At 35.9% G+C, this 108512-nt stretch overlaps 6 protein-coding genes across 11 annotated transcripts; 4 read left to right on the top strand and 2 right to left on the bottom strand.

Moving 5' to 3' along the window:
- Positions 1-18886: 18886 nt before the first annotated feature.
- On the top strand, positions 18887-37097 carry LOC137391781 (centrosomal protein of 76 kDa-like). 3 transcript variants are annotated; one of them, XM_068078314.1, is made up of 13 exons: positions 18887-18899; positions 26509-26609; positions 26778-26871; positions 26969-27046; positions 27976-28209; positions 29407-29583; positions 31194-31417; positions 32394-32585; positions 33181-33347; positions 33440-33560; positions 34146-34440; positions 35848-35977; positions 36649-37097. In XM_068078314.1, exons 2-13 carry the CDS (start codon positions 26544-26546, stop codon positions 36785-36787), a joined length of 1917 nt encoding a protein of 638 aa, XP_067934415.1. In that variant the 5' UTR covers positions 18887-18899; positions 26509-26543; the 3' UTR covers positions 36788-37097. The 3 variants fall into 3 exon arrangements, with proteins under 3 accessions (XP_067934415.1, XP_067934412.1, XP_067934413.1); XM_068078311.1 differs by having other exon boundaries at positions 27955-28209; XM_068078312.1 differs by lacking the exon at positions 18887-18899 and adding an exon at positions 22131-22218 and having other exon boundaries at positions 27955-28209.
- Positions 36842-49465, bottom strand: LOC137391782 (dnaJ homolog subfamily C member 7-like). 2 transcript variants are annotated; one of them, XM_068078316.1, is made up of 12 exons: positions 49370-49465; positions 47710-47923; positions 47482-47595; positions 43269-43343; positions 42997-43115; positions 42053-42206; positions 41761-41925; positions 41482-41573; positions 41298-41371; positions 38870-39016; positions 37888-38043; positions 36842-37554 (listed from the first exon to the last, which is right to left on the bottom strand). In XM_068078316.1, exons 1-12 carry the CDS (start codon positions 49435-49437, stop codon positions 37409-37411), a joined length of 1524 nt encoding a protein of 507 aa, XP_067934417.1. In that variant the 5' UTR covers positions 49438-49465; the 3' UTR covers positions 36842-37408. The 2 variants fall into 2 exon arrangements, with proteins under 2 accessions (XP_067934417.1, XP_067934416.1); XM_068078315.1 differs by lacking the exon at positions 49370-49465 and adding an exon at positions 48004-48080.
- A 309-nt stretch (positions 49466-49774) lies between these two features.
- Positions 49775-56385, top strand: LOC137390767 (uncharacterized; the record flags this gene model as incomplete). The annotated part of the gene is made up of 6 exons (XM_068077087.1): positions 49775-49906; positions 51125-51274; positions 52232-52315; positions 53132-53328; positions 55457-55574; positions 56287-56385. Coding segments are annotated over exons 1-6 (780 nt in total), but the record flags the coding sequence as incomplete, so codon positions are not given.
- A 15-nt stretch (positions 56386-56400) lies between these two features.
- On the top strand, positions 56401-70477 carry LOC137390766 (early endosome antigen 1-like). Its single transcript, XM_068077086.1, has 17 exons — positions 56401-56430; positions 56895-57041; positions 57795-57953; positions 58446-58508; positions 60735-60902; positions 61472-61693; positions 62065-62175; positions 62553-62831; positions 62978-63136; positions 63667-63858; positions 65130-65276; positions 65604-65687; positions 66341-66604; positions 67076-67243; positions 67906-68094; positions 70017-70079; positions 70229-70477. Exons 1-17 carry the CDS (start codon positions 56401-56403, stop codon positions 70475-70477), a joined length of 2694 nt encoding a protein of 897 aa, XP_067933187.1.
- Positions 70375-86133, top strand: LOC137390250 (interaptin-like). The gene is made up of 20 exons (XM_068076580.1): positions 70375-70471; positions 73479-73604; positions 74266-74370; positions 74484-74714; positions 74856-74939; positions 75215-75382; positions 76289-76363; positions 76520-76615; positions 76845-76928; positions 77983-78179; positions 78960-79098; positions 82023-82190; positions 82327-82746; positions 83324-83503; positions 83946-84190; positions 84392-84560; positions 84892-84962; positions 85064-85166; positions 85316-85456; positions 85554-86133. The coding sequence occupies exons 2-20, from the start codon at positions 73509-73511 to the stop codon at positions 85755-85757; spliced, it is 2976 nt and encodes a 991-aa protein (XP_067932681.1). The 5' UTR covers positions 70375-70471; positions 73479-73508; the 3' UTR covers positions 85758-86133.
- Positions 86134-86246: 113 nt separating this feature from the next.
- LOC137389722 (glycylpeptide N-tetradecanoyltransferase 2-like) lies at positions 86247-107225 on the bottom strand. 3 transcript variants are annotated; one of them, XM_068075801.1, is made up of 12 exons: positions 107104-107225; positions 103973-104189; positions 101794-101956; positions 98055-98185; positions 97447-97538; positions 95043-95159; positions 94646-94816; positions 90562-90742; positions 90361-90459; positions 87085-87249; positions 86854-86991; positions 86247-86743 (listed from the first exon to the last, which is right to left on the bottom strand). In XM_068075801.1, exons 1-12 carry the CDS (start codon positions 107208-107210, stop codon positions 86723-86725), a joined length of 1602 nt encoding a protein of 533 aa, XP_067931902.1. In that variant the 5' UTR covers positions 107211-107225; the 3' UTR covers positions 86247-86722. The 3 variants fall into 3 exon arrangements, with proteins under 3 accessions (XP_067931902.1, XP_067931903.1, XP_067931904.1); XM_068075802.1 differs by having other exon boundaries at positions 103973-104186; XM_068075803.1 differs by lacking the exon at positions 90361-90459.
- Between the last annotated feature and the right edge of the window lie 1287 nt (positions 107226-108512).

Below are 108512 nucleotides of genomic sequence, written 5' to 3'. Positions count from 1 at the left end.
CAGTAAGGTGGTAGAGTGGCGTAGCTGGCAGTGTGCCTGGCTGGTTAGCTGAATAATCAAGTTTGATTCCTGTGCGATGCTTTTTTCCTAAAGCTTGAAGTGTGGCTTTAGATAGTCGGACAGACAAACTGACCAATGAACACAGACATTATTATAGTAAAGTTTATAAATATACATGAGTAGATGATCATATCATATTGCATATCATTATAATCTTCAGGTTTTGAGCATTTTTTATAAGTATAAACATGATGGTATTTTTTTAGTTATATAGAGCATCACTAAAAATAAAGCTGCTGATACTCACTTAGAAATAACCTCCATAATTTCAGTTTTAATAAACAACTACAAACCCGTTTTTGGCCAACAAATCATGAGGGAAGTAAGAGAATACAGAGTCGTGAGCATTAGTGTTGGACTTTTCTCATTCTACCAGATTATCAATCACGATTGTCAAGCAAGGTTAGCCATGCATAGCAAGACTTGACAGGCAGCAGTACTGAGTCACCCATAGGTGCTGCATGACATCTAGGAAAGGCTTTAGCTAACTCCATGACTCATCTCAAGGGAATGTCCTTTTCTCATTAATTTGTAAATATTGGCTATATCAATGATTGTCTATATCAATGGTTGTCTATATCAATGGCTGTCTATATCAATGGTTGTCTATATCAATGGTTGTCTATATCAATGGTTGTCTACATCAATGGTTGTCTATATCAATGGTTGTTTTTAGCAATGGTTGTCTATATCAATGGTTGTCTACATCAATGGTTGTCTATATCAACGGTTGTCTATATCAATGGTTGTCTACATCAATGGTTGTCTATATCAATGGTTGTCTATATCAATGGTTGTCTATATCAATGGTTGTCTATATCAATGGTTGTCTATATCAATGGTTGTTTTTATCAATGGTTGTCTATATCAACGGTTGTCTACATCAATGGTTGTCTATATCACTGGTTGTCTATATCAATGGTTGTCTATATAAACCATGCTAGCTGGTTTCAACTTGTTCTCGTTTATATGTGTGCCTAATGTGGCCAGCAACAGTAGGAACACGACTCCAAAAGTAACCACAAAGATAAAATAAAGTATTTCATCATGACCAGATGCATATTCTTGCAGTGTGGTAGCTGTCAGAGTAAGCAGCAGATGACAGCTCAACAGCCGACTGCTAAACTCCTGACAGCAATGTGTTCTATTTATTTGTGTGAAAATCTTGACTAATTTAGGTGTACATATTAGAAATTTAGTCAACATATAGGCTTTATATAGAGAGATATGTTGAAGTTTTTGCTTTGCATAATAAATTTTCTTGCTTATGCATGGCATAGCTAACAACCTGCAAAGTAATAGCATGATAGAAAAATTCATGACTGTTCACAAAGTGTTCCAAGTGAATGGTGTTCAGAATGTTGGTTTGGAAAAGCATTTACCTAGATTTGGGGAACCATGAATGATATAATGAAACTTACGGTACAAAGAGTTGTCTAATCATTTTATAATGTTGCTTTAAACTTTTTTAGATAGTAACGGGCAATTGTCCGGAATTTATTTGTTAACTATTCACGGAAGCTTATATATGAATGTCTTTATTTTTCCTATAATTTCCTGTCAGTTACAATGAGAATTTTCGATGCCATTAGCACATTTTCTACGGAAACCTTTTGTAACATAGTAATCATGATAATAATAGTAATAATGATAATAGTAATAATAATAACAATAATAATAGTGATAATAATAATGTGGAAGTAGTGATGATAATAGTGGAGTTGAGGAGGGTGTTGGATCCTTTGGCCTTTTGTTAAGACCCGGACTCAACATGGACTACAACCAGTCACCTACCACCACACGACTGTGAAGAAAAACTTTTACAGTAATAATAATAGTAATAATAATATAAATATTATAAATAATGATAATAATAGTATCTGAAGCTAAGGATACTTAGGGCTGCTTATCAGGTTCAGTCAGCAGTTCATCAAATTAATGACTATTGACCTTTGACAGCTCTTTTGAAACACCTAAACGTCTGCTGACACGTGTAAGGCAAAATAATGTCTGAACTTCTCATCGCCAGAATACGCACTCAGTTTATAAAGACTTACCAAAATCATGAAAATTTTCTTGAAGATAAGATGGCTGATTTTAAAACTTGCATTTATAACTGGTTCATTCACATTTAGATTAAGCTTTTGAACAATGGTATTTGGTTTTAAGTAAAAATAGTTTAGGAAGCAAGCCAGAGATGTTTTATGGAAATAATGAAAAGAATTTTGAAAAAGCAAGAAAAACTCACTGGATACGCAAGTGTTCAAAGCATAGACACAGACATACATCATGCAAACAACAGCTATAGCAGCTGGTTAGTAGGAATATATCTAGAGATGACAGGACAGTGCTGAATACAAAAGACTCTCTTACCGTAGCAGTATATCAACATTATCAGCATTTTTGAGTCATACAATAGAAATGAAATAGTTGTATTAGATATTACTTTTATTTTGAGGCTTGGATAACGTAAAGTAATAATCTACAGTACTAAAACTTACATAGTCACAAAACCATTAAGAAACATTTAAAATATTTTTCGGAGTCATCCTATCTTGTAGGCACAAGTAGTTCAAAGTTAGACAAGATCTAAAGACAGTTTTAAATCAATAATGCAACTGAATATGTTTAGACTATTTATAGCTGCTACAAAATTGCAATTGATGCTAAACGTTGTGAACATAGTAACTCACAAAGAAGTCGATTTAAAAACATAAAAGATCTTTTTCTAGCTGTGATTGAAAGAGTAACTCCAGCTAGATACACATTTACGCTGATGGGTATAACATATAATATATTCATTAGTTTAAACTCATCCCAACATGCAGAACTAAGGTTTTATTTAATTTTATCTTGTGAAAGTCTTTTCTAAAATAGCATCGGACTTGTCACAAACAGTGAATTTTATCCGGAATGCCTGACTACACTCTGTATTCTATAAATTAGCTCGTTACTTATAAAACCTTAACATTAATTCATAAAATTACTGCAATCAAAAACCTAGAAACTCTTTTGAAGCGTGGCTTCAATCGGGCGTACTTGAAACACATACACTTCCTGTTTACAATTATTTCGGAGACACTAAATTATTTTCAAGTATATCTGAACCGCATGTATGTATATTCAAAAAGTTATATGTTCCGGCAATGTGCGCTGTATAAATAGTCACTCGGCAACGTACATCAAACGCTAGCTGTTGGCAGGATGCCAAAACTGCATTCAGTAAAAAACCAATAAAGATTATAAATAGAAAAGTTGACTTATCTAAAAATTAATTAAACACGACAATGCTGGTTGAAGCTCTGCTTATATTTACTGATATTTTTTTCATTTCCTGTTGAACGATTGACAAGATTAGCTTTGCAAATGCTGTATAATGTTATATCTTTGTCTAGCCTAAGTTCCACGTAGTGTAGTTAAATGAGTAACGGCAATAGCAACCCTTCCCATAATCTAATGTTTAAGAACAAAATAAGTGTCATTATGTATTAAACTGTACTCACAAACGGATACTCCCTACAGCTACCCGGAATCAAATGTAATCAACATTTGAGAAGGAAAATAGATGCATTTCCTTTTACTAAAAAATATACCATACGCAGGATCAATGCAGAGTGTGACGCTGCAATATCAGAACTAAACAAAAGTTAAGATTTGGTTCTCATTAAAACCTCTTTATTCTATAGAATGTCTTAATTTATTTCCTACGGCTTAGTTTGTGAGAATATTTCACAAGAACCAAGTTAGTTATTTTGACTAAAAGGAGTTTAGTTCAAGCGGGAAAGTCAAGGGCTCCAAAATAATTTAGTATAATTATTTCGGCGCACTCAATGAGCTTGATTAACACAATTGTATTTACGGTGTAGCTATTCACTGCTCGTCTATACTGTTAGCTCACTGACTTCTAATAACTTATAAAATCACTCTTTCAAAAATATTATGTTTCTTATTAAAGTTTTTAAAAATAACTATTTTCAAAATATGAAGATGTAATTTTCTTGTCTTTTCCGTATGAAGATCTGTTATGGTGATGAAGCTTTGTAGAATACCCGATCAAAGTCAGCGCCCTGTTGTTACGACAGCGTTAGGTTTACATGTGAAAATACCCAACGAGCTACCAGATTTGCGCGTGTAAGAATGGTCTAAGTGGCTGCAGAGACCCTTTCGCATTATAGCTACTAGTTAATTAACATATATGACTCGGTTTAAGAACATTATGCTAAACCGAATACACTGAGCGTGCTAGATGCTCCTGACACGTCTGTCCATGTTATGATACTCAATTAATAAGATCAGTTCAATTGATGAGCGCAAGTGATTAACAGCTATCAGCACCTGCTCATGCAGTGCAACGAATAACAGTCAGGTCAATCAGTCAGTCTGAGTGCTGCCCGTAAACGCATACACTCCTTTTAGAAATCTTAGATGAAAAAATTATTTTACAATTGAAATAGTTTCTTATACATTCACTGAGAGAATGACGAACACATTTAAAGACGGACTTACACAAAATTTTAGTAAGTTCAATCAGAAAATATTTGTGTTTTTCTATCATTTGAGATTGTTTTTGATGTTTGATGTGGTCTGACTGCCAGGTTGTTTCAAGATTGAAATTGACAAAACTTTTTTGCGGTTAAACCACTCAGCTCAAATAAAATCGCAATGATGACGTCTATAGTTGCTAAGACACTGACAGAATACACACGTAACACTGCAACTCAAACGCAATAAATGATATCAACAATAGCAATGGCAGCAACTAGTGACATCATGTCGCGCGTATTTTTTCCTGAGTGTTTCAACCATGACCAAGTTTTGTTGATTTTAATCTTAAAACATCTCATCAGTCAGATCATCTCAAACATCAAAAACAATCGCAAATGATAGAAAAATGCCAATATTTTCTGATAATATCTACTAAAATTTCTTATAGGCTCATCTTTACAATAGTTGTCAAAGTGTAAACTGTTGCCAAGGTATTACGTTATGAGAGGATGTAAGACATAACCTGCATTGTGAAGGCTGATGTTTCTGGCTTTGCAGAGTGCTTCTAGCAACAGCAATCCATAGATGACAGCAGCGTTGAGACGTTTCCTAGGCAGCATCACCAGCTCAAAAATGCTACGTATAAACAATACAGCCATGGTCACTGTTATGACTATCTTTTGATTTAGTCTAAACTTTATTTCACTGGCCGACAGAAGCAATTAAGGCCGTGTGAAAAAATAAATAAAGTAATAACATGGAAGTTTAATAGTATTTAAAAACTAAATTCTTATGATATAAGGATGCTCTAGATAAAAGCCGAGCAAATGCTTCAATATTCTGTTTTACTTTCTGTGTTGTTTTTATTGTAAAGTTGTCTAGTTTATTGATAAACTTGTATGTTTTTACCTGTATTCAGTATATAAAAGCTCTCAATTACAAGTGAGAGCTAGAATACCGAGATCCTTTAATATTTTATTAGCAGCTGATTTGACTTATTAAGAATGGTGGTCAGACCAGTGATATATTTCTCTAGAGACAACATTATTCATTCCTTTATTCTTTAACAGCAGATGGGAATAGTCAGAGTGACAGAGGTAGTATTGTAACGCAACTAGATAAAGAATACCGCTTTCTTTTAATTTATTCTATAGCCTTCAGACCAGGCGCCTAAAAACGAAGAATTTTCTTGTCAAAGCTGAGGAGCTACCTGCGTACTAGGCAGTACAGTAATTTATATATGACAAGAAGTTAAAACTGATGCAGTCACAGACATTGATGGACAGTTGATAGTACCGGTAAACTCGGAGAATCTTGGAATATGATAGACCTAGAAACTGGCAGTTTATGACATCAATGATTCCACATGTTCAACTTCTGCAGCGAGTATTTGGAAATAATAAAAAAAACACGTGTACAAGGAATGCTGATCATTATATTGTTTATAGAAAGGTAAACAATCTTGGCTCTAGTTATGCTATTTAATGCGTAATTTGATAAATATTGCTCTGTATCTATATTAGCAAGTAGACCAGAGCAATATGTATGTGATAAGACTTACCTTTTATATGCGTTTTCTTACAAATAATTATATGTGATATTTTTATAAACATTTTTTCCCAAATTTGTAATTAAAATAAGCGCAGATAGTATACAATAAACCAGTTTAATTGTGATGACCTCACATATACAGAACTCAACTTAAGAAAGGAGCTAGAATGAAACAAGATATAGAGTGACTAAAATTTAATTGTTCTATAACATACATAACATGCAGTTTACAATAAAAATTAAATGTACCTCTTTAAAATCTGAGCGAAGCACACTCATCAAGTGCTAAAACCTATACTCCGTAACCATAAAGCCATATATTGTATAATATACTATATATGCAAATATAACTGAGATATAACAGAGCTAAAATCTGTATAAACTCCCGGCAACCTAGAGAACCGATATACAGATGTTTAGAGGCATGTACAGTGAGTATAGAGATGCCCTGTCATTAGAGAGAAGCTGCAACCTCTCTTAAAATCAGTTTACATATAAAAAAATATTCTACACACAATATTCCACAGTCCGATAGTTTCAGCAGTTTGGTTGCTTGCTACAACGTGGAACATTCCCATTAATATATTATATCCATATAATGATACTCGGGTGACAAATATATGTAAATATGACTGAAGTGAAGTAAACGCATGAATATATTATTTCCCTCAGCGATGGAATAAAAATAACACGCTAAGGCTTAGTGAATATATATTGGTCAGATCATTGCAAAAGGAGTAATCAGATGGGACCTGCATGCACTCTTCTTCCCCCCCCCCCCCTCCGCCCCCATCAACTCCCATATTCAATTAGTTTTTACAAAGGAAAATATTGTTCGTGTAAAGCAAGCACAGTGGTTTGTGCAAAGTGTATCACACTACACTTGAATATCTTATGTTCACAGTTAAACGTCTGAAACTATCGCTACGGTCACATTAACACCCACCACATCAACTCACCTCACCGTTGTGCCACGATAAACCGTAGACCACCCTTTACGAGCTCGCTCGCAATGAAAACTGTATGCCTCTTTCAGACTTCACTCAAAACAACAAAACAATCTTCGACTCTGATTATATCACCAACCAAAGCAATATGAAGGGCTCTTCTCCACACGATATCTTTCTCACAAATGTTTCCACATACAAAACAGAAATTAGCTACGAGTGTTTGCGTGCATGCGTGTGACTCTTGAACATAGCCGGTAAGAAAGTACTGCTCGGTGGAGAGCATCGAGTAAGGCTTCAATTAAATGCGCTCATTTTAATAATTTACCTTGGTTGGAGATCACTCGCTGGCGCTTGCCATAATTGATCTCTGTTGTAGTTGTCCGAATGTGTGTCCTGTCTGCACGATGATTATATACAAATCAGCAGCTAAAGCTGGCGGATGGTTGTCATGGTACGACTGCTTTTGATGCTATAGACTAGCTGACTGATGCCTTGTGATTACACACTCTCCCTTACTAATTATACATGCTCTGTCCATTGAGCTTGATTAGCACAATTGTATTTACAATGTAGACTATTCACTGCTCAGCTATGATGTCAGCTCACTGACTAATAACTTATAAAATCACTCTTTATTCTTTATCAGAATTTGGAAAAATCTTATGCTTATTATTAAAGTTTTTAAAGATAATTATTTTCAAAATATGAAAATGAAATTCTTTTGTCTTTTTTCGTCATCTGCAATTTGGTCCTTTTTGCTGTTTCTTATTGAAAGTTTTAATACAAAATTGTTAACATTTAAAAAACAGTTTTAAAAGATTTGAAAGGATTATTTTTAAAATAGGAGGATGTCATGCTTTTTTTTTCATCGTCTTTAATTTGCTCTTTTTTTGCTGTTTCTTATTAAAGTTTTAAAATATAATTATTTTTAAAATAAACAATAGGAGGATGAAATTTTTTTTGTCTCTTTCATTACCTTTAATTTTGCTCCAATTTGTTTTAATGTATATGAGCTGCTAACAGCGTACTTATGTTTGTTGTCAGCCGCTATATATTATATATACTCTTCAAATAAGGTATCTTTTGAGCTATTCTCAACTCAGTCAAAATAACATGTTTGTGATTGTCAGAGAGCCTTCAACATACGTATTATATAAATATGCAGTCTGATAGGAACCCATGTACATGTATACTTGTACTAGTCAACTTAAAACAGTAATCAATGCGAGGCTCAAATTTGTTCAGACCCTTAGACTGATGTACAGATAAAGGGTGTGCATAGATGGTAACTGTGGGGCATTTAATAGTTTCATCTACCATATTCTTTTTTTATTTCATAAAATATAATTGTTTACTTTGGTAAAAAAACATATGCATATACATAATGTATATAATGTACATAATGTATATGTATACATGTACAATGTACAAATGTATATATACATATATATATATTAAATATATGCTACCTGTCATGTAAATGGTAGACTTTGGAGCCACACTGATAGTTTTTTTATTAATAGCTGGCACAATATTTACAGAAGACCATGGAAGCAAGGCTATGTTATGTTTCATAGTACCATTATTTATTGGGATCTGAAGTTTAGTATATTTAAAAATTATCAAGTGATTATAACGGACCATTCACTATAAGCTCAAATTTTCAAGTGACTTCCTCCAGAGCGAATATAAGCCTTTTAAATCCTTGTGGCCTGGCAGCTGGTATGCATTACTTACGAGGTCCACTTTATACTCTCTAGATATCAGTTCGCTGACTCTGACCTCGTGCTGAGTTTTAATGATGGAGAACTATGTGTTGCTGTGATGCAAGAACTAGTGTTCTGTTTATTAGTATGTCAGAAGACGACCGATGGTTGTTTGGTATAGAGAGATGAAGAGAAGATAGAGTCATGATTATGTTAGACGTTGAGTTTCACTGATCATTTAAGATAAGAGAAGATAGAGTCATGATTATGTTAGACGTTGAGTTTCACTGATCATTTAAGATTATCCTTTGAGTCTTGCTGATAGTTTCTAATTAATACTGCATATGTGGCGGCCATTGAGGTGATCGTAAGTATGGAGAAAATATTTTGTTATAAAAAGAAAAAGGTGACTGTCGCTGAAACATCTCTTATTCTGTTCCCAATAACAACAGTAGCCTAAAACATGTTTGCACTGCACATCACTGCATATAATTATGCTTTATCACACTGTGGTATCTGCCATTTTACCACCAGACAAACGCTGGTTCAGCGAAGCGACGTTGACAACCATCAACACGATAAAGAGTGCAGTTTATCAGCATGAAGAGAGGTCTTTCTAGCTAATGTCTTGCCAGAGCTGGATAAAGAATTATGTATTTTAGACGTTGATGAGAAAGGCCAGGCAGATGGCAAATGCATGACATTGGCAAGACATGACATATGACATGACGCGCAGGAATTGAAATATGAAAAATGTAGAATTAAAATAATTTATAAGTTATTGGTAACACTCATCAAAGGATAGTACTGCTTCGTCAGCAAATCTCTTTAACATGGTCATATGAAAGAGACAGTTCTAGAGGAAAATGAGTAATTGAATTGAGCAAATTAAGCAAATGGTAACATGTCAAAACTTTTGATAGAATGTTCTAGAATCTAGAGCATACATGCAGCTATTCATTTATGTCAGATGTACATTCTTCATCTATGTTTCTGGTTTTAAAAAATGTTTATGTTCTTTTCATCATTTGACAAGAAAAATTACTATGATTAATTATTTACATATTTAAAGCATTTCTAGTGAAACGTTCAAACGAAGTTTAAATTTGACTTTTGGGCAAATCATATATATGTATAGTTTATCGTTTCTCTAGCGGTAACCCAGAATGTGCTAACTTGATAGAACAAATATATTACGATTTTTGTACATACAGATGTTTTTGGCCCGAATGTTAAATTAATCTTTATAATCAGTACACTCTGGTCATTGTAATCAGTATACTCTGATCATTGTAGTCAGTACACTCTGATCATTGTAGTCAGTACACTCTGATCATTGTAGTCGGTACACTCTGATCATTGTAGTCGGTACACTCTGATCATTGTAGTCGGTACACTCTGATCATTGTAGCCAGTACACTCCGATCATTATAGTTATTACATTCATTCTAATCAACGTCATTTACCAATCTGCAAAATGCTTTTTCAGCCTGCTTTTACATAGCTAGACATATGACAGATTTTTAAGCAATACAAGCAAATATTTTTATGATCAGACTAAAAAGTTTATAACAAAAGGAACTTTAGCAAGTTTTGAGAGCGTTATAAACTTTGTTCAATTAAAAGTCACAATCAACTTGACAGCTTCTCTCTCTGTATTCATCTAAGCTAAAGATTTTATCTTTAATTTTAAAATATAAAGATGTCTTTAAATATTTAAATACATTTTAAATATAGAATTTAAAATAAAAATTTCTTTTATGATAGCAAAGATTATTATACCTCTATATATATATATATATATATATATATATATATATATATATATATATATATATATATATATATATATATATATATAGATTTATATTGTTTGAGTTGAGACAATACAAAGCATTAGTCTTCACTGTTTTCCAGAAGTGGCTGATTATGAGCAACAATGTTTATGATAATGCTACGTGAACAAAATAGTAAGTCTCATGGGGCCAGCCTAGGCCTACAACTATAACTTAGCTGATTCATTAACTGGCTATTTAGTAATAGGTTGTCTACTGCTGAGTGTCAGCACAACCTCAGCTGCGCTTAGTGATGAATAACTTCACAAAATGAGTTGTACTCAAGTTAATAAATAGGTATTGTCTCCCTTGTCTGAGTTTGAACACGATTATATTACATTGAATACCATATACATGTACATACCTTAGATATATTGATACTATTAATACTATGGATAAGTTAAGAGAGATATGTTGAGATATTTAGTCTTCACAGAGGTGCAGTGACTTTTTAACTATTTGTTATTGAAAAACAACAGCAAGTTTTCACTGAAGTTAAAATCTTATACGTAGGCTATTTACTTTGAATGCTTTTGTAACACAGCAGTCATGTTTGTTGTTTATGGCTTTAAAACCACATTTAAGATTGCACTTTAGCAAAATAAACTCTTTTCTGGCAGTTTTTACCTGCAAATCTCAGTAGATACCAAGGTTTCTTTACATCAAACTAGAGAGCACGTGTTCGCATGTACAATAATTACCCCTGTGCATATTTCTTTATCATAAATTTTTATATCAAATCAATTTTTAGATTTCAGATTATGATCAAGTTCAGCTTTTATATATCATGTGAAAAGGATATGTTTGTGTCGCCAGTATGAGTATTCATTCTAGTCTTCCTTCTCAGGTCAGATAAGATATGATCAAGTGGTCAACTGCAATTAATCTATGACTGTCAACCATAGATATATATACCTATATATATCTATGCTGTCAACTATCTGTGACTGTCAACTATCTGTGACTGTCAACTATCTGTGACTGTTGACTATCTGTAACTGTCAACTATCTGTGACTGTCAGCTATCTCTGACTGTCAACCATTTGTTGCTGTCAACTATCTGTGACTGTCAACTATCTGTGACTGCCAACTATCTGTGGCTGTCAACTATTTGTGACTGTTGACTATCTGTAACTGTCAACTAACTGTGACTGTCAACTATCTGTGACTGTCAACTATCTGTGACTGTCAACTATCTGTGGCTGTCAACTATCTGTGACTGTCAACTATCTGTGACTGTCAACTATCTGTGACTGTCAACTATCTGTGGCTGTCAACTATCTGTGGCTGTCAACTATTTGTGACTGTTGACTATCTGTAACTGTCAACTAACTGTGACTGTCAACTATCTGTGACTGTCAACTATCTGTGACTGTCAACTATCTGTGGCTGTCAACTATCTGTGACTGTCAACTATCTGTGACAATCAACTATCTGTGACTGTCAACTATCTGTTGCTGTTTTGATTGCTCACTATTAAAGTTAACTGAAGAAATAAAGATCAGTCCTGACTTTGCTCTGTCTTAAGGCATTGTTACAAGTGTTTAAGTGGTATGAAATATTGGAACCCATCCAGCAATTACCATGCAATAAACCTCCCCTGTGTTCCAACAGCAAGAGGAGAAGCTCTGTTCATCAGAGTTATAGTTGCCTTATTCAAGACACTGAACTTAAAGAGGTGCTGCATTTACTGGCGCTAAGGTAGCAATTAAAAGTTCTTTTTTAATGAAAACCGTACTTTAACATTACTATACAAAAATTGTACTTAATTTGCAAGGCGAAGAAGACTTTTCAGAGCACTTTAATAACTACAGGTACCTATGTAGTTTTAAATTGTGTTAGTTTGTAGTCACAATTTTCAGTATTATCAAAGTTTCTGAAAACATTAAAAGATTTATTGATTTACTAAAACGGGCCATAAACATTCAATTTATATTTGTGCCTAAAAAGGGTTTTAAATTATTTATGCGTTTGAAATTGATATGTTTTCACTATCACGAGAGTTCAATTTTGTTCCTGCCCAGACATGTGTAGCTAGTGCTCTATAAATAGCTTAAAATGAGTTATTCCCCTATCTTCTGTCTTACCAGCTGGTCAGCTGACCTTGTTCGGTGTTGAGTTGGCTAGTGTTAACTGTGGTTCAGTTGCTAATAAAGCTGTCTAATGAAAATGTTACATTTGCTTATTGCTTCTTACTACAAGATGAAACAAAAAAAACAAGCAGTATTCCATTTCTATGCTATACCTTAACTAATTTCACTGTGCCAATTAGACAATCTCCTCTACTGCTGTAATTAATTTTGGTAGCTAAGACACCAGAAAACTTTGATTTACAGTTTTACCGCTTAGACTTTTACAACTTTGGTGTAAGCAGATATAAAATACTCTTGTTCAAATGTGTTTATGTAAACGAATATTAAAACGTTCATGATGTTAAACTGTCCACTCAAATGAAATACTCATTCATTAACACATTATAACAAATTAGCTAAAATTAGAAATGGTACTATATGTTAAGAATAGGCTATGTATAAAAATAAAAAATACCGATTAAAGCCATTTGGAAAAGATTATTGGAGCCACCGCCGCAAAACTCATATTTTAGCTGTCTATTGTGGTAGTCACAACATGCAGTATTTATGCGGAATGGTAGCATTATGTAGAGATGGTAAAATGTTTGGCCAAAATGATCAATCTCGTTTTACGGTTACTTTAGAGTACATAACTATATTATATTCTTTTTGGTAAACCTTTTCACGCAATGTCAGTTCGATGAATCTTTTATATCATATTACCGGTATATATTATAGTGTTTTCTAAGTGTTTACTCTCATATAGGTGCTAGGCCAAAGCACTTTTTGGAAAAATGTTGTGGCAAGGTCATGGACATAAATGAAATTTGTCTACTAGGGGCATTTTTTTATGGAGAGTTCAAATATAGTGAGATACTGCGTGAACAATCTTCACAAAGGGTAGTTTTTTGTATTTGAAGATTTGGGGAAGCAACTCCAATGAAGAATGTTATATTCCTCTATATTATAGGGAGTTATATTCCCCTATATATATAATAATCTGTTTTGAGTAATCTATCAAATCAAGTTATTCCTAGACATAACTGCTCCTTGACATCTTTTAGAATCTGCTAATATTTCTTCTGTTAGTATCTTCACCAATTCCAATAGCTGATGATTCTTCTAGTAATACTGTACATGTATTTAGTGTGCTAAAACATTGCTGGCATTCTTTTGTAATAATGTTATCGGGAAGAAGATCAAATAAAAACATTTTTGTGTTTTTTATTGACAAAATTGCTGACAGTGTTTTTATATAATGCTCCACATCGCTGTGAGCACTGTTGAGAATGATGTGCCATGATGTCCTTCTGTTTTTATTTATAATAAAAACTCTACTGCTAGATAGCCAGCAGAGTAATGGCTACTCACTCTTATTGCACTCTAGAAATAGGACACATCTACACTTTTACTCTGCATGCTACCACCAAAATTGAGTTTGATGCCCGCTTATTAAGCTGATAGAGATCTGCTTTGACAAATACGGTTTGGCATAGTGCCATTACTTATATTGTTACTAGTTTATAACAGTTCACTCGTTCACACTAGTTCATAACATGCAGAGCACTATATAACTTCAGCAGCATAGATGGCCGAAAACTTGAAACCAAAACTTCAATAGGAGTTATTCCGTCATTAGAACTACATGAGTAGACAAATCTTATACTAACTATGTTGCTGTTAGCGGTTAAGCTCTGTATTAGCAACCTAAATATAACTTTTGAAGTGCCTCTGCCTTATGACTTATCATTTAAGAAAACTCCATGTGTTAAAGTAACTTTTTTTCTAGAGCAAATTAAGGAATAAAGAGAGCTAACTGCGTTGGAAGTCTCCTTAACCGTGCGATCCTACATACATATTACGAATTATAGAAAGCTATCATATTTTTGTTGTCACTGCCGTAAAAATGTATATTATTTTGCAATGTTCAAGTTTAGCATTTGCATAAGTTTAAATAATGAAATTTTTTTATTCAAGTTGTTGTATGGAGATACTGCGAAAACAAAATACCAACAGGGAATGTAGCCAAACCACAAGATAAGCATATAATACCTACGAGCAGCAAAACTCCCAAAGACATTAAAAAGATTCAATAATTAGAAAATGTCTAAAGCAAATTAGAAACTTCAAATTTGAGAGAAATCAATCATAGAAATTGCGTCAACACCAGATGGAGAATATGCCAAAGGGAAGTCGAAGCAATTAAACCTACCAACCACCATCATCAAAAAGCCACCAGAGAAAAATTAGGAGCGAGTCAAATGAGTCACATACAGATTTGTCACTCCTGTCAAACATGACCTAGATACCAGGAGTATGTCACGAGCTCCCCCCTACACGCCGACATCATGTGCACCAGCTGAAGACTTACGCAAACAATATATCTTCATACGCCTGACAGAAAGCATTGAGCCTTAACATTCAACCTACACCCACAAGTTAACCATCCCACATGCCAGACATCTATAAAAGAGAACAGCTCCAATGACTCAGCATCTCTATCCCCATCTCTATCTCTGGCTCTAGCTTGAGCTCTGGCTCTCGCTCTCTCTCTTCGAGACTTTACACTGAGTTTCGACACTGTCAAAACTCACAGCTGTACAGGACTGATCAACAAGAATAGACAACCGTTCGAGTAAATATGTAATTTTTATTAGCTCTTCTAATTGTTTGTCATTAATATTATTGTTTTAGAATTTTGTTAGCTGTGTATTTCATTGTTTGATTTATATAATAAAGAAGTAACTTTGACTGGTAGATATTAGCATTGCTTACAATAGCTTAACACCTTCACTGTGCCTGAACCAGTAATAACTAAATTAGTTCCCACCAGCTAAGCAAAAGTGCACAAACTAAACATTGTCAAAATAGAATAACATGACTAAGGAATTCAACACTGATGTTGTGTGTGAATTCAGATTAGTTATGCATAACATAATTTCTCCACAACCACACATAACAAGGTTATTATAGTTGTGGGTATATAATTTGCATAACTGAAGCTTATGGTGCTAGGTATGATTATAAAAAGTCAGCTACCTTACATGAACAAACTAATTTGTTAAATACAAATGTTTTTATTAATTTGAACTTGAGTTGGTGTTTTATAATCTGATCGAACACTTGCTAGTAGTTGAGAAAATTGCTTAACTCTGACAGGTTGAGTAAGTTGCTTTCGGCCTATGTGCATTCTCGAGTTATTTTTTATCAAAATATATGTACGTCCTTGTTTTTGCATGTTCAACTTTTTTACGTTGTACGTTTTGTATTTGTTCGCATATTATCACCATTTTCTTTTTTTATAACATTTTGTTAAGGACTGTAGGTATAGTGATGAGAGTGCTAATTAAGAAGTTGTCTTCTCGCCTAAATGTCCTAACAAGCGCTGAAGCGACCGACTAGTGAGCCAACAGTGTGAAACCGATAATCTAGAGTGTTTTATCCATAGAGTTATCTCCCCCTAGAGTGATAACTGTGCATTCAACAACACGAGCGTTTCCGGTGCCATCAAGGAGCGTTTAGGCCACGCCCCTTTTTTGTGCTAGTCACTCGTAGTGATTGACAGAACAATAACATCAGCCGTGAGAATGATCATTAATTTGCACAGTAATTATTGCTCATATTAAAGAGATGATGATTATAGTTTATTACTCTAATATATGCTTATTATTTAAAGCAATTCAATACTTACATGACTTGCAAAGACACTGAATAGACAGTGTTAAGTAGGTGAGTTAATGCAATCAGTTACTCCAATGATATACAGCCCCCACACATGAGGGGCTGTATATCATTGGTTATTCATAGATAAGATAGATAGTCATACTGGGGTTGTATTACATTGGTGTGATGGGAAGCTAATCGACTGCCATCAACTGAAAGTGTTGACATTGTATGGTGATAGAGTGATTCATTGTCACCTCAGTTCACAAACAGCCCTTGCATGTAATATTAGATTTCAATACATATCAATCAAATACATAGACTAGCTTGAAGCAAAGATGTCCACTAGTTAGTGGACATCTTTGCTTGATGTAAGCAAGCAAAAAGTTTGAAAGTTAGAGTGGCAAATGTTGTTATATGTTGGATAAAAATAAATTATACTTAATTATACTAAATTATAATTATTTAAAAATAAAATAGACTTTTTATTACTTTATTTATTAAATAAAGTAGTAAAAAAGTAGTTGAGAATTACTTTATTTATTAAATAAAATAATAAAAATTAGCTATGATTACAATAATTTTTTATTGTAATCATAGCTAAACAGATTATATTTAGCATTACTTGCTAATTATTTTACATTTAAACACATTTACAGTTTTATTTTTTTCCTAATTTATTTCAACAAAACACTTCTTTCATGATATGAAATTTAAAAGTTGTAGTTGTTTGAAAAAGCTTGAAAACATTTACAGTTGTTTTTATTTTCTCTCTTCTCTTCATTTATTTCAATTACACAAAACACTTTTCATATTATGTAGTTTGAAAGTTAAAGTGGTAAATGTTGTTATATGTTAAATAAAAATAAATTATACTTAATTCTACTAACTATAATTATATAAAAATAAAATAGACTTTTTATTACCTTATTTATTAAATAATTTTCCATTGTAATCATAGCTAAACAGATTATATTTAGCCATTACTTGCTAATTATTTTACATTTAAACACATTTACAGTTTTATTTTTTTCCTAATTTATTTCAACAAAACACTTCTTTCAGGATATGCAATTTAAAAGTTGTAGTTGTTTGAAAAAGCTTGCAAACCTTTAGAGTTGTTTTCTTTTTCATCTTAATTCATTTAAACTGCTTAAAAATATTTTCTCATGATATGAAGTTTAAAAGTTAGAATAGTAAATGTTATATAAAAATAAGTTTTCTGTCCAAATACTTTTTTATTACTCGGGCAACACCGGGTAGTACAGCTCATAGTTGATGGCAGTTGATTAGCTTCCCATCACACCAATGTAATACAACCCCAGTATAACTATGTATGTTATCTATGAGTAACTGCTTGCATTACCTTCACTTTCACTCACTATCTATTCAGTGCCTTGGCAAGTCATGTAGGTATCAGGGATTATGTGCATGTCACAATTTCCATTTCCATAATTCATTTCCATATTAATTCAATTTCCATAATTCATTTCCATATTATTTCCATTTCCATATTATTTCCATTTCCATAATTCATTTCCATATTAATTCCATTTCCATAATTCATTTCCATATTATTTCCATTTCCATATTATTTCCATTTCCATAATTCATTTCCATATTAATTCCATTTCCATAATTAATTTCCATATTATTTCCATTTCCATATTATTTCCATTTCCATAATTCATTTCCATATTAATTCCATTTCCATAATTCATTTCCATATTATTTCCATTTCCATATTATTTCCATTTCCATAATTCATTTCCATATTAATTCCATTTCCATAATTCATTTCCATATTATTTCCATTTCCATATTATTTCCATTTCCATAATTCATTTCCATATTAATTCCATTTCCCTACTTCATTCCCATAGTATTTCCAAATCCATATTATTTCCATTTCCATATTATTTCCATTTCCATAAAAGTTCATAATTCATTTCCATATTAATTCCATTTCCATAATTAATTTCCATATTATTTCCATTTCCATAGGATTACCATAATTCATTTCCATATTATTTCCATTTTCATACTATTTCCATTCTTGTAAAATAAAATTTCCATATCCATTTCCCTAAAATTATGGAAATATTTATGTTTATGGAAATGAAAAAGTAAACATTTCCATAATATGTTTAGCAATCCCTGGTAGGTATTGAATTGCTTTAAATAATAAGCATATATTAAAGTGATAAACTATAATCATCATTTCTTTAATATGAGCATTAATTACTATCTCAGCTGGAATTCATGATCCTTGTTTAACCCTTCTCATGGCTGATGTTATTGATCTAGTCAATCACTACGACTGACTAGCACAAAAAAGAGGCGTGGCCTAAACGCTCCTTGTTGGCACCGGAAACGCTCGTGTAGTTATCACTCTAGGGGAAGATAACTCTATGGCTTTATCTACCGATATTGGAAAGAACAACAACATAAAGCAAAGCGCGGATGCGTAACATAGCAGGTCAAAACTACATAGAATATTTCGATGTAATAATGTTCCCACTACACTTACATTCAAACTAACGCTACAAATTCGAAAGCTTGTCCGTGAACTCTATGGTGAGCTTTAATAACAATTTTTGCGTGGTTTTTGGTGCATTAATAAAAGCTAAGGACTTGATGTTCCGCAATGTCTTTGAGCACTTTGTGACATATCTACCTGTGATATAGCCATTGTGTCAAACTTTTTGTTATTAAGCTGTTAAGTTGGATAAAAACCAGTTTATTCTATTAATAGTTCTTCAATTCTTCAATTGTCTGTTCAATGCTAGTGGTTGGAAAATTCGCTATTATCGCTATAATCTTTTTGGGATTTACATTTTGCAAAGTATATGCTTTCTTTGATTATCTTTTATGTCAACTCAAACAAATGGTGCATTATTTTGTCTGACGTAAAGTAATATATGAAATAATTGCGTTACACTGATCGATTGCAAATCACAAAAGACGTTTACAAACGCTGCATTTAAGTATTTTGATTGGTGGTTGGCCAATTATTCTTGTTGACAAGTTCAGCTGGTAACTAAGTAGAAATTGCCGCCAACTTCAGCCTATTTTCACAAGAACTTCGTTAAAATATTCAGGCTTACGTTAGACTAATGTTTATGTTGTTGCTTCAGTAGCCATATTGCGTCACTGTAATTGTTAGTTTATACATGCAGATACAGTTGGGTTAAATGGTGAATAAGAATTTACAAAGTTTATTATGGCAAAAAGTCCCACAGTGCCCTTCCACAGGAAGTCACATCTACAGCATATCCGATTAATACAATAACACCACATCTGCCCTCCCCGCGAAGCTGGAAAAAACAAAAGGATTCAAAACAGAAAACAACATTATGAATGATAAAACTATACTACCAATGAGTCTAACCCTAAATGTTTGTGAGATGGAGCAGCTATTTTACATGTCAAGAATATGACGTGGTTTTAGCTCCCGGCCAAAGCTCGATCGTTTTGGCGAAGCGTTTGACGTGGGGAGCTCTACTAAATCAGATTAGTTACGACGGATGGTTTTGCCGGTATCGTCTTGTACAATGAAAGATTGTGGGATACTTGCGGGTGCACCTGTGACTTCTACATTGCGATCAAGGTCTTTCACATAAACAACGGTACCACATTTGATAGGAGACCTTTCTCTAGCACGGTGTCTGAGATCAAAGTTTATAGCACTTTTTTGCCGGCTTTCTCATTCCTTAGCAGCAATGCCCTCGGTATTGATAGCTACCGGTTGTAGCACAACGGGTAATGACGACCCCGTCGTACGGACACATTTCCCCATAGGCAGTTCCAAGGGTGACTTCCCGTTTTCAAGGGGCAATGATCGGTAGGCCATTAGAACAGGTTAGGGTCGAGTTCCTTTTTAGGATGGATTTTACTACTTGGACGGCGCGTTCAGCTGCCCCGTTACTCTGTGGGTATTTGGGCGAGCTCATAATGTAAGTGAATGAGTATTTGGCGCAAGGGTTTTGAATTCCTCGCAAGCATATTGAGGCTCATTGTCCGACACCAACATTTTGGGCACGCCGTGACGAACGAATATGCTCTTAATGTGACGAATAACTTTGGCGCTAGCCAGGCCATCGAGCAGCGCTACTTCAATATAACGCTAATAGTAATCTACCAGCAGGAGGTATGTTTTACTCTGGAACTGGAACAGGCCGCTGCCTACTCTCTCCCAGTCTTTCTGGGTAGTCCGAAGAAGTAATGGCTGCACATAGGCCATAGAAAACATCCGACATGAAGTACATTATTTGAAAACATTCACGATTGTTGCGACATTTCAGGCCACCAAACAGATTGTCTGGCTCTTTCGCGACATTTCGTTATGCATGGGTGGCCAGGGTGAACTTGATTCAACACTTCCAGTCGATTAACTTGATGGATAATAATTTGACTGTCTAGGGCCAGAATTGCTTCTATCAGAGAGAGCCTTTCATGATTTTCAAAGTATGGTTGGAGGAGGATCTCGATTGGCAGAAGGTAAGCAGGCCATCCGTTTTTAACATAGTGTATGACCCTTGCTAAGACTTCATCTTCCCGCTGAAGTATGCTTAGTTTGTGGAGGCGAGCAGCAGGAGCAGTCTGGTGCAGCGGCAGAACTAGCATGAAGTTCTACATCAGCAGTGAACGGATGATCCTCATTGGAGGCAACAGCGCAGGAGCATGACAAGTCGTCTGCAATTATACTATCTTTCCCAGGAATGTAGTCGGTGTGATAATCGAACCTCATGAGTCTTGTGCGAAATCTTTGGATGCGAGCAGGAAGCTTATCTATTTCAATATTGTTCAAGAGTGGCACGAAAGGCTTATGGTCAGTTTTTATTGCTACTTTCAGGCCTATTATATACTGCTTGAACTTTTCGCAGGCCCAGACGACCCCTAGCGCCTCCTGCTCAATTGTTGCGTAACGCTTCTCGGTGGCGCTCAATGCTCGGGACGCGGCGCTTACCAGTCTCAACCTGCCATCATCTTGTCTCTGCAATAGAGCAGCTTCTATGCCTTCACGACACATTTCAGTCTGAATTATTGTTTCCTGACCCGAATTGTATGCGGCGACCCTCTACAGATTTTTGTAGCTCTTTCTTGAATTGCTTAAACAACCGTTCTTGCGATTGCCCCAGTACCACATGCAGTTTTTTCTCAACAGCTCACGTAGGGTGCTACTAATACTTCCAAGCTGAGTCGAAAATTTACTAAGCTTGTTGCACATGCCGAGAAAGCTACGAATGTTTCTAGTGCATGTAGGCGTGGCAAAACTTCTGATGCCTTGAATTGAATCTAGGCTAGCTCGTATGCCAGTGGATGATATCACATGCCCTAGAAATGTTATCTGGCTACAGGAAAACTCACATTTAGAAGTGTTAATGGTCATGTTTGCGTCCGGCATTCTTTCCAACACCGCACGAACCCGCGCGTCGTGTTCCTCTACATCTTTTCCCCAAATACAAACATCATCCATGTGACAGATAACTCCCTCCAAACCACTGAGGACTTGGGAAACAATTTTAGAGTCAATTTCCGGGCTAAATGATAAGCCGAACGGTAGGCGGTTGAACGCAAGCAAACCTCCCGAATGGGGTTAAGAATGTAGCCAGATACGTATCCTGCTAGTTGGCATTGAGTTTGGTGAAGATTGGCGCCTGTACCCAACTTAGCTAAACTAAACTGAATGTGAGCCACTGGGTACACTTCGCGTCTCACTCGCTTTTTCAGTTCTGTAAAGTCGACACAGATTCTAACTTTGTTGTTCTTTTTAGGCACTACTATCATTGGCACCAATCGGTTGGTCGATTTATGGGAAAGATTACCTTGTTAGAGACCATGTCCTCTAACTCTGATTTAATGCTGTCCATTAGCGGATACGGGACTGTACGAGGTGTGTAAATGGCGAATGGTTAAGAGTTGTCACTCAACTCAATACCTACACTATGCTCCACCTTACCTAGCCCTACAAAAAGCTTGGGGAATTCTACCATAGAAATATCATTACCGTTACCTACATCATCAACATCACATCTACGCGCTACTAGGCCTAAACAAACACAAGCATGTCTACTAAGCAATGCTTTTGGTTGGTCCACAACGTACAATATTTTGTCATGACAGGCGTTATCGACAGTTAGCCTACTTTGGAAGCCTCGTAGAACAGGTATTACATTTTTACCGGGGCCAATGAGCCTTTTCTGGCACTATTCCAACTAAACGTTTGGACATAGTTTGCTTGCCAAGACTGACACGTCAGCTCCGGTATCAAGTTTGAATTGAACTGGTCGATCGAGTTTGTCTACCACAACTGATTTGAACCACAGGCTGGAGATTCATCATGAGTAATAGACATTACCTCCCCCAAAAATATGCTGTGTAGGTTGGCAGTTACCTCGCCGACTTATTTTTTAGAGAAGGTAGGGTTAGTTAAAGCAGACCTGCACATTTTACTATAATGTCCAACACTGTCACATGTATTACACTTGGCATTTTTGGCGGGGCAGGTGCCATTGTTATGAACAAAATTCTCACATTTCGAACACGGTTTATCATCTGTCTTGATATCTGATAGCTGTGTAGTATCTGTCTTGGTAGCAGCAGTAGAGCTTCGGTTTCCACCAAATTTGGAACGTCGGCGGCGTGAAGGTTAGTGTATGGCATCGACTGAATTTTGTACATCTGCAGTTGGAGTAGGATGAGAACTAGCGAGTTCTCTAATGTGGATTTCAACTTGCTCTGTCTGATGAGCCAAGTTGATGGCAACTTCTTCGGTTAACTTATCCAAATCCATTTTATGCATCTCCCTGCTGCAGGCCACATCCCTTATGCCTACTACCATTCAGTCACGTATCTGCTAGGATCAACTAGCAAAATCACAATGACCAGCAATGTCATTCAATGCTCGGACACACTGTTCCACGGTTTTCCCAGCTGGTGGATCCCTACGAAAGAATCTTGATCGTTCATAGATAATATATCTGCGTAGAGAAAAATATTTTGTAAATTTGTAATAACAGTGTTATAAACTTTGCGCTCTGCATCAGTCAGGCTTAAACTTGCAAAAATACTCTTACTATCCATGCAGTACAAGAAGCTGCTAATCTGCAGTTCTTGATCCTCTCCTTCTGAGAGTTTGGTAATAGCTCGATATTTAGTCCATTTCGAGAACCATTCTGACCATTTATCTGGTTCGAAGTTAAATTTCTGAGGTGGGCTAAATTTGGCGCCGGCCGCCCTAACGCTAGATATCGAAAAATCTAACTAATGCACAAAAAGGCAAAATCTACACAAATTTGACTTCTGGGACAAAACTGACATAAAAAAAATTCCCCAAACGTTGGTTTACAACATGCGACAATCCAGAGTGCCCTTCCACTGGAGGTCACATCTATATCCGGTTAATACAATAACACAACAGTAGTCAGATTGTTTTATCACTGGTGTCGAGTTATAAGCTCATTTTTTTCTTTTCTGATCAACTGGCACATTAAATACCAACTGATTACTAATTGAAATACATTAATACCACTCTTCTTGTTATAAGTACAATAAAATTGGCCAATTCGAACAGTCAGGACAGTTGTTTGTTTACATATAACTAAAACTGATAAAAAAGATTTTTAATTATCAGAAACTATACCTGTTTTTATTAGTGAAGTCCGGTGAGTGATAATGATCATGCCACGTTTCTTCTTTCGATAATCAAATATGTTCGTTGCACATTGTCTACATAAAATTTAGTAATTATCTTGTTCTCCATGCACAGGATAGAGACTTTTGACTTTATTCTTTAGTGTATATGCTTTGTAACCGTGTCAACCATATCAAATTATTGTTTAACTTGTAAAACACTATACTAATTTTGATTGTTGAATTCAATCTAGAATATAGTGCTTGCTTTAGCTATTTGGTTTGTTAAACAATTTTGAGATAGCTATTAAGCTGATCATCAGCCTACTGCTGTTAGAGTTGAGTACTATTCAAATATTTTTAATGGTAATTACATATGCCAATTCTAAGTCTACTTTTGTTATGAAAATACTATGTTTTTTGTACCTCATGTATCTTATACCTCATGTAACATAAATTCCAAATAATTTTAAGAATTTATGTGAAGTTTTCGCTTCCTACTACGTAAAAAATTCCATGTAACGTAGTGTCAAGTCGGACGAGTTCTCAAATTCTATTTGAATATTACTCAATCTCACCAAACCAAGTTATATCTATTATATGTACGTATATGCTTAGCTTGTTGCCAAAATAAACACATTGACATATATATTATAATTGAGTTTAATCAGAATATTAGTTCCTTGAAGCGTCATCGAAATGTAAATTATGGAAAGCAATTGCAATGAATCGAGCCACAGATGTTTTTTTGTACTAACTGCTACAAATATTATCTAGCAGATACTAAAAATTAAACTTTTTCTCATTCCTACACCCTTCTCCTCCTATTGGGTATACTCTATTTTGCCTCTAGCTGCTAACCCCTATATTAACGCTTTCTGATTTTGCACAGCTGGTGTATTTTTTCCTGATTTATCATGCTCAGTATTTTCTATTCACCTTAATGGCATGCACTGTTTTACAATACAATCCAAAAACATAAATCATCTCATAGTTGAAATATGTTTATTAGCTCACTTATCATTGTCTGTCGCATTTGATACATGTAATAGCCTTGTCTGTGGCTATTGTGTGTTAGGGGCACTGTATATAGATTAGAATTAGTTTAGTCGAAACCCTTTTTTTCCAGGTAACTTTTGTGCCTTTTGCCAAATGGTAGAATTTTTCCATATTTTTGTCGACCCAAACTTTAGTAGGGCAGCCGTCGTTTGCGAGATAAGCAGCGCTTCTACAAACTGTAATTGATTTGGAACTTTCCAATTCGTAGCTGTCTTAACCTTATGCGGCTCATCAGTGTAGTATACCAGCTCTCAGCCTCATTTTTTGATAACTAAATACATGTAAAATATTTTATCAATACACAAAATCATTGTTGTTTAGATAAAATTTGGTCTGAATTATTGTTGGTTGTTGTTATATATTACGTAATCTACATCAAGGAGTTTTCGGTAATAGTAGATGGGTAACGTTGGTCCATCAAATTATGTATCGTGAGGTCGATAAGATGAACAACGCCGATCTGAAATGTAACTAATTTTATTTACGTATAATACCTCGGCAAAATATTAAGTAACCTGATTGAATAAGTTCTGAAACAGAATTGATTCTTGCTGTAGAGGACTACCTGCTTATAAACACAACTTCTAGAAAATTCCTCCTGAATGAACATGCGCATTCTGCATCAACTGCGTAATCATGAGAAATGCACAATGAGGCATGCAGTGATTATGTACAGAGCATATTCAAATAAACTATGCAATAGTGACAGCAAACCATGCTATACGTCCACAAACTACATGAAGTTTTAGCGACGCTCAATAAGATTATCCGAGACAAAAACAAAAGTGAATAATAATAAAACTACATATACATTTTCATGTACTAAACATGTACAGGTAAGTCTGAAATTTGTGACATCATGAGCAATTTTTAGGATTTATAAAAAGTAAATCTAAATCATCTAATAATGAAGTTGGATTGCGTCTCTTACATGTGCTTTATATTTCGAAGCTATTAATAAGGGAATAAACAGACAGCACCGCAGTATGCGGGCAAACAATTAGTTAGTCTGTGGACACTACTAACTTTGAATTGTGTTTCGGCTTACAAGAACTATATACATGAGAAACCATAAACAAAATGACCAGTTATATGTTCAAGCTCAAGAAAACTTGAAGGAACTTCGAAAACCGTAGTACTCTCACCGTAGTACTTATATAATTTAAATGAGGCTCTTAAATCTATGCAAACATGGAGGTGTTCCATCTTGACAATGTAGAGGTCAACTCTCCTGATCAAGATACTAATAGTAGTTAGTCATTTTTGCTGATCCCAGTGTAAACGCTACAGGACTTTTCACTGGAGAAATTGTCGATCAAATCAACTTAAGCCAATGAAAGGTCACACACATTGCATGCATGCCCAATGAGTTGTCTTCTCATAGATGAATCAGTAAGACAACTCATCTAGCTTGTATTACCATTTTATTAAAACACACTGTTTTAATGTGAACCTAATCTATAAGTGAACCTAAAAGACAGCATCTTTGCAGGATTAAGGCACAAGGTGTAACCAGTGTGGGCCACAATGCAGCGCACAGAAGGTAACATTGAGCACGAGTTGAAAGGAGCAATAAAGTCATATCTCTCGCAGGTATCTTGAGAATTCTGTCTATATTGCAGCTTTATAACTTAGTGATTATATATAATATGCATTACTATAATATTAGTGATGCATATTCAATGATAGTCCAACTGATTACATTCAGGTCGCAGTGAATGTCTCCCTACTTTAATTATTCATATGTTACTATATCTATAGGTAGACGTGGATGCCAGACTGCAGCAAGCTTTAGCTGGTGGTTACACAAAAGCAGCTGTTGAAAATGATCTTCTGGGTGATCTTGAGCAATCTGGTAACGAGTTGTCTTAATTTGGAATTCTTTGAGATGATAAGCACTATTTGGTAAGAGTAGTGAAAATGCATAAGAAAGAATTGGCATTGTTTTGTAGGATTTATTGATGAGCTGATTGATGAGTTTAACATTAATTCTGACATGAAGAGGCGTAAAAAGCTACCAGAAACTCGAGGTAATGCTTACAACTTAGTTCTTTCAGACTCCTATCATTTTGACGCAGAGTAATGCAAATATTCACCATGATTTTTGTGATTTACGCTTTTGATGAAATCGCAATTGCTGAAGTTTGTATGTAACGTTAAAGGCCTGGCTACACGCTGACAAACACATGCTAGTGTAGATATTTGCTTTGACTGAACACACCGACGCATACAGAGTAACCAAGGAGTATTGACCCAATCCTGTGGATGCCCATAATGTCCTTGCTGGATTTTTTAATCCACACATTTAAGTATTATCAGAATGTTTATAGTCTATTTTGGTGATAGTATCTATTATACTATGTACCATCTATTATTTTATTATTTACTATCTATAGCAATAGCATTTGTGTAGTTATTTTTATAGCTATATACTCTGTTGGAAAAAACCCTACAGGGTAATGGTGAAAACAGTCAAGTACAAAAATACCGTAAGTTTATGACGTTGAGTGAACTATAGGAAAATATTTTAACAAACATACTTAATTACCAAAAAAACTATCTGCAATGTTTTATGACCAGTTTCTATTTGTAATATTAGCTGTCATATAGCTGTTACAAAAAGAGGCTTCTTTCTCCATATATAAATAGCTTTTTGTGTGAAGCCCTGTTGTCACCGTTGTTCTAAAACCACTTTTGAACGCAAATTGCTCATGTTAAAAATGAATGAAATTGAATCCAGTTCGCTTTCGTCAACTATTTTAGCCAAATACAGCTGCGATGGTGTTGTCTATATAGATGTAGACCAACATGTTCATTTTGAAGCGACACACCAACAACACCTTGCCGACGCTTAGGCAACGCGTTGGCTATGCAAACGATGCATTTTGCTAGTGTGTATAGCTAGACCTTAAGATTCTGGTATATTATATTTTACTAGATGAAAACAAGCCCTCTGTAGCTCACCCCAACATCAACTACCTGAGGCGCCAGTTATTGGTGCAAGTGCACACTGGGAAAGCTTTTACCAGCCATCTTCTTGATCAGCCGACTCTTCCAGGACACACACCACCTACATACACTCTGCACCTCTCATTCAGGGGTCAAAGGTTCAGGAGTCAACCGACTCCCTGCTCTGATGAGCCCAACATAAGGGAGAGCTTTCTACTCGAGCTCCACCTCAATGATAACAAAGGTGTGTCATAGAACATCTTGTTGAAACTAGAAATGACCTGCAGTAAATTCAGATGGACTAAAACTTAGAATTTGATGAGGATATAAATACATTAGTAGGTAGAACAATGGTGACGTACTATGCCTACAAGGGCTATTATATAATAATATTATTTCTTCTGAAATGCTCTTAAAACCATGCGCAGCCTTGATTTGCAGTAAGCTAAGTAGATGACCCACGCGATTCTCGAGGGTTTACTCTTACACAGTTGATCTTGGCAGCGAAGGTAATAATGTTAGAACAAAAAGTCAGTTTTGAAGATCAAAACACTCGCAAGGCAAGCTCTTGGCTGTGATGAAAGAAGGCAAATTTAGACATGAATTGGGTGAGCGTAAAAGACAAATAGCCCCAGGCTGACCATGGCTTGTGATGCACCGTAGCAGTCATTTTATCAGCTTATAGATGTAGTAAAGGCAGGTTCACACTATATCGCTGTATCTAGGCATTGATGCCACAATACTTAGGTGATCGTCGATGATAACGATGTTCACCCATTATCACAAACCCATCTGCGTTTGTGTCAGCAAATACTCTGTGATATAGTGTTCTCATTTTACTTTTTAAATTTTTGTGAAGAAACCTCTTTGTTTTTGTGTACTTGAATCAAATACTAGTCCTGCAGCGGAACTATCATAAACGGAAATAAAGAAATCACGCTATCCGCGAATTACTATCGCCGAAATGGCTCACATTAAAAAGGTAGTCGTCGATGCTCGGCGAAATATCGTCAAAGTTGGACAGTTGCAAACCTTCCCGGCGTATCTGCGTTGCTTCGTCGATGCTATCTACTCCCGGTTCCCATAATCGACGATGAGCGCTGAAAGGAAAATGCCGACATACGGCGCTTTAGTGTGAACCAGCCTTCAAGTAACAACAATTCACAGTGCAAATCAGATTATCACTGGTAATACTTATTGAGCAGTTTTATAAGTAAGTCCATAGTTGAGTGTCTGGTAGCTAGTGTTCCACCTCGAGACCTCGATCTTCTGCACACAAAGGGCAAGGTCAGAGCAGATTGTACAAATACAAAAATGTATCCATATTAAATTTTGAGTGGTGGTTATAGAATTGTACCAATCAGGTTGCCTGTCTCATCGTCCTTACTATACCCGTTGCTGTAGTTATAGGATGTTGAGTGCCCAGATTTGTAAATTTTAGATAAAATGTTGGATGTTACGGAGCTTCTATCTATTGGCGATAAAATTCACATGGTGCTTGTTAAGACAGACCCTAACAGCGACACTCATCTCATCTCTTCCCAATATCTCGAATATAGAACTGTCCTCAGCTCTCCAACAGGCAAACGCTCGCTCTCCGTCGAAATGATGGGAATAGGTAAGGCTGGTTTTAGGCTGTAACATGGCTGTAAAATTTCTTCTCCATAAATAACACATAATACAAAATTCTGTCTATACATAGAAGTAGATTTGGTTATACTACTGTGGTCATACTACTTACATAGTCTTCAGATCCATTTTGGATTACTAAATAAAACTAGAGCCTGGTGTTAGCTGCTTGCACTCATTTCTTATCCATCCATTTGTTTTTGCATCCCTAGCATAGCCCAGTCATGCTAGATTTAGTCCACTCTCCTCACCTATTTTATTTCATAAATCATCTAAGGTACTTGGTGACTACTTTGGTTCTGACTAAGCATAAAAATCTATCTCTAGAATGTGTGCTAAATGATACACATAGTTAATGTATATCAATAATCTGAAGCATGATGCTGTGTTTAGTGGTCGATATATCTATGTATGGATATATAAAATATATTAAGAACTGAAAACTTTAAATACTGTTTACTACGAAAAGTTTCATGGTTGTTACCATTCATCAGGTAAAGCTCAGTAAAATATTAGTAAACAGTTTTTAAAGTATTCAGTTCTTAATATATTTTATATAAATTCTCTATTCTAATATTGAGCACTCTCTTCTATTGAACTGCAACCTTCTTCTTCATCAGTATGTATATATAGATATATAGATGTCTATTGTCTAGATATATAGATATCTATTGTCTATAAACTCGATACAGTCGCACAGAATAAATAACAAAAATGGTAATTAAAATGCTCCACAAAAGATTGCTACGACTCGTCTCAAACTTATGACATTCAGCTTACGATATCAACTCTCTACCAACTGTGCTCATCCGCCCACCTTCCTGATTTGCAGAATAATTTTTACTATAATAAGAGCGATGTTCCGTAATGTTAAAAATGTTCACATAAGGGAAGAGTTATGAGCAGACTCACTACGGCTTGTTGAATGTGTAAAAGCAGGACAACTCCAAACAATGCAGGGCTCAGAGATTTGCTGGATAGTGAGCAAATCGTAACCATATTCACTCATTTTCTATTACTAGACCTTGCAATACCCAAGCCTACTGCGTTTACTAAAACTTATGGCTGGTTTACACTATATCGCTGTATGGCGGCGTTTGTGTTTCAGCGTTCATCATCGATTATGTGAACCGTGTACCGATGGCATCGATGAAGCAACGTAGATACATCAGGAAAGTTTGCGGCTGTAAACATTCCCGATATTTCGCGGAGCATCGATGGCGGCCTTTTCAATGTGAACATTTTCGCAAATAGTAATTCGCGATCGTGGATAGCGTGGTTTGTTTCTGTTTATGATAGTTGCTGTGAGACGAGTATTTTTCATTCAAGCATGCGAAAACAAAAAGTGTTATTTCGCGAAAATTTTAAAAGAAAAATGAGAACGCTACGTCACGGAGTATTTGCGGATGGAAACGCGGATGGGGCTGTGATAGTGTGAACATGTTATCGTCGACAGTCATCGAAGTACTGTGGCATCAATGCCGAGATGTGAACCAGCCTTTAGCTATTTTGGCTATGCTGGCAACTTACATGTAAGTACCACTCTTTATAGCCATGTGTATCACAACAGATGCAAAATTCCGGGCAGTGTATTTGTAGGCACAGAAAGCTCCATATCTGTGGGCATTATTGAACTCACAATGAGTATAATACCGCAGCCAGATGTGCTGCCTCCCGAAGTCATCGAAGAACAGCTTAAGATGGAGAAGAGCTACCAAGCGGAACGTGACAGGCTTTTTCTCGTCTATACGAAGCAATGGTGGAGGGAGTTCCTCCAGATTCGACCCTTGCATTCATCTCGACTAGTCAAACTATATGCTCAGGTAGTCTGTTTACTTCATAATATACTTTTTGTTTTTCAGCGAATTTTTTTTTTAATTTTTAGTTTTGTCCTGTATGCCCTAAAACTCTTATTTACTGGAACTATGAAGTATTCCTATTTCAACAGTAATAGAGTTTGGTTGTGGCTATTATTGTACTAGCTAAGGCTTCCCGGTGTTGCCCAGATATTAAAAGTCAGCTTATAAGCAATGAGAAGTAATGAAAGTTGCCTGCCACTTGCTATTAGTCTAGCACATTGCCAATACAAAATTTGAGTAAGGCTACTAATGAGAGCTATTCATCTCCGCGATGTTACGCAATCAGCCTGTGTAGTACGCAAAACCGTTGGGTATTTGCTCCCATATAGCGACATATATCGGTTATCGGACATATCAATCTCTGTGGCCTAATTAGTCTGAGATCAAATCTTTTTCGGTACGGACTCTTTATTCCAAGATTCTAATCATAGCTATTAATAGCTGGACATACCGAAAACAGATGACAGACAACAGACTTTGAAAAATACTATATATATATATATATATATATATATATATATATATATATATATATATATATATATATATATATATATATATATATATATATATATATAAATTTGTGGCTTAAAGATGGTAAAGCTGAAATCCAGTCGCTCTGAACTGCCTAGTAAACAGCAGGCTTATAACACTAGGTAATTGAATGCTTAAGATTTGTGTAGGGTTATAAAGCTTTCATAAGTGTAGCACATCAACCAAGGACAATCAAGTAAAAGTGGAAGTACTGTCCTGGTAAACCATGAATAAAACCTAAGATTGAGTCCATGCTGCGTTTGACATTTGAAAACCTCAATTTTTTGTATTCCCTTGGCTATTACCTTGTTAATGATAATGAAAAGTTTTTTAGGATCTTAGTCTTAAATCAGTTGCATGCTTTGTGCTGTTTGTCATGCTGTTGTCTATTCACTTTTTATACTAGGATGAAAACCAGGTGAATCGGCCAGTCTGTTCCTATGTACAGCCCTTGCGTTGCGGTCGTCTTCTTGAGAATCCAAGGCAGGCCGCTCGATTTGTGTCTCTTATAAAGTACAACAAGCCGGCAGTGGTTGGCAGCGGGGAGAGAACTGAACAGTGGTGCTCCTTGCATTCATTGCTTGCCGCTAATAGAGGGGTGAACAAATAACACTATTCGTTTATTCACTGTACATGTACTGTTGTTTTCGGGTGGATTCTCTTTCTGTTTTGGCGTTTCACACACATTTCTGTTCATTTTATTTTAAGCAGTTAGTGTTTATCTCTCTCTTTTTCAGGATCAGTTGGTATTTATTGTGGCTATCGTTAATCACTACCTTTTTGACATTACAATTGGTTGCTAGCTCTGCCAACTCTGACTTCCGTTCATACTATTCAATTGCCAGCATTCATAAATAGTCCACTTTCAATCATTTTATGCATTTTGGTTCAACTCTATTCGTACCTGTTCGTTACAGCAAGCAACTATAACTGATGAAGTTATGCATAGACAGTTCTACTACAAAGACTAGCATACACTTTTAACACTAGCATAACTTGCAACACAATAACAACTAGCATAGTTAGCTGTTATTGTGTCGCAAGGATGTTCATAAGAATGTACATGTATTGGAATCTGTACGCTCATTTGCTGTCATACTGACAATGTTGTCAAAGCTGTCAGTTTCACCATTTTTTCATCTCAGAATTTTATTATTAGTTTTTTAGCTTTTACTCTTTTCCTCATTTCACAGGATGTAGAGAATCATGCCTGCCTCCTTGCAAGTATCTTGCTTGGATATGGACTCAACGCATATGTCTGCCTTGGAACCAAGAACAAGTCATCCCCACACGCGTGGGTGGTGACTATTGGCCCCGAAGACGGAGCTGTTACCTTTTGGGAAAGTCTTTCTTCTAACAGGTACCAGAGTAACCTTACATTCGTCTGTCTCTGACTTGTTGACATCAAACCATGGATGTATTATGCAGTTAGAATACACCCCTGATTTGTAGATATATACACAAAGCTCCAACAGTAAATGGGATGCTTCTAAATCCACCTCCTACGCCAAAGCATCCATATCGGACTGTTGGATGTGTCTTCAATCACAAATCCTTCTACGCAAATGTCCAGGCAAGGGCAGGGCTGCCTTCTAGCATGCTTGATTTATCTTTCTCAGATTTGTACAGTTATATTCTAATACAGTGCACCTTCAGGATACGATTTTGATTTGTTCCAGGGTTGGTGTCGTATGGTCAACAAATCATATATAGGGGGATAAAAACGATAGTAATTATATAATGCAAACATCTCCTGGTAAAAATTGTCAAAATTTTATATACATACTGTACATAATAAAAATTAGTAACAAAATAGTATGTTAACCTTAGTAATTATAGTTATTTACAGTAACTTTATTGTATTTAATGGTTATGATCTGCAATAAAATATTACATTATAATGTACCATATACAGTACGTATCATAGAGATTTTTTACCTTCAAGACAGACTTACGTGTAACACAAACTTTGAATTCATCTCAAATAAATTTAGCTTACTTTAACTAAACACAAACACTCTTGGCTAGGTTATCACCCACCTACCAGACATCAGCAAATATGGGTAACCATAGGCACTGATGTGGTTATCTTTCTATACCGATCAGCATAGCTGACATACCACCTTAAACGCTGACAAGACTATGCGATGTGTTCTAGACAAGTGATGAGGTGACATTTGCTGATTTCGACCTTGAAAACACCGGCCTCTGGAAATCCATGACTACAGATGCCATCTCTTCTGTTTGTTCTCCATCTGTATCGTGGATGGCTATGCCACCACTACAGAGGCCTCTCTATGATGCCTCTACAGAAAGCAATAAGATGGAGATAGAACTGAGGCACATGGTATCCGAGTATAGAGAAGGGGAAGGCTTGAGTACTGCGTTCGATGACCAGTGCTCCTACATGCTCAGTATGGCCTTGTCCGCTTACGAGACGGAGCGGATCACAGGTCAGTCATATAGCTTTCAATTGAAGCAGACTAACCTGATTCTGCTTAAAATGGTCATTCGATCTTCAGATTTGGGAGTTGTGCTTCCTTAATACTAATGAGACACATTCAGCTTTGTGAACCTACACTTTATGACCTACGCATTGTGACAGAAACCAGAATAAATCGGATTGTCTGAAAAATGTGGTTCAAAACTCTGAAAAGTGCAGTTTCTTTTGATTTGAAGCCTTTGTGTTGCATTTAATTGCTGCTCCTAATGTGATCAGCCTCAACAACAGTATTTGAATAGATCTTTAAATGTAGCGCCGTTGAAGTTACCCCACCTTGTTGCTCTCTGATTGTTTTTAGCTTCCACTTAGTTTTTAGGCTGTTCCTAATAAAGGCTTTCCTCTTGAGAATATCTCAGCTTTCACTCCTTTTTAAATTTGTTCGTTTTTGTAAGTAGTTTAATTATACAAACTCCATGCCACAACCAAGGTTGAGTATTTCACTATCAGTGTGGGACACAGTCGAAGAAACGTCCCTTAATGGCGCCTATGGGCATAGGAGTTGCTAGAATGGTTGTGTGCTGCACATCTTGATTCGTCTAAGACCAGAGCTCTCCACCACTTCGCATAACTCCATAACTTATGATTTTTTGTCCAGTTCAATCGCTTCTGCCAATAAGGGTTTTCTGCTCATTCTGCAGCCTCGAGGTCGATTCTTCAGCATGCTTCTAATCTGCTTCAGTGATCTCTTCATGATTTTTCCTAGATCAGTGCTTGTCTCAAAGTTTTGGGAGGGTTTCTAACTGGAGTGCGATCAGCTTTTATTCTAGTCTTTTTCTCCTGTGTCTGCCCTTGAAACAGTCTTCTCATGTTTTTTCATCAGTGAAAACATTGTTGCTACAGCCCCCACTCATTTACCTTCTCTCTCATAGTTGAGTGCGGGCTTATACTTGGGCCTCGACTTACTCATACTGATCATTGTTACATTCTGGAAACTGATGACATGCTAAACTTTGGTCTTAATTTTTTGTTACATCTGATTCAGTATCCCCAAAAAATTTGGTCAGCGGTTGGTTATACCGATAGATTGTTCATAAAACCTCACAGAATCGTTCCAATTCCCTAATCTGATTTCATAGTTGAGTAAGTACACCATAATTTTATTACAATGACATAAACAACCGTTGCTGCTAATCCCACTATGTTAATCCTGTATTTTTGTCACATGTATGTAACTAGATCAGTTGAGGGTTCATTTGCTACCACGAATGGCAATGTGGATAGCAAAATAGGCTATATACAAAACATATGAGAACATATCACTATTTTAGCGACGAATCGATGAGTATCAATACTTGTCCAGTACTATAATTATCTTATCACTATTATTACCAGCTTTCAATTTCACTTCTTTTCATAGGGCAGCCATTCGGTAATGAGGAATTCAGCCAATCAGTAACCTACTCCATTCCAGAAGGCCACACATTCAAGGCTTATCCTATCCATTTCCCCTATGTGAATGCTAGAAGGTCATTTGCTGCTGTGATCAAGTTAGTATAACACTACATCATCCTCATCTTTTATTCAATACTATATCAAAATTGTTTCTGACCATAATAATATACATTTTGTTTGACACCGAAGCACCTGTCTGCGGCAAAAAACTTTTCACGGAGCAAGCTTAATGGAGTCTAGTAATCTATATACTGTACCAGGTCAGCCATGTGTCAAACATAAGATGCGGCAGCTATTCAAGAGAAGCTATATTTTCAGACTTGTTTTGAAGAATTGATAATTGGCTCAACTATACTTATCATAGGATTCTTGGTATTTTTTGTAAATTTCTCAATTCGCTGGTACTTCTTACTCATCTACGTCACGCACTTAGTTCATACATCATTTTGAACTTTGCATTCACAAGTGTAAGATACAATTGGTTTGCTACCATGGAAAAGAAACATTCAAAACCAATGCCTTCAGGTTCTTTTTCTGCTGTATCATTTAACTACATAGTTGACGAGCATCTTACTATTATGCCATCAAGCTTATGAAACCTCATACCATGAACAGCCTTTTCAAATAACAAATATCTTATAGCCAAATCCTTTTACATATCTGTAAATCTCGCAAAACCAAATTATTTTGCATTAGTTTTTTAAATATCACTATCATTTTGTAATCTAGTGATAATACACCCTGTAAAGCTACTATATTTATGCAGGTCCAAAACATGCTCGGATGTGCTATTATGTAGAGGAGACCATGTAAAACTTGCTGTCAGGGTTTGTGTATATCCATATCCAGAATCTGCAGTGGCAACATGGATAATGTTCGCCTGTCGATATCAAAGCATCATGTGATTACAGGGCTATCTATTCAGACCCCACCAATATTTTGTATGCAATATTTGTGCTGTTATGCAGTTTTATGAGTATTAGGTTGTTTTCAAAATTGTGACATATTTGCTGATGTTCTTTGGAATGTTGTGTGCGTGTGACAGATTAACGACAAAAATATTTTACAAATATCTTCATTCTTATTTTTTTCTTACGAATACTTTTTCCAATATACATTTTAACAACATTACACAAGACAACTTTGTAGCCATTAAAATAGTGAGCATAATGCTACATATTTTTGTAATAAAATATAAGCTGTTATAACCTACAATGATATCTATTATCGAGAGCACTTCTTACGATATGCTCTGACAGTAAATGGGTCCCAACATATGTGACGCTTGACGAGTGGATTGATGTATACTATACTAAATAACTGGATGGAAGGTTAAGCCAAGTTCACACAATATGGATGAACTCACTGTCACTTGAGAGTAAAGGCATGCCTTTCTGCAGACTGAATGTGCTAACCAGAAAGACGAGTTGACAAAAATGAGAACTAGAAAATAAAAAACTCATGCAAATCAAAATCACTAGAATGACCCAAATGACAAAGACTTCATGAGACATTCCATCAATAAACTAGAAATGGAATTGGTAACCCCCTCCAGGAAAACCACTACGCTGATGTTGTCGTCTATGGCTACCACCAAATCCTTCAAACCCTCCACCAAAATCAGGAGCACCTCCTTGGAAAAACATCTGGAACAGGTTTGTTGCATCAAAATCTAAAATAAATTAACAAAGAATAAAAATTGGTTGTCCTATACATAAACCGCTCATATCACATCGTACATTGCACAAAGCTCAAAAAAATATAAACCGTGTTCAGTGAAAAACATACAGTTAGCAAAACCTGTATTGTGTATATATTCGATTTTCTGTTGAATCAACAGCAAATAATAATTCTTTCTGGATAGTTGTATAAACCTAGCTTCGACATGATAGCTTCATCCACAGGGCAATGACATAGCCTGAAGAGAAAACCATCTTACAATTTTGCTTTTGATGTTTTGCTTTTAGTGAAGAGTAACACAGAAAACAAAGCAAAGCCAGCTTACCTCCAAAACCACTGCCCATTCCCTCCTCAAGATCGGCACCACTGTCATAGCGGGACCTTTTCTTGGGGTCACTCAGTACTGCATATGCCTCACCCACGTCTTTAAATATCTTTTCCTCTTCCTTTTGCTTTTCAGGTGTGTCATTACAGTGTCGATCTTGAAACAGAAAGATAGTTATTTATAAGTGACAGATAATTTGTTCATGGAAGTGCATTAAAAGCTTGTAACAAAAAATTCATTTTGCCTAATGGACCAGGCTTCAGCTAATACTGTTGAGCATGTAGATGTTCTACAGCTGCCAACCTCTGCTGCACGAGTTTCTGTTAACATTTTTGCACAGGAGTTATAGCTAGTCGACAGAAAAACTGCAATTTAGAGGTCTTCTAATATGCATGTTTTCTTTTCATAAAGATCAATGAATTCTAATCATAAGAGGGAACAATGCTAGATTTTTTTAAATATTTGTTGTACATCGCATCCCCATGTAGAAATTCAAGTTGCATGAATTTTCTGTTGAGGCAAACATAGTTGATACTTGTGGAACTGATGGTTCGATGAAGACAGAGAGCTATTCCCATTCTAATCAGGCCACATCAGGGAGAATTATGAGGATATTTTCTGATTAACGGAACTAAATATCATTGATTTACAGAAAAAAAACAAGATGTTTCTTAACGATACATCATGCAACCAACATACCAACAAAGCATAAAGGGAAAAAACAAAAATGGACAACAGAAACGGTAAAGGATAGAAAAGGGGCAAAAAGAGTCCAAGGGGAATGACAAGGGTAAAATACAATGCAAACTATATCTAGCTTTTTCTATCTTCTTAATTCGTCTAAACGATCATGCAGTACCTTATAGTATTTTATTAATTAAAAGGAGGCAAAATATTTGTTTCACGATACTGGATATCTAGGGCATACAGCAGGTGTTGAGAAAAACCGGTAGACAAGCAAACGAAATGATGTAATACATACCAGGGTGATGAAGCATTGCCCGTTTCCTGTAGGCTTTCCTGAGCATATCATCAGTTACGTTCTTATCTACACCTAATATCTTATAGTAGTCTTTCCTCTTGCTTTTTTTAAGTTCCAATTTTGCATCTTTGACTGCTCTTGCATTTTCTAAAGCACAGCAAATAGCATGATAATGCAGCGACTAAATCAAGATCACACTACATCATTTAAATCATCTACATCAAGACCACAGTGATCACGGTAATTTAGTACACGCTGCTAATGGACATATTACATTAACCCTGCAGCACATGGGTTTGTATGAGGTGTTGAGTGAAACACAGAATTCTGAGTTCACTTGCTCCAACAATCCGTGATACAAATAAATTGTTTGTTTGTGTTTGGTATGTGACAATTGGCACCCAGGAGAATTCATTGCAGAGCACAAACTACGAGTCGTAGAAATGTGAGAATACAAAATAGAGTGGGGCTGAGTGAAACTGCCATGTCATGGATGCAAAAGGTATGCCTAATCACAAAAAAGATGAAAACTTGAGAATTTAAGTTGACAAGACATAAAACTTAAATGAGCTGACCTAACTATTAAAAAAAACTAATTTTTCTTCTTGGCATATTCTCTACAACTAAAACAATGATGTAATGATAGGGCATGCACCAGGAATTTTTAATAGGTTACGTCAAAGTAATCTTTGTAATTTACCAGATATTTTGAGACATTGCTCCGATTATAATACAAGAGGTTAATAATCTAAGCAGAAAATAGGAACAATCGACCATCTAATGTTCAATTAAAAGGATTTCATTAGAGTTTAAAAAAATAAATAGATTTGTAAGTTTAGTTTTAGCAGAGTTAAAAACTGTGAAAAGCTTTTCACAATGATCCTCAGGCTTAAACTTGCATATAGTGCTCATAGCTAACAGTCCTATATGAACTGCCTACATTAGAACTATATAGTATATATATGGGTATTTCAAAATGTAAACTGGCTATGCAATCTTCTTTATGGTGAAAGGATGGATCATGACAGTCAAACCTAGTTGCGAGTTGCTAGGCTATTTGATTTATGATCGACCAACTCCATCAACCAATGAATATTTGGTTGCATATTGATATAATCTCGGAAAGTTCCCCAGCGATGAGGGGCTAATGAGGAAGCTATGAAGCACCAGTAGCATAATCAAACCTCCACTTGTGAGTAATATTGAAATTTTAAGCAAATATTTGACTTGAACCCCAAGTTACTCGAAGCATTGCAAATACAAAAACACTGAAAAAAAAGTAATCTGATATAGATAACCTAAGTCAATTTATACTTCACCGAGTCACGGTTAGAGTGAATTACCACTTCTTCCGCCAAACTTACACAATGCCAAGCAAATATCTCTGTTCACATCACTCTAAGGTGAAGTAACAATAAAAACCTTTTCTCTTTTATCATAGTTTATTAACGCATTTACATCATTTATTTATTACATTTCTCTTTACGAATATCTATAGTGCACTTACTTTATTGATAATTATCTAATTTATTTATTGAAGAGGTATTGCAGTTTTTTGAATTGTGGAATAAATTATGAATTGTAATGATAGCTCGCTACTTGCCTTTTACGGCCTCAGTGCAATGCAGATTTTGCAAAAGCTATAAATTTATTATGAGTGACACGGAGGATGGGAATGAAGTAAACATTGATCTGACAATAGTTCATACTAATAGAAAAGTGAGTTATTAGCCTACGGGTCTTTTAGATTAACAAGATTCGCTACATAAGTGAAGGCTAATTGTAAAAAATGTTTCAACTACAAAATCTCCTTGCAGCGTGTTCCTTTCCATTAAAAGTTGAACAAGCATGCCAATCTAGATCTTTTTTCAGGTAAGGTATTACGGTGAACCAAATGTTGTAACTCTCGGCTATATTTTTTGCCTCAAATGGCTAACGAAATAAAAACTACATTTGATCTCATGCATGTACAAAATGAAGGATTGGCGCTACTTCCCAGTTTTCACTTTTCACAGCTCGGGCAGGCCGCTCATTAACAGCAATAATCTTGAGACTATATGATCCATCATATCACAGTAATACATACAAAGCAGGTTCCAAAACTAATGAAATCAATCTATCTAGAGGTTTGACTGCATAGATATGGACAAGCAAACCTTTGAGGAAACTTTTGAAGGTGGGGAATTCCCTGATTGTGACTAGTCTCTATCGATTGCTTATAATCACTGGGTATTGAACGCAACTCATGAACAAATAATGATTAGTCAATATCTTATGCTGAGTCAGAAACATTTTAACGAGTGAGCATAATGGCTGCCACAATAGGAGGAAGAGTATAATCAAGGTCTAGGATGATCCTAGTATTTGTAAACTTCCATCTACCATCCAATGGTATTTGGCAGAGGAACCAGCAGTTCAGTGAACTTACGTTGGCTCGGTTCCAGCTTTTGTACAGTTTCGTAGTCCCTTACGGCTTCTTCATACATTTCTAGGCCTGTATATCTGTAAGAAAATCATCTCTTAAACTTGTGACTCTATCAGAGACCAAAGCATAGATGTTTTGCAGGCCACAAAGCTGTCCATACTCCCATTCAAGAATCTCAATAACTTACGTAGCTGCTCGACGAGTGAAAGCCTTGACATATTTTTCGTCCAGCTCTATTGCCTTGTTACAATCATCTACAGCTTGCTGAAGGTTTTGAAGCTAAAACAAGGAATGAGTGCAAGCTTAACTAACACATACGCACACACTAACGCAAGGCTATTGTAGACAGATTGCACCAACAACACACAAACTGGTAAAGAATAGAGAATATTCTATTGAATTAGCTAAGCCAGGTAATCTGACATGTGATACGCTCAAGATGAGAGGTCAAGACCTTCGCACATACCTTGGTGCTTGTAGTGGCTCTGTTGCAGTATAGTTTAGCGTTTGTTAGTTTGTTGTATGGGTCTATACTAAGAGCATCTGTGTAGAGTTCGTATGCTTTCTGGTGATCACCGGACTTGAAAGCGGCATTGCCCTCTTCTTTTTTTTGTATTAAACATTTCGATTTCTACGAGTGAAGAATAATAATAAAATAAACCAGTGATCATAGACGAGGCAACATCGTCTAAGGGAGATAGATACCAACCGTTCATGCGATCTAGCTATCAATTCATCCAATAGATATATGTACTTACTTTGTATGTGTCTTTTGCTTTTGTGTGATCAGGATTCATTCTAAGAACGTGTTTAAAATGCTGCTGAGCTTTGTCGATCTCGTCACCGTAGTACAAACAAAGGCCTCGAACAAACAAGGCATCAGCATTCCTGTTATCAACTGCCAATATAGTGCTGAAAAAGAAAAATTCCATGCAGGTTTAGTATGTGAAGGCAATAACTGCCTTAAAGCCATATTGATGATACAGCTATTACGCCACTATGAATCAGCATATTTCTTGAGCAATGTCATAAAATGAGTAATGTATGTGAACATAATAATCACAGATGTACAAATCACTAAGCTGTTGCATTATAAATCAAGTTGCGCTATTTAAAACTCCTAATAACTATGAAATAAAACTTCAATTGTGTTTAGAAAATATTATAGGGAACCAGATATACTATGGCAATCGTCAAGTTTTTACAAGGATATATCAAGGCAAAGGTTCAATTAGTTACTGCAAAGGAGTCACAGTTAAAGAATAGATTGTTGACAAACTACAGGGTTTAAATGAGGTGTGTACAGATACATAATCATCAACAGTGCATACATATGTGTATAGCACCACATAACCCTAGTACCTTAATAAACTCAACTCTTAACAACCGAAGGGGGGGGGGGCTGCATAAAGTACATTGAAATGTTTGAAAGTAAATATTGAAATGGTTTGTATCCTTTCATGATCAGGTTTTCAATGTAGAATAGGCTCAGGTCTACACCACATCATCGACATTAATTACCATGGCTATTTTACTAATGAGTAGGCACGAATCTCCAACATGCAAAACAGCCGCCATCACATGACGACTTTAGTGAAACTTATTGAATGACAGACGTCTAAGTGAAACCAAACCAGAACTGATAAACATGAAGGTATAGGAATCATATTACAAAACTGGACCAGAAATAAACTTGACTTACTTGACTATGTCAGAGGCTTCAGTGTATTTCGAGAGGAATGCAAAGCACTCTGCTTTAAAAAGTCTGTATGACACAGCATTGGGAGCTGTGTTCAAACATTGACTGATACAGAATAACGCCTACAACAATAAAGGACCGCCATACAGGCAACATTAACTACCTAGAATATGATAACCAACAATTTTGTCACAAACATCTAAGAATCTTTTCACAATAATTAGTTAAGGGATAACACGCGTTCTATAAAGAGACTTATAGGGAGACATACGCACCCTTCTAAAGTCTCCAGAGGAATAATGGCGGTGTGCTTCCTCTTCGTGCTCCTTCATTTTCAATGCTGATTCTCGCTGCAACATTAGTAGCAGAGCTGACAACGCAAAAATAGCCAATATTCTCATTAGTGTCATTTTTTAACATGACTCTTTTGACAACAAATATCATCAAAACATACAAGATTTAAGTAAAGGGACTCAAAAGATCACTGTAAAACACTTATTTATTGTGAGCCCTTATCTGTACCATTTATTAGCAATTAACCAACATCATAATGTGATCCCTAACTACTTGGATTCTCACCTTTTACTCCTCAATGCATCATCAAACTTTTAACAGATGTGTTTCTTTCATGCATGCCATGAGAAGATCAACCCAAAATTTAGCATATGAGCCATTTAGCAGTACATTCAACAAGGTACAAAGTACATTCAACAAACCAACATGGCCGGACTAGCTCATAGCCTATGAAGGCTTCGTTCACAATCATTGTTTTGACTACACGTTCTTGTCAAAGCATTTCTCTTACCATTAAGAAGACAAACAAGCAAGCCAGATTACACCATTGCTTTAGGTACAACAATATGGTGAGCTACACATTCTAATTCCGTTGAAGTATGCTATTAAGTCCTTTCCAATGTTGATACAATAAACCTGTTACGTCATCACAAAGAAATTATTACTAATAAGATCTTTATCATATACATGAGCTTCTTCCGGGTCAGCTGATATCAACAGGTACCCTAGCAGCACTCAGCCTTATTACGCATCATCGACTGTCCATGCATGTACAATGTAGCTATATTAGCACATACACGCGCATTAACACTTGGAGGCCTGGAGGCAAGATAATTTGGGGAATTTTTTTTGCCCATCTGATTCTATGCCCAAGAAACCTCGGCTGTGCAGTTTTGCTCTCTTCCCCCCCCCTCCCGACTTGTGGTTTAAATAAAATTAGAAAATTTTGGTCACTGCACTTCATACATTTTAGTTAACTCCGAATTTTTAGGTTGATTGCACTATTAATTCTCAAAATACAGCCAGAACACAGAAGGCATTTTAAACCGACTGAGAAGTGAGAATGGACGGTTGACAGGAAATTAGTTTTTAATGACACACTGACTGAAATCTTTGGTAATGAAGACTCAAGAATATGCAAAACTGAGAAGCTTTTCCTCGTTAGCCACAAGAGCTTTACACTAAAACTAGTCCTAGTATTCACAATAAATACACACCCTCGATCACACTCAGCATACTACAATCATTATGTATCCTGAAGTACCTCTTAATACAGCACTCTTAAAAACTAAAATTACTATTTACTCCATGTTATTTTTGTTTTTTTTTTCATTACATTCTACAAGCTTACAACTTTAAAAGGATAATTCGTTCAAAGGAATTGTGCAATTCCAAATGCTTTCACGGTCGATGGATAGTCAGGAAGACAATCTAGGATCAAGTGACCTACTTTTACACATAAAAATATGCTTCAAAAAGTTAAGTTTCATTGCGCGATTATAAAAAAGATTCAACTCAATGGCGCACACCTACAAATCTATATATATATATATTTCTCAATGTGGATCTGTCATTCCGACTATAGCACACGCTGATTATTTTACCGATGCAGCAATGCGTTACGATGCCCCTGTTAAGAAATATTTTTCATAAGGTTCAACTAGTATATCTGGAGTCAAGACCAATTCTTCTCACGTGGTCAATTATATTGTCTCCGTATCGCCCTATTCAAGGTTTTGATGGATAGCTTCTGGCGGAACAGTAATCTTTTTTATACAACACACACTTTTATGCAAGAATCAGTATTATTAATTCTACATATTCAGGATTTTATTTTTTTCTGTTAGCATTAATTGTATCCTTACTGAATCATATTTTATTGTAATCGTAGCAAAACCGACTTAATTATAAATCTTTTGACAAAAAACTTTTTTATTACTCGGGCAACGCTGGGTAGCACAGCTGGTCAACAATATTGGCAGAATCTTCAGGCACAGAATAAGAGGGTTTCAATATATTTATATATCCTGTAGGGGATGTTACAAGGCAGACTATTTTTTCAATCTACGGTGATGTAATCATTTTTATGCATTTAGAATACAATCGTATTGAGAGTTTTGCTATTTTTAATGTCCAACATACCTATCAAGCCATGACTACGATAACTAAGTGCATGCATCAAAAACTGTGCACCAATGGAAAGCAGGTGCCCAGCTATCCGATCGAATTTCTACGATTGCGTAGTCCTGAATAATTTAGAGATCCTTATCGATATAGTTGCGACTCAGCTGTTGCTATTAAAATAAGACAAGCGCGAAAGCTTAAAACAATGTATAAAACAAGAAGTAAATCTATTTTGGCATAAATTGGAAGATGTGTTAAATAAACCACTTTCCTATATTACTTGCTATTAAAAGGTTGCTTATTTATGAGATGTCAATTATGCTGAGATTCACAAGCCTTGTATGTTAGTGCTTTACACGAGCCTCACCGCTGGTTACCTAACATAAGTAATACAGTATACTATTGACTAAACAACATCTTATACAAAGGCTGCGTGAATAAGTGATGGTTGACCAAATGGTGATACCCTAGGACACTATGTATTCATCTCATCTAACTTTCGCGTTTTCGCGGAATCATCTTCTCGCGAAAATTTCGTGTTCGAAACTAAACTATCATAACGAACGAGTGAAAACGCGAAATTAAATAGCTTTGTTCATTGATAGTCCAAGAAACAAATGGCAGCAAGCAGTTCTTATCTTTGAACCAGGCCCGTATTCCCTGGGGCAGCTGGCCGGCTGAGCCGTCCCAACTTTTTAGGAACTTTCCGCGGCTAAGTACAGTCAAGCTCGGATAACTCGCCCTCGGATAAAATGTAACATTTCATCTCAAACAAAAGGTTAACTCGAACGAATTTGTTTGGTCCATTCCCACGCAATGATAAATTGCTTCAGATAACTCGACCTCAACATCATTTATTCGAAAAGTTATTTGCCCAACGGCTATGGAGACGGTTTTTATCGCTGTAGAATATCACTTTATTTGAAGCCATAGAGACAAACATCAACATTTAGTAGTTCTTAGGCGTCGGTATTATAATCATCAGTGGCAAAATATTCTTGTTAACTATCTTTATAAAAGTTTGCAAAATATCAAGTTTTACCAAATATCCGCTTGGCCATGTCCCATCAAAAGTGTGGAAACTTCCGTATGAACGTAAAATGAAATCGGCAAAATTGATCTTTGTTAAAAATCGAATGAAAAATTGAATCTTTTTTCTGAGCGTTATAATTGCGGTCAAGTTTTGCCTATTTTAATTTAAAAAAGGTCTCGTCAGTCACATCACCTAAAACAAAACAAATCTAAAAAATAGAAAAATGTTAATACTTTCCAATAAAATTTTTTAAAACTTCACACGAGAGGCCCGGCTGAGGCCCTACATAAGAAAAACCTGTCGGGGGCTTACACCGCCCCCTCAACACCCCCAAGTGTTCATAACTAGTCGCCTAACATTAACCGCCCCAACTTGCAACCAGTGAATACAGGCCTGCGGTGAACTGAACCTGAGGAATCTAATTATGTTTGTTCCACTGCATTCATTTTCACATCACTATATTTTCGCACTTATCAGAGCTGCGAAATTAAGTTGCAGTGAAATTTTACTCGGTATGCTACTCACGAAACTAAATACTAGCGAAATATAAGTGTCCTAGGGTAGTTGACCTACATGATTATGTAAAATTTCAAACATTCGAAAATCAAACCTGCCAACGGCTAGTTATGTTTAAACTAGTTTGGTTAACTACGGCTAATTGTTAACTATTATAGTCAACTGTCATCTTTAACATGTAGCTGCACTAAAAGGTAATCTCATAATTGATCATCCTTGTTTCAAAGTTTTTCTTCATTGAAAATCAAAGTACCATTAATCACCAACAGCATCACTTTGGCTTTTATCTGTAAAAAATATTTTTTTCTCAAACTTATTCTGGTGGAACCAATATGCTCATTTTACTTTTAAAACTTTGTTCTTTGGAAGGGAAAAAGCTGCTTTCTCCCTCCCTTTGTGATAGAGAAACAAGCTAGTGTCTAAAAAGCTAACATTAGTTTAACAACACACTTACACACATTCATAGATGTGTATAAGCGAATTGCCAAGAAACAACCACAAATCGACTTTTTCCGGCTCACCTCAGCTATTAGTGTTTGGTTGTTTGGTTCGATCACAAGTGATTTGTTGAAACTTTGTATTGCAGCAACAGGATTTCCTAATGCTAGTAAACACTTGCCCTCTCGTTGATATCCCTACAAAAATAATACAAGCAATGAAAAAAGATAGCTACTGATCTACAATGAAAACCATCCTATAAAAAATATAGTCTTAAGGAATCGGAAAACGCAATAGCTAGGTAAACTGACTTTTGTGAATTCTTTGTCGATTGATGTTGCCTCCTGTGCATCAGCGAGGGCATCATTATATTTGTTGAGCATCATGTATGTGGCACTTCGGTTGCCATAGTAAGCAGCACAAGGCAGCAATCTGATCGCCTGGGAATACATTTCCAATGCCTCCATATATTTTTTCTGTTTATATAGTTCATTGCCATTTTGTTTGAGACTCTCTGCGTTTGCTCTAAAATTGAAAGACAATAAAAACATTAAAAAGCACATTTTATGCAATAAATATATTTAAAAATGCATTAGCAGACATACATATCAATCCGTCGGCACATAATCTTGACTTTACTCTCCATTGTGAATAAACCCAACTATCAAGTCTGAGATGTTAACAGCAACTGCTACAGCAAAACAGCCAGTTTATCAGAGATGAGCTTTGTGATAATTGGTGAGTCATACCACATCTACATGAAGAAACCTAGCTAAACTAGGTGTGCTTACCACAATTCTATTCAAGACAGCTTCATACAGTAACATTTACACTACATATAAGCAAATACGTAACTAAGCAACAACCTCTCTACAAAGCTCCTTTGAACAAATTTAAAAAGTAATAAAAACAGTAAAAAACTAAAAACTTTAATAAGTAATACTTTGTGCGTCTAATGACAATTTTTCAGAATACATTCATTGCGATAAAACATTTTTTTTGTCCACCAACAGACAGTATGCTATTGTGAAAAAATCAAAGGAATTTGCCTCCCAAATATTAGTACAGAGTAGACAATTTCCATGTGGAAATGTAGCAATGATCGTGTTAATTTTTAAAAGCATATTTCGTAATGCAGACGTTTTGTACTATTTTATGCCCGTAACAACACAATGTAAACAATCGAATGAACATTTTGTGACACACTCATTTACATATTCCGCATTAATACACAATGATATTTTGTTTGACAGCATTTGAAGAAATGGAGAAAAGAACAATGGGATGAATTGAGTTTGCATTAGCGACTGCTATTATATTCTCTGTGTAAACGCTAGAAGTCTGCAACTAAAAAAATGTAGCTTCTTCAATTAAATGTGATTTATGAAAGACAAAAATCACACTCAATTGAAGGCAATATAAACATGAGTATGAGAATTAATTTGTGAACATTCTCGAGGGGTTAGAGATTACAAAAGATTGAAAATAAATATCCAACAGCAAACGAAAACATAATAGCCACTCAAGCAGATATATTACATAAGCCTGATTATGAACACGAAACATCTAAAAAAAATAACAGCATGCAACACTAAATAAAAAAAGGAACCATTAAAAACATCTAGCATCAACACCAAATCACTATTATGACACAAAAATAACGGAACTAAAAACTGAAACTAGCTGCTCCAAAAACACCAACTACAATTACATTAACGTCAAACTATTATTTGATCAAAATTGCATTCCACTCACACAAACACGCACAGGTTAACATACGTACAAAACATAAAAACTAACAATGGACGTGACATGTAACTCAAATCGACCGCCTCACAAAACCGGATATACAGAATGTTCTAGCAACTTCTCGATCCATGTATGTTGATATGTTCACATTTTCATCCTACACTCGAAAGAACTGGTGAATATTGTTATTCTAAAACAACTAATGCGACCTGTATAACTTACTGTGGCTCCTCTAGACCAGCATCAGGCAGAATCTCGAGAGCATCAGTTTCCATTAATTCGGGCTCCATGTCCCTGACAACCTGACGTCTACCGAAGTTTATTCGAGAATGGCTACGTCAGTGGTTCAGCCCATTTACGCCTCATTACTCATATTTTCCAATCACCACGCGCCTAAATAAAGGGTAGGAAATTTAAAGCGTAGAACCTAAGCTATCTCACGAAACGAGAGAAAGTTGGAGACGCGTCATAACAGCGGAGAATTCAACCTGGCAACAGCTTCTTTTTTCATTGATGATTTGAGAAATTGTATTTTTTTGTGGAATTTCACAGAAATCTACATTCATAGGATTACAAAATGTTGTAAATTTAGTTATTAAAATGACAACTAGACCTCCTAGTCATCGAATGCAAGGACTTTTGGGAGAGTTCAAGAAGCTATATGAGGGCAGATTAGCTAAGCTTAAAGCTAAAGAATGTCATCAAGCGGCACAGCTTGTCAAAGATAGTTCTGTGAACGAATCTTTAACCAATTATGAGGTAAGCAGTAGTGCTGCAAGCTAGGTAGATACCATCAGTTGCTAAATGTCTGTCGGTCATATTAAACAGAAACTAGGTCTATATTTTTGCATTTAGGTGTAAAAATCAGTGCTTTGCAAGTCTTTTGACCATGTAGATGTTGAGCATCAAATCGTATTTCTGAGTTGAAACAAATAGGAATTTTACTTGACAATCTCGAGAAGAGCTTTAAACAAAGAATACAACTCTGAAGATCTCATTTGAAGCTGACTTACTGGCGTAAATGGCTGAGCTAATGTGTAAGCTAAGCATAAGCGGAATCAATTGCTTGAATGCTTCAAATTACTAAACACTAAAAGCGAGAAAATTGTGGGCATAGAAACAGCAGGTGTCGCAATCTTTGCCTACAAAAAACTGTTGCGCATGCAGGCTTCATCTGCATTTGTATGTGCATGTAAGTCATTTGCTATGCTTATTTGGCAATAAAAATTATTAAATGGATTAAAAGCTTCAAAATTCTCTTCAATATTTCACAAGGATTTCATAAATGTCTTATTAAAACTTTCAAGAACATGCAAAATACATATAAAAATACAAAATTGTATACAATGGTTGCAAAAAGGCATGCATTTAGTTACAAATGGTGTTTCACATTGTTACTATTTCTAGGTCTTTGCTTTGGATTGTACTAACCTGATCTAAAAGTGTTTTAATGCATGTTGCACACCAAAACCTTACGTTAAGGATTTCTCACATTTTGAATAGAATCTCTTTTGGCAATATTTTCTACAAAGTCTTTTTTTGGAGATGATTTTTTGTTCACAACTTTCTTGTAAAACTATCCTTTGCTATCGAGCTGGTTTTCAAATATAAAAGTTGAAAATCTATGCTAGCTGGTACTCTGATCAGTGGAAAGAGGCAGTTACCTTTGTCCCAATGGACGCAGTCGATTCATTAGACTGGATACTTGCTAAGCTAACATAATTATGTCTTGCATAATCCAGTTACCGTAGGTTGGTGGTTCATCTACTCTTCATCAACAAAACAATATTGATGTTTCCCATTCATTAACAATAATTTAAAGCTTTGTAAATTTTGAATCAGTTTGTGGAAAGAATCTAGGTTTCTAGCCAGCTGCCCTTTAGCGTAGTTCACTATTGTACTACAATAACAATGCTGGCGCTACTACATTATGTTGCCTAAGTACAATGATGTCTATTGTGTTGGTTTGTCTTAAAGGCACAAGTGAAAGTTTATGACAGCTATGTGAAAGATCTGAGCGAACAGAATGAGGTTCTTGTACAGACTGTCGAGCAACTTGAAGCTGAGGCTAATAGTAGAGTTACCAACTTAGAAGCTAAACTCACCAAGGCTGTGGCTACGGCTAAGGTTTGATATCTGAATTATACCATAATTTATTGAGTAGCGAGCGATATTTAGTTATTATTAGCTGTTTGTGTAGATTATTGACTCAAGTCATCGACTCGATCTCGTTCAGTTGAGAGTGTCGTGTCGAGAGTCGGTCGACTCTCGACGTGACTCGATCAGTTGTGCATGCAAGACATTTACTCATTGGTTAATATGGTGTATTGCTACAACATCACTATCACCCACACTCTGTATCAACACACACTGATGTCATTATATTTGTCGAGCATCATGTATGTATCACTTCGGTTGCCATAGTAAGTAGCACAAGGCAAAATCTGATTGATAGCGAGCAATACATTTTCTATGCCTCCATGTGTTTTTTTGTTTATATAGTTCATTGCCATTTCATTTGAAACTTTCCGAATTTACTCTACAATTAAAAGACAAAAGCACATTTTATATGAAAATGTGTGTTATCAAACATACATATCAACCCGTCAGCACATGATCATGACTTGAGTCTCCATTGTGAATTAACTAAAGTAACAAGTATGAGATGTTAAGTTATTAACTGCTTAACTGTTAAGTTGTTAAAATCAACTGCTGCCTCAAAACATCAGCTGTGTTAGAGGTGATTTTATATTAATTATACCTCATAACTACATGAAGAAGGTTAACTGATTTATATTTGATGTTTATTGAGATACCATATTTATTAAAAGATTATTTAAGACAGTTTTCTACGGTATACTGTGTACGAGAACTGATGAGTACCTTCCGTTGTATACTACCTTGATCCTGTGGTCGGGGCCTGTTTCATCAGCACAAATATGCCTTTATGGACCCAAATTTTTCAGTATTTATCCTTTATTAAACATTATGTTATTGGTACTAAAAGTGTATACATGTAGTTGATAGCTCTGGTATCAGTTGACCAAACATTGGCATATGGAAGGTTTTGGTGTCACACTCTAGGAATGCAACCAGAAGGCCAAAGGATTTGAGCTAGAGCTTCAAGCTGCTGTCCTCAGCAAGAAGAAGCATGAGGATGTGATATCAGTGAGTCTTTGTTTATGAAATTGTAACCCTGTAGTAGTAGTGCTATGGATGCGCCATTATATTGCCTTTTATAAAGAGTTTGCACTCTCTATAGCAGTGCTCTCGGCTTACATTTCAGTGTCAGACAAATTTCTAGAATCAACTCCTCTGCCTGATAGAGTGTGTGTGTATGTAGAGCATTCTATGTAGAGCATTTTCCTAGTAGTTAATAAGTTTGTATAATTTGGCTCAGCAAAGCCAGCTCCTTGTTGGCATGTTCAATTTAATATTTTACAGCTTATATTTTGCAGTAGAGCTTAACATCGTCTTCCGCAAATGTTTCAACAATCTCTGGTCACGTGTTGAATCATATATATAACATTTTTGTAGTCAGGAATGGCTGGATTGTACAGAACCATTTGCTCTCTTACTATTTCAATAAACCTGTCGGTGCAAATTATTACGTAGTTAGCGCGAAGTTGACTTGCCTTTTTCATAAATTAACCAAATAGTTAGCTAGACTCTTAGCAAGTTTCATGCCCATGTTCCTTTTCCTGAAAGTAGAGCAAGTTCAGTGAATGAGACATGCTCATGTCTATCTGGGTGATATCACCCTAGAAAATACTCAGAGACTCTCTATCTTGTTTATGATTTCATAGAGTGCTTCTTCTAAATCCATCATGACCAAAAGATGAGGGATTTCTATGCAAGTTGCATAGACATAGACATCAATGACTACTAATCCATATTATGATTTAGTGCTCAGTTTTTAGTCGTAGTCTGCTTACATTTTTCATCTTTCAGAAAGGCTATGACTGTAGTTATCTTATCTTACAGGACATTCAGGACAGATATAGGAGACTTGAGTCACGATACAACGATGTAGACGATCATAGGTCAGCCCTCGAGCATGACCTTCACGCGCTGGTAACCATAGTGAGCATTGCCAGGAGAACTGGTCGGTGGCAACTCGAAGGTGTCAAACTTCGCCAAGTTGATTTCAATAGAGTTTTTGGCGAGGGGACAACTCTCAAGTACGTTTGAATATTGAAAAGCTTATGCAATGCTGGATAGCCTGCTCTTCTCTATGCATTATTTACCACCCTGCGCGATTTTGATGATCACACTATAAGTTATCAAAATGCTATACCATTTATCAATGCTGAAATGTTTAAATATACATTCTGCAATAACTGTATTTGTTTATTGTAAGGATAAATCAGATGTGTTTCTAAAGTTTTAATATGTTTTCTTTGATTTTTCTATTATTTAGAAATTAATCAAAGCGAGTTGGTTTTTTATTTCAACAAAAATTATTTAGTTAAAATGCCAAGTTCATCATGAGCTTTCTTCTATCACATGTAAGAACTCCTCTATACTTTCCTTGTTGTCTTCTCCTGATTCAAAATGGACAACAATAATAAGAAGACAACTCTTAGTAATTTAATGCCTAGCTCACATGTGTGTATGTAAATGTTTGTATAATTTTTTATTGTCATTAGTAATCATCAACAAACTGATGTTTCTCATTACATGTCAAAAGAAAAAAATGGCTTTCTGGCATTTGGTATTATTAAAAAGGTGATTTTTGCATGTTATATTTATACTATAAAGTGAATTATGGATTAATACATGCTAATTTATTTAGTGGTGGTAGAGTATTATGTTGTTGAAATGAAAAATTACCAGAGCATTAGCGTGTGCATTAGAGAGCTTATGGTCAATATTTGTGGTTGTAAACATCTTGTCAGTAGAGTTACAACTGTCTGGAGTCATCGCCCTTGTTTTTTGTGACTTGACTTGTAGTTGACCATAATTTAGTGTGAATTGTGGGAATTGTTGCTTTATAGTGTTTCATATATATTGGTATACATACATAATAATGTTATTAATATATACATCATATTTTTTTATAAATTTTTAAAGAAATGTAGCATTTTAAAAGTTTGAAATAATTGGTAAGATGGTGGAATGTTATTTTCATCAGCTTAAGCATTTGACCAAAAGAGACTGTTAAAAAATATAAATTTTAAAATTGATGAAAGCTATGATACAACTAGGTTTATGAAGCTAGGCTGTGCTACAACTAGGTTTATGAAGCTAGGCTGTGCTACAACTAGGTTTATGAAGCTAGGCTGTGCTACAACTAGGTTTATGAAGCTAGGCTGTGCTACAACTAGGTTTATGAAGCTAGGCTGTGCTACAACTAGGTTTATGAAGCTAGGCTGTGCTACAACTATAATCTGCAAAGTTTCTGAAAACTGTTTTTTGCTAATTGTTTTTCAAATGCATCAGGAGAACTGTATGTTTGCTAATGCTGACAGTTTATGGTATGGCGGTGCATGCGTGTATCTCCCAAACAATAGAGACTCTGACTTGTCTTTTAAATCATAAATATTAAAGTATGACATTTACACGGGAGTTGAACTAGCTGAAGTGAAGCTTATCATCACCTTTCTCTTGTTAATCTGAGATGGTTAACTCGATGGCTTGAAATAGAGTAATTAAATGTGCATAATAGGTGTTTCTATTTCTGATTTTTTATATGATGCAGAATAATAAAAAGTTTGTGGATTGAATCATTCTGCTTAAAAACCTGTCAATTCACGGTATTATAATCAACACTGTACTATTTTGAATAGCTGATCGAGATACGGTAAATAGGAAATACGTTGGTAATATTAACCATTAACACAAAGATTCGTTCCTTCTACATGATTACTTCAGCAACTGGGATGAATTAAGATTCTTTAAAAATGCTGTCTCAATCTTCATTTTTATAATAACAATCGCTGTTATTTTTCAATAAAAATATGAAATGTTTTGTATACAAAAATTCGATTCATTTTTATACCCAAAAATCTACTTTTATGTATTGGCAATAAATTGTATTTCTCTCTTATTACACTTTCTTAACAGATTACCTTATTGGTTGTGCATAGTTCATTTTGCACCAAATTTGAAATTTTTTTCGAGTATGCGGTTACGCTGCAATATCGTTGCTCCAAAAACCTGCTGTTGAAAAAGTTGAATTTAAAAAACAACTTGCTAAAAAATAATCAAATTTAGAAAATTCTAATTAGCTGATATCAGTATAAGTAAACTGCAGAGCAGGTAGCTGTTGTTTGCTATTAAATCTAGCACGTCTATTGATCTTTTCAGGCCAGATGCAAAGGTACAGGAGATGACCGCAGAGATAAACAGGCGAGGGCAGACAATAAACCAGCTGCAAGCAGAGCTCGGGGCTATAAGGGCTGACTATGACCACTTACTTGAGACTGTGAGTATTGCTGTAGGGGATTTATTGTATGTTTTACTTCAATTGTCATGATATCTTTTGTATTATAAATAGTTGCTACAATTTTTTTATTATAAACTCTTTGCTTTGTTTGGGTGGCATCTAATCCGCATGAAACAACCCGCAATTGGTATGATTAGCTGTTTATCTTGCTGTCTTTCTTTCATTTAAAGTTTTTGCTTTTTTGCCTTCATGTAGTGGTCTAAACTGTGTTCTTAACAAACATTATATTGTATATATATACAATATATATTAAAGAAAATTATATATTATTACATATTAATATATATACATGTAATATATTTAAATTATATATATATTATTATATATATAATAATATATTACATATATTATTATACATATTACAGATGTATGAAATTATATATTATTGTATATATATTACAATAAAATTACATATATATGTAGTTGCTAAATAATAATTATTTTATATATATAAAATAGTTATTATTTTATGCAATATATATATATTACTATATTGTAATTTGCAAACATGATTTTACTCATTTATATCATAATTATATGAAATTTATTTTTTTGTTCAGTAGTTCTGCATGAGTATGTCTTCTACGTTTGTTATGACCCAACCGCGCTGGTAGTTGTTAGCATGGACAACTGTGTGTCTCTTCCTTCATATACAACACGTTTGTATCGCATGCTACGAACTCATGAGTAGATGCAGTCACAGTCTCAAGTCACCACACCCACAGGCACGACTGAGTCCTCATCTCGACCAATCACTGAACTTGAGATAAATGTAATGAAACTCAAGTCAGAGCTATCCGCTATGATGATTAGTAGGGATTGTCTTAAACAAGAGGTAAGAAAGCATGTGTGAGTTGCATGTTTTATTAGTTCTTTGTGGAGTTGCTTTCCCTTTTGATGTATGACTGGAAAAACATCAACTTTTTCTTTGTTATTTTTACATCTGCTACATTCGTTGTCCGCCAGCATTTCAACCTCAATTTTTTGGTGTCTAATATGTCATATATAATTTGTCATGGTGGCTCAGTTGGTGAGTAGGTCAGGACATCAATTTGCTTTTAAGAGTTGTGTGTAATGAGTAGATACTTTTGGAATGTAGAAAGGGAATATGGGAGAAAAGCCTACAGGAAGCTCTATGAACCTGAGTTGATGCACTTATAAAGATCTAGACTGTAATCTTATCAACTCAGGCATCAATTGAAAAATACTTTGAAATAAGTTGAAGGAATCATCTAACTTTTGCTTTCATCTTCATTTGAATAATTCTATAGGGTACCTTTATCGTGTTGTTTCTAATAGCTGACAAGCAGAGAGCAGCATGTCAACACTCTGCAAAGGGAGATAACTTCTCAACACGAAGAGCTTGCGCTGAAAACGGAAGAAAATAGAGAATTGATTGAGAATATAGCTAGGTTGGAGAAGGAAGCAAAACAGTATACAGAGCAGGTGATTACAGACATATTGCACTCACTGTCAGCTAGATAAAGCTTCTCTAGTGTCATCACTAACCTTCATGCCTTTTGCTAAACTATCATATATCTGACTATTTATATGGATTATATCAACTTTCTGATACCTTTTTATTCATGCTGTGCAGAGAATATATATTAAATACTGCTGCAATATATGAGCCAATGTGCCAGCGGTTGACATGAATTATTAATGTTATCAGATTGTGATAGCAGCTTATTTTATGTGAATTCATACAAGATTCTAGAATATTCTTCTGGCAATGTAGACACCCTGCAATTATGAAAACAGCCGTCACTAATTCAACGTAGTATAATTGTTTCCCATGAAGTCATGACACATTTAAAATTTGGTTTGTCATTGTATTGAAACGAGTTGGTGTGTCAGAGAATGGTTTGTGGGCGGACTCAAGTGCATGTTTGACACTAAAGCCATTATGTAACTGATTATTACTTATACTTTGATCATATGTTGTTGTTTATGGAAATTATGTTTATTAGCCCTGTGATGAAATTTCAATGTCCCATCACTTGTTGGAAACTGATGTACATTGCTAGTTCCTAGCTAAGAATGACGTAAAAATATATTGAGATAGCTTTGCAGTATGCATTTAGAGCATTGTGCGTAATGCTATGTCAACGCTGTTGTGCGCTAATTGGCAGTTATGGATGCTGTTATTGTTCGCTGCACCTGTGTGACGGATCTACGGGCTGCTCTGCTGTTTAACAGATCTATGAGCTGAATGGAAAATGTGATGAGTTTGAAAGAAAGCTGTATGACAGAACGGAAATGCTAAAGTTGGAAATAACAAGAAGGGATGTGCAGGTGAAGAGCATCAGAGAAGAGATGAATAAGACCGGGGAAGAGAAGAGGTCTCTTGAAAAGAAGGTACTACCATTTGTACTTCATTCATGTTTACTATGATATCAAGCCTCCAGTGGTGTTATTAGTAGCTGTGAATTAAGAGTAAATTGTCAGCAAAATGCTTGTTCAGAAAATGTTCTACAGATATTTTTTTAAACATATTTAGGTAGCAGCTCGGTACAAACATGTCGGTGGTAATGATAAATGACGTATGCTATACAATTCAGAGTTGTCTTTTCTTTAATTTCATTGTTATGGAAAGAGCAGACAACCTATTATTTTATGCCCTTGGTATTTGAACTAATACTTGAATATCATATATACTCTGGTTATCGTTTGGGTCGAGTTTTCAGTAAACAGCTCACCCACCACTACTTACTCAATTCAAATCACTGGATATATGTGTACAATGTAGCAACTGTTTTACTCTGGCCTGCCTACTGTTCTGGTACTTACATGTATTTGTAAAGAAGATGTAAAATTTCTAATGAGTTGTCTTCTTTTTATACACTTTAGATTAGTGAAATGGATTCTGAGCATAAAAACACCCAAAATGAGCTCCAGATTATGACAGAGAAGGTGAGAGGATTGTCATGCTGGTATTTTAAACACATATTAGACAGGTGTACGGTGTACCCAGTCTATAGTGGACATAGCTTAGCATAGACACAGTAATGACCACAACTTTTTATCGTTTCATTCTGTAGGTTTACATATAAGAGGCTTGGCTGTAATAAATTGTGGCTTTGGAAAACTTGTTGCTCAACCCTCGGAAGTGTGATGTAGCCATTCCCTATTATATTTAATTAACACCAGCTGAAACTAATTTATGGGTGCTTTCATCATTGACCGACACCACAAGAAGGTGTTGGCTCACAACAATGGTCACAGTTATGTTAACCTTTTTGACCTTGCATGCCTCTGCTTATTATTTTTAATAGTGGGAACCAAAAAGTGCTTTAATGTGCTAATTTTTACAACACCCTCATTTGACCAACCTAATATTCTAATACTAGCTGAATGCTCGGGTAATAAAAAAGACTTTGGGCAGAAAATTTATTTTCACTTAACATATACAACATTGGCCATTATAACTCTTAAACTTCATATCTTGGGAAAATTACAATGTACTGCGGGCAGAGTTCTTACCTTTAATACAGACGTGTAACATAAACATTGAATCTAACTTATGTAAATTTAGCTTATTAAAAGCATACTTGAAGGAAGGTTTAGTATGCATTTTAGCAAACTTTAACCAAAATTTTATCATGTATCTGTTTGTGAAGCCGTTTTTACCATAACGGATGACGCTGAACTGAGATGCAATTGCCAAATTTTAATTTCAAGAGAAATGTTCGTTGATATCGTTTTGCGGAAAACAAATTAGCCCTAGTACGGGGAGAATGAAAAAACATCGTGTTTCATAGAGTGCATACAGTTTCAATTAATATGTCATATAGCGCGAGCAATCGAAAAAAGGGTTTATATATTATATAGTAAAAGCTATGAATTGTAAGAGCCTTCGTAGTCTTGTGGTTAGACATTTGGGTTTTAAACCTACAGTTGTAATCTTCGTGAGTTCAAAACCAACACATTGTAAGATTTTAATTCCAACAATTAAATAGCTATACCCGGACAAACCCACACGCAAACACAAACTTTGAAATTTATATATATAGACTCAACACAGTTGGGTTCTTTACTAAGCATTTTAGCAAACTGTATCCGCTATTCATAGCAACTATAATAGTTAGTATTGTGGGGCTGTATGGGTCAAAGTCAGCATCTTGTGTGGTCTGTGCTTGTCGGCTGGTGCTTATGAATGTGACTTTCACATATTAAATTTTACCGATTGATCATTCGTTAGCCTGAAATGCCTGACCTATGACCTCTCTTTAATAATTACTCTGATTCTCTCAAATTTAGTACCTCTACTATTGCTATATTTAAAAATAATCTATATTCTAAGAGAAAATTTGAGATCTGCTCTTTGCTATTATAAATTTATTTTTTTATTAAGTAACACCCAAAACTTGATGCCCTCTTGGCTGTATGAATATCACAGTATTAACTGCTGGCAGCTAGTAGAAGAATGGAACTACATACTTGAGAATTCCTTGTGATGCTAGCGAGTTGGTCTACCAGAACAATTGCTTTACATATACAATAAATTAATAGTGTGAAACGAGTTTAGGCTAAATACTTTGCTACTGCAACTAATTATTTAATTAATGCGATCACAGCCTAGAGTCAGTACTAGAGTCAGTACTAGAGTCAGTACTAGAGTCAGTACTAGAGTCAGTACTAGAGTCAGTACTAGAGTCAGTACTAGAGTCAGTACTAGAGTCAGTACTAGAGTCAGTACTAGAGTCAGTACTAGAGTCAGTACTATTTATTATGCCAAATAGTTTATTTATAGGAATATAATTACGCTTTTTAGGTTTTTGCCTTATGTACGTTAAGGCAAGATTACCTATCGTTATTACTCTTTGTGCAAGCGTGAGATGCCGGTAAAATAAGGGGTTAGTAATATCGTCTAATCTAGTACTGAGCCCTGCAAATCAAAAGAAACAAAGCTCTCTCTACCCAACGGTCATGATTAACTATCATCTATTGCATAACCTACCTCACAATCTACCATATGATCTACGGTGTGGTTTACCGGCGTGATCTACTATTATCTACTGTATTGCTTCCTGTATGCCTTCTATAATAAACCTTTTTTAAACCCATAATACCATTTTTAAATGTGTATTGTGAAAGGTTTAACGCATGTATCGTGGGTGGCTGGCTCATCTGCTACAGGCTAAACGCTACAAAAGTGAAATAGATGAGATACAGACTGACATGGAAAAAGCTCAGAAGGCATACGACTCGAGTCACCTCGAATGTGCGCAGCTAGCAGCACAGAATGCAAGGCTTGAGGCGGAATTAACCTCTGTTCAGGAAGAGCACATGTCAACTGCGAATCAGGTAGTTACTGTTTAGTGTGACTTTTAGTTGCTGATTTGTCATTATATTCTGCCTCTCTAGCAAACTCTTTCGTCTGAGCATTCTATATTATTATATATTACCTTATATATAATATATCGTATATATTATCACCTTATTATATGTTACCTTATTGTAGATAGTTTGCAATTTTAACTAATTTATTTTCTTCTTTTGATTATTTGAAATGTCGTCTCCCATTTTATTTTTGATAATGCCCAGTGTTTGCAATAGGATCCAATCGTATGTTATTGATTGCTGAGTGTCCATAACATGTATTATAATTTGTGGATTCGAACTGTGTTATGGAGATTCTTCCTTGTTCTTTCATCTTTATGCAGTGAAATTTAAGGTGTCTTTTATTTTTATTGTAAGGTTTCATTGGCTCACTGGTTGTGACAGCAAATAAGATTAGAGAATCTTAAAGATAGCTGTTGCTAGGCAACCGCAGATGGTGCGCCCTCACTGTTGTTACACAATTAGTTGTTTTACTCTTGAGGACTCAGACAGCAGACATGTTTCTATGAATAATTTTTCTGCGCATGTTACAGCTGGACAAGATTAGCAGTGGCATGCAACAGTTAGAGTCAACTACCCGAGACCAGCAAAAGAATCTCTCGGAGGAAGTTGTGGAGAAGCAGCTCGAACTCTCAACTTTAAGAGGTAAAGTCGCTGAGTACGAGACGAGACTTGATAAGGCTGAGAGAGAAGGTTCGGAGCAGAAGGAGCAGCTGAGCAGTCTTAAAGAAGAGCACGCTAGCACTAAATCACAGGTTTGTTAGCTGTTAGAGACAGTCGATCACATACATGCATATAGTACACTAGAATTTAATGTGTATCGAATCAAGAACAACACTAATTTAACTGTCTTTAGCTAACTAAATGGAAATAAGGATATCAATGTATCATTTTAGATGACACAATACAGCGTGTCTTTCAGGTTCACTTACAGGGAAGCACAGTTAGTTTTTAGTACAATTTGTTTGTGAATCAGAATTTGCGACGTCAGTTCATCATCGTGACGGGTTCCCTAATTTTATAGACACTGAAATTCATGCTAAAACTCTTTGATGGTGCTATCGCTTTTTTCAAAAGGCTCTTAACTTAAATAAATGCAGCGAGTGTTGTATTTGTATGAACGCAGTTGTACACATGTGAAGCAAAGCTGGCAGACACGGAGCGTCGACTAGAAGAGGCCAGTGAAAAGTTGGCATCTACTGAAGCGAAGTTGGAAGCCGCTAACATTCAACTTCAGGTACCTTTACACCTTCAGGCTTAATGGCTCTATAACTATCGTAAAACCTCTAATTCAACGCCATGGCGCTCTGTTTTTCAACCCTTCCTTTGTAGTGGCGGTCAATTGGAGGTGGCGTACAAATGGAGGTTTTACGGTAGCTTCACTCGTGCCTTCAACATCATGGTCTCTTATTGGTTGTTTGTTATAGTCTATTTCAGTTTTAACCTTCACTCACTAGTAAAATTATCTATTAACAAACTATATATGAAACTATAACACTAACAAGTTTTGAGAGACTTTAAAAAGGTACAACAGACTGTGTAAACTTGAATTGTCAATTGCTTTTAAGATGAAATTGGAACACTTGATTGGAACTCCGGTTCTGCTCTCTTTAGGAAGGTCGAGTGTCATTTGACCAGCAAGAGCAGGTGCTTCGACAAGAGCTGATAGAGAAAGAAGAGGCTTTACAGGATGGAAAGAGCAGGGAGAACAATTTAGCCAACAAGATTTCCTCGTTAGAGAATCAGCTAGCTTCTGTCAGTACTCAGCTGGAGCAGGCCAATCAGCAAGCAGGCAGCAGTCAGCAGACAATCTCCTCGCTCAACTCAACTCAGAGCGAACTCTCTAAAAAACTTGCTAGTCAACAAGAGCTTTATAGCAAAGCATCTAAAGAGGTCAGTGATACTTGTTTTCTGACTAATAGTTTGGAAGACGAGCATTGATGTGTCAATTTTTCAAATTTCTGGTATGAATTAGCACCTTTCATATATATTTAGGTGGTTAGTTTGAGATGTACCAAAATTTCCTTTGACATTTTCAGCTGGATATCCTCAAGTCTCAGGATGAGAAGCTCAAGTCTGACTACGAGCTGTTGCTGGCACAGCACGAGGAGAGGTTGGCCGAGAATGGTAGATTAGAGGCTAGAATTAGAGCTCTACAAATCAACCTTCAGACAGAAAGTGACTCAGCCAATCAGCGGGTATGTTGATGATTCAAACTCTACCTTCAATTATCAATTTTTATCATGAAAATTGGTTAGTAAATCGGTGGATATTTTAATTGCTGGCTGATGGTCTGCTTGCCAACACTTTATAAAAACGTTATAATACTATATAAAACATCTAATGTTATGTTATACCTAGCATTATATGGCTATATATATATATATATATATATTTATGCGTGTATAATGTATACATTTAATGTTTATGTATAATATGTACATTTAATGTGTGTGTATAATGTGTACGTTTAGTGTGTATGTATAATGTGTGCATTTAATGTTTCTGTATAATGTGTACATTTAATGTGTATGTATATTGTGTACATTTAATGTGTGTATATAATGTGTACATTTAATGTGTGTATATAATGTTTACATTTAATGTGTATGTATAATGTGTACATTTAATGTGTATGTATGATAGGCTGTAGTGTTAAGAGACCAGACAACTGTCTTAGGGTATAATGGCTATCTTTGGCTTTGTCAGCCACTTTGGCTATGACTAGCTATGCTTGTGTTGTCTGTATAAGGAGAACACATATGAGAGTGAGGTAAAACAACTCAAATTGGAGAGAGCCAAGCTTCAGGAAATTCACTCAAGACAGGAAGATCAGTGCAGAAAGTTGCATGATAAAGTGGAAATGTTGGCCGAAAAAAACAGAGGTCTTGTGTTGGACAATGAAATGAAACAAAGACAGGTAGACACTCTTTTATTTCATCTCAATATTAGTTACATAAATCTAATAGTCTCGACTATAAGGACTGCAGACTCTCGCTATCTGACAGAGCAGTAAACGTAAGATAGGTTTCTCACATGTCATATACAAAGTGTAGCATGTGTTCGGACTGGCAAAGTGCTTATGAGTAAGGCTGACGATGGCAGCATTTATATCAGATTTGGCAGACTGGCTGCAGGTAATTCAAGACTTGTATAAAGAAACTACTACAGTGGTCACTGTAGTTATCAAAACCCTTGAGTGTGTTTTGTTTAGTATCCAAGGAATATATATATTTTATACATAAACTCGACCAATCTGTGTGACTATGATTTATCTGATGTTAATCTATGTGGTAGCAGACAGTCTACTAGGCCAATCTGTGTGACTATGATTTATCTGATGTTAATCTATGTGGTAGCAGACAGCCTACTAGGCCAATCTGTGTGACTATGATTTATCTGATGTTAATCTATGTGGTAGCAGACAGTCTACTAGGCCAATCTGTGTGACTATGATTTATCTGATGTTAATCTATGTGGTAGCAAACAGTCTACTAGGCCAATCTGTGTGACTATGATTTATCTGATGTTAATCTATGTGGTAGCAGACAGTCTACTAGGCCAATCTGTGTGACTATGATTTATCTGATGTTAATCTATGTGGTAGCAGACAGTCTACTAGGCCAATTGTGACAAAACTATTATATTTGTATAAGCTGCGGCTTTTCCAGGAAAACGTATTCCTTGAAAATAACACTATTAAAGTAAACCATAATGACAGCTTGTAATGGTATTCATTTGGTCAGTATTTTGTTGGTTGACCTTTGATTCTATAAACTGGTGCCTGGCCCCGTAGTGAAATATTGTCATACAGATTAAATTAGATAATAAATATTCAAGTAGGGATTTAACATAACAGCTTTTCGCAGTAGAGCAAATGTTTTGTTTGATAGCAACTGTTTATTTGTCATGGCAGAGTGTTTGCAGGTAACACTCGCATTTAACACTCGCAGGTAACACTCGCCGGTAACACTCGCCGGTAACACTCGCCGGTAACGCTCGCAGGTAACGCTCGCAAGTAACGCTCGCAAGTAACGCTCGCAGGTAACAGTCGCAGGTAACAGTCGCAGGTAACAGTCGCAGGTAACAGTCGCAGGTAACAGTCGCAGGTAACAGTCGCAGGTAACAGTCGCAGGTAACAGTCGCAGGTAACAGTCGCAGGTAACAGTCGCAAATATCTTATTGTTGAAGGTAAGTGAGTTGAGTGGTGACCTAGGGGAGCGAGAAAGGAAGTGTTCAAGCCAGACTCAAGAGATACTCAGCTTAAGTGACCAGGTGCAGCGTTTGGCAACAGAGATCAAACAGATCACTTCCACGAGGGAAGACCTCAGTCAAAGTGTAAGTTTTTAATACCATCTTTTGCAGTAGCCCAACTCACCTTAACCAGCCCTTCAAGTATAAAGAATAAACATTGATCTATCAGCCTGTAGTCTGTTGACTAGTTCTGATCATGGAATGTTATGCAGGAAACGTTATCCTTTATGTTGACGGTGTTCTGCGTCGGATCTGTATAAATATATAAGTAAATATAAATCTGTAAAAATAGTTTATAAATTTTTGCTAGCGATGCTTTGCGTAGGCTGCAAGTTTCTATCAGCAGCTCGGTTTTTCTGTAACCATCTGTTGGTAAGATTAACCTAATTTTGCTAGTTTCTCTCGTCACAGATGATTGCAAAGGAAGATGAGACCATGAAGCAACAAGACAAGATAAACTCTCTCAAGCAGAAAGCAGATCAACTACATCAACAGGTGAGATCTCGCTGCTCTGTATTTAATTGTTGAGCATTGTTGGACAGCAGTAGTTAATGCCATACCAAACAATGAGGACATAACTCCTATGGTAAGTGGCTGTAAGGCTCCGCTAGCCATTGTCTGAACATGTTTTTTAGTTCATGTTTTTAGAAGCGCACACAACTTTTTCAATGTTTTGGTGTTTCATTTTTGATCAGAACACTAATGCTTGCTTTATTATTATTATGTAACAACATTAACTCAAACAGAATTCCGCTGTAAAAACATTGGGTATGTTTGATTTAAAAACATAAACATTTATTTTTTTATCTATCTTATCATAATTTATTGCTGTTACACGTTGCTAGTAGTGATAAGAAAAGTTATATATTATAAAAGTTAACTAAAATAGTAATCTGATGTTTTGAGTGTTAATTTACTAATATTAATCTTTAATCTGAAAATAGCCGCAAATTTCAAAGTAGCATTTCTGGTCATCAAATATTTGAAAGTCAGCTATGATCGCGTAAGGTGACTCTAAAACAAGGTAATTTCAAGATGAGGAAACTCCAAGTTTCAAAGTAGTTCTACTTAGTCAGGTACGAGCAATAACAATAGTGTCACACTTGTTTGATGTTTCATCGAAACCGGCAGCCCTTTTTGTTTTGTAGAGCCGGACATATGAGGGAGAGGTACGCGGTCTACAGAACCAGTTGCTGCAGGTAGAGAGGAAACTAGAACAAAAGAGCAATGAGCTGGAGAGGCTAAACCAAACTCACAGCAAGCTTCAGTCTTCTCTCGCAGAACAACAATTGGCTATATCTCAGGCTAAGCAAGCGCAGCATGAAACTAAGGCTGCTCTTCAAGCTGAGATCAAACGACTGGAAAAACTCAATTATGAGGGAAGACATGAACTGAGCAACAGTAGAAATCAGGTATTTGAGTTTATTAGTTGGTTTAAAATATAAGAAAACACCTGTTCAGCGATCTCGTTGTAAAAAGTCAGCAGTTGCAAGCTATTTTGTTTCGCAGCATAATAAAACCAAAAGTGTGCGCAGTACATTGTGGGTGGGATGCCAGCTGGTCATAGCACGCACCAATATTCAGCGCGTATACAATCACACATGCTATTCCGTATGGATGTAGGAAGACCTCCGCTGCAAACTATAATTTTGTAAGGTTCACTTATTAAGTTAATGTTGTAATTAGGGAACACAGGCTATGATAGTGCTAGGGTCAAGGGTTAACAACTTTACGGCTTACTTAATAGTAATGGTGGAAGTTTGGAGTGAAAAAGAAGTGGTAGGAAGGTAACTTGAAGCCTTGTAATAATCAAGATAATTTTGATAACATTCCATCACTTGTAGGGAGGTTCAATAATTGTGGTTCTGATCTATCGCTTGTAGAGTGAGCAGAGTGAGGCAGAGGCAGAAAGGTTGAGGAATGACAACTCCAACCTGTCACAGAAGTTACAGCAGGCCTCTCACGAGAAGCAGGAGCTGGAGCAGAATCTCCACAAGTACGAACTGGAGCTGACTGTCTCACAGCAGAAAAACAAGACATGCCAACAAGAGGTTAGTAGTAACTTCTTGGCATCGTGCCAAGTTTTAGTGTTTTCCTGCCTAGCTTCCAACGATGATTAGTAGTAAATTATTGACTTTTGTCAACAAGAGTTCAGTACGTGTAGTCACTTCGTTGGTTCCTCGCCCTGCAGCTGCTGATGTACTTTTTTTCAAAAAATATTTTTAAGAGAGAGCCACTGTTGGTTTAATTTTATCATGGCTTTTTTACTGTATATTAACATCTCTATACATTCACCTACTTAGTCACCTATACTCTCATCTGCTTGCTAGCATTATCTGCAAATTTGTATCAACCTGATTCTAAAAATATGGTCATCACCCCTTTTAACCATTCCAAATGCAGAAGTTTCTAGTTCAAACTATCTATATTTGCATTTATGTATACTGTTAAACTTAGTCTACAAATTCTGTGGAAACAAGGCTATACAAACTTGCTTAGTGTTTTTAAAATCGTCAACTACACTCGAAGTGTAGACTAATTTTTTCTGAGCTGTAAAAAGCTTGGACGATTGGCACTGAATACCATTGGTGTCAAAAAGATTATCTGAGTCCAGTTTTTATGGCAGCAGCACCTCTATTGCGTTAAAGTAAGAGAACTTGATGCTAGTAAATAAGCCTCACTAATCCTCGCTTCGCTGTGACCTTGACCACAGGTGGCATCACGAGATGCAGTCATACTAAAACTACAAGAGGACCTTGACCATGTAGAGCATAAATATACGATTACTCTAGAGGAGTCCAACGACAAACAGGAGAAGCTTCAGGCTTTAAAAGAAAAGCTACAAAAACAGGAAGCAGAAAATAGGCAACTTCAGATTCAAATCAACAAACAAACTGAAGAGGTAGTTACTATCGTACCAGCTGGTATTAGTGGTTAAAACTAGAGCTGCACATTGATCGCGTTAAATAAACAACTAACGGGATCAATACAAATAAACGATTAACTGAGTTTGGCCAATTAATCTTCAATTAAAATGCAACCGAGGTGATGATTTTGATGTGGTTCCTTTCCTTTGTACTGTTTAGTAACATACCGTTAGTAATACTAACGTAGCAGGTTACTACCATTTAATTTACTAGCAAATAAATATTATGACAAGCAACAATTTCTTACCAATAAATTACAACCACAATTATTTTGCACTCAACTATGAAAACACAAAGTGAGTCGCTAACATTAAACTTGTTTATACAATGCAATACACAAGCGCCGTGCCGATCTAGCCGTAAGCGGCTATGTTGTTAGTTCACTAGCTGTTCGAACATGTTTTTAGGTAGTAGCAACAAAAGCGATTTCAGTATTATTTAATACTTATCTTACAGTCTATTTGTTGGTTATTTTTAAAAACTTTCTCAAGTAAATTACACATGTATTTTCATTTTTCAAAAAAAATCACAATCATATTTCAGCTTCAGAATATTAGTAATATAAGATTGAGACTTTATTGGAACATGAAAGCAGAAAAATGTCTTCCACCCTAGGTAGCGCATTTCTGTAAGTTGTTGGAAGCGTGAACAAGAAAGCCAAGTACAGTATATGCCAGAAAGAAATTGCCTACCACCACAGCACATCGTTGAGATATATTTTAACTAATTTTCATCCTACCGCGCAGAAATCATCACCAGCTGTCACAGACAATAACTACTACTATCGTCCCCTGCGAGTGGCTATTCTTTAAAGCTGGCAATATTGTATGTAGGAAGAGGGCATCTCTTTATTCAGATAATGTGAATAAACTGTGCTGCCTCAACTCTTGGCTGACTTAATTATAGCCTTTCATAGACAGTTTTCATACTCATAATAATTATTACATTGTAACTTATGTACTTTGTACATATCATGTACTACTACTAACAATTGTCTCAAATATAATTAATTTATATGTAGCTGTATTATGTGTTTTTGAGTATGCAGGTTTTTGCTAGATTAAATCTAAGATTATTCGAAGTTTAACTGGTTCAGACCAGTTATTAATCGCGAATAATTTTTATAATCGTGCAGCTCTAGTTAAAACCATTGTGCGTAATCTATTCATCAAAGTAGTTATTTGCTCTTGACTTATTCAGGAAGTCTATAGAGACCTCGCTGAAGCATAGCGTTGCAAGCACAGGTGTCCTTTAGCGGGGATATTGCCGAAGCCGAGACCGGGCCGTAGTCTACACACACAAAAAAACAACATGTTGTTTTTTTGTGTGTGTAGACTACGGCCCGGTCTCGGCTTCGGCAATATCCCCGCTAAAGGACACCTGTGCTTGCAAGGCTAGACTTTGTTACACGCATATGCTAGATAAAGCTGTCTACCTTGTTATAACGTTTGAATAGTCATGTGATGGAGTTTTATCACCTACTATCGTAATACTAGTTCCTTCATTTTGAAAGTTAATGGATTTTATCTGTAAAGTGCAGAATACATTTACGGCCACATGTGCTGAATGTTTCGGACGAAATATACGAAAATATTCGGTCGAAACTCACAAAATTGCCAAAGCTGCGCATGCACACCGAAATCTTTTTTGTTGGTTGAATAAATTATTAAGGAGCGCAATTTTAACGTTGATTGGTATAGTCCAAGACACCTGTAATGACACACAAAAAAAATACCAATGCAATTCAAAATAGTAAATACGATGCAACTGATTAGATTGCAACTTATTCTAATCAACATTTGATGAAATGTTATATAAAAGTTCCCCTTCCTTAGTCTTGTAATGAATCAATTTGTATTGTTTCAAATGTTATACAAACTGTACGTGAATTTTGTAGATAAATCATCAAGCTATAGCCATCAATGAACTGAAGAATGAATTAGAGATTGCCAGGAGTGAGGTAGGCTGCATGGATTGTTTGCTGCTGCTCTGTGTCCATGCTCTGTGTCCATGCACACAATATTAATTCTCTACGCTTTACCTCATTTAAACTTTGGATGTTTGTAATTCTCACTGATGAGCAATTAATTAGTCGCTGACCTTCTACAGGTACAGCGGCATCTAGTTGCCATAGAGACGAGTCAGGATGAGTGTCGGCAGCAGCGGTCAGCGCACACGGAGGAGACGAGGCGGTATAAGGAGGATATCGCCCTTATTCAGGATCAGCTTTCTGTGAACAGGGAGGAGGTGGCGAGTCTGCAAGGTGAACTCGCGAGTCAGCAGAGTCTCGCTGCGGAAGCTGAGAGTATTGCTGAGCAATGGAGAAATGACTGCGAGGCAGCACGGCAGCAGGTATGACGTAACAGGGTGGAGTGAGCTGAGTGTATCAGACAGCTTTTATGATATTATTTTTAGGCATTAAAGATGTAGTTGCGTCAAAATTTAAGTTGATCTTAAAAGAAAGCATTTTTTTTTCTCTATCAGTTGATATGTTGTTTGTTGTGTTACGCGATCGCATTGCCAAGATATTTGAAGATTAAAACCGAAAAAATCTGATTGCCGTAAAAACGCTCAGGCCACAAAAACGTGCCCAGCCTCGCCAAAAATGATGTCACGCGTTTGGCAACCTGTCTCTATCTCTCGTATTCACATCGGCTATTTGCGATAAAAGTCTAGTCTTACGCGGCTCTATTGGCATATATCTTATTTTGTATTTGCTCATGTTGGCTAGAATAAAATTTTAAATCCTGCTACAGATGCATTATTATGAATGTTTAAAAGGCCTCAAATAACGAAAATTGAAAATTTGTTCTACTCACTTTCTCCAAATGTTGTGTAAACATTTGGGTACCGACTACCAATTCTACCGGTCTACGGTAATTCTGTCAAGTCACTTTTGTAGAACGCGGTCTTTGTATCAGCATAGTTCTGCATCTACCCATACAAACGATATACAGCCTCCCATAAGCCCCGCCCACATTATGTCGCCTATTACCTATGTACTCGTTTCTTGCTAGTAGTATTCTTACCGAATACTAGATTAGTGAAATAAGCAAGCCACCTCTTTGAAAAGAATATAGACAGGGATAGAGTTTTAAGAATGAGAAGTCTGCTGCAAACTGGATTTGAACTCACATTCTCCAGTTCTGCGGACACCCATATACCATATCCGATACACTCCAATATTCTGCAAATCATGTTTTGCATTATCTTCAACAATATTATTTTATTATATAATTTTTACAAGCAAAAATATTTTCATCTCGGCATAAAACTTTTATTAAAAATATTCATCAAGTCGTGGCCACTCAGATAGTATTAGCTGATACAATAAGACAAATTCATCTACTGCAACAAACTCAAACAAAACATCATGGCTTATGCAGCACGCGTTCAAGTCTCTCTTTCCACTTTATGGCAGTTTCCACACTGACAAAGCTTCTTCGGCTGGTGTGACGACATAAACATTCTGTAATCAGTAAAAAAATGCAATAAATATATGTCATTCTAAGGCGTATCTATTGACAGCTTCCAAATTGGGAGTTAAATAGATTGCGAGTGTAATTTTAAAAACGAATAAACATTTAATAAAGGCACAAGTACGCCAAGTCAACGATTCAAAGCTTTGGTTCTGGAAATTAAAGATTTGCAATGATCAATCGATTTTACCCACTTCCTACGAGTGAAAATAATTTGTAATCATGACTCTAATTTACCAAAGAAAATTCGAAAAAAATATAACAGCTAGGTAAAACGGCAGATAAGCTATGAAACGATGATTGGAGATAGCAAAGAATTATCATTTTATTAATTAGTATATGTATTTATGACTATAAAAAATATTACATTTACTAAAGTATAGAAGACTCTGAGTTAATTTACCTCCATTCTGTCTTCTTCTGCAGCAAAACGCTGCTGACGCCTGTCAGCTTTGGCCATAGGCTGTCTACTCTAATCTTTTACTAAAAGTTGCTCAGATAACTCTGAGTAGCGGTCGCTCGAACTTGAAGCCATTTTAAAACTATGTATAACTTAGTAATTGTTGAAACGCGTTGAATCAGTAACGTGTAATGAGATAATTTGGTAAACAAAAGAATAACGCTTATTAGGAGAATCTTCGAGATCACAGACAACGCGTTTTACGAGTGATAACATTTATTACGGCCTATATAAAAATTTCGCACGCATGATTGGCTAACGAATCGACCTCATATTTATCGCTTGTGGTTTCGTTTCAGATAACAAGCTTGTGACGTCACGAAATTGCCACCCGCTGGAACGTGAGCTTTTTAAAAGAGGGCCTCATTCAAACGCATATATCTCTGGACAGGGTTGGTCTACAAAGACAAAAATGGCATCAAATTGTAGCTGATGTTTTAGCCTTTTATGGGTCCTAATTTCATTTTTGACGCAACTACATCTTTAAGTTTATAAATATGTAAATGTTTACATCGGCAGCGCTCTAACTAGCCCTTCACTCCATAAATACATTGTGTCCTTATTGTTACTGTACATAATTGTAATTATTATGAATTACGTTATGCTGTGCATTGTCCGTCCCAGTGTATATCGACCATGTCTTATCACAATTGTCCGTCCCAATGTATATCGACCATTTCTTATCACAATTGTTCGTCCCAGTGTATATCGACCATGTCTTATCACAATTGTCCATCCCAGTGTATATCAACCATGTCTTATCTCAATTGTCCGTCTCAGTGTATATTGACCATGTCTTATCACAATTGTCTGTGCCAGTGTATATCGACCATGTCTTATCACAATTGTCCGTCCCAGTGTATATCGACCATGTCTTATCACAGTTGTCCATCCCAGTGTATATCAATCATGTCTTATCACAATTTTCAACTCACTTTGGAAAGTTGATAAATGTAATAGTTAAATATTTTGTAAAGAATACTTTAGCAAAGCTCGAAATCTTCTGTTTTACATATTCTCTGACATTATTTGAAAAGAATCTCTGTACACTGGTCCAAAAAATCTTGAGCCATAATGGATTGTTTTATGTGAAAAAGAAAAAAAAAATTGTGTGAAGATCATGTGGTTACCCATGTGGGTGCCCATGCTTTGCTATAACCTTGTTACAAATATTTATTGTAGTTTGCATGCTTAGTGTAAAAGTGCCAATATCTTCTGGTAAAACAAAACTAGCTACTTAGTAGAGTTGTTCCCCCTTGAAGTTTTGTAGGGTAGATTCATTTTTTGGGTGTTATGTTTTCACCATCCACAGGGTGTCACCATTGCTGATAGACTGTCATGCAAATGATTACATACTAAGATACCACTTGTTCGAAAACCTCAAGCAATCGGATTGTTTGCTTAACCATTTTATTTGTAGTTGTCTAGCAGGGGTGAGCTTCTATCTGAGATGGAAAAGACTCTGGATCAAGCGAAAGATGAGATAAGCAGACTTGAAATGGCTGTTCAACAAGAGAGAACCAAGGCTACAAAATGCCAACAGCAGGTAGTTAAATTAGTTTGTCGCTTTAAGAGGTTAATAAGGGTTAGTTTGCACATGGTGAGCATTTCAGTTGGTATTTTGCATTGTCCTGAAGTTGGATATAAGAAATTATTTTTCATATTACTGTAGAATGACCAGTGCAGAAGGGGTGCAGAAGGGGTGCAGAAGCAGGAAGCAAATTTGTGATGGGCCCATTGCCTAGTGTTTATTTGCCATATTCTTGCTTTGATATATGTATTTATCTATATTCGCATATACATGTATGCATATATTTATATATATATATATATGTTCATATCTGTACATATATATATTATATATGTGTGTGTTATATACAGTGTATGCATATTTAATGTATATGTATAGAATGTATATTTGACATTTGTGTAACATATATATAGGCAATAGCCCTTTAAACACACTGTCATAATTTATCACAAACCTGGTTCAATTCAAAGTCAAAAATGTCGTGTTTTCACTTACAAGAAGGCTCATAAGCTGTGAAGCTAGTTGGACGGTGTGTAACAACATTTATGCCTGTAAATTTATTTATCTTCGGCGGGTAGCAGTTCCAGCAAGTAGAGGAAGCTGTGAAGGTTTTTAATTGCTAGAATGTAAGAATGTCTGTGATATGACTTACCAATGACTTTGTTTCTTATTACAGATTGATACACTCACCCAAAAACTTGCTGGCTCACAAAGTCATGCAAAAGATGTCGCTTCTGAAGTCAAGAACCTGCAAGACCTGCTTGCCGAATGTCGCGCTAATGTAAATTGTAGATATGATATTACTTTTCTTTATGACTTTTATATCATAATTGTAACTCTTGTCATGCATTTTCTGTTTCTACCACTCATCTGATTTTGTTGTTTTTTTGACAGGTGACACTTAAGTCCGAAGAGGTCAAGAAGATGGGCAAGGAAGCTAAGAATATGGTTGCTAAGATTGAAGACACCGAAAGGGAGGTGATACATCGGGAAGAGTTGATAGACCGACTGACCAATGAGATTAGTACTCTCCAACAAGAAATGGCAAGGTCACATGACAAGCTAGCAGACTATGAAACTAATACTAAGAAGCTTCGCAGCAAAATGGAGCAGCGGACAGCAGAGGTATTCGATAACGCTTTGTTTTAAGGCGCTTTCGTATTGCATGGCTTTCACTACATAGCTTTAGTAGCTTTCTATTATTATATATAGTGGCTGTACAATTACATAATAGCGTAGACTGCATGGCGTGCATGCTGCTTGTAGTGTTCCAACAGTGATGATAGATACCGCGCTTTGCACCAAGAGTTTCTGGCATACAAGGAACAGCATCAATATGACAATCAAGAGGTCTGTCCTTACCCGTCCGCTAGTAGTTAGATCTTGATACAGCTTCATTCTGCTGACTCCTTGTGTTTGACCAATTTTATTTCTTTTTTAAACTTCAAAACAAACTTCATAAATGTTATAGGTTGCTGTAAGTGATAGTTTAGTTGATTAGTAGTACATGTATAGGGTTGTATCGTATTGCAAGCTGATTTCAACTCCATCTTACAACTAACTTACCTTTCGATCAAGCAGCCTGGTCAGTCAGCTCATACTGAAAAGCATTATAAATATAATAGATTAATGAAAAAGATGAGAGACTGAGGCAACTAGAGGATGAACTGCAGGGCACTTCTATAGATCTGAGTGAAAAGAACAGACAACTCCTGGCCATACGAGAAGAACAGGCCATACAAAAGAGTTCAATTGGCTGTCTTCAAGACAAAATGGCTGAAGCCGAGGGAGAGGTGAGGAATGTCTGCACTGGTTTCAATTAACTCGTGGTGTTTGCTGTCTGATTTAGGAATAAGTTGAACCCTGCATCCCTGTGTCATGAGATAGTTTTGTTGCACAGTTTTGGTTTACTGACAAATGCTAACAAGAAGTAGATCTTTGCACCATTGATTGTACAGGCAGAGATATGCAACAGTTATTTTTAGACCTAATCGTAGACAGGAACTGTTTCTTAGCATACACTTTGATTTCTGTTGTCAGTCTTTCCATATAGTGCAACTCATGTCATGAAACACAATTAAATACGTTGCTTGCAGGGCTTAGGCCTTCTTTTGCATCTTCCCTATACATATTGTATCATCTTTAATTTACCTAATGTGTCCAGTTTCTTTACTCATCGTATATGCAAACAGTAGGTTAGACAGTTAGAGTGCTCTGCTGCTGCTGCGTGTTCTTACCAAAGCGACTGTCTGCGTGGTTAGTGATGACTGTCTGTGTGGTTAGTGACGACTCTCTGTGTGGTTAGAGACGACTGTCTGTGTGGTTAGTGACGACTGTCTGTGTGGTTAGTGATGACTGTCTGCGCGGTTAGTGGCTACTGTCTGTGTGGTTAGTGACGACTGTCTGTGTGGTTAGAGACGACTGTCTGTGCGGTTAGTGATGACTGTCTGTGCGGTTAGTGATGACTGTCTGCGTGGTTAGTGACGACTGTCTGTGTGGTTAGAGACGACTGTCTGTGTGGTTAGTGACGACTGTCTGTGTGGTTAGTGACAACTGTCTGTGTGGTTATTAACGACTGTCTGTGTGGTTAGTGATGACTGTCTGTGTGCTTAGTGACGACTGTCTGTGCGGTTAGTGACGACTGTCTGTATGGTTAGTGATGTTTTCTTGTGTGGTTAGTGATGGCTGTCTTACTGTAGGTGAGCCGCTTGGAGTTGACATTGAAAGAGACCAGAGAGGAACTTGACAAGACGAGACAAAGTTTCCACTCTGAGGTGGTTCAGTTGGAGAGCACTATTTCGGGGCTGGACAGAGATCTGTCTGTGGAAAAAGAGGCAGCCGAGCACCTTGGCAAGGAACTGGAGGCTCGGGATGAGCTGTTACATTTAAACACATCGGAGTGTCAGGCATTGCAAGAGCAATTGGCCCAGAAACAGGAGGAGGTGAACTCTCTGGGAGAGCAAGTGCGGCTTTTACGAGTCGATGTTGCTGACAGAGAGAAGAGGGAGGCATACGCACAGAATCTTGTGAGTTGATGTTGATGAGTTGATGAGTTGATTGTTGAAATTTCATGATTTGATACTTGACTCCGGCTCTATCCTGACTGCTGTTGTGTTTTTTTGCTTCAACCAATCACCTCAGTAGTTCGTTGATGCGTTCAAAGTGACTAACATTTTTTTCTGTTTAAGCTGATATGTCTATAGATAGCTCTGTTGTAATGTCACTTAAGATTGTAAAACCTGCTCATTGTTACAGATAAGTCAGCTGCATATTGATGTTGATCGTGTTAAGGCTGACATTACGGAGTCCAGAGCTGAATGTAAAGGATATGCTCAGGAGGTCAGTAAATTGGTTTTCATTTTTGTTCATATGAGCTTAACCGATCTGCATGTTATTGTTTCTGACCTCTAACTGTAGATGCTAAACAAATTTGGTTTTAGAGGTATTAGACCTCAAACAAATCAATGTTCGAACAAATAATTCGATATTTGTTCACTTCAAATAAAATCCGTCACTACTGAAAACAGCCACAATAAATTTTAAAAAAAACAACGATGCAGCTCTGTTGCTGACTGATGCTCATTCCCATTGTCTTTATTATTAAACTGGTATATGAAAAATGTTCATTGTAATTACAGAAATAAGTGCAATTTGTAAGGCTATTTTTACTCATTTTTTATTTTGCTCAAAAATCTGAGAAAGTGAAGTGGGAGTACCAGTTGCTTCAGATATGGCAACAGATTCCCAAACTTTTCCGATCCAATAATGAAGTGTTTATGAGACAATCGATGTACTTACTAAGATAAACTGTACATAAACTGTGTACTTACTATACAGAGTTTATGATGTATGATTAATAATCTACAAACATAAGAAAAAGACATTTACCTTTTTTTCGTAACAATTATTTACATTATCTATACTATAATAGAACCAATTACTTTTTCAACAGCCTTATGGAATGTCTTGTGGTCAAAAACCAAGGTTAACCTGTATATTAACTCCCAGAGTTCCATGACAAGGAAATTCTTCATAAGTGTTAAAAATGTGTAGGCACCTTTTAACCAGACTTGTATACTTAGCAGGTTTGTAGAATGGCATAAAGGTCTTTTGTTTCATCGGTATGTTGAAAGTGATTCCATCTTTACATTATAAGAATATTATTATTACTAGTACCTTGGCAGTCTGGTTTAATAACAAATCACACAATTATTCCAAAATATCGCAAGGTGATGATTGGTGCAGTTGATAGAATGGTCTACCAAGCTAAAAGTTGAGAGTTTGAATCCTTTTGAAGGCAGTCTTTTTTTATCTATATATATTTTTCTAAAGACTAATGAGATATGTTACACGTATACATGGATACAATGTATGTGATGTGCTGTCATGGTAGTTGGCGCACCATGAGGAAAAACGACTTCTACTAGAGCAGACCCTACTCACCACGAAGGACCAACTTAAACAGAGAGTAACTGACAATGTGAAACAAGAGCAGACAATTTCTAGGTTACAAACAGATATGACCGCAGTACAAGATCAGAATGTACAGCTGGAGCATGAGTACGGAGAAGTAAAACAGCTTGTTGACCGGTGAGTGTAGATTGGACAGCGCCTACCTTTGATATCCTTACATGAGGCAATGATAGTTTCATTTGAGATCTTCATTTTGATAGAAAAATGAGACCTCAAGCTTGTTTATGTCACGCAAATGATTGTTATATGAGATCAGGAACTACATGTACATGTAGATTCATAAATTGAAAAAGATTTGGGCTCACTCAAATACTTCCCTAAAATAATAGCATCTTAAAACTTTAAATTTTTTAAAAAAATAAATCTTCAAGTCTGGTAGAAGCTAGCTTGTGTGGTTTGTTTGACACGTACTTTGAAAAGCAGTTTTTGGGCGCCAAAAGATAACCTGATTTACACGACAGCGAGCTTTGTCCAGCGATCAATACATCACTCAGTAAGCTTTTGTAAAGCTGCCATGTAGCATGAAAATACTTTGTTAACTAAATTACTGATGGTTTAAGGAATATTTTTTCGAAGCAGAGAGCAGTATTAAACAAAGTGGGGATTTTGCTCAAATTTTGTGATTCATTTCCAGAATTATTATGTGTAGCTAAAATTTAGCTGAAGATTTCAGGCTAGGATTTAGTAGATTTAGGCTATAGTTTTAAAACTTCATTGATTTTGCTAAAATAGCAGCTTATGACTATTTTGTACATTTTAAATCAAAGACGGAGAAGTTCCCGCTAATAATGGTTATATAGGAACAATAAACTTGTCAGAAATTGCAGATAAGCGTGTTTCTTTTTAACAAACACTTCCTGTATGTACACTTACAGTTTGGGTAACATTTCTATGCAGATTGGAATGTGAACTGAATGCTAAAACCAAAGAAAGAGATAATGCTCTTGAAAAGGAGTCTTCCACTAAGCTCTCACTACAGAGAGTACAGAATGATCTGGTTCAGTCTGAAGATAGATATCGGAGGCTGGATGCAAAGGTTGGATAGGTTATTCTCTATTGGCTGTCTGAGCGGCTATACAACCAGTTCATGTTGTGTTATATGATGCTGTGTAGTACTGCTGTTGTTAAATGCATGTGTTCACTCTCTACACGTGTTACAGTTGGGCTGCTTGACACCTAACCTTGACACCTAACCTTGACACCTAACCTTGACACCTAACCTTGACACCTAACCTTGACACCTAACCTTGACACCTAACCTTGATGCGTTTAGGGCTGTCTTTGCGTTCAGCCCTGTAAACTTTCATTCTATTTGAATGTACTCTGCACTATGTGGTGCGGGAAATTAACTGGACACCTTTGTTGACATATTAAAATTCTTATTTTCAACAATGTCACTAATTGTGAATTTAATCGATGGCTACAAATTATATATTAAACTAATTCTCGTTTTGTCCTAATTTTAAAGGTTGACTTGCAACAAAATTCACATTACAATTATTTGGTATCATAAGATTCACCATGTCTTACTCTGTTGTAATGTAGGTGCAAAATATATGGGAATGTGATTACAAACTCTTAAAAGCAAAAAAAAACGAACATTTAATCGCAGCCACACAACACCGCCGTAGTTTGGATTCATTTTCCAAAACGGCTCAAATGGGTCGTAGTTGTTACAGGATGGTTTCTGTTTACACTTTCATGCAACTTCATTCGTCGAAATATTTTCACAAATATATTTCACGCATTCAATAAAACCATGTCTATTGTTCTTGCGCGTCTGTTTTATCGTCAGTGTGATGCTGTCATTTTTAGGACTGATATCTTATAACTTACTGTAAAAATTCATTTAATTTTTTAACCTTACCTCGAAGGAGTGCATATCATTGTCTGACAATCATGACGAGCCTGTTGGTCACCTGTGATAATCGAAAAATGCTGCAAAAATTATTTGCGAAGTATTGGGTCACATGATCAGAGAACGACTTGACGATTAGATCAAGCAGAAAAGAGACTGTAAAGTAGCGAGCATCTATATTTGATACAGGGTTTTCGGTAAAACACGAAGTGTTTGTCATAAATTAGTGCTATGATAAATTTTATATTGAGCTTTTTATTGGCCTTTCAATTCACGTGAGAACATCACGTGACAAGACGATAACCAAACTATAATGACCACGTCAGAGAAATAAAGAGATTCCAATCTACGGCGGCTTTTCGTTTTTGAGCTTTTAAGAGCTTGTAATCACCTTTCCACGTACTTGGCACCTACAACACGGCAGAGTAAGACATGGTGAATCTTTTGATACCAAATAACTGTAATGTGAATTTTATTGCAAGTCAACCTTTAAGTATGTAAACCAAACAGTTGTAAAATTATGATTTTGAAGGACTATGTAGGTTAAATTCTAAACATCTTATCTTAATGACTGAATATAATAATCTGTACAAATATGACCACATACACTGGATTTGTTTACTTCAAGTTATATACATCTATATTAGGACTGAATGAGGATTATTATTTTAATATACAATATATAGCTATTGACTAAATTCATAATGAGTGACAATATTATAATGAGAATTTTAGTTTGTCAATAAAGGAGTCCGCTTTATTTCGCACACCACTGTATTTTTGAATTTGACAAGTAAGAGACAAAATTCAAAATTTCACGCACCTCAACAAATAGTAGTTGTTACAAGGATGTCCCAAATTTCAAACATCAAAATATTTGATGAAATGCTATCAAAAACTTGAGCCTCTCTATATATATATCATCTGATTGCTGTCACAGTTTTTCTCTTTTCAGCATCATCTTGTAGATCATCCTGCTCAATTTTCATCATGGAGTTGACCAATGCCCTGAAAAGTGATATATTTTCTATCAAACATCCTTCCACCGACACATAGATTACATACTAGGAATGCATCCTTCTGTAGTAGAGTAATTTGTTAGATGTAGTTTTATAGAAATTGCAAGAAGTTTAATTTTCTTCGATTAAATTTGTAATATAGCATTGCTTCGCATGCATGTTAAAGGTCTTATGGAAACATGTTCATATGGAACAATCTGTTAACATCATGTTTTACAGCAGTGTTTTTTTTTTTACTTATAATCACCGTAGTTCAGATCAGCTTTAAGCATTTGGTCTTCTCCTAACTCACTGAACTGTGCTTGTAGGTTCAGGTCTACCGCCATTTGATTCTGTATGCATCGCCTCACCGTTAATTTTCATGGCAGCTAATCAATGAATTGGCAGTGTGCCAACCTTTCATTCTAGTATAGAAGATTCAGGGTTAGCCAGTAATGGAATCTTTTTGGTAATGTTGTCGAATAATGAGTCATTGGAAAACCGGATGAGAAGATTTTCCAGTTTCATCTTCTTTAATAACTCTAAACATATCTTCTGTAAACACTCTTTCAATGAATTTGGAGACTTAAAAGTAAGATGTTCTTGCAGCGTATGGGTGGAGTTTTTCGTTCAAGGTCAAATCTTACACTTGTTAGTTGATGCAATAATTATTCCAGAAATAGATTGTGGTAGATCGGAGCATTTCAAATTTCAGGCAAATGTAAGGTTAAACCTGCTTTATATAGACTGGTTTTATGCGTTTACATTAGAGCAAGCTACAAGCAGACTAATGCTTCAAATGGCCTGAAATTCTATGATTATTTGTTAAATGCTCTACCGTATAGCGTGATGTTAATAGATTGCTTTACACGAACATGGTTTTATGGAATCTTTAAAATGGCTAAGTATGAATTTTTCGTTCAACAAGCTAATGGTTGTCACCGCTACTTTTTGCCTTATAGAGCTTACTTGTGAATTCAGCGTGACCTGGAATGTTGCCATGATGCAATTCAAGGTCTTCTAAAACAATACTGGCCTTTTGACATTTCTTTATCTCGCGTTATTGGCAGCTTCGAGCTCTACTTTCTATTCTTTATTTTCCAGTATGTCGAGCTCGATGGAAAACTTCAGGACAGCCACACAGAGCATATGAAAGAGCAACAAAGGTGCAGAGAGCTTGATAGGTTGCTCACCAACTACAAGAGTGTCATTACCGAGCTTCAAGATGATGTTGAACAGCTGACGAAACAGCACAAGACTGCTGCCGATAATGTAAGTTTGGTTACTGCATGCTCTTTTTCTGAATCAACACGAATTAATAATTGAAACTTTATAGCCACTTACCATCTGGAAGATCAGCAAACAACACTGGTCATAAATTAAGGCTGACTTTAATGTTTATTGACAGGTTAAAGATCGAGAATCATTATTGAAAAGGCGGTGTGATGAATTGGATTCTTTGACTGCTAAGTTGATGGTAACAAAGGAGTCACTGGTTGAAAAAGAAGGACAACTCCGCATTGCATTGATTAACTTGGAAACATGCGAGAGAGAAAAGGGCAGCGCTTTGCAACGACTAGAACATTGCGAGACCGACTACCATCAGACCGCTGAGCAACGAGACCATTTGCATGAACAGTTGAAGCAGCTCGAAGCTGCAGCAAGGGAAAAAGATCGGGAATTGTCGCGTATTAAGTCGGATATTAGCAGTCTTCAATCGAATCTCAATGAAACAATAGATCAGCTCAATGAAAAATCAAGACTCACTAAAGAGCTAAAATCTCAACTTAATCAGTCTGAAAAGCTCAACCAAGAATTAGGGGATGAGGTAAGATATCTTGCTGAAATCTGTGCTTGTCTACCATTTAATATATTCTATGGCTGATAAAATTTGAGGATATCTCTAACCAAGGTTCTATGTTACTACTCTTGTTAGCTGTGTTCTTTCCAACTTTTGTAGAATCTATGAGTAATTTAGATGTTAATATTTTAATCCTTTTTTGAGATTATTAGATATAGCAGTGCTTTTAATTTTTATATTCGCCTAGCGTACAGCTCATAAACAGTTTGTACTGATAAATATCAGATATCTGATATAGACGACCTCCTAAGTCAGATGCGAGGTACAGCATTTCTTGAGTTTAATTCTTATCTGAAATTTGTGAGCAATTTGCTGTCTACCATAGCTAAATTGATACATATTTCACAATGGTTTATAGAAATGGTACCCTTCAAGTGTCACGTAAGAAAGAGATAGGTACAATAGTCATTTTATAACCTTGTAGTTTGGACAAAAGTTGGTGGCAACCTTTGATGTATGTTTTATTATGGTCATGAGGATAAACCATAGCTGAACAATAGTATTCTAGACTGGAGGTTTTGTGAAAACTACATTTTGTTTTCAGGTCGCAACTCTTGAGAAGAAAGTCAAGTCAATGAAACATGATATTAAGAAGTTGCAAGAATACAATTCGGCTGCAAAAACAGATTTAGAAAAATATGAACAGCAATTTCGCCTGATGCATGACGAAGTCCAGGGTCAGACAGACAGAAACAAGCAAGCTGTTGAAGAGCTTGCTCTCAAGGTGAGACTTTGTGCCTTTTCTATTTGGCTTCTGCAAATTCTCATCTCAGCTAATCATTTTAGTGTCATCTAAACACCTAGTAGTAAATAATGTTGCATAGAAGCCAAGAGAGGTTTTACTCTGCCCATTACATGAAATAGACAAACAGGGATTTTTCTAGCGATTTTCAATCTGATGAACTATTTGTTTTGTTAGTTGTGTCGCAAAGTAGTCATTTGAGGTTTATGAAATTGTTTCTTTTTGTGTAAGTATTTGCAATGCTCTTGTTTATACAGAACAATTGTGGAAAGTGTGTTAGCCTTAAGTTGAATTTTTTTTCATAGAAAAAAGTTAAATAATTCCACATTATATATAAGCGAGTACTGCGTTTTAAATTGAGTAAATGGTGTATTAGTTAATCATCATTAAAAAGTCATGTAAAATGATACATCGGGTATTTTAGGAAGAGGAACTGGTTGTAGCAAAGGTAGAAGCAGCCACCCTCTCTGAAAGACTGAGCTCAAAATGTCAAGATTTAGAACGAACTGAAGAGGAACTCAGAAGTGTCCGAAATAGTCATCGGGTTGCAACCGAAGAGGTACAGGCACTACAAAATGCTCTAGATGATGCAAGAAGCAATGGTGACAGACTACACAAGGAAAGTGAACAAGTAGTGCGTAATGTTAATGGCTGGGTGGATGAGCAAAAGTAAGTCATTAACTTGTTTGTTACTTGCCTAACCTTAGTTCTAGTTTGCAATTTGGTAAATGAATGCTTCAACAACAAGGATTAGTTTTATTAACATTTGAGTCATGTTTACCAATTTTTTTTCAAACAAAAAAACATGAATTTTTTGTTTTCAAAGTAACAAACTAGTGTGATAACTGAAGACAACACTGGTTCTTGCAGAAGAGCCAATGAGAAGTTGGCTAGCAAGCTGAGAGAACAATCTGATACTATTAGACATCTCCAAAGTGAGAAGAAAACTCTGACTGAAGACCTCCAGTCAGCTGTTAATAAGACCCGGCAGCTTGAGGCACTTAATGCAGAGCTGAGAACAGAACAACTCAAACTACAGGTTAATAAATTAATTGATTTATTTTTAACCGAATGGCTCATGTAAGGCTTGTAGTTTGAAACTTGGATCATTAGTTACGAAGAATTTCACTTGTAGGTGTCACTCAGATCAAACATTTTTTTGTTATAAGACAACATCTCGTTTGTAATCCACAAAGACCATGAGCAACAAATATGTGTAGGTAATATTAAAGCAAAGTAAATGTATTAGAGCATCCACATAATCATTCTGTTCATCTATGGTACTTCATTGGTCTAGCGTGCGATCATTAATTGCAATTTACGATGTTGTAATGGATGTTATTTTAAGTTCACTCACACACTATTTACAGAGTCTGCAAGATCACTCCAGCCGTCAGCAGACTCTTTTAAGGCAACTCCAGCAAAAGCTAGAAGAATATGAGTATGTACTACCTTTGGACAAATCATACCGAATTAACAACCAGCAGAATTTTCAGAGGCTCAACCTCATGGTATTAGTACTAACTGCATTTAATCTTTTAGGCAAGCTCAAGATGCTGATCTCCAGAGCAAGTTGGCAACAATAGATGACTTGCAGAGACAACTCCAAATCAATACCGACAATTCTAATCTTCTCAATAGTCAGGTAACTCTTTGCTACTGGATTAGTCTCTCGCGTACACTTTCTAGGCGGAGAATAACAAATGTGTAACTTTTGCATCCTTTGTGTTATATCATAGATTATACAATGGATGTATCATATCATACATCTTTTACATCTCTGGTATATCATAGATATCAATGCTTCAGAAGCAAAACTCTCAAATTAGAGCTGATCTTGAACGAGAAGTTGCTAACAGACACACCCTTGAAGCAACCATTGACCAAAAAGATGACATGATAAGGACTTTACGAGGTCAAAGTGCATCATTACGGGTATGCATGAAATATATACTGTATATTGAAACAGTGTTTCTTGGCATTAAGTACAGAGGTTTTGGTAGTCAAACTGTTAAATTCTTGTACGCTGCAGGGGTCTATAAGCACAAGAACTAGAAGTCCCACTAGGGCTAGGAGTCCCTCCCGAAATGGAAGCATAAACGAGGACTCGACTTCGAGCTTAGACAAATCCTACTGGATACAGAGAGTAGGTGAGCTTTCTATGCAGCTCCAGCAAAGCAGCGAATACTGGTCAGAAAAGGTGGGCAACCTGCAAGCTCAACTAGAAAACAAATAAGACAGCAGCTAAGGTCTTAGCGAACAAACTGTGTGTATTACATGATAATTTTGATTTTTTGTATCTATTAGTTATGTATACAATTTTTATGACATTCAGATTGCAAATGGTGTATCGCTTTTGCGTGCACATTTTTACTATTCCACAATGTGCTAGTTTCTTTGAGAATTCATTTCACTGGGCCAATGTCTTCATTTCTTTAGGCAATCATACATGACAGTTAGTTGAGATTTGTCCGTGTGAATTATCCGTCCATTTACAGGTTTCTACGCATGCATGTTCTCATTTTACAGTATTTATTATCACTTCCTATTATAAGGCAGAGGGTTTGTGTTGTTTTGAGTGGACCTATGCACCAACTTTCCTGTTTTTAACATCATACATCAAATTTAATAAATAATGATAAAGCTAGTTGCACACACGCTCATTTCTGCCAACAGCGTTCAGCTGAGTCAATGCACTTCCTGCAGCACAGCTATCATTGTGATATCAAATAAGCAGTGGCTATATTGATGCCCTTTGGCATGACTTACTTTGCTGATGGCCAGCCTTGACCATCCAATATGTGAGACTGATTGCTTACCCATTTCCCTAATTTCTATAAGTGGTAAAAGTGCTCGCTTGATCTTTTCCGGTTCATGTAACTGCACACTTCAAAAAGCTGTAGTGAGACAGAAAAAGCCGAAAGCTCAATTAACAATAACAACTAGAAAAAGAAGCAGATATAGTGGGTTATTGCTTTCCAAACTCATAGACAATGTTTAATGAAACGCAAATTGGATTGGTGTATCTTGGAATCAACTGACTTCATGGTAAACCATGCACGCTCTACATGTACCATATTCCACTAGTAACAGCTATGGCAATAAATATTCAACTAAATATTCCTGAGCCGCGTGCATAAATATAGCAGTAGAATTGTTCACATGGCGTAAGAGATGTGGCCATTGGGTGGTCTATAGACTTCACTGTAGCACCAGCCCGACCTGTCAAAGAGATGAACAATAGCTGACATTGAGATACAGATAGGCTATGTAGAGAGGTTAAGTAAATGATGATGCTTCTCAACATTGATGACTATTGTTTGTTAACTGACCTTATCAGCTTTCATTTGTGGACACTTCCAATTGTATATGTAATACTGCAGGTTGCCATCCCCAACCCCAAACTTTAATTTCTCCAGGAATTCCTTGTTATCCATCAAATCTAGGGCGTTGAACACATCAAATCCTAACTGTGAACAATAAAAACCAACCAAATTAATAAAGTATGTTACAAAAGGAACAGGATAAAGTGATCCAAGTGATTCAATGTTTGACAGGATTACCTGCTTAGCAATAATGAGAGCATCATTCATGAGCTGAGTTCGCGAGACACTGGTGGAGGCCATGTAGAAGGCGTAAGCAGCTTTCAGCGTTTTGTATGTAGGATGATGCATTATTGTCGAGGGTAGGGCATAAAAACTTATGAAATCCTTTACTTCCCCATTCACCTGCCAATATGAGTGAATGGTTTGCATTTAGTCCATATAACTTACCTAAGGATGTGAGGGCATTGCATGAACAGAACAATGGTCAACAACTAATATAAGAAGCGTGAATTTGAGAGAGAGAAACTAGGTAAATAACAACAGGTTATGGAAAGTGATTGAATGCTGACAGGTGACACGGATAGAATGTGACAAAGATAGAATGTGGTGGAACTTGAACTTTGAATTCACTATGATTAAGCTACTAACAAAACTAAACAATAGAAGTTTGATAACTCAAATGAAGATACACTTGCTAAAACCCCATAACTAGCCCTGCGAATGACAATAGCCCTAAATAAACTAAAATTTCTAACTTAACCTGAATAGACTACATATCGTGAAATTGTGAATGTATTTCTGGAACCAGCTGACAAGAGTAATAAAAATTGAACTGCTAAGTTCATTGAGCAGTGAAACCAATAAAAAGGTGACAGGTTATGATAGACTGCAGGCTTAATTTCTCTATGCAGCTGACCATAATTATGTGGGTGTGTGTGTGTAATTGACATTTCCTATGACGTACACTAAGCAGGTTAGCGCAAGGCTTATGTAGGTCCAAGAGAATTTATCTACAACATGTAAATATAGTGATCAGTCACCACATTTTGTGAGTGATTTGCAACACTGGGAGTGTACATGTATGCAAGCCTCTAAACAAATATCAAGCAATCTAAGAAAAATTATTGTACAAACAATTTGTTGGGGCAGTTAAAATACTACTTCTCCAGCAAATCATCATGATTGTCTCAAACTAGCGATTATGACCAGCAGAGGACAAATATTAACTGAGAAATTTGATATCTTTTGGAAAAGTATTAACTGATGCAAGGCAACCAAATTCACAAGATATGGATTGCTAAGTAGACTAGCCTAACAAATGTACAGCGCCAGTGATCACAAATGAAATATTACACCCTAAGTACCTCAACCTCAAACAAAATTTTGTGCTAATACCTAAATGTGGGAATTTCGCAACACTATTGTATTAACTGTGCGTTGAGTTAACTGTGCTACCAACTTGTAGTACGCATAATTTGTACACCAACTACTGCTACATTGTCTACAGTGCACAACCATGACATAGGGCACAGGGACGTGAGGAAACATGCATATTTGGCACGTGGAAGGCTGTCGGATCCTGGCAATTGTAGAAGAATTACAATAGCATTTGTTAGGTTGGAGATACACAACGGTATGTAATAACATCGATTCATCTAGATGCACTTCAGATCATAGTGTCAGCAAGGTTCTGCTCTTTTATGTGTTAATTTAAATCTTTGTAAACTATCAAAATACAGCCAAACCTCCAGAAGGCTGTTTAAAAGCAATTTGATCGAAAACCGCAACTATTTTCTTCATTATAATTATTGTAAATAACTTTAATCCACTCCATGTCTAGAAAACAACATTTTTAACACATTTTTTTACTATTTTCCACTATAAACTGTAAATACATGCAATAAGACAGCAAGTAATATGAAAAATACAGCGATTATCTGATAAAAAAACCATTAATACACTAGACTAGGTAAAGGAGTGTGTAATGCTGTAGCAACTCGTACCACACCTTTGTTTACTCAGAGTCTCGTGTACTGTATGTGATAAATATAAAGCGTTTAAATAGTTTCATTTACGCAGTTGTGTTAGATTTTTATAAGGCAGTCAACCAACAAGCAGTTTTAAGAAACGACATATTTTGGCTTTAAATAAGCTAATTACGATTTCACTGTCCTCGTATTTTACAAAGCATTTGATTTAAACCATACCTGTCACGTACAACTTTTATCGTATATTCTAGGTAAATCAGCCACGCTAATTCTGATTTTGTACTCAAAATAAAGATTGGTCCACTAACCTTCAAAGTCATTTAGGCTTTTTTAAAGCGTTTCAATATCCGTTTCGAAAACAACACAATCGGCATTACAAGCTCCGCCCATAAATATGTGACAAAACCTAGCTTCTTCAGGAACGGAAGTTAGGAATGTTTAGTCTGATTTAGAATAATAGAGATGGGTGTCTTAAAACCCATTATTATCCAAATCCAGCCTGTAAAATAATTTTAGTTTTTTTATGAAAGGTATATAAACTATTTAAAATTGCTCGTAGCTTGTTACATGATGTATAAATGGGCTGAACGCTGAGAAAAATGAGCTCAATAAGCGCGGTTTTATCACAAGCTAGCGTTGTTATGGCGCTTTTTTAAATATGCAATGCTAAATAGCTTATCTACCTTTCAGAAAAGACATATTATTTTTAAGGCTGAATTTAGATATTAATGGATTTTAAAACACCCATCTCTATTATTCTAAATCGGTCTAAACATCCCTATGTAACTTCTGTTCCTAAAAAGCTAGGTTAAGTCACGTATTTATGGGCGGAGCTAGTTGTGCTGATCGTGTTGTTTTCGAGACCGATATTAAAACGCCGTAAAAAAGCCTTCATTACTCTGAAAGTTAGTGGACTAATCTTTATTTTGAATACAAAATCGGAATCAGCGTGTCTGATTTACCTAGTAAATACGATAAAAGTTGTTTGTGACACTTATGGTTTAACATAGGGTATTCTTAAAAGGCGATGGAAGCTATCGGAAGCAGCGCCACACACTGTTTCCATGACACAGTCAATCCGTAAGTTGGTCTCATCCACAAGGTGGAAACGGCAAAATATCTACAAACCAAGCGAGGTTTGTTACTCGCAAATTTTACCAAATTTTTTATGCCTACGAAAGATAGAAATGGCACTCGCGAACAATGCTCAAAAAAGTGCCGTCCAAATCATTCTATTTTAAACATTTACCGCACTTCAGACATTCTTATTTCAATTTGAGCAGTTCCAAATGCGCCACTATGGCCATAGCAATCTGACATAGCAATCTTCATCTTTTTTTATCAAAGCGCCCGCGTTAATCTCCAACATGCATATGTCCATTGAAACACATCGCATGGTAATTCAATGTGTGCACAACTCCCAATCCACATCATGGAAACATAGTGATAAACAGCTATTACTCCGACTTTTGCACAGTTATCAGGTCTTAAACATTTAAAACAAGCATAAAATGGTAACACCTACCTCATTTACAAAAGAGTCTATGATACCCTTTCTCGGAATAAACCAGTGTTCGAATTCCGCTTCAGTGAACTTGGCAGCCAAATCAAACTTATCTAAATACTACAAAGGTTCACTAGAAGTTAACAACAGTTTGTCAAAAACGAGCTCAATCAAAAACAGGAAGGAAAAATGAGTGACTATAAACACAACACGAGTACCTACCGAATTGACTAGTTTATATGTGACTTTCAGATCAGCCTTTGTAAATTCTCTAAATCCTGGGAGTTGAGGCTTATCCGCGAGTTTGTACAACTTGAGAGTTCTTTGCATGGTCATGTTCCTTCCAAGATGAGAGAACTTGACGTCTATGAGTTTCTTGGGATTGAGAGATCTGTGCCAGTACCTGCACCGGACAACATAAAAACAGACTTCAATGAGCTTTCTTCTATTCAATATATTACGCTGTTGCAAATGAAACAGGATATGGATCTACACCCAGCGCAAAGCTTAATTCAAAAAAATACCAAGCTTGGTTATTTCTCAACGGGACTTGCTTCCGCGTGGACTAAGAGGGGCTTGCAAGGCACCCACAAGAGAGATGGTGCAGTCAGCATATTACTACTGTTTTATAAATAAAAAAATCTTTGTGCCGAGTTTGTTGAAATAGTTGTAAAACTTTTTGCAATATATAAGAAAACTTCCTGAGCTCACCCCTTAGAGCTTCACCACACATGTCATCAGCCATTAAAACTATGGAAAAAGTCAGGAGAAAATCGTGATTTTAAAAGTAATGGGGGAGAGATTGTATGAATTGCCATTCCATAGAGAATTCATCCATAACGTAACAAAACCGTCATGTTAGGACTTACACGATGCAAGCTCACTCAACGACGATTTACCATTCCAAAATTTTAACTTGAAATGAACCCAGAATGATAATAGTTGTGACGCCATGAATGACAGCAACATGCCCTCAGCCATGTAAAAAACCAGTTTGCTAAAAGCCAATGCAAAAAAAGAAGAGAGCTCTAAGCCCCTGCCAGGCGTAACTCAAAGCCGAGTTCAAATTTTGAGCAAATCCTAAAAATGTATGAAACCTAACAACCACAGTTATGCTTATAGATTGAAGTTCGAACAATACCCTTATGACAATCGAACCAGTGGTATAATATCACAAGTCTTTTGAGGTTGTGACACAAGAATTTAACAAACTTTATATATAATGTTTTATTTTCATATTATTATTCATGTAAACACCTAATGAAGATTTTTTAAATTGGTCTACCCTTTGTATGATGGGACATGCAAACGCTGCAAATATGCATTTTACTGAGGCTAACACAATACTTCATGCATATATGTCTAGACAAACATTAATTTATAATCATCTCAGCTCAAGTTTGAGTTAATAGTTCTCTTGATATCCAAAGCCATGTTCAATATTGGCGACATCTAAAGCTTTTCCTAGTATGACAATTTTATCAGTCAAAATGCAACTGGTCTTCATATAGTTCGTTTTTATATGACCCGAATCTTTACTATAATAAGAGCCGTGTCTATCCGTCCGAAGACAAGTTTTAGAGGTTACGAAAAATATAACGCCTCGCACTGGAATTGAAGCCAGATATTTGCATACCCAGCCAAGGGATCCACCATCTGCACCACTTAACCACCTTTCTACCGCAAAGAATAATTATGCACATAGTTACTATACATGACGGGCTCTCACGGCGCACGCGACTGTCAGGGTACTATTAATATTAAAACATGCTTCATATCATCCTTCATAGTTTTAAAATCATTCATCCCAAGAATCATGCGGGTGGTAGTTGTGGCTAAAAATGGAAGAAGGCAATATCTTTGTAAAAAAACATGAAAAACATCTACAGATCAACTCCTTGAAATTCTCTAATGACGTTTAGCAGTTATTGCAAAAAGTGAAAATGATGCGAAGACATGATAGCCTTGAGCAAATAAAAAATATGATTTCAAATATGAAAACGACAAATATACAAATGTTGTTGTGAATCTCTAAGCTCATGTCATCTATGTTAGAGTAGCCCAGAATGGCTATCGAACTCCTGCTCACTATACATACCTGTCTCGCTATGGCGATAGAAACATCTTTGTTGTGATTATAACTTTGTTAAGTTTTATATATGATTGAGTTTTTGCATTCAGTTTCACAAGATTTTATCGAATGCGTTTGAGTTTTGCGTTTAAGTCTTTTTGATGCTCTATATCAAAATTTGTGATTTGATTAATATTTTAATTGATGGATCTTTTTATAGAACACGAGGACAAAAAATTACCAGTGCAGAAGTCAAACTCCAGATCACGGGCTTAAAACTCTATATATGACCAAATCGACTACAGGAAACTTACATGAGAACAAATCTCTTGCCATTCACTATATGACTATAACCAAAAGCGACCAGACTAATAACAGCTAGTAATAATGATACAAATATTTGTTTTGAGACGCAAAGAATGTTTTTGTTCAAATTAACTGCATAGGTAGAGGTTTGACTGCACGGCACAAAAACTGGGCATTTTCATAATTCTAGTGCATCAACAAATAGGAGATTTAGCACAAGATGTTTTTAATAATATCTAGACAAGTTAAATATAAGCCAGATTGGTGAGCCAGATTGAGCAATGGTAGCAATAAACTTTCAAGATATTGCAACAATATAATAGAAGTGAATTTCTTAGCAATACATAACAAAAAAATTTGGTTTAATAACAATACACGCATGTTTATATTGGTCGTAAGATTTGTTGTCTCGTGAAAGTTAAACTGGGTTTTACAAAACATAGGATATAAACAAACTACACGCTTATAATTAGAGATGCCCCGATTCTAAATTCACCGGCCGATTCAGATACCGATCCGATATACCGATTCTTATTGAAAAATAAGCCGATTCAGATCTTTTGTGTTGCATAAATAGTCGTTCATTTTATTATGCAAATATAAACATAATGCAAAAAAAATATAAATATTAATGTATTTATTTGTTTGTATTTATGGAGAAAATATATGTATACATATTCACATACTGACATACCGTGCATGTAGTAACAAAGCAGTCCATGTTTCTTGTAATTTGTAAATAAAGGGAATTACTGTTAGTGGTACAGTTTTCTCGGTTATAACGAAGTCTCTCTTCTATTACTGGATGAACTGCTGCGTCCGTACAAATTTAGAGCAAATCAACGTTTCTTTTAATTACCGTTAGTGATTCAATTCTCTCAGTAAGAAGTATCTTTCCTCTATCACTATCAATGTAGCCAGTCGTACTGAAGGGAGGACTCACTTGCCACAGATGATGGAGGACAGGCTGAATACCGATAAGCCACTGGGGTTACCGTTTTCCTTCGATGCAAACATTACATTGTATCGTCAGGATCAAGAGAGGGATAGATAAATTTATGCATCGACTGTTTAAATTGCTTTCGTAATGCTAGTAAATAGAAATATTTCACTGCGTTCTTGTCTCCCATCTTTGTTATCTTGTTCGTGAGTGGCTGCAATAAATCCTATCGCCAATTGGGAAATACTACACTTTGTGATTACGTCCTGGCTAAAGCAAAAAGGTTGCTCAGCTGTGTTGATCAGGCTATAGACATTAAATAAATTGTGTGACAGGCCCGAAATTCATTAGGTAAAAGTAAGGAACTAGCAGCTGATGATTTTTTATTAGTGTAGCACGCTAAAATACGGTTTTCTGCTAAATAGTTGATTTGTAAAAAGTATCAGAATTTTCAGATTTGTCAAGAAAATATCGGCAGATACCGACCGATTCAGATACTTAACACCCATATTGACACCGATACCGATACTAAAATCGAGGCAACTCTAGTTATAATACATTGCCTGTTTCAATAAAGTTTTCCAGCTAGGTAAGGTCAATAATCAATTAAAAAGCTATAACCACAACAATTCATGTTTGTCCTTGACATGAATTACTGCTTATAGATAAGCATGTCAAACAATTACCAATTGTTCTACCAAAAGCTTCTCTGTACCGTAAACGCTTTTTGAGAATGTGTATAGCACTGCTATCAAACTGCTTATGAACATCTAACTTGGCTTGTAGACAATATAAACTTCAATAACTCAATTAGCTTCTATTGCATTAACATGTCAAACAGTGCGGACAGAAGTATTTCTACTGTATCAGCATGTCAAACACTACAGACAGAAGGTTTCTACAGTATCAGCATGTCAAACACTGCAGACAGAAGACAGAATTAACAGTAACTGAGACATGATGAGTAAAATGGAGGAAAAATAACAGACCTGCAGCTGGCTACTGGACGTGGTAGAACAACCCCAGCAGTATAGACAGCCTGAAACAGGCCTTTGCAGTTCACTCTCCTTGTAATCTCTCTAATTAGGACTGGCGCAACTCTCTTCGACCGCAGTTTCTTGTGTACACATAGAAAGTTTATCTCGACCATCGGTTTGGTCCTGAGACAAGAAACAAAAACTAATTACTGCCAGCACTTTATATTATCTGATATCGCTCCCCTGTTATTAAACTCAGGCATGTAAAATACATTGCTGTAGTGGTAAAGGTTCCCAAAAAATGTGCGCCATATTCAATGTTTAGTAAGTTAGCAGGTGCTACCGCAGTCCAAAGATATACTTCGCCATCTACAACAGCTGTCAGCCCAGACAAGAAGAGCTTACTTACTGATCATATATTTTAATATTCGCAGGGATGGCTGAGATGAACCCCACCAGCTTCTTGCTTTTTACAACTCTCACACCACAGTGCCAGTCCTTGCACCAACCAGGTGGCTTCAGGGCCCTGTAATACACAACTCTATTAAAGAATTCTTACCTAAACAACAGGGAGCTGCCAGCTGAATTAAGGACAGTAAAAATCTGTTTTCATGAGGTTCTACAGACTATGAATGGTTTATAATTAACAAAATTGTCATTCACATCAGCAGCGGAAAGCAAAAAACGAACAGAAGCCGTTTAAACTAAAATTAAAGAAAATTTCATCAGCACGCGCGCATATAATTTAGCTATGGTGAGGTCAGATATTTGTAAATAACAAAATACTGGTATTTGTTTGCAAAAATGCAATAAAACTTGTTCCTGAAAGTTGGTCACACGGATGAGCGGTCAGTAAACTTATGCACTGATTAGCTGTCATCTGTTGATTAAACCTTAGGCACAATAAAATTTATTTAACAAGAATTACTAGCCCATTCCTGTGAACTAAAATACCTGCATACAACTTTTTATCGAAAAACAACTATAGAGCATTTGCGTATTGACTAAGAAAATCCTAGACAGCTGCCCCATACATTCAGTTGCTTTTGATGCTGATCGCAGGCTAAAAATACATTCATTCTTGTGAAAATATGAAATACCTACACGATAGATGACACTAAAACAACTGGTAATAGAAGCTTGAACATCACATTAGCTATAGTTCATACACTCCCAAGCTCATACAGGTCATACCAGTCCATAGCTCAATAGATAAACAACATTAAAAAATATCTCTAAGGGGTAAGCCAATCTAATCAAATTTCCACAATGATAAGAGAGCAACATTGTTACTAGTAAAATACATATTATAAGTGCACAAGATCACTTGCGTTTACAAACTAAGGTCTTTCACCTCTGCTTTTCTAAAAAAAAAAACTAAGGAAACAAATACAACAACTGCCTTTATAACCTCATCGCATAAGAATGGTATCGGTTTATATTTTATATCAAATTTCATATATTATTATATTTTATATAATGAAATCTCATTAACTAAGGTTGGCTTTTAAGTTATTCATACATCCGCATCATTGCCTGGCCTATGTAGAAGGATAAGTCAGTCTATACACCAACTATATTACATGACCTTCTAGAAGGATAAGTCAGTCTATAGAGCAACTATATTATATGATCTTCTACAAGGATAAGTCAGTCTATACACCAACTATATTATATGACCTTCTACAAGGATAAGTCAGTTCATACACCAACTATATTATATGATCTTCTACAAGGATAAGTCAGTCTATACACCAACTATATTATATGATCTTCTAGAAGGATAAGTCAGTCAATACACCAACTATATTATATGATCTTCTAGAAGGATAAGTCAGTCTATACACCAACTATATTATATGATCCTCTAAAAGGATAAGTCAATCTATACACCAACTATATTATATGATCCTCTAAAAGGATAAGTCAGTCTATACACCAACTATATTATATGACCTTCTACAAGGATAAGTCAGTTCATACACCAACTATATTATATGATCTTCTACAAGGATAAGTCAGTCTATACACCAACTATATTATATGATCTTCTAGAAGGATAAGTCAGTCTATACACCAACTATATTATATGATCCTCTAGAAGGATAAGTCAGTCAATACACCAACTATATTATATGATCCTCTAGAAGGATAAGTCAGTCTATACACCAACTATATTATATGATCTTCTACAAGGATAAGTCAGTCTATACACCAACTATATTATATGATCTTCTAGAAGGATAAGTCAGTCTATACACCAACTATATTATATGATCCTCTAGAAGGATAAGTCAGTCAATACACCAACTATATTATATGATCCTCTAGAAGGATAAGTCAGTCAATACACCAACTATATTATATGATCCTCTAGAAGGATAAGTCAATCTATACACCAACTATATTATATGATCCTCTAGAAGGATAAGTCAATCTATACACCAACTATATTATATGATCCTCTAGAAGGATAAGTCAGTCAATACACCAACTATATTATATGATCTTCTAGAAGGATAAGTCAATCTATACACCAACTATATTATATGATCCTCTAGAAGGATAAGTCAATCTATACACCAACTATATTATATGATCCTCTAGAAGGATAAGTCAGTCAATACACCAACTATATTATATGATCCTCTAGAAGGATAAGTCAATCAATACACCAACTATATTATATGATCCTCTAGAAGGATAAGTCAATCTATACACCAACTATATTATATGATCCTCTAGAAGGATAAGTCAATCTATACACCAACTATATTATATGATCTTGTAGGAAGATAAGGTAAGTAACAAACCACTTGAGAAAGTCTGGCGAATAATCAAATCTGAACATATTGTCATCATCTTCCACGTAGTTTTCATTCAGTAGCGTGTACAGCTCTGTCAACTAGAAGACATTAGATAATAGTACATGAAACAACTTGGTCAAAATCAGAAGTTAATATAGTGGCAGCACTATAACTGGTCTAACTACTGGAGTACTGGAGTGATGGAATATCTGCTCAAGTACTCTGGAAGATCCCAGTACCCAAGACTAATATTACTAGTTCAACTACAACACATGGTCTTCTGAGTAACTGAAAGAAGGTTCCTGTTTTACTGCGATGTACACCGAACACAATTATTTCAAAATAGGCAACATTTTGAACGAGTAAACATTACAAGACCATGTTGGGATGTTTCAAAATAATTCCTGATGCAAACACTACACGTATATTTTATTTAAAAATCAATAAAGGTAAATTTCACAAGAGACAATGCAATGTCGCTGAAAAACAGCGCATCATTTAATTTTTTTCCAAAAGGGTTGCAATGCAAGAGTGTTGAAAACTGTATAGTCTAGGACGCACTTGATGAGTACCAATGCGATATTATTGTATATACTGTATATATATATACTAACAATACTCGCGTCTGTGATATCAAGAGTATCCCACTCGAATGCCCCTGGCAAGCTGAGAGGCTGTTGCCTAAGTTGGTCCAGAGGCTTGTCGGAGTCTATGGGACCATTGATGTCCAGTGGCACAGTCTCATCTATGAAACACAGAACTATCAGTCAACCGCTACTCCGTGTTAGTCTGGTGGGGGTCCTCCCATGTTTTGTGACGATTCTGACGACCCGACGACAGGGATATTTAAAAAGTGACAGACGAGACGACCATTTACCAATGTAGGTGACGAGGATTGCGTAAATAGGGTTACTAAAGGTACGGCTGCACGTAACGAATTTTTCGTTGGTTCGGAGTTCTGGCCGAAATCACGAAAAACGCAGAATTAATCGGTCAAAATTCACAGAATTATTTGAGCTGTGCATGACCACCGAGTTCGTCGACGAAACGCTTTTAACAGATTAAACAAATTATTAGCGAGCACGATTCTAGCAGCTTTAGCAATTAGTGTAGTCCAAGACATGTACCGTGACACACAATAAAAATACGGAAGCATTTCAACATAGAACACACGATGTAACTGTCTAAGTCGCGCTATTATTAGTTAGCAAACACGACTTTAGCAAATTTTAAGATATACGTAGTCCGAAAACATAATGCGACACACAAGAAAATTATTACAGAAAGTTATCATAGTAAATACGATGCAACTGACTTGTTTGCGCTAGAGATGTCGACATTCTCTACCACAAAACTTTTGCTGCTAAAAAGGAAATATAATTAAAAAATAAACAAATTGTAGCTATAGCGTCCAAACAATAAATGCATTCAATAGCGCAATTTAAGCAATTGCATCGTGTGTACTATGTTGATTTGCACTTATACTTTTACTATTGTGTGTCATTATACGTCTCTTTGACTATACTAATTGCAAAAGCTGCTGAGATCGTGCTCGTTAGCACAATTCTAGCAGCGCAGAATAATTCTGTGTGTTTCAATCATTTCGTGATTTTGGTTAGAACCAACGGAAATTTTGTTACGTGTTGCCGTACCGTTACTAACTTATTATTTGTTCATAAATCACCACGGTCAACCGAAACTTCACTAGTTTTGGTTTGAAGCATCTGGCCCAGCATTTATAGACTGCCAAATAATTAAAGCAATGAAATGCCACGACATTGACAGCAAATCCGTTTCCAAGTCTGTGACTGACAGTGATTATTAAAGGCAATCTCGGTCTATTTTCCGTACAAGAAATATAGCTCTAAAAACCTAAGACGGCTGTCACTCTTCGCGGAGTAATCAGCAACACTCCCAAACATCACTAATATGTTTGTGAAGGTCGCTGGTTGAGCCATGCTTTTGGTTAGCAGAAGTTCAAACCTAGCGAGTTTCAAATTTTTAACGCAACCCAGTGCCACCAGTATAGATATTTGTATTAAAATAACGAATGTGAAGAAAGAGGTTGTTTTGGTTACCAATTTGAAAAAGGTGACAGTGATTTTAAAAGTGACGACAGTGATTTTAAAAGTGACGACAGTGATTTTAAAAGTGACTATTCTGACGACAGCTTTGTGTGGTAGGACCCCCTCTGGTTTAGGTTTCAAAAAGCTGCCATAACTTACATTGTAACAGTAAACATATACAAATAAATGCTATGCTATGTCTCTCATAGTACTTTGTTGCTCAACATATAAACAATCTTGCAATAAACGTCCATATATAAACAGCACTGATGACATTCACAATTGCAATGCAACATGGAATACTGCAAGGGAAGTATATGTTGCATGGCCGCCTGCTAAGTTATATAATATTAAACAACATATGGTCGATATACCGAGATTTCTTCTTTAATGATAACTTTTGTTAATTTCAGTTTCGAGCTATCTGTAGGTGTAATCAATACTTTGATTATGAATGTTACAAGAAAAACAATACAGGATTATACGATTTAAGGATTATATAAAAAAGAGGTCGCAGTTTTTGCATAAATTCCCAAATTCACAAGCCTGAGACACGACACTCCCACATGAACATTTTATTAGCATAGCTTGAGTCAGAATATTGCAAGTTTTGGTAAAACAACCACGCATTATCCCGGTGAGAAAAGGTGACGAGTAAGTTAGATAGCAATTAAGTTCATGATTGGCAACTAGTGCAGTTCTTCTTATGAGCTCATGGTATATGGGGTTTAATGTAGACGAAGGAAACCATTAATATACAGTACACCCTCAGGATACAATTACCCTGATAAATGATTTTTTCGCCTTATGACGTGGAACATGATGGTTTTTTTACCTCATCATACGAATCTTTTTTCACCATACGAATTCAACAAAATTTTCACCCGAGTTCAAATTTGGCAGTCGGTGTGCTTATTACAAAAGTCAAAATAACAAATACGCCAAAATACTGTTCGCCAAAAATATTTTCATAACGCCTGAAAGAAACACGATGACCAATTTTTCTGAGTTCAGCAATTCTTGGGTGTAAAACGGTAATATTTTTTTTTTTAAACCAACAGCAAAGTTGGAGTTGCGATTTCTTCAAACAGAAGGTGAGTGGTTAGACAACTTTTTTTAATCTGCTAACAAAAAACATTTCATGCAAAAAACAGCATCAGTCGGACTTTCTTGCCGAATTAAGTCAAAAAAAGTTTTAAACAGGTCCACTAAAAGTTATAGTGAAAGCGAAGACAGAAACTGATGTGATAAAATTTTAGTGATAAAAAGATGAAATGCAGAAGTTTAAAATACATACTAAAACTTAGCCTTAAATGTGTGTGTTTAGTAAGCTAAATTTATTTGAGGTGAATTCAAAGTTTATGTTATACGTACGTCTGTCTTGAAGGAAAGAACTCCCTACGGTATATTATAATGTAACATTTGATTGCAGATCATAACCACTAAATACACTAACTACAATGAAGTTACTGTAGGTAACTATAGTTACTAAAGTTAACATACTATTTTGTTGCTAATTTTCAATATGTATAGTACTTATATAATATTTTGGCGATTTTTACCAGGGATTGTTTGTATTATATAATTACTATGGTTTTTATACCCCTACATATGATTTTTTCACCATACGATGCCAACCCTGGAACGGATCCAAATCATATCCTGCGGGTGCGCTGTAGTTAGTATCTGTATTAAAGCTTGTCGACTTGTCAAGTTGTAGCATAAAGGGCAACTGAGATAACTGCCTTAATACATGAGCACAAGCTACCAATGTCGACTGCCAATCAATTACTACTGATGGCCTTAGTGTTAATTATGTAAACAACTCTAAATAACTTTTAACTTGTACACTTTAGGTAAAAAATGAACTGATTCCTGTACTAGTTGACATTTCCAAAATTTCCAAACATGGGCATCAACACCCTTCAAGAAGTAAAATCGTAAATAAAATTAAAACTTAAAAATCGGTCTTGTAATGCACAAAAGTAAAAAACATACAGGGTCATCTCGATTAATATCTTGCAGTGATGGAGATTTAGAAGTTACAACTCAATTTGGAATACCATGTAGATGTGCTAGCAATTGCTAGTACAATAAGAAAAAGCACACCTGATGCAGATACTAATGGATTATTTATCAGCACAAATTTGCCAACTACGGAACCCTAGTAACTTGCCTGTTAAAACAACATTCCAACAGCGTAAACAAGGGAGCTACAGTAGATAGAGAAACAGTCATGCCTTACAACTAGAAAAAGATCACAGGAAAGAATAGAGACAAATATTACCAAATTTGGGAACTGGCTGAGTTTCCCAAAACTGATATTTCTTTTTCGTTGCGTCATCCATGGTTTTGGGTGCAGTTTTCTGAGACAATTGTATCGACTGTAGCTGCTTACCAACCATCTCCATCGATCGCTGGATTTGAGCCTCCTTGCTTGATAAAGAAGCCTACGGCAAAATATTTGTTGCTAAATTAGTATAATAGTAAAGTGATAATGCCAAATTACAAGATGAAGCTTTAGATAAGACAAATACGATTTACGAGTATCCTTTTGCCCACATACTATGGCATCACTTGCGCAGACATAATAGCAATTAGGAAAATATATTTCTGCTTTATAACAATAATCTAATCATGTTTAAACTCAATTGCAACTACAGTCATCCTCGACATACAATCGTCTTACTTTTTACGACTTTCAAACGACATATGCCGATATGTCGGAGCAAACAAACATTCATCGAAATTTGTTCAATTCGTTGCACAGCAAAACAAACAATGATAAATACTTTGCGCCATTACAAATAGCTTTAAAGCCAAGATATTATGTAAAACAGTATAGAACAAAGAGAAGCAAAAACTTAAACTATATGAAAAAACTATATATTACTAAAGTACTAATTAGCTAAATTAGGTGTTTATCGATGTCGTGCTTTAAAGATAGGTGAGCGCCAAACCTAAGCACTACCAAGTTCACCCTTCTATTGCCATGTCTCTAGGTAACAATAGAAAGTTAGAAACCTCTTCTACTGATTATTACTTATCGCTTTAACTTCTACTTGTAAGTCAATCGTGAACATTTAGTTTTTTTAATATTTTCAAATAATATATTTGTTTAAAAGTTATATGTAAATATTTAAGCATTGTGTTTATTGTGTTTATCTCTGCAAAAAATTGCAAACTAAAATGTATTTGTATAGGAATATTTGTTCTAGTTTTGAACATATGAACATATTTTGAACCTCCTCACTATACTAATAACTTATATATGATGTAAGTTTTTAAAAAACACTTTAGAGACTAAAGTTTTATGCTTACCTCTAAAATTTTATCGATTAGATCACTGAATCCATTTGTTTTAGCGAATGCGATATTTTTTGAAAAAAAAATAAATTGATCTGGTTTATTTCGTGAGCTTCCTAAACACCTTTGTGCTACTGGTGAATGACTAAATCCTGCCTTCATTTATTAAAAATTTTTTTAACTTTGCAAGATGAGTTTTACAAAAAGAAATATGTCTTGTGTTAAATTAGTATTATAACAAGACCAGCTTGGACCTGAGTAGAACCTAGAAGAGTATAGACAATCGTGTAAACATCGTTTTATATAAAGCCTCACTTCCGGTGGAGGCCTACATTCAGAAAATTTGCATACACTTGCATTGAGCTGAATTATTTTACACGTTTTGAAGATTAGAACTAGTGCTAAAAAACTACATATTGACTGGAGGACTTTTATATTAGTCTAAACTAACAAAAAAGTTTAAATTTTAATAATAATTAAAGAATTATTATTCAAAAAATGGATTTTACCAATTATTTGATATACAATTTTGAAAGTTTTTTTTTAAACATCTAGGAAAGGAAAACTTCTAATATATGGGAATCACCAACAAAGTAAAAATTGGAGAAGTAAAATTGTGATGATTAAGTAACCATAGCTACTTTTTGAAGTGGGGTTTTGGAAGGTGAAAGTTAGTGTCTCAGTAATATGTTATCAATTGGAGGCGTGGCATTTCCGCCGTCAGGTCTAACCAGCTATGATGTCATTGTCTAAACTCTTATAATCTTAAACTCAGACTTGGACTTGTCATAAGCGCGTGGTGATTCATATTTTTTACTAGATGGAGTATTGAAATCGCACAGTCGTTTAGGGTAAGTATCTAACAATGTTAGCTGTATGGCGCTATGGGTAACTTAAAATGCACAGCATAAATGTAGTTGCTTAAAAGAGTTCATCGAGCATTGGCTACATGTACTTAAAACTTCAACACAAAGCTTTAAAAGTTATCAGTTTGATCGTTTTGTAAAAGAGTCACTAATACCATAAAGTTGGTCAATGCTTACCAGTGCTTACGTAACCATGGAGGACCACATCTAGGAAGTGCAACAATGAACAGACAGGTTTTTAAATTAAATTTCATGCAATATGTTTGATATATTGACCATGTGTAGAAATCCTACCTGTGCATTTTGTTCAACTCCCTGGCTGATGGCCTTGTTGGCTACAAGATCCGCAGTTGATGAGGTGGAGGGAGGAGATTTTGTGTCTGGATTAGAACTTTCTTTCTCGCAGGTAGCAGAGCTATCTTCAGACTCACTGGTAGTAACAAGTAGCTCCTTTTGCTGCTTCCGCTTGTGCTTTTTGTGAGTCTTTTTATGTCTTCCTGTGGTCAAGCTGCTGAGTATAACCAGATACCCTTTGAAGAATACATTCAATCGCAGAAACTAACTAAAATGGTCAGCAGTTACAAGTTCAATATTAATTGAACTTTGTACATCAGAAATAGGTTTCAGACTTTATTCAAACCAAATTGGATGTTCAAGGGTTGACTTGCAACAAAATTCACATTACAGTTATTCGGTATCAAAAGATTCACCAAGTCTTACTCTGCTGTGTTGTAGGTGTAAAATATGTGGAAATGTGATCACAAGCTCTTAAAAGCTCAAAAACGAACAGTTAATCGCAGCCATACCAAAATGTAGTAGATTGGAATCCCCTTCCAAAACGGCACAAATGGGACATAGTTAAACACGATGGCTTCTGTTTACACTTTCGTGCAATCTCACTAGTCGAAATATTTTCATAAATATACTTCACCCATTCAATAAAACCATGTCTATTGTCCTTACACGTCTATTTCATCACCATTGTAATACTGTCACTTTGAGCACTGATATCTCAAAGCCTACCATAAAAATTCGCTTAATGTTTTAACCTTAGCTCGAAGGAGTGCATATCATCCTCCGATAAACATGAGGAGTCTGTTGGTCACCAGTGATAGTCGAAAAATTATGCAGAATGTATTCACGCCATTTGTCAGGAAGTATGGGTCACATGATCAGGTTACGACAAGACGATTAGACCAGGCTGAAACGAAACTGTAAAGTAGCGAGCATCTATATTTGATACGGTGTTTCCGGTGGAAGCCGAAGTGTTTGTAATAAACTAGTGCTACGAGACGTTTTATATTGAGCCTTTTATTTCACGTGATAACATATGTGTCAAAACAATAACCACAATGTTTGAGTACGTCATCGAAATAAAGAAATTCCAAACTACAGCGTTTTCGTGATAGCTGCAATTAACTGTTCGTTTTTTAGCTTTAATCACATTTCCATATACTTTGCACCTACAACACAGCAGCATAAGACATGGTGAGCCTTTTGATACCAAATAACTGTAATGTGAATTTTGTTGCAAGTAAACCTTTAAAAGCATCACCTCAATCTTTGAACAGCCTCAATCTCTGAACCGCTGCTGTCATGAAATGGTTTTCCTTAAAAAGTAAGTTTCATTCGTCACGTATTCCATTCAGTAAATAGGTTACTATCCAGTCAGAGCACTACATGTAACAAGTAGCATGAGAACAAGACTTCAGAAGCAAAAGTGCACTTTGGATCAATATAAAATCTATTTTTGCTATAAGAACTACAGCAATTAAATTGCATGCTATCATCCTAAATTTTTCTGATGTGGATGTATTGCTAGGATAACAATTGAGGTCTACAACAGGTTATCATCGAATATTAAAGCAATCAACTATCCACATACAACATACATATTTTTTTATATTGTAAAGAGAGGCTTAAAAGCATGAGCCAAATTATAAATTGTATGAGTACTTTTTTAATTGACACAAATGCGAGGGCTATTGAGGTTGGTCAGACTACGTGTCGCTAAGTAGTATTAAGCATGAGATTCCCCATAAAATGATTTTTACTACATTTCTACTACAATTTTGGAAGAGAAAAAGCCATAATATCAAAGATTATGATTGTAAAGCACCAGACTAATTGTGGTTTGATAGCAACTAACATACTGTGTAATTGAAATTAACCCGAAATTGTGGGATTTGATGTAGATTATAATACACGATAAGAAATTTAGGCTTCACTCTAAAAAAAATTTCTGCTAGAAACAACGCTCTGTACTAAACAATGAAGGACAGTTTAAAATTATAATAGCAAGACTGCGAACTCAATTAATTTCCATGTCCTCATTACCCAGTTCATATACAATGTGTAACGAACAGGATTGTGATGAAAAAGCCTAACAATTCCCTTATCTTACCTGATTCATAAATCATTAAAAGTTTACAACAACTAAAATTAATAACTTATACGGTTGTCCGTTTAAGACCATCAGGAAACAGTCCCAACATCGACAAGTCCGAACCTAGACAAGTCCCAATCTCGACAGAGGTTGGTCCGAATCTCGACAAAGGTTGGTCCGAACATCGACAAAGGCTGATGCAGTTTTACGATAATTTAATCGTCAACAAATAATAAATGTCTTTTTGCAGTTCTATCCTCACTTCAAAAAATAAAAAATCAAAGCTACTCACTGAAGTTTAGATTTCAAATAAAACATTTTGCTAGCATAACAGTCAACCATATTTATGATTGTTACTTGTTTTAGCATTCGTTCTATATTTAGGTTGGGCAAAATATTGTTAGGCCTACATAAGCTGGGGAGTGCTGCATCAAATGGATCACAAGATACTTTTGCGCAAATAAATCTTTTACATATAAATCGCTCATTTACTATTAAAATAGAAGATGGTAAAATAGTGAAACTGCTGTCGAGATTGGGCCAACCGTTGTCGATATACAAACTCGTCGAGGTTCAGACTATAAACCAGACCATCTATCGTTGTCGGTCGCGTTGTATGAAATGCAAGCAAAGCGACTTGGCAGTAAGTATGTCAATAGGCTTCTATCAAGACTCTGTTCTAGCACTTTCACTCAACAATATTCAATCCATATTTACTGTATTACTAAAATCGCTTACCAACTTAACTCTCCCGGCTACCATTGCAACAGATGAAGAGACATTCTAACAACAATAGCAAAAACGCGTTGTGCACCTAATAACAACATATTAAAAGATTAATGTGATTTGTGTTATCGTAAATCTGTTGAACACATGAGCGTAAAATCCTTGTTTCAAAAACTAAAGCTTGCTTCATATGCTCGAGGTAAAACTGCCTGTATGACTAACTTATGGCAGGAGCTGGGTATTATACTAACTTTGATAATATGCAAATTTTATACGAAAATGGATTGCCTTCATTTTAAGCAAAAATTAATACCCATCTAAGGAAGCTCCATCTTCTTCTCCGTCAGCGTCATCCCCGGCCGATATATCATTATTTCCATCAGACATGCCCAAATCCATAAGAGAATCCGCATCAGCCATGTTGCATCTGTCCGAACTACGCGCTCAATGTATTATTAGATCGCACCTTTTCGTCGAAATGTAGTAATAAGAAATGCTGCGGTTTCGGTTCGATTTGTAATTTTAGCGCAACAATGATTCAACATAACACATTTTTATTTATAGCTTGAGCGTATACGATGTGCGGGTGTTTTTCTATAGAAGTGACAATAAAACGAAACGCCTGTATGATGCAATAAATAGAGCACTATTTCACGCATCCTAACAAGGATCGTATCGCGTAACAGGAGTTACGCCACCGTAGTAGTACTGTACAGCAAATATACTGTATACATTGTACATGTATTCCGAATAGAGTACCGGCGTTCAAGAATCGTCTTTATTAGAGTATGCAAAGATACAATAGATAACGCAAAACAATCCGTCAATTTTAGGGATTTAAATGTACAAACCTATTCTTTCAATTAGGTTGAATTAAAGTTATTATTATTTCGTGAGTTGCTCTTGTATTGATGACACTGATCGCTCTAAACAAAATAATTTCCAGGAAGTAGCTGAAGTAATATGACAAAATGGTTGCGAGACACTGTCTTTCCCTTTTAAGCTTAGTGAGGAGGTAGTTCTTCAATGACAGTATTCATATAAGTGTATGGTTTATGTCTACTTTCTGCGTTGTGTTGTCTATGTCCTGTAAATTGATGGCGGGGTTATATTACATAAAATACATCGAAAGCTCGAGTTTAGTTTGTTTGTGGAGACCAGTAGGAATAACCAGGTAAATATAAAAACAAAACTACAGCTCGTCATTATCGAATGGTGTGTTGACCAATTCTAGGAGGACTACTGAAAATGAGTGGAGCAAAGTAGTTTTTTTTGTTAATCCAATATTTCTCTCCCTCATTTTTACTGTCCCTTCTCCTCTCTTCTCGCTTAAGTTTCTATGTAATCTCTTTTTTAAGATACTTTGTATAGCTAGTGCCAATGTTTGTAACCTAAAGTAGTACTACTTAATGCCTAAAATAGTACTACTTAATGCCTAAAATAATACTATTTATTTTACAAGTAAAAATTTTGTAAGGTTATTGGGCTTACATTAGATCAAGCCCAAGTTGTCCACAACCAGACCTGCCAACCCAAGAGTGGGGCAATTCGTGAGATTTGGGGGCGTGAGACGTAGGGCAATTGATGTATCAATGATAGGATATATGAAATTGCGGAGATTTGGGCAAAAATCTCACGCATTTTCATTTTTTCTTTGGGGTGATTGCGTGAGTCTCACGCCCAATGCGTGAGAGTTGGCAGGTATGCACCCACAACCACCAG

This window comes from Watersipora subatra, chromosome 3, assembly GCF_963576615.1.
Source record: "Watersipora subatra chromosome 3, tzWatSuba1.1, whole genome shotgun sequence".
Lineage (NCBI taxonomy): Eukaryota > Metazoa > Bryozoa > Gymnolaemata > Cheilostomatida > Watersiporidae > Watersipora > Watersipora subatra.
The sequence above is the reverse complement of the archived record's forward strand: the minus strand, read 5'-3'. Positions and strand labels throughout refer to the sequence as shown.

Coding starts and splice junctions, on each gene's coding strand:
- LOC137391781 (XM_068078311.1), top strand. CDS start 26,544: ATGCAGCGCACAGAAGGTAACATTGAGCACGAGTTGAAAGGAGCAATA. Junction 32,586..33,180: donor TGCTTGCCGCTAATAGAGGG/GTGAACAAATAA, acceptor CTCATTTCACAG/GATGTAGAGAATCATGCCTG. Junction 33,348..33,439: donor GAAAGTCTTTCTTCTAACAG/GTACCAGAGTAA, acceptor CCTGATTTGTAG/ATATATACACAAAGCTCCAA.
- LOC137391782 (XM_068078316.1), bottom strand. CDS start 49,437: ATGGAGCCCGAATTAATGGAAACTGATGCTCTCGAGATTCTGCCTGAT. Junction 42,207..42,996: donor GAAGCCTCTGACATAGTCAA/GTAAGTCAAGTT, acceptor TTTCTTTTTCAG/CACTATATTGGCAGTTGATA. Junction 37,555..37,887: donor AATGGGCAGTGGTTTTGGAG/GTAAGCTGGCTT, acceptor AATTTATTTTAG/ATTTTGATGCAACAAACCTG.
- LOC137390766 (XM_068077086.1), top strand. CDS start 56,401: ATGATTAGTAGGGATTGTCTTAAACAAGAG. Junction 65,277..65,603: donor GGGAAGACCTCAGTCAAAGT/GTAAGTTTTTAA, acceptor CTCTCGTCACAG/ATGATTGCAAAGGAAGATGA. Junction 70,080..70,228: donor TAGAGATTGCCAGGAGTGAG/GTAGGCTGCATG, acceptor GACCTTCTACAG/GTACAGCGGCATCTAGTTGC.
- LOC137390250 (XM_068076580.1), top strand. CDS start 73,509: ATGGAAAAGACTCTGGATCAAGCGAAAGATGAGATAAGCAGACTTGAA. Junction 73,605..74,265: donor CTACAAAATGCCAACAGCAG/GTAGTTAAATTA, acceptor TTCTTATTACAG/ATTGATACACTCACCCAAAA. Junction 82,191..82,326: donor ACAAGACTGCTGCCGATAAT/GTAAGTTTGGTT, acceptor GTTTATTGACAG/GTTAAAGATCGAGAATCATT.
- LOC137389722 (XM_068075801.1), bottom strand. CDS start 107,210: ATGGCTGATGCGGATTCTCTTATGGATTTGGGCATGTCTGATGGAAAT. Junction 104,190..107,103: donor GATGGAGCTTCCTTAGATGG/GTATTAATTTTT, acceptor GGTTATACTCAG/CAGCTTGACCACAGGAAGAC. Junction 95,160..97,446: donor TCGCCAGACTTTCTCAAGTG/GTTTGTTACTTA, acceptor TGTGTATTACAG/GGCCCTGAAGCCACCTGGTT.